Genomic DNA, 101,160 nt, shown 5'->3' on the forward strand with positions numbered 1-101,160 from the left:
GAGCTGCGGCAACAGCACTAGGGAGACCAGTCCTCCCTCGGAGAGCAGCTCTTTCTGCAGACAGGGATTTATTTATTTTCTACACATCCATATATATATATATATATGTATTTATTTACTGACTTGCATTTGTTTTTCCTTTTTTTAACCCTTTCAGAAAAGCCCCAAACCTTCCAAGTGACGAGCCTGCGATTTTCCTAAAATAAAATAACATCACAGTGGGGTTGGGTTGCCTCCCTTTCCCCCTCAGAAGATAAGAAGGGAGGGGGGAGTAAGTAGGTAAAATCCAGAATAAAATCATATTGCTAGATAACTCACACCTCCCCCCTCACGCACACACACACACACACACACACACACTTTCTCCTCCTCCTCTTCTGTGAAGGTGGGTAGCAGGAGCCATGCAACATCTGCAGAACTGGATGGCAAAAGAGCAGGAGGAAAAATAATCCAAGTGGAGTGCTCAGGGGACGCTGAGTTCTTTCTTTTTCTTTCCTTTTTTTTTTTTTCCCTTTTTTTTTCTTTTTTTTTTTTTTTTCCCCCTTTTCTTTCTTCTTCTCCATCTTCTGCGTTACCTGTGAGATTCGATTTCACATTTTGCTGAGCCCATTTTGGGGCATTTTATTTTTCTTTCTCTTGGGATTTTCTCCATTGCCAGAGGATGTCTCTTGTTGAGAGGATGCTGAAAGGAAGAAGAAACGACTTCTTTGACTGGCACTGAAGGAGGGGGGGGGGGGATATTTTTCCCCCACATTTTTTAGGGTTTTTTTCATTATTCTATTTCTCTAGGAAATCATTCACTGGGGGGGGTTGTTTTCGTTTTTCCCTCCCCCCCCCCCCCCTTTTTTTTGGAGGGGGATTTCGGAAGACCCATCCTTCTTTCCCCTCCCCTCCAAAGATTTTTTTTTCATCTTTCGTCTTTGTGGAAATGTGGACATTTCAGGCAGACAGATTGAGTGGAATTGTCTCTGCTTTAGCAGCTCTTTGTCTCGCCTGCTGTGCGCAAAGGTAAGGATTGCAATCCCAGGCTGCAGGGATAGGGGGGCTGATACAGGATTTGTTTGTTTTGTTTGGGGTTTTCTCCATTGATCTGTATGTGGGAAAGGGGAGGGGGTTCTTCCCCCAAAATGCTTCCCTGCTGCACGCTGTTGTTATTTCCCGGTCCGTGTCATTCCAGGGGGAGGAGAGGGATGCTCAGACATGAGATGTGGAGCAGGCTCTCTGCAGACGCAGCCCACCTCGCAGCCCACTTGCAGCGCTTCCCCCTCCATCCCCCCCTTCCCCTCCACCCCCGTATGCGACCTGAGAGAAAATGGCAAAATGAAGCATTTTTCTGGGGAACATGGTGTCCGTAGGAGCCGAGGGAGTGCGTGGCACCGGGCTGTGTGCAGACGCACCCCGGCTCGGGGCTGCCTTGGCCGTGCCTGTGTCTGCACACACACACAGCGCACGCACAGCCACACTCACATCCAAGTGTGCCTGTACCACAGCCCTGGCTCTGCGGTGTGCGGGAGGCAATGCCCATGTCTGTGCTTCCATGGAGATTTATGGCATGCAACATGATCATCCGTGGGTGCCAGCCGTGCAGACCCATCCCCGCGTGTGCGCGTTCAGCCGTACCCTTCGGGGTGCACACACGTGTACACAGCACACCTACGGAGCACAACATGCTTCACCTGCTCTGCGTGTAGCCGTGTCACTGCTGGCACTAAACTGCCGCATGCTCAAGCTGCAGCTGTTCCCGGTACGTGCCTCGAGCACTCTGAGTGATCCAAGCAACCAGAGGTGCAGGCACCCATCCAGCCTGGACAAGGTGCACAGAGCACACCTGTTTGCTCCGACACAGGTGCTTGCCCACTGCCTTCACACACAGGAGTGGCGCTGCCTACTCCTCCTCCCCTTCCCCTCTCACACAGGCGGGCAGGTGGGTTTGCACCTCTGTGCTGATGGTGTGCATGAAGTCTGCTGGGGAGGGAGCTGTGGCATTTCCTTGCTCACCCATGCATGCCGAGCAGTGGGTTCCTGACGCACACATGCAGGTCTGTGCACAGGCTTGCAGATCTGTGTGTGCCAAGATTTATGTTCCCATAGTTATAAACACGCACATGCGCAGATTCGTGCCCACCTTACCCACACCGCTCACGCATGGCTCCGGTGGCTGTGGACATACACACAAACTGGCTTAGAGACAGTACCCAGGCAAATGTGTAAAGAGCGCTATCCATATCAAAAGCCTCTGCTCAGATGTGTCCTTGCATGTGTGTTTATATCTGCTTATGTGTAGGACTGATATTTGCCTGTAGTCTGCATGTATATCTGTGCACACCTTGGAGACACAACGCTCTCCCATGTGCACATGCCTTCAACTACTCCCACACCCCCCAGCCAGCAGCAGGGTGTGCATGTATGTAGATGTTTGGCTGCAAATGTAGGCAAAGCACATGCACACCCACCCAGCGTCAGGGACACAGAATTCAAAAATTCAGTTCACAGGCTGGATGTACGTGCTCCCTAAGCGGATACAGACCCACATTTGCCAGGAATAGCACTTACACGCAGCTGCTCACCCACAGCTGGGCAAATGCACAACTTGCCTGTTCAGCAGAAGGGATGTGGCTTTTTGGATCAAAAGGAGCTTCAAGAGGCAAGAGGCTTTGGCCTCAATCTTGATGCCAGTTTATGCTCTCCCTAGGATGACTTGTAGCTGATTAGGAGGAAAGAGTCCCTGTATCCCACTTCCCACTCTGCCCCTTTCTGCAGTGCCCTTGGCACATTGGTTACTGTCTCTGCCTCGATTTCCTTGCCTATATTGAGGAGATAACACTGCTTCCTGAGTTTATGTCCTGTGTGAAGCTAAACAGAAGTGTCTAAATCCCTTGAGAAATACAGTGTCTATATCATGAATATGGAAAGCTATCAATATGGAAAACTATGTACCTGGGAATGACTGCCTAGAGATGAATAAATGCTGGTGCAGACTATCAATCTACAGTGAGCATACATACATGTGCATGTTGCAATACCTCAGATACCTGCATAGAAATCCACAGGTGCAAGTGGACCTTCCAAGCCTAGACACAGTGTTAGGAAATTATCCGCCTGTGTGCACCTCTCTGGCCTTTTTACAGTGATTAAAGCAACCCAATGAAGACCTGTACTCCCCTGAGGTGCATGCTGAGGAACACAGCTCAGATACTTCTCCTCTCAGTGCAAGTGTTGAATGATTTGTCCATGCACCAAAGCCAGGCCTGGGAAGTGTGCTGTCTCACATTTGCACATCCTTCTTTGGTTGAGAAATCCCTGCACATACTCAGCCCGTGCATCCAGAGTCTTAACACATGCCCAGACTCCCTAGTGGTCCCACATGCCCCCACCCACACCTGTACAGTGAGTTTGGGCATCTGGGAACTCAGTCTCAGGCACCCACAAATGCCTGTTTTTGTGCTCCTGCATAAATTGTGTCCATAGCCCAGTATCTCTCATAACCCAATGGAGCAAGATCTGCACCCACAGCCATCTCCACAGAGATTTGGATGTGGTCACACCCATGCACACACATGTTTGTGCATGTTTCAATGCTGTACCCTAGAGCTCCAGTGCTTTCATGTTGTCTCCATGTCTGTGTGCTCAGGCAGGGAGTCTGTACATCCTCTGTACAGTCAGGGGAGCATGCAAGTCTGTCTGTCTGTGCAGGCACTTGGACATGTCAGTGCAAACCCCAGTATCCAGTAAGACCTGGGGCTGGCAGATGTAGTGCTGTGGTGCAGCTTTCCAGCTTCACTTGGGTGGATGTGGGAGGCGGTGTTGACAGGACGAGGTGCTGTTGTGGTGGGTGACTGCAAAGAGCAGCAGTTGTCACAGGCAGAGTCCCTATTCTCATGCAAAGTAGGGGATGAGGGTGGCACAGAGGCTGGGTTTTCAGGCAGAAAACCTATATACCCTGCAACACTGAATAGGTTCAATATTTTTACCATCTTCTGCTTTCTGGTTTCCCACATTCAGTTTTGCTGTGGCTCTTGAGCTGTTATTAGAGGGAGCTCCCTTCTTGCTGAAATGTTTGGAGGAGCTGGGTCAGTGTTTGGGAGGTTGCCCTCCCTGTGTGCAATTCAGAGGGCTGGGAGGGAAAGGGTCACTGCCCTGGTATGGAGAGCAAAAGATGGACTCTTCTTCCCTGTCTCTGTCTCTTGATTTGTGTTGCTAAGAAGTCATGGTGATGCTGAGTGACAGAAAATGATTTTTTACATGCAAAAGATCAGCTGAACGTTGAGGCCATAAGACAAAAGGAGTGCTGCTTTTTGCCTTTACTTCAATAATATGAAGGAATACCTGGGCGCACTGAGAAGCAGAGGTTGCCCTGGGGTGTGTGGTAGTGCAGGGTGCCTGCTGGGGAGGACCCTGTGTAATGGGGACCTCAGTGCGTGCCAGGTCCATGCTGTGCAGTGTGAGATTGAGAGCACGTGCTCAGCATGACAGGGGAAGGGGAGTGAGCCCTGCAAGAGAGGCCACAGCCACCCCAGGTACACCTTGGTGGAACAGAAAGTATAATTTCTGCCTCTCTCTGTGTGTGCACCCACCTATGGGCAGGGTGCAGTGAAGCGCCCTGAGTGTGCGGGGCAGTGGCTGGGGTGGTGAGTGGTGCTTGAATTGAGGGGTTACCAGCCCAGCGGAACAGCTGGGATGCAGGCACACACCAGGAGGGAGCTTGGGAGGGGGGAGTTTGGAATACCCAGGAGTCAGGGTGAGCTGCGCAACAGGAGCCAAAATACCTGCTGACACTTCTGTGCCACCCCCAAGGACAGCTTAGGATCCCTGGATCCCATGGGGCTCGTGTGCAGGCTGGGGGCCAAGAGCTGTGCCAGGGACAGAAAATACATGGCAGGAAGGAAATGGGGCAGCTCTGCCTGCGACTGGAGTGTCTGCAGCACACGCAGGCACTGTGGTGCCATGGGGCTCCAGCAGAGCTGCCCAGCTGGGACCCGCTTCTGCGGGGCCAGAGGCACATGGGATGACGAAGACTCTCTTCTTTTGTCTTTCAGCCCATCCACTGGGAATATTTCTGTGGTGAAAGAGATTGTGGACAAACTACTGAAGGGCTATGACGTCCGCCTCAGGCCTGACTTTGGAGGTATGGTGATGGCAGCTCGTGGGGAGCAGGGCTGTGCTGTCCCTGTGCTCCTGGCTCGGCTGCTCGCGACACACACTGGCCTTGCAAGACCTTCCCATCTGCACGGTCTGCTAGCCCTCATCTCCTCATGGCCTTCTCCCTCATGTTTCTTTCTTGCCTGCTAGTTTCCTTCCTCCTCTCACCAGCTTCTCTCCTCCTGCCGTAACCAATTTCTGCAGACAGCTGGGGGGTTATCCATGGTCCGATGTTTCTGGGGACTTTTTGCTGGGACAGAGACACTCTGCTTTTCCTCTACTCCAAATTTTCCTCTGCTGCAGACAACAGGTTACCCTGCTCCATTTCTGTTTCTAATGCCAGACTTTTTTAGCCCTTTTCCCTGCAGAGGGCTGGGATGTCCATTGGCAGGGTTGTCAGTCAGTCTGCCAGGCTGCTCCCTCAGCAACAATATGGGATAAAACATTCCCTGGGGAGCTGGTGGCCTTGCTGCTTATTCAGTAGGAGAGAAGAGATGAGGATCTGCAATTCCTCTGTTGTGTCCTGTGAGCAAAAAGAATAACGGAAAGAGCCTTATCTTTGTCAACCTGGTGAAGATGAAACATGCAATAATCTTTGGGTATTACATATGCCAGGGTACTGTTGAGGTTCATTTATTGGAGAGAAGCAGGCAGTGGAGAACCACAGCTGACCACATAGGGAAGAGGATTTGGAGGACTTCTGGCTTCAGCTTGCCAAGCTTGGCTGTTTTCAGTCTTTTACGGGCAATGATATTTCCTCCTCATGAGGAGATGTGTGGGTTTGGGGGATCTTCAGCCTGCAGGAGGACTGGAATCACATTAAGATGTCCTTCTGCAGATGATTGATGGGGAGCAGATGAATGCTTGCTCTCCCAGGGGAGAGATGTCAGGGCTAAGTCCATGGTGGTACAGGAGAGGAGTTTTCTCCCAAAGGGCCTGCTCCAGAGCTCCTTGAAGCTGCTGGTGGGTGAATATCCCCACTGATTTAATCAGCTTTTGAAGTCCCCTCAGTTTATTACAGTTTCCCATGACCCCTTGAATGAACCAGTCTCTCCCTGAAACCTCTGGTTTCCCTGCACCTCACCCAAACCTACCCCCATCCACTCACCAGCCCTTTCCCCTGTGGCAGAGCCTGCCTTCCCTCCCCACACTCACTGTCCCCACTGCCCTCCCCACTGTGCTCTGCCAAGGGCTGGAGCAAGGGCTTTCAGGCACCACTACCAAGTGCTGCTGGGCCTTCACCTCATTGAGGACTGTGGGGTGGGGAAGATGCTCATCCCTCCATAGTGCACCGGGGACATCTGGGAGGTTGCTTCAGTGCTGTGGGGAACACTTCTGGGAGGCTTGCAGTGATCTGCAGGGAAGCAGAGGTTTCCCCTCTCCCTTCTCTCCTTTGAATACAGGATTTGAACTAAAGGCTCTGTCTGGGAAACATGAAATGTCCCTATTAGCTGACTGGCCCCCATCACAGAAATTGGTGCAGTCACATTTTATGAGGGAGAGAACTGCAGATATGACATAAAAACTGCAAGAAAACCATATTGTGAGCCATTGAGGTGATTAGGATACAGTAAAACAGTAGGTGATCTGGCTCCATGGCACAGAGCAGTGGGGTGCAGTGGAGAGCCGTGGAGCTGGAGGTCCAGAGTCTGTGTGCTCTGATGCCAGGTCCCCAGAGCATCCAGCCACCTCTCCAGGACACAGACCACCCCTTCCTTCATCCTGGGCAAGGTGGCACGGGGCTCAGTAAAGGCCTTGCTGCTGACCCTGCCAGGTCTGTGCAGTGCATGAGCTGGGCTTGGCAGGCACTGCATCCTTCCTGGCTGCAAAATGGATGTTTTCAGGCAATCACTGCATTTCGTTTGATTTTACTCTGAATTCCCAAGTTACAAACTGCATTTTCCCTCACTCAAGCAGAGAAATAGAAAGATGATGGTAACCCCCTTTCCTGCACTCATTTCACTGTTGTCTTTCACCCTTTCTTGCCCTTCCCTCTGCTTGTGAGTGTGAAGTCCCAGCTGGCAGCACCAGTGATGATGCCTTTGGTGTCTTTGGTGCTCGGTGTGCAGGGACGCCCTAACTCTCAGCATGTCTGGCCTCCTCACCCCGAGGATAAGCTTATCTGGAAAAAAAAATTCCTCTGCAGCATTTACAGATTAGGGAAGGGTGAGCTGCAAGGTGGGTCTGAAAGCTGGAGATCATTAGCTTGTAATAACCCAGAGGCAAGGGGTGGAAGTTTCTTTGCACCATTGCTGATGCCAGATTTAACCAGTTCTCTGACATTTTGGGCCGAATCTATCCCTAGGAGAAATTAAGTGGGATCATGCCAGGATGCATCTAACCCTTTGTGGCTTCTAGTTCTTCCACAGCCCTGCTGTGGAGACGACCAAGTTTACTCCAATAAATTTTGTGCAGCTAGGAAAGGTATGCTTAGGGCAAAACCCTGGAAGCTGTATGTGCAGACCTGGAATCTCTCAGGGACTGAATCCCAGTCCCAGCACCCTGAGGACTGGACTGCTTTTCAGGATACTGACATGCAGCTCTACTCATACTCCACTTGGACTGTCCTGCCACCCCTGGGCTACCTTCCAGCTGATGGGCAAGATGGGTGTAAGGCATCTCTGCTGGGTGAGGTGGTCACTCTTCACCCACTTGTGCTTTTGCTACAGGAAGACCAATTACAGTGAGATGTGAATGGCCAAAACAGCATCTTTGAGGGGTGGCAGGTCCTGCCTAGAGCCAGTTGTTCCAGAGAAGCAGCATGGGGCTGTCTCAGGGCTGGCCCAGCAGTGACCAAGGAGTCTGTCTGGACAGGCAGCTGCCTGTAGGAGGAGTGGACAGGCCTGGAGGAAAGGAGCTACTGCTCAGTTCCCCATGAGCCAGGCTGAGCTGCTCCAGAGAGCACCTCTATAACCAGAGTCCTCAGCCCTCTGCAGATCAAGAATGAGGGCACTGGGGACAGGAAGATCAGAGCAGCTGGTGCTGGGCACGCTGGAGGTGCAGGCAGAGAAAGGTCCTTCTCAGACAGATTCCCATGTGAGAAGCGCAACCTGCAAAAGCGATAAACCAGGCTGCCCTCCCTCCCTTCTCTGCTCTTTCCCTGCTCGCTTTCCCCATCTCTTCTACAGAAGTGTTATTTCTTTCTTGCCAGCCTTCCCTCACTTTGCCTGGTAGCAATCACCCCTGTGCTGTCCCCCACCCACTCAGCCCTGTGGGCAAGACACCACCTCTGCATCCTGGGGACCTTTGGGTGTAGAGGCACTGGGAGAGCCTGTTCCCGTGTACCATTTCTACTTCTTGCTGTGGTGAGACAGATCTTGTACTTCTCAGCCTTTCTAAGACAGACAGTGTTTTTGTGGTGCAGCAGCCCTAGGCTGCCCTTCCTCATCCCAGCACCCCCACCATCCCCAGGATGTGGTGCTTCAATGGCTACAAATGCAACTCACGGCTCCCCAGTCCTCTTTTTTTAAGAAAGAGAACTCCAACTAATGCCAAAAGGAGGACAAGCCTGCTGGGGATTGCAGTTCACTTTTTAATTTTGAGATGCCTCGTTAGCTCTGGGTCGAGCTGAGTGGCTGAGAAGCATCAGCCAGTCACTCTCCTCCACCCTCCCCAACCCCCTTGGAAACCCATTAGGCCGAGGAGCATGTCGGCTCTCAGGGGTGGTGCCGTGGCACCAAGTGTGATGTGCTCATCTGGGGAGCTGGGCTGAATAGGTGGCCATGTGGGGGAAAGAGGGGAAGTTGGAGCCGTGTGGGGTGGGTGGAAAAATCTGGGAGCATCTCCTCCAGAAATCTGTCCCAGCTCAGAGGGGGCAGCCCAAGGGGGTCAGGCACCAGCTGAGGTGGATTGGAGGGAGTGGTGTTGGAGGGGATGCTGTGGAGCCAGCACGTACATCAGTCCTTGCAGTGCAGATGATAAACTTTTCCAGCCTGGGGAACCTTGGACAGTCCTGTCTTACTTCTCAGCCACTGACCCCAAGTCCTAGAGTAGCACACCATGTTAGGGAAATGTGAGACAGTGGCAGCATGGGACATGTAGGGGCACAAAGCCCAATTGTCATAGGCTGAGCAAAGAGAGAACCTGAGGCTGGAAGGACAGAGGGTCGTTGCAAAGCAGGTCTAAGGGGTTTGGACAGGATTGTGGTGGGGATCTGGAATAGCCTTGGAGGATTGATTTTCATGGTAGGGGGAAGATCCAGTCAGGGCACTTGGTCTTCTGAAAATGGAGATCTCTGTTCCGGTACTGCAAGATCAGCAATGAAGCAGAGTGAAGTCTCTTGGCAGGGGGGGTGTGTGGGGTGCCCTCAGCTCTGGGGGAGCACGGCAGTGTATCTCACAGGGAGATCAAATGGCAGGTGGGTGACATCCAGCTGGCCCTGGTCTGAGGGATGGACAGTATGGAGGGCAATGCTGGGCAGGTATGTTGCAAGCCAGAAGACAGTGAGGCAGTCAGGATGCTCCTGATTTAGGACTGCATGAGTAGGGGATGCTGCAGATCAGGTCTGGGAAGCATTGCAAAGCCACGGGTGGGGGAGAGAAGAAGCTTTCAGAGCAGCACCCTGGTTCTTGTAAGTGCTCTTAGGCACTCACTTTCAGAAGCATTAGTTTCATAGAAGAAAAAAAAAAAAAAAAAAAAAAAAAAAAAAAAAAAAAAAGAAGAAGAAGAAAGAAAAAGAAAGCAAATGAAGACTGTGTTGCCCCAGGGCAGAGAAGGCAAGGAAGGAATGGTAGGAGGATTCCACTTGAGCTCAGTGACTCAGCTGCTCTCTGTTGGTGCAACATTTCCAGCCCGGAACTTTGCAAGAGTTTCAAGCTGATGTCTCTGCTTCCTGGGAATGGCTGGAAAGGGGACCCTCTATGGTTTCCCAGCATCATTTACAGACTGTATTAGCCCAAAGAAAGGTGAAGGCATTTTCTGCTCCTTGCCCCAAATCCACCTAGAGTGCCGTGTTCCTAGTGTTACTCCTGGATGCTGCGCACAATGTCTGAAAAAGCCTGGTGAAAATGGAATGACTGGGAAGCCTTTGGGATTACACAGTAAATCCTGTGCTACCACTCCTGTGGGCCCAGCAGCCTCCCCTGCCTCATTTTCAATTCAAACTTCCCTTAGGAGAAGGGAACTGAACTGAAAAGAGCCTGCTCCTCATCTGCTTCATGGCATGGACCTGGCTTCCCAGCTCTTGTCAGCCTCTCTCAGTCTCACCTCTTTCTTTTGACAACTAAACCACTCCTTACCTGCAATATCTTGGCCTTCCTCCTTTCTCTCCCCTGCCCCTCAGGCCCTCACTCCATCTCTGCTCCATTATACCTGCACTTTCTTGGGGACCCAGCCTGCCCCCATGACCTACTTGTTCCTCAGCATTTCTTCTTCAAAGGCCACTTCAGTGGACATGGGGATGAAACCCTTCAGCCCTTCTCTGCATAACGGCATCACTTGAAACCCAGAGTTGTAAAAAAAAAATGATTGCTGATGCATAAAGAGTTGCAGTGAAGAACTGTCAGTAGTTCAGGGCTCTGAAGCTCATGGGGCTGGCAGGATGAGTGGCTGCCTTGGCTGGTATCAATGCAGCAGGAGACAGAGGGAGGCTGGAGCCCTGGCTCGCTAGCCCTGTTTGGCTGGGAAACAGCTGGTCTTAGTGGCCCTGTAGTGGAAGGAATGGGAATTTGGTTTCCTAGGTAGTCAAAGCTGGTGGCATTGCACAATGTCAAGGCTTCCTGAAAATGTCCCTGTTGAGTCACAGTGGTTGTTTTTTCCATTATTCTGGCTTGCTTTGACTTTTTGAAAGGGAAAATGTTCTTCTAAAATGTTGGGGGGTGAAACTGGCAGCACGTCTAGCAGGGCCAGGGTGGGGGGCCAGGATGGGGGCAGCCTGGCAGCAGGCAGGGGCTGGTTCTAGGCTGTCTGTCCTCAGGTCGTAGAAGCTGTAAACCTGCCTTTCTAGGGCTTAGTCCTCACTTCTCCAGCTCTCTTCCCTTCCACTTCCATAGCAAAAATGTTTAAATCTCAGAGCAGCCAGACTGAATTTGCCCTATGCTTCTGAGATGTCCTGAGCCAACTCTTTGGCACACTTCGGGGCAGTGAATTGAGACTTGGCAGCAAGGCACTCCTCCCACCAAGGCCATGTCCTTCCTGTCTGCAGGAAAGATCGCCAAAGCTGGACACAGGGTTAACCTGAAATGCTGCACTTCACAGATGGAAGTATCATTCTTCTTTCCCTGTACATCAGCAGGCCAGAGGAGCAGCTCTGGATTTGAAAGCAGAGGAGTGAATATGGATTAGATTAGGAAAGGAGTAAATGGAAAGAAGAGGGGAAGGAGCTGCACAGAGAGGTCTGCAAACCCTGGTGGAACCCCCGGCCAAAGAAAAGGTGGATATGCCACCAGGGCTGCCAGTAGTTCCAATTTCACTCCTGAGGAAAAGCTTCTGAAAAAAGGGTATTCTTGGTCAGTAAAACAGGCTGCAGCTGTGCAGCCCTCACTTCCTCCACTTTTATGTGACTTCTGGCTCCAGACCATGGGTCACATCCTCTTTAGGGCTAATCCAGAAGGAAAGTGACAACCTCCTGCTGTTATGTCTTACTTTGTTAACTGAAGTGGCAGGATATGAAAGGATCCAGTCCTTCCTGGGACACATGTGGATGTTAACACATTGCCACACGATGGAATTTTTATTTCTTTCACTTTACTCTTTTTATAGGAAATTTATGTTGTGAAAAGGGCTTTTGAGGCCATAAAGTCAAACACTCAGGACTTCAGAAAAGCCAGAAATGGAGTTTCTCCCTGGATCTATTTTTGGTTCCCTCTGAGGGTGCATCAGGAAGCAAGGTTCAACAGTGCCTCCTGAACACCTCTACAGGGAACACAAGAGATGCTATTTACACGTGCAGCTGATCTTTCATTCAGGAGGGGGACAGGCTGGGAGCATGACAGTGGGGACTAGCTGAGGTGGTCATGGCAGGTGCTTAGACCAGGTTGAGCCCCACTGGAGTGAGACTCATGCCTGATGCAAAGTCTTGGAGTGAGCAGGCAAAGACCATCTTGGACACACACTTTTTTGACTCCTCTGTATTCAGACCTGCTCACAACACAGAAGTAGTTTTTTTTTATAACTGTTGTCAAGCACACCAGTACAGCATGAACGTGTTCACACCTCCCCTCCAAGGAGTCAAAGGTGTTCCCTGCTGTGAGGTGCCCAAAATGCCTGATTTTCCAGAGTACTTAGCAGCAGTGTAGCCTGCATGCTGCATGCTCGGAGCACAGCTCCTATTGATTTCAACCACAGCAGCGAGTGCTCAGCCCTGGTGTCTCAAGAGAGAGGCACACAGAGTTCACAAAAACCTGTGAGATTTAGATGACTTGCATAGTAAGGAGGGTGTAGGAACCCCTGTGGTGCATCCAGTTCTGGAGAACAAGACCCAGCTACACAAACACCTTCTTTCCTTTCCTGGAGGCCTTCCCCTCACTATCTGCATGGCTAACAGCTTTTACAGCAAATCAGGCAGGGCCCCCAGTGTCAGCACTGCCTTCCAATATATAACCCTGCAGCATCCTCAGATCAAATTCATCCTCTACCAACCAAGGAAAAGGAATGAACCAGGATCCTGTGGATTGTTTAATTAAGAACTGGTTCAGTAACATCCATTCAGCAGTGGGCATCCTTCCATGTAACTTTCATCCATTTTGTTTTCTCATATTTTGGTTTGGGTTTTTTTGAGTACAATAATGTTTCAGAATATTAGACCAGTCCCTTCCTCCACTGTCACAGAGCTTGCAGACTTCTTGCTGCATGTTGAACATATTTTTGCATTCATCTGTGGCCCCACAAGTTCCTTATTATCCTCCTTCAGGTGTAGTAAGTTCTGACACAGGGTGGTGGAGGGAGTTTTGGGTGGCTTTATGCAAACAGCAATGAAGATGAGTTCCCTCGAGTCTCAGCCCAGAATCCAACTGGACTCAGGTGCCTGAGCAATGTGTGCCTGCCCCAGAGCTGTTGCTTGGTAGTACCCAGCATTGCTTGTGGGATTTGGTATCAGGGGGGAACATGAAGTCCTGGTGTCAGCCGTTAAGCCAGCATACTTCCACAGGAATGGAAGGAAATGTTTGTGCCAAAGGCCATGTTGGATAATGGCACCTGGTTGCCTGCCTCCTTCCTTTTCCCCCTTGGCTGGTGCAGCCTTTCCCTGCAGCTCCTCCACTCAGCCCCTGACACGATCTGTCTCAGCATGACTGGAGCTAGTCCCCAACACTGCATGGTGGCTACTGAGGGCTCTGAGATATCTCTCTAAAGAAAAGATATTATCATTTTAACAAAGCATTTATTCAATAATTTTTGCCTTTTTTCTTAGTAATAGATTTTTTTTAATGACAAAATACAATGCATTCAAGCTACTGATTAGTAGAATAATCCCAATGCTTCTTAATTAATTAACTGCTTAAAAGCAGATTGTCGTTTATAGCCATTTTGGAGGCTGTTTGCCACCTCACCTGGACCCATCTTCCTCCTTCTGTAGTATGTACCGAACACTCACCATTTCCAAGATTATTCCTGCTGGTAAACCTGCCTTCGAGGCAGTGCCACTGAAAGCAAAATGTTAAAAGAGTGTAAAACCCATTAGTACAAGTCCTTTTGATTACTCCAACCGTATTCCCACAGCCCTAGAGCTGTTCATCAGAGCAGCTTTACATATCTGCATTGTTCATTTCCTAAGACTCCCAATATTCCAGGAAGGCAGAAAAAAGTTTTAACCCACATAGCACAAAATATAAAAGCCAAGGAATATGCTCTACCTTTACTGCTACATGAAAGACAGACTGTGTGTGTATGTCACTTTTCTCACCAGTGTCTGGTTCAAAGGAATAAAAAGTTGAAGGCTACTAAAATGTCAGGCTGAACGGATGTAAGATGGTTCTTCAGTGATAGTGACAGCATTTGGTGCAGAAGTCTGTAAGATCCATTCTTGCTGATAGCCCTTGGTGGGGTTTGTTGTCTATTTATATCTTGCTATTTCATGTGAAATACCATGCAGTTGTTAAAACATGACCAGAAACTTGAACAAGACAAATGATGTGCTTAATGATGGCACAAAGCCCATTAAAGGAATTTACATCACATATGTGAGAAAGAGAAATGTTGGACAGTGGAGCCCTGTAGCATGGACAGATTGGTCAAACAAACAGGTAGTATAGACATCCAGTGATTGATCCTGTTCTCATTAAATGCAAAGAAACAGAGCTCTTCTCAGTCAGCCCTTCCTCCCAGGCTGTAGGAGTGCTGCTGTTTGCTTTGAGCAGGGTATGAATATCAGGCTGGTTTGTGGAACACTGATCATGCAGTTCCTATCGGCTATTCTTCTGGTTCTGGCATTTATCCTTGGTTCTGTGTCAAAGCTAAAAGCTCATTTTCTTCTCTGATCTTTCCCCTCTCCCCTTCCTGTTTCTCCTGCTCTTTGCAGCCCTGCAGGAATGGTACTATTAAGTAATTGTGCACTTAGAGATGTCTGTGCTTGTGACAGGGGTGATCTTCAGCCAAACCTACCATGGCTTGAGTTTCCTTCCCCAGACCTCAGGACTTCTTAGTTCTGAGTACAGTTATAGTTGGAAAAGAGCCTCTGTAAAAATTACATCTTGTTGTTCCATATTTATTCTCCCTCAGTGGATTCCATGTCAAATTTGCTCGGTTTACCAGTCAAAACAAGATATTTCTACCTGCCAGCTCTGCCAGCTCAGCCTGGGCTCTGGAAATCAAGCTGTGCTCTCTCTGCTCTGGACATCATCACCAGCCAAAAAGGAGTCTCAAATCAAGGCTGAGCTGAATGTGATTTTGATTATGCATGAATATAATTTGTTCTCAGGTAGTATCTCAGGCTGTGTGTGACAGGCAACAGCAAGGCTCCTGTGCTGTACAAACATTGACAAACGAACCTTCCCCACTATCTGTGGGACAATGAGCCATCACTAGGTCCATTTTACATCTAGGGGACACCAAGCTGGGGCAGCTTGTTGGGAATGACACAGAAACCCCTTGGCAGCACAAGGAATAGCTCCAGGAAGTTCAGCTTCCGGCTATTGCTATTCATGAGAAAAGACCTAAACACCTTCAGTGCTCTGGTCCACCCTACCAAGATCAATGCCTCAGCAGTGGTTACCCTTGCTTGGTTCCTATGACAGTTATCATCCCGTGCTTGCATTTGGGACCAAGGCTCATCAGTCAGCTGCAAAGTGACAACTCCAAACTGCCCCTTCCTCTCCCATGGGTCACAAGGGCAGCTGCACTGCAGAGCCAGATGGGTTTTCTGATCAGGGGATCTTTCCAAACACATTTCTCAACTACTAGGCTGTTTCCTGGTGTATTTCTTGTCCTTCTCTTACACATTGGCCACAGTGAGACAATCCACCTGAAAGCTTCTTTATTTAAGGAGCTTTGTGAGACCTTTAGCAGTCTTTGGAAGACTTAAGCATTTAGTGAGACCACAGCAGATGATTCCTCCAGGTTGGGGGAAACTTGTGCCATGGGAAAGACCAGGTTCAGGGGCTGCTACAGGCAATTCCACAGAGAATGCATAAAGAAGGGGGCTCACCACTGCAGTTGGCAAAGCTCTGTGTGTAATATCAGAGGCTGTCACATAAAGAGAGGAGACCACATAGGTTACCAGTGAGATGTTACTGGTGGGACAGTGTTACCTGAAGAAGAAAACCTCCTCCAGTGGGGAGGTCTGCAGGAAAGCCCAGTCTGCTGGCCTCCAGGGAAGGGTCTCAGCTCGGTAGGAAATTATTGAAAGTGAGGGAGAGGGTAGATTATGAGCTGAATTTTTCTTCTTATCTTCTTTTCATAGCAAAAATAGAACATTAATCACAAGTTCCTCTACATGTTTTTCTTCCCTGTTGCACACTAGCTCCTTGCTAGTATTTGAAGCTTGAGAAAAAAAAGTTTGATGTGTACTCAAGTTAATAATGTGTGATTATTATGTTGATGAATTGCTGGAGATGACTATATATGTAAAAGCTCTGCAAGACTCACTCATCCATGCATCCTGAGTGAGAGCAATTATTTTGGTGAACAAATGGCAGTTAGTTCTATCTCTGAATAAGAACTGCTGGGATAAAAGGTAACCTGGTAACTTTTGTCCTGCTGAATTTCCAGGACACTTTTTCAAATCGATCATTACCATCATTACCCAAATGATGGAAACCCAAGTGCAGGAGCCAATCTTGCAAAAAGTGACCAACTTACAAACTTGGATTCTTCTTCCTCCAAAAGTCTTGTAATTCTTAGTCATCACTGAATTTTGTAAGATTTTTTTCTGTCTTGAGACTGTGGAGAAAAAGCAGAACAACAAGAACAAGGCACATCCAAGAGACTCAGAAACTGGGAGGTGAAAACATAGGATACCATGTATAATATCTGGAAATAGGGAGGCTTGCTTGTGTGTGTGTTTTGCTTCTCATGATTTCTAACTCAGACACATGATTTTAATATGAATGTCATGATATTTTCAGGCCTGACTCACTCTTTTTTTTTTCAATACTTGCACTGTAAATTGTCCTGGCTGTCACTGAGCATAAGCCTTGGGCATGGTGTGACCCCAAAGCTCTGCCTCCCAGCTAAGCCAAAGGGCCACGTGGCCTTTCTAGGGTAAGGAAAGGACCAGGCATGTAGTATGGGGAGGTGGTGGTGGGGAGGCATCTGAAGTGAGTATTGACTAAAGCCCTAGGGACAGGCTCTGTTGGGGAGGGTAAGGTAGGCACCAGAAATGGGCTATATCTCCACAAAGGACATAACAGAGGTAAAAAGACAGGAGTGACCTCCTCTCCCTTGGAGACTCCGGTCACTAACTTTGTGCTGTGTTGGAGGATGAAGTACCATGGCCAGCACCTTCAAACAATCGTCTCGTGGAGGCGTGGCAAGGGGGACACAGAAAGCTGTCTGCTGCTGCTCCTGAGTGTCCCAGCCCTGTTTTCTCTCTTTGTACATGTTTGACATCTCCTGGTCTTGCCATCTTGTTTTTTCTCTTTTTTTCCTGACTGGATTCAATCCAGGGGTTAGATCCTGTGGTATCCCTTAAAGCCAGGAGTCCATGAACAGTGATAAGGAGGTGTGACTAACTCCTTAAAAATTGAAAACACAGGGAAAAAAGGGAAACACCTTCTTGCCGTCACTTTGATAAAAATTTCAAGTTCAGATATTTTATTGTTACAAATACTTCCAAGACAGAGTAATGGAGTTGATATGAACAGAGAAGCTTTGTTGACCCATTTAATTTAATTTGGTTTGGCTCATTTTCAGCTAAAGGAATTAGATGGCTCGGGATTTGGTAATGAGTGAGGGTGTCTTCCCAGACAGGTCATTTACTCAAGTGTTGGCCAGGTGTGCAGTTGTTTGGGAATAATATTTCCTGTCCACGTGAGAGAGAGGCTCCTCCATGCAGCAGTTATCTACCAGTAACGTGCCAGGAAATCCCAGCACTGAAAAGGTGAGTCAGGACCTTTGTGCCCTGAGTGGGCAGATGAGAAGTGAGATAGACTGATGGATAACATGGGAGAAATTTCCACAGCTGCCATGCAGGAATAATTGCTAAATGGCCTCACCAGCCACCTTGGTAGCCCCACCTGGGGTGGGTGGAGGGTCTTGTGGAAGGAGGGAGCTGGGTGGTTAGATCCTGTGTCAGTCCACAGCAAGCTCTGGGATAGGATGAGATGGGATGGAAGGTCCCACTTATAACACCACCCCTGGCATTAGGAGTTGTTTGACTGGAGGTAGGAGGATAGTGCTGTGGCTTCTCCATGTAGTTTGCTCGACTCCCACTTCCTGGGTGGTTGTAAGGAGTCTTGTGGTCCTGTGGGGGTCCTGCTACTAGGGGTTCAGCCCTCATCCTGCTTAAAAATCTGTGTGTGTGGACTTTGTAGCACAGGAGTTTGTGCAAGAGTCCAGCATTCTGTGTTGTAAAGGGTGTTTTCTAGGCTGTGCTGGTTTTGGCTGAGGTGGAGTGAATTGTCTTCATGGTGGCTGCTATGGGGCTATATTTTGGGTTTGTGCTGAAAACAGTGCTGGTAATGCTGAGATGTTTTAGCTGTTGTTGAGCAGGGCTAAGGCCTTGTTTGTTTCTCACACCAGCAAGTGGGCTGGGGGTGCACAAGAAGTTGGGAGGGGACACAGCTAGGACAGATGGCCCCAGCTGGTTGTTACTTTGGGAAGATAAACACTGCTCTGAATGTCCCATCTTCCTTGTGTGTGTATACAGGTACTTTGTTCGACTGAGTCCATCAGTAATACAGGTGCTGTAAGGGTTGGTGTCTACTCTCTTGTTCCATTGTAAAGCCTTTACATATTAGGCCTTGTTTTTATTCAGCCTGGGTAGCTGTCTACCAATATCTCTTAAAATCAACCTTGATTTAGCTTCCTCTATAATCCTTCAATACCTCTGGGACAACCTTTACACTGTTTTTGCAGACAGTTGATTGTTCTCTCCCTCTTCCAAGTTTCCATGGGATATTTGCAATATGCCACTCTAATACCTACTAATCCATTAAAAAACCCCATGAGGTAGATTAGGTAATCCACTGTGCCTCACAGATTGTGCTCCTTAGCTCACTGCTTTCCCTAGAACAGTCACAGAACGAGTGATACATCTGCACTGGGAAAGCATTTTTCCCATAAAAGGATCCCTTAGCACTGGCTCACAGGCAGGCACAGCTTGCTTGAGAAAATCCTCTTTCTTCAGATCTACAGGGATAGCATAATTTGACAACATGCTGGAAGTGTAGCTGTCATTATCAAGGTGAACCTGTGTGCTTGCAAAGAGCATGACAGAATAGCAGCACCTGAGTGGTCAGTTCTGCCTGCTCTGCAAGTGCTGTGTCTCTTGGCTCTTTGCTGATGAATTGGCCTCACTGCTTGCTTGGAGAAAAGGCTGTTTCTTCCTGAAGATATTGATTTGTTCAGTGTTTGGATATTCTAAAGGTCTACTCAAGAGCTATGCACTGGTTGTACCCTCCCTTAGATGTGCTGTTCCTCTGGGCTGTGTTTGATATCACCGTCTTGGTGAGAGCTTGATCTAACTTTTCATTTATCTTGGGAAATCTCTAGTATTCCCCTTTCTTAAATGAATAGTGCAAACTCAGTCATCTAACTGGGAGGGGTAAAAAGCCAGGCTGTCTGGAGAGCAGAGTGGTACAGGCAGGAAATCCTCTTTAGGTTCCTTGCATAGGACATTGCTGTGTGTGGTCTGATGTGGATGGATGGGAAGCCTAGCAAGGTTAGGCACAATCTTGTTCTGTGCTTGGGCTCAGTGGCTTAAAAAGTGCCAAGCACTCCCTGAAGAGGTATGGTAAAATGCAGGAAACCTGTCAGGCAGAAGAAACTGTTATCTGCCAGACCTATTTGGAGACTAGCTTCAACCTCCATGAGAATCAGTGGTGGTAGATACTGCTTCTGTCCCTGCAGAACAATGGATCCATGGACAAGTAGCAGGCATTGACAGCACCAGATATCCTGGAGACCAGGGCCTTGTCTTTCAACTCCAAAACACTGTGCTTGCCTCATGTGGAGGAGATTCTTCAGCAGCAGCAAGTCCCTCATACTCCCTGTTCCTCCACAGACAAGAAGGCAATGTTGTATTTGCTGACTTGCCATGAAAACATCTCTCTTTCTGGTAAAGTACAACAGTGACAACAAGCATAATGTCATGGTATGATGTGACCTTTTAAGTCCAACAGATGTCATGGAGTGACCTGCTAAGAGTAAGAGGAAAGCTTTGATATCAGCCTCTGAACCTGTTTGCTCCTGGCTGTTTTGCTGACCCTAAGAAGCTTAGTGCACAGCATTGGCTGCAAGTGGGAGAGGTCACAGAAATAAGACTAAAAAAAACAAGTAGAAAAAGGGTTGGAGATTGTTTAATGGGTATTTAAACCAAGGTGTTGTTGGAAAAGTTTAAATAGGTTCTTAATAGGTTCTACTACTCTACTCCACTCTGGTGAGACCCCATCTGCAGTACTGTGTCCAGCTCTGGAGTCCTGGGCACAAGAGGAGTGTGTCCACAGGAGGCAACGGAAGTAATCAGAGAGCTGGAACACCTCTCCTGTGAAGACAAGCTGAGAGAGTTGGGATTGTTCAGACAAGAGAAGAGAAGGATCTAGGGAGACCCTCTGGTCAGTCACCTTTCAATACTTAAGAGCTGCATATAAGAATGATGGAGACAGACTTTTTAGCAGGGCCTGTAGCAATAGGACAAGGGGTGATGGTTTCAAACTCAAAGACAGGAGATTCAGACTAGATATAAGGAGGAATCTTTTTACAATGAGGGTGGTGAAATGTTGGAACAGGTTTTTTCATGGTAGAAGCCTCATCCCTGGAAACATTCAAGGTCAGGTTGGATGGAGCCCTGAACACCCTGATCTAGTTGAAGGTGTCTCTGCTCACTGCAGGGGGGTTGGAATAGATGGCATTTAGAGGTCCCTTCCAACCCAGACCATTCTATGATTAAGATACTTGCTGAACTTGACACTTCTAGATGTCACTGCAAATCAGAGATGCTATATGAAAGTGGTTTCCAAAGCATTTCTGCTTTCATGATATATGGTCAACTTTTCTTGCTCCTGAAGCAGTTTTAACACTTACTGGGTTTGTGCTCGATGCTGTACCTAAGCTAAAAAAAGGAAAGGAACAGGAAAATTAGTGTTGAGAAGATGGTTTGTCATTTGGTTCATGTAGCCTGCTGGGATGACATCTTTTAGACATTCTCCTGCTAACTGCTGTAGCAGAGCCTCAGTCTTGATCTGTGAGCACAGCTATTATGGGATAGCAATTTGTGAGCTCCTCTTACACTCTTCCTAAATAGTGGAAACCCAGGAGCATGTCTGTTCTCTCTGTGCTGAAGGGTAGGCATAGGCTCCTCCACAGTGAATTTGAGTGTCCTGATAGCAGGCTGGCCTCTGAGTTATCTTTTGGGTGGGTTTAAAAATCTATGGCCTAGGTCTAAGTCCATCAGATGAAAATGATTCAAGCGTATCTGTTTTGTGAGGGACAGAGTGGGCTTTCATAAGAGATTTTATGGTTGCATCCAGGCAGTAGCTCCTCAGCTATTGACAATCCTCGTGCTGCATCTGCTGCCTTCTGCACCTCTGATTACCTGGGAGCCCTTGTCTCCTAACTAACCACGACTGTCAGACCTTGTATAACCAACTCATTGCTGTACATAGTAGTGACGTGGGTTGTGGTTTTAAGTTGTAAACACAAAGCCAGGGTGCCCTGAGGTTCAGTGCTGTGAACAAAGCAGAGGCAGCAGCGTGGGCAAAGCATTTTCTGCAGAGAGAGCAAGTAGATACTGAACAGTTCCCCCTTGTTCAGGAAAGTGGAGATAAAACTGAAAGTCCTGGAAAGGAAAATAATCTGTGTGCTGTTCATGCCTTTGGCAAGCCTGAGAATGTCCTAACTCCTTATCCTGTGTGTGTGTGTGGGGGGGGGGGGGGGTCACTGGAAATGCAAGTAGGGCACTGCTGTTCTGTGGCTACACATCTGCAAGCCTTGCCCTCTTCATGCCTGCCTGTATCACCCTGGATTTGCAGAAAGAGTTCTGCCAGTCAGTGCAGGGCAACCTTGCCTGGGACTTGCCCTTTCTGGCCTCTAGTGCCACTACTGTCCTCCGGCTCCTGGAGAGCTGGGGACAAGGAACAAGTTTTTAAATGGATGGAGTCTTAGGCCTGTGGATATTTACCATGGCAGGGTAAGATGTAGGCCTGTTCTAAATGTAGGTTTAGTGGCTGAAACCTCTAATTTTCTCTGGTTAGCCTTGTTTACTCAGCAGAAGACCTTAAAACAGCTTTCAGGCTGCAGGGATCTCAGAGACTGGTGATGCCACAGACAGGGTGCAAGCAGGGAACACTGGGCTTGTGCACAAAGCTGTCTTGAACAATTTTCCCTCTTGTCCAAAAGAGACAGCTCTGTACGCCTGCTGCCTGCACGCACCCTGATCTGATGGCCAGAGCTAATCTCTAACCTCCTACACGAAGTGAGCAGCTCCCAGGATGGGTGCAGGGGGTTTTGAGAGCCTTCTGTGGTTTTAGGGGAATGCTGTATGTGGAAGGTTGCGAGGAGGTTTGTTTATTTTTTTGTGGGCTTTTTTGTGTGTCTCTGTGCTGGTGACATGTCAATTTTGCTTCAGTGGTTTGGCTTCTGGATACCACGCTTCAAAATAGAGATGTAGGCAAATTGGCAAAATGCCAGAGGAGAGCAGCACTAATTGTCAAAGCTTTAGAAAACATGACCTCTGAGAAGAGGCCGAAGAAATCAGGTGCATTTAAATTAGGCAAGACCGCATTGGTGGGGAGGGAAGGGATGTCATGGTTTCTCAGTACATAAAAGCTGTTGCTTAGGAAGGATGATTGATTTATTCTTTCATTATCATTGGAGTAAATGATGAGGCAAACCTACCTTTACACTGCAGAGAAGATTTAGTCTGGATATTTAGGAAAAGCCTCCAATGCAGTGAAATGCGGGAAGTGATTGTCCAAGAGAGCTGTGACTTTAAAGAAACTCTGTGGTTTAAAGAAACTCTGGTCTGGTTCCATGAAAAATATGGGCTGTGCAGCCTCCCAAGGTCCTTGTTAGTTCCTTTGTTTCTGTAGCTTAGGCTAAAGGGGAGGTTTGGGGCTGATGCTTGTCCCTTAGGAACAGCAAGCCTTGGCTTTTCCATCATGGCCAAGCTTGTGATCAGAAGAAATGCATGAACATCCTTTAAATGTTGGCTATAGATCATAAAAATGGTGTCTTCAGTGGATGATAATATAAAGTAAGGTCCGTTTATATGCCCTGCTTTTGAGTCTTTTTTGCTGTATCTGTATTGCAGTTGAAGATCTGATGGCAGAGAAACTCAGGCTTGCTGTAGTCTTAACTTTCTTCACAAGGAGTGAAGAGAGCCAGTACAGTGAAGACCTTGGTACAGGGCAGTTGCCCAAGTAAGCATCCACTGCCTGGGGAGACCTTTTACACTGAGTTTTGTGCTATTATCTTCACTGCTCTCTGCAGTGGAATAGCTGGAAGAGATGTCCTGATCCAGGCTGCTATCACCTCTGGCTGTAGTGCAGGTGGACACAGGCTTGGAAACATGACTTTTCCTTTGCAGTTGTGCCCTAGGAATTACTTCTGTAGCAACACGACTCTAGGTTCTGGGGCTTTTAAGCATTATAAAATAAAATGTGAAAGTAATTGGTTGCTGAAAAAAATATCACAGATTAGCACAACTTGTTCTCTACCTTGACTGTTTTTATATTTGACAAGTATCACTTGCAGAAAAAAAAGGACAGGTTTTATTATAACTCCTTTGTCTCCTTCCCTTCCAACTTTCTGAACACATTTTTCACAGGCATCAAACTACTTTGAGGACAAAATGTGAGTGATTTCTCCAGTGGTGGTGAAAAACCAGGACATATGAGGGTGCAGTTCACTGGTGAAAGTGGCAGAATTTCTCACACTCCCCTCACTCACGATCTTGCCTACAAATCTTTTTGAGGCATAAGGTTTTTCTTTAATGGGAAAAGGTCTAGATTTTTTGCACCCATTGGCAAGGCACAGATAAAAACATGGACCTGTAATATCACGTTTGCTTCTTTTGTCTCAGATCCACAAATGCAGAGTTCTGGTTTTTGGACAAATTTACAGGTGATGTTATCCATAATCTAAATACCCTACTTTTGTTTCCCTCTTGCCTGAAGCTATTAACGTTGTCAGAATTGATGTTCTTTGTTTTGTGTACTACTTACAGCCTGAATGTTGGACATCAGCAGGTTTAGTTTTTCCTTGGGCTGCAGTAAGAGGTAGGGCATGCTTTTCCTGTTGGCTGTGTTCATGTTCTTGCATCCCTTTCCTGAGGAAGCTGTGAGCCAGTCTTCACAACAGGGATGGAGAAGGTGAAATGGCTTCTCTGTGATCAAGCTAAGAGCAGGTCCAGTAAAGGCAGGACTTTGCACACCTTCATCTTTGGTGTTTCGTATGGCAATCACATGCTGCCTGTGGGTTGATGGGCACACGCCCCAGGGTTTGCAAGCAGGCAGTGAAACCTCCCACTTGCCATGATAGATGGAGTGTGAGGTCTTGGCAGTGCCCAGAGTGGCCAAGAGGAACATTGCTGACTGTGCACGGGAGCTGGGTGCAGCTGAGCCCAGCCTGCTGGGGAGCAGCCTGGCTGATCTCCACTCCAGTGTCCGTTCCTCTTGGAACTGGGAGTCAGGAGGTCTGGATCTTATCCACAGCTCTGACACTGAGTCACTGCATGACCTCAGGCACTCGGATACCATGGTGATGAACACAGCACAAATGTCTAGACAGATAGATTAGATTGGATAGACTTTGGATTTGGCAAATATTTGTATATCACCACTGTCAGCTCTCCCCTGCTATAACCACCCAGCTCAGTGGTTTCAGGGGGTCTCCTACACAACAGAGTGGGGAAGAACAACTTTTTGCACTGAGGGAGGAGGGGACACATAACCACAGTGACACAAGTACCAGTGGTGACAGACTGGCAGCAGAGCAGGCAGTTGGGCAGCTCTTGGAGGAAACAGCACTGCATGGCAGAAAGGCTGAGGAGTCAGGAGCTGGCTTCTCCCCAGCACTGCTGCAGCCCTGTGCAGGGTTCCCAGCTTTCCTCCTCTAACCAATTAGTCTCTAAGTGCCTCAGGGCAATGGTGACTTCCTCATACTATGGCTTCTATCACAAGACCCTGATTTCAGAGAAAAAGACAAACTGCCAAAGTAAGACTTCCTTAAAAGCTTTCCTGTGCCACTTTCAGCCTCTGGCGCAAGGGAGGATGCAGGAGAATCAGCTCCCCTCAAAGTGACTCTGGGTTATTTTCCCACCTGGTTCCCGTGTGAAAGATAAATGCAGCAGTCAAGCAAAGATGTTCCTAGGAGTGTACCCCATGTAGGAATTTCCAGAGGTCTGCAAGGTCTCCTGGGCACCCCTGGGAGTGAGCCAGAAGTGCTGGGGAGGAGCGCTGCCACTTTAAAGAGATCTGCATAACAGGGCCTAATTACAGTTGTTGATTCTGGTGTTTTCAGTCTTGTTCATATTCCATTAAAGAATAATGCTGCTTAATTTGCAGCAGAGGGTCTTGGTTAACAGTGCACCCAATCACCAGGCAGCCCTAATGACACTATTTCCCTATTTCTGGTGACACACAATTAAAAAATCACTTTGTTTCTAGTTGTGTGGTTCTCCCCTCTCCCCCGATCTCCTAATTACTAAGTAATTTAATGATTAACTGTAAATATTTCAGCACTTAGATCTACTAATGAGTCCATGGAAGAGTTAATACCTTGAGTGGCACAACTGGTTGCCATTCTATTTCCAGTACTGCATTGCAAGGAATCATTTTTCACCTTGTATGTGTGAGAAGAGAGGCTTTACTTGTGGTGAGTTTAGATTTGTCCTCTGGCTTTGGGGCTATGGAGATGACAGGAGAAGGGCAGCAATCAGAAACTCCATCTCAAGCTACACGAGTTTTTTTACTGGTTTTGGTAGTGGATGTGTATTTCTCTGCAAATGGTTTTATGTGGCTTAAACTTCACTGAAAGGGCTGTGCTGTTGCCTGGCTGTGGGAGCTGCTAGTCAGAGGGGTTTAGGTGGAACCAGGTATGAGTCTGGGTCTAGTTGGGATGCCCACACACCTGGAAGAAGGGACTGAAATGGCTGGTTTCTGCCCTGACTCTAGAGGTTTGTGGGAAATGGTAATACAGCTCTTGCCACACTTGGACAAGAGAGAGGAATGGGTCTGGCTGTGACTGCCCATGTGTGGTGTCCCTTCACAAGCTCATCTTGCATGTTGCAGCCACTGGCACTTATTTTGGCCTGAGGGTAGCCTGGTTACTGGGTAAGACAGTATCTGAATTTCCCAGCAAACCTGGTTGCAGGTGTCTGCCCCAGCTCTGTGGCTGCAGGCAAGAGAGTGTGAGGTGACATGGGCCCTAATACCCATGGCAAAATGGGGAATCTCTTCTCTAACCCAAATGCTGCTCTGCTCTGAAAAACCACTATATGAGTGCTGCTTTGTCACTTCATAGATCTGATCCCTGAACCTGTCTGGTATCTTGGGCATTAAAATTCACGTGGGGTTTTCAGACTGAGCACTCTGAGCTGACAGAGTGATGGAGGAGTGAGCTGGAGTGTCTTTCCTGCCCCTGTGTTGCATGGGCTTGATTGCTATGTTCTTTGAATGGTCAATCAGTAACACCTTATGCAAGCCCACTGGGAGCACACTGATGGTCTCTGAAGGCATTATTTGGAATAACCAGAGATAATTGTATAACTAGGGGGTAATTAACTTCCAGGAATTAAAGAATCAAGCTTAGGCTGCACTACTTCTAGGGGTGAGTCTGTAAGGCTGGGAGTTAGAGTAGTCTTCTTTAATCATTTGAGCATGTGACTTGGAAAACCTTGATGCTTGGGGTATGTGAGGCTGCTTCAAATAATATTCATGCATTTCTAGGCAATTCCTTAATAACAGGTAAGGGACAAGTGCATGAATATAGTTCTAACACAATCCATTTGTGTTTCAGGTAACCCTGTCACAGTGGGAATGAGCATCCATATCTCCAGCATTGACCAGATCTCTGAAGTCAACATGGTAAGCTTGGAAAGAGAGGGGGGGAAAAAAAAAACAAACCCTTGATAAAAGGTTCTTCCATTCCCTGATGGAGGTGTGCTTCCAAGATAGTGGCTTCTTGGAGCCACTTGAGATCTCAGGTGCACTTCTTAAAAGCAGGGAATGTTACACCCCTACTTCCTTCACTGAAGTACTACAGATCTTCCTTGCAGCTGGGAAGTTGTAGGAGAAAGAATGACATCTTTCTGGTGCTGCAAAAGTACTTTTTCCTTCTGCTTTGGGCACAGAATTTTGAGGGGTGATGGGAACTCCGTTGTAAGATGGAATTCTTCCTCACTAAAGAGTAAGGAATTCAAGGATGATTTCTCCATGAGTATTTTGATGAAAAAAAATCAAACACTTACCTGGGCTGTAGGAAAGGAGGTGTTTTGGGGTTTTTTTTCAATTTATTTGTTTTCTCAGCATACTGATTTCACTTTGAGCCTGGCTCCTTTCACCCACTGAATGGCCTGTGTTACTGGGACTGCCTGTCACTTGTCCCCACAGCCTCAGGCCCAGGCTGAAACAACCTGAATGCACTGAAACAATATTTCTAAAACAGGACTGGCATGTGGGACCTCTATGGTACACACACCTACTGCAGCTGGTGGACAGGCTGAAAGCCTGCAGTTCACTTCCTAATGTGGGGTAAATTCTATTAGGCTTAGTGAATGTGTATGCCCTGAAGTATCCCTGGTGTTACTTGGGAACATGTGGATGGAGGAACTCTGACATCTCTGGAGCTAGTGGCATCTTATCCAGGGCAGACTCTCACTCCTTATCCTTCTGTACTGGTTGCAAACACACCTTTAAGCCATTAAAGCTGATGCCTTAAAAGAGTAAATGTGAGTTGTGGTTTTTGGTTGACACAAGGGCAGTGGTGGCTTTACAATCAGCCTGGGCTTGCCAAGTTGAAAATCAGACGGTGTTTGTTTGTGCTTGCTGGTGCTAACTGACATTTCTTTGGAGATCTGTACTGGAAATAGAGGCATCTAATGAAGATCTTGTTTTGGGTGGCATTGCTAGGCTTGGCTTTCATAGCACTGAGAAGAAAAAAATACCTGCTTAGATAGCAATGGTTTGGGGTGGAATTTAAGTTACTTTGATCATGATTTGGGTGCACATCCAGGCCTGTGTTATCTGTCTCTCAGAAGCCCTTAGCACCCAGCATAGGACACGGATTGCATTGATCATTGACTAACCTTGCCTTGCCTCCTTCTGTCCAGAGGCTTTTCCTCCAAACTGCTTTCCAAGAGTGTGAGTGGAGTGGAAGGCTGGTAGAGACCTCCTGGCAGCAGCTGTCCTGTTCCCTGGTTTCTGACACATGCAAGAGAATCCTAGGCCAGTTTAGAGCTCTTGCTGCTCAAGTCAATTAAAACTTTGGTCTCCCAATGCTCCTGTCCTATTTATCTGTTTCTGGACTCTCCTGCCCTGTTTCTCTGGCCCAACAAATATTCTGCTGTTGCATGGGGCAGGGAGTGGTGAGGGAGGAGGGGAAGCAAGACAATCTTGTCTTTTTTGGTTTTCAAACTGCTTGAAAATCATGCATATGTTGGTATGACCCAGGGTGAATTGCTAACAGTGAACCTTCAGGTTCTCATATGGAACAGTTTCTTTTGCAGACTCTCTGCTATTATCCTACCAGTGCTGTAATTATCAGCATGACATGTTACACCTTAGTCTAGTCACAGTGACCCTGGGCAGTGTGTACAACCAGAATTTCAGGTACGGATTGCTGTCCCCATTGCATTGGGTAGCTGTGCTTGAGGTTAGTCTCAACATAGAAGAGCCAGATGGCTTAACCTAGTTCCATCTATCTTGCCTGTCAGGGCAAAGCATAACTTTGAGTCATCTCCTTCCCCCGTCTCAACTTGAACCTGAGTTTTCCTATGTGGAGAACCAGCTGTCACCCTCTGCTGGAGCCAGCTTCAATGGTGTGGGGTCTGGGCCTGTAGCTGAAGATCCCAGCTTACACAAACATAACTAGGAGGGAGTGAGGGTTTGGTTCTCTGCTTATCTGTAGCAACTGCCCTGGTCTTCCTCTGTAGAGCTGAGAAGATGGCTGAGCACTGCAGAGGCTGTTTCAGGATGAACCTCTTGCTGGAGGTGTGTCCATGAAATATAAAGGCTGAACAAGTGCTTTGTCATACACCTGTTGGAGCATGTGGGCAGGCCTGCTGTGCCCTAGGCTAGTAGCCATTTTCTTAGCAACACTTTTCAACCCTTGTCATGTGAATACAATGGTCTCCCCTCTCCAGTGAAAACCTGCATCACTCTGCCCCAAGATGGCTGGAGCAAATGCTGGGGAGAAATATCCATCTCTGTGAGGTGCATGGGAGAGCAGGTTGCCTGGCTTGGACCTTCATCCACATGCTGCTCTGTATTTTCCAGAATTATTGATGGACATTGAGTGTTTTGGTGGTTATCATATGGCTGTAATATGGTTGGGCACCAGGCACTGTCCATGCCACACTCCTGTTGATAGTGCAAAGACATCTCATTTCTGGAATCTTGATTATCCCTCCTAGCCCTCTGTCTGACTTGATATCCTGCCCATCCTTCCTACATATGTTAGGAGGGAGCTGGAGAGGACATGACAAAGTATGTGAGAGCCTACCCAAGATTAAGATCTAGGAGCACCATGGTGAGGCAGCTTCAAAGAAGGGGTTAAAAAATGAGAATCATCTTAAATAAAAAACATTTAGGGAGCAGAAGAGTTCTTAGGTGATGCAAGTTTCCAGGCTGAAGGGATTTTATGTGCATCTTCCTTCTGTGTGACAGATGCCCCAGGGAAAGGGCTGTGTCTTACCCCTGCTTCTGGACATGGATACTGGCAAGAAAAACAAGACATTTTTTGGCATCATGTGTGATTGGGAAAGGAACTGTGCTGCGAATACATTAAAGGCACACAAGTGAAGCTGGGTTGTTATGGCAACCAAATAGCTTCTATTGTTCCACAAGGAGTGTTATTACTTACTGCCCCTTGTAGGATAATTAATTAATCCTCAGACATCCTTTTGGGAACAATGGCCCTGGTGCTGGGCAGGCTGAAGAGAGCCCCCAGTTCTCCCAGACATTTCCCTGGGATTCTTGGCATCTGCTGACTGTGTGATGGTGAGGAAGAAGTGCTGTTGGTTACTAGCCCTTGCATGATTCAGAAAGTTGTTTTCCACAGGAGTCCAGCTGGATATGGTGCTGTGGAGGAATACAGCTCCACCCATGATCTAAGAAGCACTCCTTGCCTTCACTCCCATGGGAGCTGTATTCTCAAAATGATGTGGTGACATTTCAATTCTGGAGGATACTCTTGTCTCTGCAAAGACAAGAGTTATGTCTTTAGGCTGGAAGTTCCCAGGCACTCTGATAAACAGGGTAGTTTGCAGGTGCCTGTATTTGTTTCCTGGTGCCTTGCTATACAAAGGTGATGCATCTCCAGCTCCTTGGGGGCTGTGTCCAGATACTGTGCCATGGTACAGCTCAGAAGATGGAGTCATGCCAGGGAGCAGGATGTTCATAGGTACAGTGTTGGCTTTGTAATGATCTCCCAATTATAAGGGATAAAAACCACTGTCCTTAGTTTAAAAAATGGCACCTTCTTGTTCATCACAATTGCTGCCTGTGTGTGTGGTCAGCTGTATTTTCAAGCTCACTTGCTAGAGTAATGCTTTATTACTGTGTACTCCTCTTAGCCTTGCTAAGCAACGCTGAGCTGCAGCCTCTGTTCTTGTCAGTGATTAGAAGGATTATTTTCTGAGCCAAGATCAGTGACATCAATTGAAATGCCTGGGAAAGGATGCCAGGGGCCAGGCCAAATAGGTATTGGGGAGGGCACATTAGACTGACAGACCCTCTGGGAAGTGCTGATCCATGAAGATGAAAGGCCTAGCTGGAGTCTTTTCACATCCTCTACAAATCTGCAAGTTGGGGATTTAAAGGCAGGCTGAAAGGAGAAATGTCTTCATCATGATGTTCAGCAACTAAGATGATCTGCAAAGAGTGGAAGGATGGTATCTCCTAATTCTCCTTAGAGGAGAAACAGGCTGGATAAGTTACCTGGTAAATGCTGTTTTGCTACAACTGGTTGAATTGCAGAAAGTATGGAACATCATGCATGTGTTCACAGCTGCTTGTTGGTGTATGGTGGTACCCGGACAATGCTATGTTCAGACCTCTTAGTCTGATACCCAAGTTATTGAGGAGTCTAGCAGTTCTTCTGACCCAGGAAAAGAGAAGAGCACTGACAAGTGTGGAGCTATGTGTCCTGAATACTGCCAAGAGTCACCATCAGCTTAGTGGTCTGGTTCAGCCAACCTACTTTGGTGGATCCAATTTTGATGCTATCTAGAATCAATGGCTGCAGGAGGACTGGAATTCTTCCTTGAGTCTTGCATGTCCTTACAACAGACAGCTGAGGACTAGACTTCCCGGGATATATTGTACTTGCTGCATGGTGGGACTAAAAGCTAATATTTCCAACTGTAGCCTCTCTTTCTCTAGGTTACCTCTGGAGACATATTTTTCTAGTACCAGGCAGTTCAGACTCTCTTCAAGCATTAATGAGCTGCTTCAATAAGGAAAAATAACCAGAAGTTTGGTCTGCATTTGAAATAAGAGTTGGTTACACTTTGTAATGCTTCAACTTCCCTGCCCTATGATCTGTGCAGTCCTAAACCTGCTCCTTCCCGTGTACCTGCACACCTCAGGCAGCTGGGAGCATCCAGCCGTTGCAGTTGTGATGTCTTTGTGGCTCCTATAATTTATTCATCCCAAGATGCTCTCCTACATCTGCAATAACATTGTTTCAGTTTGTTATAGCACTCGCTTTAAAGTTTTATAAACCTGGTGACAAGTTGAAAAGTTACAAGAAGATTGTAGAGGGCTAGTGTAAGAAAAAACATCTTCCAAATACAGATGTTTGGGAGAATGTGTTAAAGGAATGATGCCTGTGGGACTGGCAATACCTTCTGCTGGGGGTCAGTCTGCAGTGCAGATAGTTTAGAGATTTGTGCAGGATGCTTGGCAAAGCTGACCTTGATGCTTTGCTTCATTGCCCCCTGCTCTCTACTTCTATCACACCTGTTGCCCCACTGCTTCTTGTTGGAGTGGCTGCACTGACACTGGCATCCTGCACTGGGTCTCATTGGGATTGTGGAAAGAAGCATCATGTCCCAACTTCCTGAGGCTTACTTGAAAAACAAGCTATCATGTTTGATAAAGAAGTTTTCCCTGTTCAGGAGAGATGTAAAGCATGTTCCAAGGCAGTAATGTGCTGTGAGGTTTTTTTAATTGGCTTTTAACCCAAAAGAAAGTGGATCAGGTTGTATGTAAGGATGTTCTTCACTAGCTCAGTTCATCCTACAACCTGTCATGCCATCATCAGTGAGGCATCACTCTTCTCGCTGTGTCAAATTTTCCATCTACTAGGCAAGCTTGAAATAGTCTTTGTAGTGGAATCTGTCCTGATCAGGCTTTGCACTTCTGTTTTCCATGGAATATGAAAATGCAGTCACTGGTTGAATCTCAGTTTCAGTGTAACCCATGCACAGTAGTATTATGTGCTTGTCTCTGCTGTATGCTGGGCATAGCTGACAAAAGAAGAGAGGGTGGATGGCTGGGCTGCCAACAAGAGGCTTTCTTTGGTACACAACACAGCAGCCTCTTCACCTGTACATCCCCCTGGTCAGAGCTCTTGACTTTTGGCCTGTTTCAGGGAAGAGGCAAGAAAATGTATTTTCATGCAGAATTGCTGATCTGGATGCATGATGTCCAACTTGTAGTCAAATTATGCCTGCAAAAACCTGTTTTCCTTGGACCTGGTGCAGCTTTGGCAATAGCCTTTAAGGACCCTCTAGCAGACCCTCTGCATGTCTGCAGTGATGTTCAGAAACAGCTTTGCTGCAATATGCCCCTGCAAAGGATCTTCCATTGGTACAGACATCTTGAGCTTTAAAACCCAGGATTTTTAAGAAGTTTCTGCTACTGTGTTGTACCTTATGCTACCACACATTCTCTTCAAATGCATCAGCATTTTTCTTACTCTTCTTTGAAAGTGTTCTGCTTTGTTGCCATCTATTTTCAATGGAAAAAATTACATACAGGTGTTTTCCAGTCAGTCTATTCTATGTCCCTGAGTATCCAAAGGCTTTTAAAAATCAAAGGTTAAAGCATTTAAATCCTACAGTCAGAGGTTTCTGGAGCTATATGCTATGAGATGCAAGTATGACATGACACTCCAGTGCTGTGAAAGTTTCCCTGTAGCCTAAGGTATCTCCAGGCCTGTGACACTGTAGTGTGAGCGTGTGTGTACATTGTATCTTGGTATTTAAGGCTGCTGAATACTGAAGATTGCCAAAATACAATAAAACTAAGAGACAGCTTTGGTTCTGAGCTAATGACGTTGTGCTGTTACAGGGGCTGTAGTCCTGTTGGGTTGCTGTAAGCTGCTGAGGATGCAGGTAGCAGATGATGCTGTGGGGCCTTGGTGCTGGAGAAGGGCCAGATCACACCAATGGGGCAGGGTAAGAGGGTACATCTCTGACTGAGGGTGAGATGTCCCCAGGCAGGCAGAGGTTATGTGCTTTTCCCACATGCTAGGGGCTTCTGGGATTTAAACTAAGGTGTTGCAAACATGCAGCTGAGATGGAAGGTTTCTTCAGAGCTGACAAATATCTGCATCTTCCTCTGCTGATGATTGTATCACTACAGCTTTGGTCATGCAGCTAATGTCACTTCAAGTCCTGGTGAGCAGGGATGTGATGCATTTGATGGCTGTTTGCTTGGGACATCATCAGTGGCAGTTCTGTATGTGTGAAACAGCTTTTTCCTGAAGGGAAGAGTTAGCAGGGGATGCAAAGGGCAGTCCTGCACGAGGGGTGTGTGCAGGTTCCTGTGCACACTGCCATCAGATACACGCTCACCTTGGTGGCCTCCTCGTGTCTCTGCTTCTCCAGCAGCAGGAAGTAGCTTCTGCATAAACACAACCACTTGGTTAGCTGAAGGAAAGCATCTTGATGCTTTTTTCTTTTGCCACAGGGATGTATGGAGAAATAAAAGATGGTTGTAGCAGGGTGGAAAGTAACCTCCAAACCACTCTAGACATAGCACCTTTGAGCTGATCTGTTTCACAGGCAGGAGGTAAAACTGCTTTCTCTGTGGCTCATCTAGATAAATGGTGAGAGCAGAAAACTATTGATCTCCTAGAACCATCTTAGCAACAAAAGGTATGTCAAGGACCCACCTTATCTGTCATTGCTAGGATTGAGGTTACTTTGTCTGTCCTTGCAGTGATGACATTCTGTGACTGCTGAGGCTCAGGGTGACTTTCACCAGCACTGATGCAGTCTAAACAGTCAAGAATCAGATGTGGCTAGCTGCTCTCATCGCATCATGCTTCTCTTTAACAAAAATCCCACTGATGGTGCTGAGAGAACCCTTGGATGAAGGTAGTACACGAGGACAAGTAAAGCATCTGGCCTCAGGGGTGCTCAGCAGTGTGATGGTATGGGGGAGCAATGGTCCCCTTTCTGCCCTAAAGACAGGGATGCTCCCTCCACAGGGGGACAGGGTTCTTGCACAAAGTAGTTAAGAATAAAGCAAACTTGTGAAGTGGCCTGAAGGACTCCGATTTCATTGGTTTTGAAATTGATTGCAAAGAGATTGTCTCAGCTGAAAAATCAGAAAATAGGTCAGTGTGACTCATATGTCAATATTTACAGCATTTATGGCAGCTTGTAGAAGGGAAAAAAAATCTTATCTGTCTTCCATAATGTTTCACAGATTATCCCATTCCTATCACAAAGTTCTCCTTATGCCCTTGGTCCTGGTGTTGCTTGACTGCAGACAGCCCAGTGCATTCACTACATCTTAGAGTCAAGTTGCTAAGTAACAACTCAAAGATCACCAGACAGCCTCTTCAAATGCTGTGGCCAGCTGAAAGTTGGGATCTGCACAAAGCACCAGCAATTCCTTCTGAGATAGAGCTCTCAGGACTCAGTGCATGTGCAGAGAGAGCAGTCTAGTAAAGCAGCAGTCCTGCTGGGTTCTTGTCCCTGCACTGCCTGCAGGTGTCCTTATGTGAGAGGGGGTGTCTTTATTGCTTCCCCTATAAAGAGGTCTCCTATGGTTCTGCTGAAGGGCTCTGATGTTTTGAACATTAATGATGTCCTTGAATGAAATACTTTTGTTGGCCTAATTGCACTACATGATTTTGCCATCTACATAGATCAGTAAATGGTGAACTGTGGAAACCTTGGTGAAACAAACTTGGTAGAAGAAAGACCATGAACTGCTGGACTAGAGAATTATTCTGTTCCTCTGAGGCTTTCTATTCTACTATGCTGGTTTCTTCCTAGGGATCTTGTAGCATTCATCTGACACCTTAATGAGAGAGTCTGCAGAAAGATCTTTGCATAACTGGAAATTCTTGGTTATGAGAAAGCTCTTGGGCAGACTGGCCGGTTCCTAGCTTGACCTCGAGTTTTGCAGCACAAATAACATATGGTGGCAATGCATGTTGCAAATTATTCCCTCCTGTCCATTTCCATGATGCTGTTATCCCTAAGAAGCAGCTCTGCAAGTCCTCCGGTATCACAAGCTCAAGCCTCAGCAAGGTTGAGTCAACCTTGCCCAAGTACTAAGAAAAAGAGTTGACCTGTTTTGCTCACTAGTTGATATCCCAAATGAGCACATTTCTGTACTCTGACTGAAGAGGTGAAGTTCACTGCATTTCACAGGTGACTCCACCCCATGGCAGGAGAGGATGACAGTCTGTGGCTGTATAGATTCCAGTGTGCTTTCAGCTGAACAGCACTATGCATTGCAGGGCTCCATCTGTTCCTGTATCAGCCAAGTTATCTTTAGATCTGAACATGTCAGTGTTGTATGGTGGTGATATGAACCACTTCAGCTTGGACCCCAGCATTCCTGTAGTAGTTAGAATTGCTACTGCAGGAAACTTTGGCCAGGATAAAAATGTCTCTCTTTTTTTTTTCTCTTCTGCTTAAGCTTTTATTGAGGTATTTACACAGGTATCACTCCTACAGCCTTTATATATAAACACACACACACATATATACATATATATATATTTATAAAGCTGTCTGTATTTGAGAGCAGTGTTTGAAACTGCCACCTGTTTCAACAGCAATGCTGCAGCATTGGAGAGGATTACTGCAGAATGCTAAAGTATCTTCCCACAAGTGAAAACTTCATCTGGTTTGATTGAAAACCAAATTAGATCTTGAGAATCTGACCTTCTGACATCCTGTCATATATACATTTAAAGCATCTAGCAATAGAGAGGGTACATGTTCAAGAGCGCCAGCACCTTAATATAGAGCCTAGATCCAAATACAAGTACTTCTGTGTCATGTTGCTATTTGAATATGTAAATAAATGGGGCTATATATAGCTCTATATGTTGTGTACACGTTAAGTGAAGGTGACAGATAAGGCAGCTGAATAGCTTTGCTGTTTCTGAATGCTGGTAGAGCTCCTTGCTTGCTGCCTACATCTCTCGTGCTTGCTCTTGCCCCTCTTAGCCTTCCTGCTATTGCATTTTTCAGGCCTCTGGAGAAGATCGTGTGTGGGGACAGGAGCTGTTAATATTCTGAGTCTGTGCTGAGTTGCTAGGCTACAGAGAAAAATGAACATTCAAGGAAAAGGAATGGTAAAAGGAAGAGGATCTGCTGAGCTGTTTGGAGATCCAGGAAGGTCCTCTAGTCAGATGGAGGAGACGGTTTTGGAGAAGAAGGGTGTGCATGAATGTGGGATGAAATGTGGACAGTCCCTGCTGCCCTGTTACAAGAGGTGTTTCAGTCTGGCTCCAGCCAGGAAAAGTAGCAGAGACAGGAGTAAAAGGCAAGATCCATTGGTCCTCTCCACATCACTGCTTGCAGGACGTGCACAACTATGCCAGGGTGCAGAGGGTCATCAGGCTGGAGTATGTCCTCTTATACATGCTTTGCCCCTCTGCAGGGTGCGCTGAGCTCCCATCTGAGGCTCTAGTGAAGAGGGAAGCAAACCCAAAATGTACTTGCTGCTTTCAGTTTGGAGCTCATCTCCCTTTTCCACTGCAGCAACCTGCCACCACAGTATCTCCTTTAACTTCAGTGTGACTGCAGAGGAAGGCCCTTCTGGTCAGATGGTACCCCCACAAATGAGGGTCAGGTATTTAGCTTTACAGGCTGTGAGCCATCAGACCTGCCAGGTGGCTTGTGTTCCACTCTTCTGGGAGAATGGCTTTGCCCTGTGCTCCTGTTCCTGTCTGCAAGATTTCTATTCCTTCTCCATATTCGTGGCTGTATCAGAACCCTCAGAAAAATTAAACAGTGCCTTTGGGTATTTTTATTATCTGGATACTTTATTTACCGAGCTCACATGGGCTCCCTGCCAATAACTTTCAGCCAGCTCTGCAAATAGAGCTCCTTGGCTCCAGGACTGTTGGTCCTGGTACTGCAGAGAGCACTCACTCAGCATGGACAGAGACTGCAGCTAGCTCTCTGCCATCCAGTTGGCCACGAAGTCAAAGTTTGTTTCTGGACCTCTCCAGCCTGCTGAATTCTCCCTTTTCTTCATACATCCTGTAATAAGCTTGACTTGTTCAGCAGAATCAAGAGTGTTTCATGCAGCTGCATTTTGAATGCTATTGTCAGGTAAGAACACTGCACTCGTCCATCATCAGGTTTCTGATCCCACTGCCAAGACCTGGATTGCTCAAGTGGAAGAACAATGGCATGAGCCACGTGGTGGTGTCAGCCTGGACTGCCTCCCTTGGCTTTACTCTGGCAAAGACAAGGGCAGACTAACCCATGGATGGAGGCAGCTGGAGACTAAATCCATGATACACTGTCTGGTCAGTACTCTTGACAGTAGAAATTGTTTCCCAGAACAGGTTAGTTGACACTCCTGTGCTTTTTGCTTGCCCCAGCAAGGCTCTACAGTGCTCTGCTCACACCGCAGCTGAGAGAGCTCATTGCCAGCCCTCTTCTCGGATAGGGGCCACATATGTGGCTGTGCAGAGTATTCCTCTCTAGAAGCAGTCACCTCAGATCTAGAACTGTCTCTCTGTGTGCAGAAGTCTTAGGGTTTTCAAGTGCAATAGCTTGCATCCAGTTTGCTTGGACCTGTTGAAAAGTAGGCCTTGTTTTTCAAACCACAGGGCTGCCATAGTCTACCTTTAGGACACCTAAATGAGCCCTATTGCCAGAAGTATGTTCTGCTTTTCTGCATTTCATCATCATATCTGCTTTCTCCCAGTTGTCCTTCCTACATAGTCAAAATTTTATTTCTACAAGAAATAACCATTCTAACCTTTTGGTCAAACCAATCTTTGCTAGCCTACTTGAGGTGATTTTTTTCACCTGGGACTTTTTAGGCATCTTATATAATTTAAAAAATTTCCTTGCCTCTGGCTACCTCCTGGGAAATGACATCTTTGTGGCAGTTTTTAGAACCTGGAATATCAAACCTTCCTTCTCCAAGTTAAAAACAATGTCTTTAAAGCACTGTGTGCCTTGATACTGTTACAGAGAGTCTCATGATTTCAGCTTTCAGAGCCATATATACAGCATTTTATTCTGTCATGCAAAGCAGTAATATTGTTTCATTCATCGCACAATTCCCTGCCTATGCAGCCCCAAACTGCATTGGTGGTCTTGACTGCCACAAGCTGTATTTAACTTTTTTTCCTCAGGGAGAAAAGTTCATTTCTGTTCATTACACACTCAGCACTTGCCTAGAGATGTGGGGATTCCAAAGTGCAGCACAGAGGCAGGTTAGCATCAGTGTCTTACTTTTATGGATAAGAGAAAACGAGGCACAGGTGAAAATGCACAAAGTCTCCTACAGAATTAAAACTGAGTGACTTAAAATTGATACCCAGAGGTGTTTTCTAGAGTATCTAATTCCAATGGGCTACTAAGCCCCTAAACTGTTTTAATTCCACATTCCTCCAGCCTTGTGATCTCTACTAGTCAGTATCTATGTGGAGGGCTGCAGAACCTTTCCTGCTTGTGGTACAGTCTGACTGGACTGGCGTCCAATAAAACTCTTGGCAAGGTGAAGTGGATGTTTCATTTAGATTTTAAAAAGAGGAGTGAAGAGTTCTGGGAATGTTTTGGAGAATTAAATTTTTCTGTTACCAGGTTGCTCCTGCTAGAAAGCCTATTGAGTTTTAACCACTTGAAATTAAAATCTCTCAGCAAACAAGAGGTAAGAAAGCCTCTACCAAGTGAAAATTCACTGATACACACAGAGGCTGTGAAGACCCTTTAAAAATGTTTAGGAAGCATAACCAGTCTTCCAGCATCTCCTTTCCCTTGGCATGTTCCCTTTCCCTGCCCCCTTCCTTCTGAGGGCTTTAGAAACTGATATCTTCACTAGTCACTGTTTAAACATCTCACTCAAATTTAATTTACTCTAATAGGCTAGTTGTTGCATGTTTAATTAAATACAAAGTGATTATTAAGAACATTTTTGAGCTTTAATGGGTGTGTATTAGATACGCCCATATGTGTATGCAGGAGGGCACTGGAAACACATGCTGGAAGGCAGTGAGGACAGTGCTGGGAAAGTACAAAAAGATGAGTTGGGAGAAGCTAGGTGGGACAGGAAGAGAAGAGGTGGGATAAAGGCACCAGCACTGTCTTATACCTTGTAGGTGTGCAGAAGGCAGTTGTGTAGCACACTGCATTAGTGCAGGCAAACAGCAGAAGGTAAAGTTGACCTTTCTGAAAGCAACATATTTTTCCTGTCATGGGTCAACAGAAGCCTATGGCAGTGTCATTTGTCTTAAATTACCAAGTATTTCAAACCAGAGAGCTTGTTGTTACATAAGCATGCCCTCAGCTTCCTTTTCACTGCTGTGCAATGCGTGATCATAACTCTTCTCTAAGAGTCCCAAGAGACAGTGCATTAATGTTTGTGTGTCTCATACTGGTAACGGGTGACCTTGTACATGTCTAGAGAGAGGTTAAGAAAATCAACTAAATGGTTATGATTTTGCCTTAAGTAAATATGGGAAAAGAGAGAAGAAGTTTGGGGAGACTTGATGAAGCCACTTGGAGATATTTGATGTACTAACAGAACATAGATGTAAGCAATAAACCTTTAAGGATCTCCACAAGGCAAAAAAACGAGTTACCTGTACTGTCTGGGATCCATGTAATTCCTGCAACAGACTTCACTTGAGAAATCTTACATCATACTTCTCATGGAGGAGAGGGCAGCAGGCTGCCCTCTCTGCACTATCTCAAGCCAGTCATTCCTCTAACTCATCATTTTCCTGGAAGAAATTACTCAGCCTGAGCTTCCTCCTTGTTTAGGTGTGCATCTTACCGGTTTTTAGGTCCTCTGGTAGGACAATGAATCCCTAACGTTTCCCAGCCCATCTATTAGTGAGAGGGTAGTGTAAGCACCATCCCTTTGACTTTCTGCCTGAAAACTGTTCAAATTCATGCATGATGTTTTTCTGAAATTAATGTATGGCCTTGCTTCTCTGGCCTTTAGTTGACTGTCTGGACAAGGCATGCCCCGCTGTGGTACTTTGGTATGAGAAAGTGCAGGAACCAAAAATGAGTTTGACCACTTCTCATTTAAGTTGTTCCTCTCTGGGAGAGACAATTTCTCAGGTTATGGTGAGGTTTGGAGTGAAAGCTAGCTGGTGATGCAGAAATGGGAAGGTCAAACAACCTTGCTTTGGGGGTACCATGGGCTCTGGGTTTTGCCCAGCTACTAGTTCATAGGGAAACAAGTGAAATCAGACCTGAAATGGTATGTGGTAGTTCACAGATTTTATGGTTTAAGAATAGAAACTGCCTGGCATTGTTTTTTAAGAGCTTGCCTGAGGAAGATGTCAGGCTGCAGGTGGTGATTTCAGGGTTGCTGCCTATAGCCCTGAACAAGGTTGCTGTTTTGCATGTGCTCAGTGCAGGCGGTATTTGTCCCTGTGCCCAGCAGTTCTGGCTTTCTCCTCTTGACCTCTGCTTCCAGCAGGACTGGGGCTGTTAAGCAGATAACATGGTGTTGCCTGCTACTCAGAGCATCGATGCACAGGCTCTGAAGTCTGGAAGACTTGTCATGGGCATATGAGTGCTCATGTCATATGTCCTCTATCTTACACCTGCAGGCCCAGCACCATTCCAGGTGCTGCAGGGATAGGGCATGGCAGAAGAGAAATAGGGCAATAAAGTGACACTTTGCTTGCACACCTCTCATTGTTGAGGATATAGCTGATATCTGTCCCAGTTTCTGGACATCCATTCAGGAATTAAACACATGCAAATTACTGCAAAAGTAGATCAGATTAGTGAGGGGAACATCTCCATACAAAGTGCTTCTCGGGTCCTGAAGAAAATGAGTTCAAGAGCACAAAGACCTGCAGCACAGAAGAGCGTAGGGCATATCCTAGAAACCAACATTGCATTGCAACTTGCATTACTGGCAGAGAGATTGCAGGTGGGAGGTGCTCTTCCTGATCCCCAAGTCAGTGCTGACACCTGGTTATTAAAAAATAGTGGAGTTGGAAAGAGACTGTGGCTTTCTCACCTGCTACACTGAAACACAGGGAGAAGGGTAGTATCTAGAACAGTAGTCACTTTATGTATAAAGGTTGTCATGCAGAACTTTAAGCTTTAAACTGGGCACTGGCACCAAAGGAGAAATTAAAAGCAGCATTTTGGCAGAATAGTCTCCCCATGAATAGTACACTAAGTACAAGAGCCTGCTACCTCCTGCCTCAAGCAAAGGTGAGAGTCTGGACAGACTTTGTGCTGTCTTAGAGCTAGAAGGACTGCTGTCAGCTGTTTGCATATGCCAGGTTAACTGATGCTCATCAAGGCCTAGGACCCCTTGTTTTATCTGCGTGGAAATGGATAACCCCTTCCCAGGGTAATTTTCTCAAGATCACTAAGAAAAACCTGTGGCAGTCTTGCTCTGTCCTTCATGTGTTCTGTGCATTTTACACTGTTAAAATAGTTTGCAGTTGACTGCAGAGGCATCCTGTCTCCTCCCCTTAAAAAGAATTCCTCTTATTTCCCCTATCCCCTCCTTAAAAGGAAACATGCTTGAGGACTGCTTTGTCCTTTAATTTCTCTCCCAAGAATGACGGGAACAGGAGCTGCTGGTGTTTAATCATCAAAGAAGTTGAAGCCAACAAACTGTTCATTAGTCTCTGGCAATGGCAGCTTGGTTTTTACTAAGTCAGGTGTTCCATTTTTCTCCCTCTTTCTGGAGCATCTTGGCTTTCCTAATGTTCTTTTGTGATCTTGGACAAGGAGGCCATATGTCATTTGCTTATATGGGGGAGGACTTTTATTTGGTCATTTTTTTCCAAAAGGAGGTGCTTTGTCACAGTTGGGGTGGAGGGGATATGGAGGAAAAAGTGGCACAGCTAATGCTGGAGGCAAGTTGTAAAACTTTTTGTCCCCTATGCCCAAAGTCATGCAGTAGTGGAAGAGCAGTGTGCACTCTCCCCTGCAGAAAAGTTGTTGCTCCCCGTACAAGAGTTTCGTGAAATGCAGCCTTCACTAGTAGCTTCAACAGTCACCTTCAATTTCAAAGCCCTTCCAAAAGGTATCTGAGTAATTTGTGATCCACAAAAATGGACCAGACACAGGCGATATCCTTGTTGGCAGAAATACTGTGTTCTGAGCAAAGATTTGATCCTTACATACATTATTCCTTCCGTTTCTAATCCTGGCTTCTAAGTCTAGTGTAGCTCCCAATGAGCATGCACACTTCTGCCTCTGGACAAATTTAGTATGGGGACTCTATAGGTCACAGCACAAAAGAAAATGGTCTGACCCAACCTGCCAATGATCCATGATGTGCTGAGGGTTTACAAAGCAGCCTGCCCAGGAGGGATGCTTCTGGTGACTTTCTGTTGGAAGATGGGGCTTCTGCCTTGCAGCAGGATGCTCTGAATCCTTGGGCTATTCTCTCTTGCTAGTCTCTTCCTTTTATGACTTGGACTGTATTTTCCACGATAGTGCCTAGACCTTCCAAAATACTGTGAAGCTCCTGACTTCATGCTTTTGTAACACCTAATTCCACAGGCACAGTGGAAAGCTGTTTTCATTATCTTGCCTTCAGTCTGTGCTTGTCCAACAACCAATAGCAGAATGTAAGACACTGCCATCATGCAGCTCTGTTCTGTGTTTAACCACACAACAGTTCTTGCTCCCCACCTTTGGTGCTTCCTGCCTCTGTTGGAGCCTTTCTACTACTTTTGAGAGTGCAGGTAGTTATTTGTGTTCAGCTCAGTAACCCTTAAGTATCTAAAAAGGTGTGGGACCCTGTAAGCTTGAGTACTGTAGGGTTATGATTATTTTCTGACCTAATACAAGCACTACAGGGAATCAGAAAAGAGTATCACTGATACTTACTTGTTTTGAACTGATGTAAATACAGCAGAGAGCTGAACTGTGGAACTCACTGCCACATGATTGTAGATGCCAAGACACTGAATATTCTGAGATAAGACAAACTCTCAGAAGAGAAACTGAGTATTTTCAGGGAAGAAGGTACCAGCTCTGGCTCAGGAGATCCTTAAGCCTCAAATAGTTGAAGAATTAAGTATCGCAACAGAGACCCTAATTTGCTTATATTCCTCCCTGCTATTCTGTTTATTGTTAGTGAAGACAGGATACTAATGTAGAAAGACTTTTAGTCTGACACAGTATAACTGTGTCTCCAGAACTGGCACAAGCAGATTTGTAAAAATGCCACCTGGGACATATACCATGCTTGTGTTCAGCGTGCTGGCATGAGACTGTGCAGGAGAGGGGGCAGCTCTGTCTGGAGAAGAGGGAGGGTTTCTTAATTTTAGACCCTTTCTCTCACTGCTGTGAGCAGAAAGGGAAACAAGATGCTGTCCTCCAAAGGGGCATCCTTGAGCCTAGGGACTCTAACAATGTGTCACTGTGTACAAAGGAGTGCCTTAGGTGGCTTTTCCACTTAAAGACTGAAGCTGCACTCTCTGCAGAGTGCTGCCCTTGTTACTTACTGTGCCTTAACTGATGCCCAAGCTCTCCAGCCTCCTCCTGCCCTCTAGTTTGTCAGTGCTTCAGCAGGAGCAAACCTGTAATGTGAGGAGTGACCCACTCTTCTGTATTAGTCCCCCTTTCCTGGACCCTCATGTCCTCACATTGACTTGGCCTCCTCAAACTTTGCTTTCCTCTGTGCAAGTGAATTTGTTCCTATTAGGCCCAGATCTGGGATCCTTCTCCTGGGACATTCCTCCATGAGGTAGCTGTGGTCTCCTGTGACAGTGGGATCATTTCTGCTCACAGGCTGCACAAAAAGTCCCTGTGCATGCTTGACTGAATTTTTTGCCGCTGGATTTCCACAGGAAATACCTTCCTCTATCCATGCCCTTCTTGTGTTAACATTTCAGCCTTTTGCTGTTCAGTCCTTTTATGTCATCTTCAGTTTGGGTCTCTGCTGGGTTTCAGGAAAGGCTGTAATTATCAGTCTCCTCTTTTCTGGAGATGGGTGCTAGCAGCCTCAGTAGCTGGCAGGATTCACTTATATTTCAGCATGTGAGACTCCAAGTAATTTCCTCTTCCTTCTCTGGGGTTTTTGTGGTCCTCTAGGTGAGCTGCCTTTCAGCAATGTCAGCAGGGTGGCCTGGTTAGAGGTGAGGTTGGACTAGATCATCTTTTGACGTCCATTCCAACCCTTAAGATTCTGTGTTTCTGTGAAGACTCTGTGAGGTGTTGCAGGGCCCTGTCAAGGATTAGGAAATCGCAGGTCAGTGAAGCAGCAGGCCAAGATGTGCAGGTGGAGATCTCAAAGGTGGAGAATGGAAATGATGCCTCAGTAACAGAGTTTTCTACAGGGAGGTGAAGAGTCAGTTACCAAGGAGGGTAAAGGGGCTCCAGATCTCAGGCACTTTGTTCCTCTGTGTTCTCACTGCAGTGCAGATCCAAACACTCTGGGAGGGATACCCAGGGGAACGTTTTCCTTTGCAAGATCTTGACCGAAAATAAAAATGTTTGTGCCCCTGAGAGATGGACTGTGAGGTTTCTGAGACAGGAGTTTAGCAGCCCTTTAAAAAGGAAAGCAAAACATTTTCTTGGCCAGAAAGCTGTCACTGTGTTTTTGTTCTATTCAGTATAACACAGAAAGTGACAGAGATAGCTTTTGTATCCTGTCTGCACCAGAGATTTCCTCTGTGATCTTTCAGATAGGCATGTGGGTCTAGATTTCTGAATCATAGTTAGATACCTGAAAGCTGGTGTGCTCATAGTGTGGCATTACTTGAGCTTATTTCCAGAGGTCCTAATCAAACCTAGCTTCAAGTGAAGTCAGTGGGAAAAGGCAGGCAGGCAGGATGCCTCTGTGCTCAGCCCAGATGTTGGTGCATGAGCAAGGTCCTCACCAGCCCCTTGCACAGAGCTGGAATTTGCAGAGCAGAAATGCCAGTAGTACAAATCTGTGTGGTCAAGAGGATTTCTGAGGCACTCTAGGTATCTGCTTGGGAAGGGACAATGCGACTTGGGTCCCATCTGCTCTACATCATTCGCAAAAATGCTTTTTATTTAAGGACTTGTGAAAAATCACTGATTTCTGTAAGGCTGCTGTCAACAAGACTTGTGCCCACTTCCTAATCAGCATCTAGTTATTTTAATGCTTGCTGATTTACCCCCCAAAATCTTGGCTCCTGGCTTGTTTAACACCTGTTGTGAGAATGTTTTCTATCATCAACGCATACAAGACACCTTCCAGTACTACTCATTTGCCTGATAAGAAATAGTTGTTTTTCTGGTATGGTGCCACAATACTGTGTCTCTAAACCACCTGATCTGGGGCCTCTGGATCTCCCCTGGATGTGCTGTTACTGCTCAGCAGCTAGGATGGTTTCTGCAGAGCTACAGCTGTGAACCACCAAACAGCTCTTCTGCCTTCTGTAAAATTCTTTTCTTAGCAGCAGTTCTAAGCATCAGCTTTTTACTGTTGCACAGGAGAGGAGCAGGAGATCTGTATGGCATTGTACTAGCTGGGGATGGTTAAGGAACTGTCCCTTTACCAGTTGATCATGCTCCAGTGGTTGCAGACTTCCTCCACATATGTGTCTTCCTGAGAATCACAATGAAGTGCTAATAGCTTGTCACGGCTGGCCTGGGCTGACTTCGATGCCTTGGCCTAGAGGTGAGATTCTCCATGAGCCCTTGGAATCTCCTGGGTTTCTGCTCAAAATAAAACTGGCTTTTACCACATGTGGTAACAAGCAGTGGCTGAGTGTGGCTGCGTTGTGTCCAAATAGTTTTCATGACTTAACTGGGTAATCAATCCTTGGAATCTCTGGCATGGTGTAGCCCACTGTTGGTTGACAGCCTTTAGTGCTATTATAGTTCTAACTACTATTAGTTTTGCAGCCAAACTCTAATCAGACTGGGGCAACGTGAGTGGAGTACAGTTGTGTTTGACTGGAGTCATGTAATGTGATATTGTCTCCTACAAAGCTCAGACTTGTCTCATTACCCAGAACAGAGCACAGTCCTCCATAGCTGGTGGAGGGGTAGATGCAGACATTTCGCTGCCAAGGAATTTGGAGACCCACCAAAGGTCTCAGCAGTGGCAATAGTGAATGGATTGTGTTATTCCCCTACCCTGGAGCCAGGTTGACGTTTGCACGTTTCTCTCCCAGGACTACACCATCACCATGTACTTCCAGCAGAGCTGGCGGGACAAACGCTTGGCATATAATGACCTTCCTCTCAACCTGACCCTGGACAACCGAGTGGCTGATCAGCTGTGGCTGCCTGACACCTATTTCCTGAATGACAAGAAGTCCTTCCTGCATGGGGTGACAGTGAAGAATCGCATGATTCGGCTCCATCCAGATGGGACTGTCCTGTACGGCCTGAGGTAAGTCTAAGGTTTGGTCTAATCTCTGTCAGTTGCAGTTGAGAATGACATGTCATCTAAACTTCCCCCTTTTCAAATATATTATTATAAGGCAAGGACCTAAAAGATGCTTTCATGTTGCACAGTTTTAAGTATCTGCTCTTCCTCCAAGCTGGAAATGGTTGTTTCCTTCAGGCCTCCAAATTTTCCTGTGCTGCTATAGACAAACGTTGGAGATGGGAATAGTCTGCTCTGAGCATTTCAGGTCACTGTCATTCACGTTGCATAACACTTCCATTTGAAACACTCATTTCCAGTTGCTTCTAATTTTCTGCTACTTTGGCCTATGGTGATGAGACTTCGTTACTCGTGTATCTAAGGCTGAATTTCTGTAGTATTTGAGTCAAATTGCCTTAGTCATTTTTGAGTTTGAGATTGGTGACATGTTTTTGTACTGTTAAAAATGTCTCTTTACCAGTGCAATTCAGAAGACTGAGGCTTAAAAGTTGATATCTAGTAGACGAAGCCTCAGTGAGGAGGCTTTTTGTGTGGTGTCTGAAATCAATTGACATAGGCAAGTCCACAGCCTTCAAAAGTGCTGTGCTTGTGTGTGGTGGAGTTGGCAAGGATTGGCCCTACTGTGTTATCTGGAGATGTGCAGATGCCAGAGTAGGTTAAAAAGTTAAACAGAGGGGACAGAGGGCTAAACGGGGAATTTGCAGCTATAGGTATGAGTGCGGGTTTTGGATGCTGCAGGTGAAATCTAGGCAGTGACTTTCAGACCCCTGTATTTGTCTGCTTTGAGCTTTTCTTTTTCCTTTTCAACTACCGAAATTCACAGCTGGCTTTTTAGACCTGCCTCCATATTCACAAATTGTTGCAATGGCAGCTCTGGGCTTATGTCCTAATGCAGCAACGGGGGAGGAAAGACCTTTGTCCTTCAAAGAGGGAACACCCACCCTTCCCTTTTGCAGTATCAGCTCCTCTGCTGCTTTGTGTTTTATGGAAAAGTCTGACTTTTAATAATTTTTTTAACAGTATTATTTCCTCCTCCTTAAATAGTTAGGTTATTTTCTTGGGGTAGGGCTGGGTGTAGGCATAGCAAAGTAGAGGGATGTCCAGGGCATTATCCTGCCAGGGCAGCAAGGTGGCAGTGCCCTGTGCTTTCCCAATGGCAGAGCCCTGGAAAGCCAGAAGAGCAGCAGTCAGAAGCCAGGCTGTGGTACGAGGGGTGATGTCTGTGCTGCTTTTCCCTTCCAATTAGTGGATGCCTCTTGCTCAAGGCCCAGACACAGCAAAAGGTGCCACAAGTGCCTGGCTATGTGACTCTGCCTCTCCCTTCCCAGGACATGTACATTCATCTCTCTGTCTTGGGCCAGTGATGTTATTTGGCTGATGCTGCCAGGGAGCCCAGAGCCAGCTTTACTGACCCACCAGAAGGATGGCAGCCTTCCCACAGCTCACTGCCCCAGATCTCCTCATTGTGTTAAAACAAGAGTGAAGGCAAGAAGATGCTTGGGGTAGGTAGGAGCATAAATTCAGCCTGTTGGGGAGGAGGGGGAAAAGAGGCTTGTTAAGGTGAGCTCCATGCTGCTGAGCCAGCCCAGCTGCGTGTAGAGCTGCCTCCCCCAGGCTGTTGGGAAATCTTTGCACACACCTGCACTGCAAAAGAAGCAGAAATGCTAGTGTATTTTTATCAGCTGCCATTTAGCTCAAATAAGGAGCAGTGTGAACCCTACAGCACAGGTGACAGGCAGGTTTGCACTCGAGCTGGCTGGGGCTGGGACACTGCACAAGCACCTCCTGAGCTGCCCCTTCCCTTCCCCTCCCACCAGGCAGCATCATGGAGAAGGGTCCTCGGCTCCCTCGCATGACCTGTGTAAATGGGTGAGATGAGGAAAATTCCATCCAGGAAAAAAAAAGAAAAAATGACAGGTGCTTGCTTCTGTTATTTCCAGGGCCATAGTAAGAGCAGCCTGCATTGTTTTAACTTTTGGCTGGTTTTCCTGGAAGCTGCTCTCTTGCCCCTGGAGAAGATGGCAATTTCAAAAATGAAGCACTGAGTAACTGCAGCTCCCGTTCCCAAATTGTGTCAGGATGGCTGGCTTTTACTACCCTGAAAGCACTGGGGTTTTGGGGGGCAAGCCAGGTGCTCTAGATGTTTGGGGCCCCTCTAGTTTTATTGGTAGGGGTATGGGCAATGTTCTCTTTAGGGCTGCTTTCTGTGCTGCCTACTGCACCTGCAATCTTGCTGACAACAGAAGTGCTAGGTGCAGTTTTGCAGGTGCAAATAACTGTGATGCTATTAAAAATATATATAAAGCCAGGTGCACAGCAGGTGTAAGCAAGTAAATAAATAGTTATTGAATATTCACCTGTGTTCCCTTTATCTTTGTAAAAGTGCACCCGTGGTTGTCCTGCAACAGGAGGAAAAATGCAGGTCCTTCCTGTATTCTGAAATCTGCTTTTGTTTCATCCTGCGTTTTTCAGAAGGACTCATAAAATGGAGTTCTTCCCATGGAAGAAGGCCAATGGAGGCAACTTCTGTTTCTTTCCTTTGTTCGCCTGTTGTTTTTTTACCCTGAGCAAGGTGCCACAGCTCTGCTTCTTTCCCCGCTACCTTCTCACCAGTCACTTCACCCTCCTTTGAGCTGATCCTGTAGCAAAGTGACTCAATCATTCTATTTGTGGCACAACAGTCATTTTTCATTTCAGCAGCCTCTGTCAGAGGCTGGCGAGGATGACACCCTGGCAGGCCCCTATCTTCAGCAAGTGTTCAAGTAACCAGCAGGATCAGGCTCAAGCACTGGGTCAGACCTTCAGGTCCAAGTTAGCTCACATGGAAGACAATGAGTATTTTATTTCTGACTTCAGTGAGAACAAGGTCAGGCTTCAGATAACTTGTTTGCAGGAGTAAATGAAGCCTTTTATTCCTCCACTTCATTCCTCTGTGAAAGCTGTGTGTCAGAAAAGCATATGCTTGTTTTTGGTAGAATTAGCAAATTAGTGGATGGAGGGAGGGCACCAGATACAACACAGCGACATCTTAGGAAAGCGCTCGATACAAAAGCTTGCTGCAAAATTAATTCACACAGGGCTCAGATTAAAAGCTGGTTGCCAGGTCTCCAACAAAAGGAACGCATAAACAGCAGTGGGCTGCAAGGGGAGGGGATGCTGGGCTGCTGAGGGGCTGGAGTTGGGACTGGTGCTCCCTAACCCCTTCCACAACCAGTCAGCAGATGGCATAAATCCCAAATGGGGACCTGGAGCCCTGCTCCAGCCCAGAGGGCACTCTGGTCTCTGAAAAGACTCTGGTAGGAGGATGCAAACTGGCAGTGTTTTTAAGAGGTGTAACCTGGCATGATGGTGCCTGAACTCGCCTGGCTCCCCAACACCTTGCAGGCACTGGAAGTGCCTGTGAAGCACAGGAGAGCTGGGCACCTGTGGCAGCCAGCGGGCAAGTGACAAAACGATGTGGAGATTCTGCAATGTGAAGGGAGGCTTAAACCACCCACCCACAAAGACAAAACAATCAGTTCCCGGGTAGTGGAGGGGATGGATAAAATAGTGAGGAAGAGCTGGATAGCACTGGCTGACTTCAATATATTTTTCCTCTTCATGGCTTTTTTTTTTTTTTCAGAAATTGCATTCAGTTCATCAAATTTTAAACAAATAATTGGAGAGAAATTTTTCATTTATGAAAAAGCATTTCAGAGAACGATGTTTCACTCTTAATTTTCTGTAGAGAATTTTTCACTTGTGTCAATATTCCCCTCACTATTTCAGGCCACTTTACTACCACTACTGATGTTTGAAGGTAGCACAGAGAACAACCAAAGGCTGCCTCACAACCTCCAGAGACTCTCTGGACCATCCCTGACACAATATTCAATGAGTTTTACATTATCACACATACAAGCTACACATTATGGTCTGAGATTTTTATTTCCTTCTCTAGAGCATGTAACATTCATTTGGTAATGAAAGAAGTTGACACTTGTCAAATGCTGATGTCACCAGTATTTTGCTATCTCCTTTCAGAGATCTAAAAATAGAAACGACTCTCACAATGCTGGAATTGTCATATGCTAATTTGAAATCCTTTTGAAACCAGCTTTAAAACCTCCTTTGGGGAAATCTTGGAGCTGTTTGATTTCATTCTAGTTAGGGACAAAAGTGGATTCCAAGGAGACAGGTGCTTTGAGGAGCCCAGACTGCATCCCTGAGCTCACAGGGGGAGTGGGTGGGCTGGGATGCTGGGAAGCAGGCGTGGAGCCGGGTGGACAGCAAGTGAGAGGCACTGCCTGGCTGGCAAGGAGCCCAGGCAATGTAAACTGAGCAACTGAAAAGCTGCAGAGGAATTTGATGACGGAGACTAAATCCTGTGCAGAGAGAATGAGGGATCTCCTCCTGCGAAGGTGGTAGTGTTGGTGAGCGTGTGCATGTGTTTTGTGGGGTTTTTTTTATTCCTGTCCATGCTAGTCACTGCAATGAGGTGTGTTTTGGAGATGAGGCAGTTTGGATGCATGCAAAGGTGGAATAGCAGGGCTCTGAGCCCAGTGCGCTCCTGAGGAAGCAGGTCCCTGCTGTCCTCATCAGTGTAAATACCTGTTCAGTGCTTAAAGCAAGGGGGAAAGAACTGTCATAGTTCAAACAACTGAAAATCTGCAGTTTTAAACTGAGAGAAGCTGGATGTATCTGCATTAGCAGCACTTAATTTCTGCTTTTCATAGGGGTAAGTTCCCATCCGTCAGCTGCTCCCTGCAAAGTAGCAGCTCCTGGAGGACATCAGCCCTGGCATTGCAGCAAGCTACTGCTGAAATGCTCAGAGACCAGACCTTGTTCATGGGCGAGGCAGCAGCTAGAGGGCCACTTCTAGCTCACCTTGTGTAGGGAAGCAAAGCAGGTTAGCAGTTTTATATCAAGCATCCCACCTGCTCACTCATCCAACACCAGGTACACTGTCAGAGCCCCCCATGCCACCCTGCTCTGTGGTGCCACCAGGGCAGCCCTGCCTGCGTCTCACAGCTGGGGCTCTGCTGGAGCTCATCTTGGGGACTTCTTCATATCTCCAACCTGTGTCTTGATCATGACCCAGTGTTGTGTGTATTACATTCCCCAGATCCTAGGCTGGGGTTATTGGATTCTTTAGCTTGTAGAAAGGTTTCTCCTACTCCTGTCTCGCATGAAGCCTGCTGTTGGCAGCCATGTTCTTGTTCATTCCATAGGTGTTCTTAGATTCTCTGCAGAGATGATGGCCTGATGAGTTAAGTCGGAGGAGTTTTTTCTGTATTGAGACCACTGAGCAATTTTTTTCTCCCATCACACAGGCCAGAAGGAAAAAAGAAAGAAAAAAAAAACCACGACAATTTTTGCTTCCTCTTCCCTCCCTGAGAGAGGTTTCTCTGGACATATAAAAGATGATTCAGTTTCTACCCCGATTCTAGAAGCTCTGCCTGCAGACTGGGCAAAGGCAACAGAAATCTTTCCTTGGCAACTTGGGTGCAAAGAGTTGGGCTTTTGTCCATCCTTCCAGCCCCTTGGAGCTAGTCCTGCAGCCTTGTACTGCTCCCACCAAGGAGCTCTGAGCCAGCTCCTTAGCACAAAGATGTGGGCGTGGGAGAAGAACTCGTTAGGTGGGCGTGAGGAAATGAGAATTTAATTAGGATCTCAGCTCCCCAGCTGAGGTTAAGGACAGAACCCCTTCTGCATTCTTGCCTTCTAGGTTTAGGATGAGAGACTTAGTTGGAAGCTCTGGAAGGCAGTTTAGTAGTATGGAATTTCATAATAATCTTAGAATTTGTGGAAGAAATTTGAGCTCAATTAAACAAGATAAAGCAGCAAGCCAGAGCTGCTGCTCCATCCTTTATTTTGCAAGAACAGAGGCAAGTATCATCAGAGTCTGGCTGGAATTGTTGCCTGTGCTACATCTCCTATAAGTGATTTGTTAATTAGCAAAAATAGAAGTCAAGGAGTATCCATAAACAGCTGATTCCCACTGTCTCTTCACACATCACTGAAACATCTTGCATGCCCTGAATCCCTGTCTCACCCTGGTAGCACCTCTTGGTCTTCCAGCTTACCCCAGCCTTCAGTCTGAGTCCATCCCTGGACCCTATTTGCCAAATCTCACAGGTTTAAGTCATGAGTTACTGGCTTATTAATTCAGCTTCATCCCAGCCCGATGCTGTTGAAGGAAGGGACCTCCTGATCCATTAAGTGCAGGTCACTGTTGTCTGAAAGAGCCATAACAAAAGATTCTCTGTTAAACATGTTCCACTTGGGTCTCTCGTGTCCCCCAAGCCAGCTGACAACTTGCCAGATGCACAGCACATTTGGAATAGAATAAAGAGGTAGAAAAGCAAAACCTTGCAGCCAAGCCAATTCTGCTTTGTAGTCTTCCAGGGTGGAAAAATGGTTGATTTAGATGACTGGTACCTTGAGTACTAGTGTAGAAGAGTCTGGCTTTTTTCTTCTCCACCTGAGTGCATTGCACACTTATTTGTCAAAGGATGCCAATGCAAGCACAGATGCTTTTGGAAGCAGAGTGACCTTAGCAGGATTGTGCCAAAGCTTATGGAGTCAGTTTTGGGCAAACAAATGCGAGGGGAAAATATTCCATATCCTTGCCGTGCTCTTGGCTTGAACATGACCTCCAGGAGTTTGCAAAGATCAGGCTGTGTTAAAAGAATAGCAAAATTCACCACGGGTTTATAAATCCCTGCAGGCCCTTCAAAGTTTGTGCTTAGTGCCAGGCAGAAGGTGACATTTGCCAGCATGTTTTTATGACTGACTTTGAGAATGCACAGAGTAAAATTCAATTTTGTTTTTTTTCCCATGTTCAGCAAAACAATATTTTTGCCTCTCTCTCCTCTTAGTCACCAGAATTCCCTTACAAGTCTAACTTGCCCCATGGGGTAAGCTTGCACAAATCCTATAACACCCAAGCTGCTTCCATCCCTTCTCTTGCAAACTGTTTTGAGCTTTGGGAGCCAGGACTATCTTCACTTTCTTGGGAGCAATGAAATAGAAAAAGTTGCATGTGCAACTTAAAAAAAATATTTGGTTTACTGTGTGTTAGTCCCTGCATAATGACAGTTAATCCATAACTGAAAAAACAAGGTAAATGCCTGAACTGCTGGTTCTATCTCCTCTTCTATTAGGAAGGCAATGATGAGGGTATTTGTGCTATTTTCTTGCGTAGTCAATTTTAGGCAGCATCCTTTTGAAGCTAAAGGTATTGGGGAACATTCTGAGAAACTGGACATAAGGGGCCTGCATAATCAGTTTGTCTCTTGGTTTTGGTTTGTGTTCATGAACAGTCTCTTCGGCATTTCCCAGCTAGAGCACAGCAGAGGCTGGTGACCATTCTCACTAGGCATTTGCATGCAGGCAGACCCTTTTCTGGAGGGTAGGAATTTCAATGTAGACAAAGGCTGTTCTGTACCAATTAACATCAGCCCCAGAAACCAGTGCCAGGCATGTTTAGCTTTCTGGTATAGACACAGCTATGATGCAAACAGTGCAGTAATTTTATTTTGTAAGGGTGAGCTTGAGGAGAAAGGGACCTCACTTGCTTTAGAAACTCCTTAAAGGTAATAATAGTCTTCTCTCTCCCACCCAGTCTTTATTAGAGAGTCTGGATCTGCTCCTTTTGAATTCAGATGATATTTGGGGGAAATAATTTTTTGCCCCTTATACTTGTAGCTGGTGCATTTGTTTCTTCCAACACTATGGAGATGGTCTAGAGGATGAATGGGAAGCTGCAGACTTTCAGAGCTGAAGTTTGACAGAGTGAAATCTGCCTGGAGCAGGAGCTGAAAGGGCCTCTACCTTGGAGGCAGCCAGCAACAGGACCAGAAGGAGATGAAGACATTCAACCATGGCAGGTTTTAATAGCAGGTTGGGGCTCTGTGCTGCTCTGTGTCTGTGAACTTATATAATCATTCTAAATAAGACAGAGGAAGCCATTAATAAGTAAACAGTGATGAGGAGGATCAGAAGGGGAATGAAATGGGTGGTGGTGTTTATGTCAGAGAACTGAAATATTTGTGGAGGACTGACAGTTTGCAGAAACTTGAGCATTCACTTTTGAGCTGCAGCTGTGGTGGGACAGTTGTTTGCTGCTGCTCAGTTCAGTGTGCAGAGCAGGCAGCTGCAGAGGGACAGCAGGGTAAGGTTGCATTACCCTTTCTGTGCCAGCACCTGCTATGTCAATACAAGCTTCAGGTGGGCAGAGCTATCCTCATTGTCACAGAGACCTAGCACTCACCCTGTGTCACTTAGGTTTTCATGTCTGCTTTTCTAGAGATGCTCTCTACCTCTCCTGGGATACCACCAGAGCGAGGTATCCACGCTACTTTGGCTTCTGTGTGGATCCACTGTGTGCTGGCAGAGAAGGGGGATCTCCATCAGCCAACAGTCTGCCAGAGCTGCTCAACATCTCATGAATGCTTTTCCCTTTTTTCCTTTTTTGTGTTTTTTGGGGTTTTTTTTGTGATGTACGGTGGTTTCTCCACAGCCTTGTCTCCCCCCAGATGAACTGTGTCCATCTGTCAGCTGTGCAGCAGAGTTGCAGGGCAGTGAGGACTTGGCTGCTTGATAGCACAACTGCCTACAGACCTCAGGAGAAATTATTAGGGCAAGGGCATGAATGTCATCTTTGTGGGAAAGGAAGTATAAAGGTTGTGACATGTGAGGGGACTGACCCAGAGGCCTGTGGGTTGGGCAGAGATTGAAGGAGAAAAGGGAAGCTGGAAACAGAGGGTGGTGATGGTGGCCAGGCTCGTCAGCTGGAGGCAGCAGGTGTAGTTCACTGAGCTCCTTGTGCAGAGCACAGGCAAGCCTGTCCCCTCAGACAGCCAGTGGCTCTGGGTGTTGCTGTCAAAGCAGATGAAACTTCACACCACACACATTTTAGAATTTAAAAGGGGAGGGAAGTGGGGAGAGGAGGAGCGGGAAGGAGAAGACGCAGCCTGGCTGGGAGCCAGCACCTCTTGCTGAGGCCCCGGGGAAGGTGGCATCCATCCTTCCCCAGCGGCCCCTCCGGCCCCACACTCCCTGCCTCCTTTCACTTTGCTTGTGTCTCCTGGAGGCAGAGCTCTGTCTGGAGCTGTTTACAGGCAGTGGTTTGTTCTCTGTCTCCTCATCTGTGTTTTCACAGAGTGAGAATCCACTCCTCCTCTGCTTTCTATCTTTTAACCTCTTGTTCTTCAGCTCTTCTTCCCTAGGCTGCTTTACCTTTTGCTTCCCCTGATCCGTCTCCTCTGTTCCATTACCCCAGTGGCCTCTTGTCCTGCACTATCTCCTCTCCTGTCTCTCATCTCCACTCCTGACTCCCCCATCAGTGCTCATGCTGTCATCATTTTTTCATCATCTCCTCATTTTTCCACCTCTTACTTTCCTACCACCTTTATTGCCTGTTTGAGACACCCAAGAGTTCCTTAGTGTCAGTCCCCACCGCATATATCTCCATCCACTCCTCCCTATGCTGTCTTCTATGTGCCAAGCAAACACATCTCTTCACACAACAGCCCAGAGCATATCAAGGTAGTACTTTTATTCTCATTAAAGCATGAGGCAGAGGTTGGTCCTGTGGCCTCAGACCAGCCACCCTTCACATCTCTCCTGTTCTGCAGGAGCCCTCCATCCAGGTTGTCCTATAGTGCTGGTGTCCCTGGGCTTGCTGGGTGCACGTCACTGTGGGTACAGCACCACAGCTGAAATGCTCCAGACAAGCAGGTGGCCACAGCCCAGGACAGCCCTGTGCAGTTGTGCTACCTCTGCTCTGAAGACAGAACAAATCCTTCATCCTACGTGGTCCAAATTCTCACTTGCCCAAGCAGCATTACATGGGTACCAGGAGCTTGGGACCTGCAACCATTTGGGGTAGCTCTGAACTCTAGGTGTAGATACACCTGCCCTTTAATTGGAAGGAAAGAGAAATGATCTGACTTTTGAGGAAAGAGACCCTCTTAATCTCATTTTCCTCCTTTCTGTCCTAGCTGTCCTGAGGTGCTCTTCTTTTTGAATCATGAAGGCTGAATTCTGCCCTGATGTAAATCTCTGCTGATATAAATTGGTGTGATCTTGCAAAAATTATTGGAGTGGCTCTGGATTTATGCTGGCTATTAGTCTGAGCAGGATTTGGCGCATGGAGTGTGGAGCCATAGCTCACTGTGTCGTGCTCTGCATTTCCAGCCAGCACTGCAGGTGACAAGCAAGTTCTGCTGAGAGGCAAGAGGGTCCCTCTCTAACCAGAAAAAGCTTCCCCTGGTTGTCCTTTATGTGGCCAAGTTGGCCAGCCAGGCTGCAATTATGGGATGGATGCTGTGGAAAGGTTTTAGCCCTCAGGGTCCCACAAATGAGGTGGAAAATTTTCATTTAATACATTTTTGCATCTCACACTTCAGAAAAAGCTGCTGTTTCCCATGGATGAGGTGTAATATATACAGTATCTTCCGTGTGTGGCGCAGGGAGATGAGTCATAGTCCTTTGTGACTCTTTGGTCTCAGTGTCTGGCCAGGATGGACTCTGCACCTGCCACTTGGGGCTTTCCTGGCAAGGTGCAGCTCCTCCCAGGTATGCTTCGAATCTGCTCTTTCACCTTAGTCTCCCTGTGCCCAGCTTCCCTGATCCAGGTGGATTAGGGTGGGAGAGGCGTTGCATTTCCAGCCGCCCCCCTAGAGATATTGAACTGGGAGACTGTAAAACAATACATGCAATCCCAAAGCCACGGTGATAATTTTTGAGTGACTCCTGTCCTGTTATCCTTCTCACCAGCTGAGCTTTCTCCTCCACCCCAACAGCATTGCAGATAAAAGGGTTAAGAGCTCACTTGGCCCCCTTGCTCAGAGAGAGGGCAGTAGCAATGTTGTATCTAGACCCAGTGAGGATATATATAAATTCCCTCCGTCTCTTCAGATCTATTTATAGCACAGCAGGCAGTGGCAAAGGCTCTCCTCAAGGCTTCATCTCCTACAAACAGTCTTCACAGACAGCAGAGAGATAAATTTAGCACACGAGATTTCTTAAAGAGCCAGCAGCTCTGCAGGGCTGCTTGCCTGCCAAGCCACAGCCCCCGCCCCGACACCCCCACTGGGGCACCCTCTCCTGCAGGTGCTTAACTCCCTCCTTCTCCCCCCCCTCTCCAATTTTCTGTCCAGCTTCACCCATCCTCTCCCCCTTTCTCATGTCTTTTTCTTTCATTGATGTTTTTCCTTTTTTTGCTGGTTAGCCTTCTCATCCTCTCTGCTTTCTTGTTTTTCTTTTTTTTTTTTTTTCTTCTCTTTTCTCTCTCCCCAGCCACAGGGCTCAGAAGATAAAGCTTTCTCGTTAACAGTTCACTGGTTATGCCTACATAGTAAAAAATGTGTAGCTTGATTAATGCCTTCCAGATGGTTAATTGAAAAAAAGAGGGGGGGAATGCACCAATCTCTCCCCCCTCTTCAGCACTCTGCACAAATACATTGCACAGGAAGAAAACTGCATTGAAGGTTGAGGGGAGCAATATATTTGAGAAACAGGGGCGGGCAGCCTGATGACTCCAGGGCAGCGCTGCCAGGCTGTTGATTTGCTCTGTCCCTGCTTCGTGCCCTCTTCCTTCATCTCTCACACCCCAAAATTCCCCATCCCAGAATGTAATGCTTCCTCATATACATGTATCATACACTGTGGGCACCATGCTGCTCTGCCCCCACTCTGTGCTCTGACACCCCCAAAGCAACACTGACACTCATTCTCTCCCTGTATTTATTTTTCAGAGGGTGCACACAGTTCCCCATGTGTCTTTCATGAATCTTGATCATTCAGTTGGTTGCACAAGAGTGAGTCTGTTACCAGAGCTATGAACCCATAGGAGCAGAAGGGCCCCATTGGTGGGGTCTGGACTTTTGGATTTGGCAATTCCAAAGTGGGTATGATGGAGGGGGCATGGGTGTGGGGCTGCAAGAAGAATGATTGGGGTAACTCAGGAGGAATGGGGGGTGATAATGTGATCAGATATTCTCCATAGGTCATTGCTGGTTGATTTAATCAATGCATCTTCTATTTTATGGACACATGTTGGCTGTCTCCCTCTTACAGACTGACTTGCCTCTCCCCTTCCCGGCTGGCTGTAGCTCTGCCCACTCCTCCTTTCTTTGTCTCTCTCAAGGGAGAGACAGAGGAGGAATACAAATCCCTCCCCACCCCACTAATAGAGATACTGTCTTGCTGATGTGAGTCACGAAGGTTTAAGCCATGCAGCGGAGGGTGAGCTGCATCCAGCCCTCCACCCTGCACACCTCTCACCATGGATCTCCCTGGTTTCCAGGGAAACAGCGGCCCCAAATGCTGCTGCTTGACTTTCACGTCTCCCTTCCATTTCTCCTTTTTTTTTTTTGTCTTTTTTTTTTTTTTTCTTTTTTTAAGAAAAAGCACACAAGTGATTTATTTATTTTTTCCCCTCCCTTCTCTTTTCAGGATCACCACCACAGCTGCTTGCATGATGGACCTGAGGAGGTACCCCCTGGACCAACAGAACTGCACGCTGGAGATCGAGAGCTGTGCGTATCCCTCGCGCCCCGCGCTCTGCCACACGGTGTCACCCGGTGTCACCTGCCCCAGCCACAGCTTCCTGCTCATGGGATGCCTCCCAGGGGTGTTATGGGCCACCTCTCCTGGAGGATGTCCCCTGGGGCAGGACCGGGCTCCCTCATCCAGACTCCATCCTGAGGGGACCTCGTGGGTGAAATGCCCAGGAAAATGGAGCTCTAGCAACAGGCTAGGTATTAAATTCACTCTCACCCTCAGGAGGACAATGGAAGCCTCCCTTAGTCCCAAGAAAGCCCTGGCAACCTGCCCTCGGTCATGGCTGGCCCTGCTCTATGTGGGAGGTAGGACCCAAGTCCTCGCACAGTCCTTCTCCAGCTGGATCTTCCCTTGACTCCTATGGAAACCCCTCCTGATTGTGCTGGCAGAGGAGGTCCAGCTCCCCCTCATAAAAATGCACCGCAGCATCCCCACAGGAGCGGTCCAGAGCAGCAGATCTCAGGGTAGTGATGATGCAGCTTCAGTGGTGATTATCAGAGAGTTGCTTTTTTCATAAAGAGGTCCCACAGCATCCATGGTTGGAAGGCACCGAGCCCTGTCTGCACCTGGGAGCCCCCTTCCCACTGGCTGCTCAGGTTGCTCGGGATGCGCGGCCATCGCGGTGCTTGGCGTGGCAGGTAATGGGATGTAAATGAGGTCCTGCTGGAGGCACTAATGACATGTCATTTCTGGCACTCCTTAGCATTTTGAGAATAGTTTACGGTACAACCAAGAAAACAGAAGGCAGAGAATTACCCACAGTTCCCCATGTTGCAATTTTGTTCTTAATGGGACATGTCAAGCCAATTTGTTAGTTGAAGCTGCGTTTCCTTACAATATTTCTAAGATCCACGCAGAGATGAAAAGATTCAATTGTTCCCCTTCCTCAGAGCTTTTGTCTTTCAAACACTTGCACATTTGAAATCCCCAGGGCTCCATTTTGTTTGCTTCCAAGTCCATACAACTCTGGAATAACAGTCCTTTCATGGTTGACTTAAAAAACAAAGTCTATTTTAAAAACTCTAAAACAAACCACCCAAATAGCCCTTTTGTGGCGGAGAGGTGCTGGGTTTGTAGCAGTGGGCAGCTGGGTTTTCCTTCTCCACAGCAGCTGGATGCATGTACCTGCAGGAGCTAAGCCAGTGGCTGGCACTGCCTGTTGATCCCATCCCTCCAACACAAAAATAGTCCTCATTGCACATACCCCTGCTTAGTTGTGTGCCAGGATTCAGCAAAAACCTGATGAGGCAGGCAGCAAACAGGTTGTTAATCTGACGTTTTAAGATGTCTTATCAATAGTTTATGATATTTCAGTTTGAAATGACTTGTCTTTGTGAAAGTTCTTTTACTTTTTAAAGGTAAAATGGAAATTTGGTTTTCTTTTTAAAGCTGGAAATCAAAGTGAAACATTTATTTTTAGACCGAACAACCTTTCCCTGTAGAATCACTTTAGAAAATGGCTTCCCAAAAATAATGTTTGATTTCATCTTGCATAATGTCATAGTTTAAAAAAAAAAAAAAATATTGGTGCCCAATACCAGCAAGTCATTGAATAAGGGAGTAGAGTTAGTTAACTGCGAGGTCTCCTAAAATTAGTTGCTGTGACATCTTCATTGCCAATCAGGAAGTAAATGTGAAGTCACTGTTGTTAAATTTGTGGATGATGAAGATAGCAGTCTGCGTGGCTTGCTGGCTGCACATTTGAATACTTCCCAATTTGAATCCATCCAGAATGCATTTGAACACAGCTAAATGTGGAGGTTTGTGCCTGGGTGCGGGAGCCCAGGCAGGGCTGCCAGGCTGAGGAGCTTGGACCTGTGGGTATCAGCTGGGGCATACGATGGGCAGCACCCCTGAGCACTGCTGCTGGAGGCTTCATAGTAGAGCTCTGGCAGAGAGCTGGATCAAACCTTGGTTATATAAACCAGGGGAGCTGTGAGTCAGAGCAGGGAATGCTGGTGAGACAGGGAAAGGGGCTGCTCTGCCTCTATTTGGGTTCCAAAATTGAAAAAGAAAGTTGAGAAATCAGAGGAGGTTGGGAAAAGATGCTGAAAAGTGGTTCAATTGCTAAAGCAGATGTTTTGCAGTGAGAAACCTAGATAGCTCAGTCTGGTTTGTTTACTGCAAAGGAGGTGGAGAGGTGACTTGTTTACAGGCTAGGTGCTCCTCTGCAGAGGGGGAGTGCTGGGTGGAAAGGGCTTGGTAGCCTCCTCAAAAAATTCAGAACAACCACCAGAGAGTCTAAGAGTCTGAGCCAGATGAATTAAAATGTAAAATTGCACATGATGTTTTTAGCTGTGAGAGCGTTTGAGCTGCTGAAATCAATGACTGGGAGGAGTGGGGGACTTGGCTGTTTCTTGCTGCTTTTCACACTTGGTGCTCCAGGAGAGATGCTGCAGCCAGATGCAAATACCGGTTCCTGTGCTCGCAGCCAGGGTACTCAAGTCAGTGCAACAGCCTGTGATACCACAATGTCTGCAGCAGATGAGATGATAACCTAAAGATCCTGAATCTCTGTGGGCTCGTGGGTGTGAGCACTGTATCACTTACTGCCATGAGAGCAGGAGCATGCAATAGGGAAGGAGGTGGAGCCCTGGCTTAGGTGATTTACACCAGAAGCAGATCTGGCATGACATTTGGAAGATTGTTATTAGTTTTTAGCACCCGTGAATAAGCACAGGAATGACTGAGAGCGCATGAAGTGGGCTCGAAGACTACACAGTCATCAAATAATTCAGTTTGGGAAGAGACCCCAGGGTGCCTTTAAGTTTAGCCCCAGTTCAAAGCAGGGTCAGTTATGAGATAGGTTGCTTAGCCCTTTGTCCTCTCAGGAGCTGCAGGATGACAACTATTCTCAAGGGTTCAGCTCTGATCTGGGGTAACCCTTGGACCCTAAGGCTAGAAAGAAGCATTTTTCCCTCTATGGTATAATGAACAGCTCTTCATTCTCCTGATCCCACTAATACACTGGTGCTAGATTTGGTGGCAGCTCTCCCTAGTGGATGTTAGCCTTGCTGGGTATTGCTGGCCAACTGTCTGCTTGTGGACAGGGCAGGCTGTCATGCTGCAGTGCAGGTCATGAATAAAAGCTTTCTGTAGTTGAAGTACAGGCTCTAAAGAAGCCTTGCACCGTGCCATACCAAAGCCTGGGCATATCTTGCTGTTTCTTTGCACACAGGTACTCCCATGTGGCTCTGCACTTAGAATAAGAGACCACCCCTTGTGCAGCAACAGCCACAGAGCTTCAAAACCCAGCTTGCCACAAAGATTTTGAATTTTCAAGTCAAGAGATGAGTCCTGGCCCACAAGGGCAATGGGCAGGGTTGTGAACATCACACTACTAGGAGAAGAGCTGCATGATTTCGTTCCCCTCATTCCCCATGAGTCCAGAGCATCTGGAGAGTCTTTCTCCTGGTACTGTGGCTTTGAGCTGCTCACCACTTCCAGTTTGTACAACCCTGACTGGCTTGTATACTTCGGGGTTAAAGTAAGAGCCTGTACCCTTGGCTGAGTTAAAAAATCCATTACCCTGAAGCATAAGGATCTTTTCTCCCACTACTGCTCCTTTCAGCCAGCACTTGGTAAAAGCAGACCCCAGTCTCAGAGAAGCTGTCCACTTCCCGACTCCAAATTTTGCCTGAAAGTGCTTAGAAGCAGGAGATGCTCTGATGCTTAAATTTATTTTCAACCACCGATGTAAATCTTTTTCTCTCTGGGAATTTTTAATACTGAGATGCTCTGTTTACCTTGTCCCCAGCAGAATGCATTGTGTGGTCTCCCCCTTCTGGTAAAAGGAGGCAGTTTTTGAAATGCAAAATGCTGTGTTTGATGTGGTTGGCAGAGGCTTCTGATGCAAAAGCCCCTGTCCTGTCAGTCATGGAGATTATGTAGTGCAAGTCGAGGCTTGATAGGCCACTTCTCACCTTGTTCCTCTGAATTCTAGCCAGAAGTGGGAGTTCTGACTAATTTTTTTTCCTCTTTTCCTGGGTACTGTACTGCGAAGCTCAGCTGAAGAAGAAAAGTCAGCAGAGAGGGGCTAAGCTTGCTGTCTGATGCTGTGGGCTTTCCTTTGGATCCTCTTCCAGACCACCTTAGTGATCACGTTGTCAGCTTAATTCTCTCTCTGTGCTTCTTCATCTCTGCAGATGGTTACACTGTTGATGACATTGTCTTCTTCTGGCAAGGAAATGATTCTGCTGTCACGGGGATGGAGGTGCTAGAACTGCCTCAGTTCACTATTATTGAGCAGAGACTCGTCAGCAGGGAAGTGGTCTTCACCACCGGTGAGTCTCGGCTGAAGGGATGTGATGGAACTTGCAAACCTTCTGCTGATCAACATCAATGCAGTTGTTCCTCTGATTCAGATGCTGAGGCACTAACTTAGGATCTAGGCTTCAACTTAAGATTCTGTTCCTTTGGAAAAGAGGCTTCTTCTGTGCCCACCACACTTTTGGCTGCTTCTCCTGAGAGACTTATAAGATCAGGGTGTTGTTTTTTTTCTGCAGTTGTTTTCATTTCTTAGTCAAAACACCAACTGAGCTCAAAACAGAACCTCTTTAGAACGTTCTCAGCTTTTACCTTATTTTTGTATGCTTTGCAACTGGCTCTCAAAGCTAATGCAGGTGCAATAATAAGCAGAAGAATATATCCATTGAAAAGCAGGGGGCCTATGAATTGATGCAAACCCATCTGCACACAGCAATAAAAAGATTGGAGAGAATACCCTGGATGATTCAGATACTGCCAGTTGGAAAGTTGGAGAGGCTTGGATTTTGGTTGCTGTCTTCATTTTGATCTGGCATGGAGTTCACTGCCAGAACAGTGTGCCACACACCTGTTAAATAGGACAATTTTTGAAATGCTATGAAATCACATCCTGAGTCTGTATCAGCAGTGGTGGCAGAGGGTGATGTTGTTACAACAGTGCTTTGGGGGCATGCTGGGAGAAGGGTACCATTGCAGTGGTAATCTAGAGACCACAACAGGATGCAGTATTCCTCCAAAAGAAGTTTGAAGTCTAAATAGGTAAGACCTTCAAAAAAAGGCTGGTGAAGTATTGTGTTCAAGCTACACAAATGGCACATAATGGTGAGAGAATGTAACCTCCTTTTTCCCAGTCTACCCCCTTGATCATTAAAGACTGTTGTTCTCTTGTTGCTTTAGCTGCCAAACCATGATTACACCCATTTTTCAGGCTGCTGCATTGCCTAAGGGATGGAGGTAGGAAGGAGGAATGACTTTTTGGACTTTATTTCACAGCAATGGGAGAGGTCATGCTTTGTCCTCCTCCAGTGAATGTACTTTAAAAGTACTTATTGTCCTCTCTATCCTCATTAGGTTTTCTAGAAGATGAGGAGGAATTTACAACTTGGAAAAAAACAAAAGGCCTACAGATTAACTCACAGTATTCTATTTGCATATGAATTTGCCCAGGCTGACCATAACCCATTTTTAGAACAGCAGGGGGAAAATATGATTCAAATCTTCATTGCTGTTTGGAGGAAAAGTTACCACTTGAAACACTGGAAAACCATCTCACTGCATCCAGATATAGGGTTGAAATCTCCTGTGTAAACCTGGATCAAATTGGCACATACCATAATAGCAATTTCAGCACTGAACAGACATTATCCCATGATGTCTGATACAGTAACATAACTTATGTAGAGTTTCCTTGCTAGTTCTGAGCCAACTGGGCAGACTCTGAAGAGCCCCCTTCCAAAAAACGATGAGTCTGCAAAATGAAATGAAGAACAAAAGACAAATTTCCCATTATCCCTGCCTCTTGAGAACATTTTCCAAATAAAATTTCAATTCCTAACCTAAGCTCTTGCCATAAATACAGCCTTACCCTCATCTCCAACATCACCTCCCTTGAATTTCTTATTGACAGGGTCATATCTGCGCTTATCCTTGAGTTTCCGGATTAAGAGGAACATTGGTTACTTCATCCTGCAGACTTACATGCCATCTATTCTCATCACCATCCTGTCCTGGGTCTCCTTCTGGATCAATTATGATGCTTCTGCTGCACGGGTGGCACTGGGTAAGTGCTTTGTCATTTTATGTTGGAGAAGGTGAGTTTTTGAGGGACATCAGCTAGGACAGCTCTTAGAAAGAAAACACCTGTTTTAATAAGGTAGTAGCTAAGCAAGACACGTGGGCCCATCAAACCTGTTGTCACAAATGAAGAAAATGTTTTCTGAGAACAGACTTTAAATTTTCAGCCCAAAGAGTTAGGTTGTGGGTTTGTTTTTTTCATTCAGAACTATCAGTACTCCCCAACCTTGAGTCTGTATTATGTGAATCAGTAGAAGTCTTGTCATAAATTTCTGTGGGTGCAAAGTTATAACAAAAGCATGAATGGTCACAGCTTCTCGGATATGTGAAACTCTGACACACTGTGAGCCCTCCAGTTCCTTCAATCTGATTTGGACTTGTTTTCTTGAAGAGAATTCTGGTCACCTCTTGGTCAACAGGTGTTCCAGGACCAGTTAGTTGGATGATAAATGCTGAAGGTGGGTGGTCAAAGAGTAGTAAGAATGGTGTGTGAATGGCTGAAAGATGAAAAAATAAGTTATATGATACATTTTCATGACAACTTAGGCCAAATACAGGCATTTTTGTAGCTGAAGACCTTCATAACCGAGGTAAATATGGTACAGTAGTTAAAGTCTAAGTTCTTTTTAAGCACATGCTCACCTGAATACAAACATTTTCCTATAAGAGGAAAACAGAATGTGGTCTTTTGGGCAATAGAAGGGAAGTGGGGGTGGATTGCAGATGAAGATTTTGAAGAAAGAACAGGAGAAAGGGGAGATGGCTGGTGTTTGAGAACAGGGCTGTGTGATGTGATAGAAAGTTCAGAGGCAATGGAGCACAGGTAGAGGCTGGGTCTTGCAGAAAAGTTTGGGGGCTTAAATTACTTCTAGGAGAAGACAGAGTTTGAGAAGATTCAGAGGAGGAATGGTTTGTCAAAAGATGTAAAATACATTATTTGTGCTTGGAGAGGCTGGAGGTGGGAGACAGGGAGGGGACAAAAAGAACATGGTCAATTAAAAGAGTGGCATTGACAAGAGTAGTTGAGAGAAGAAAAAGAGACTATGGCAGACATTGTTGGCACAGTGAAAGTACAAGCAGAAAGGTGGACATAAGATGCACAGCTGTTGAATTTCTGCTGACATCTGGATTCAAAGCAGAAGGCAGAAGAAAAACATTGTAGATCAAATCTGGAGCAGCTCCCCCTAAACTGTTCCTGACAACTCTCTATCTGACCCTTGCAATTTGTCCAGTTCTTATGGAGAAGTGGAGAATATTCTAGTCCCTCTTTCTTTGCCCCAGATTTCTGTGTATTTAGACTAAACACATTGTCTAAATATAGACAATGTAATATATTGTGTGTATATAAATACATACAATTCTGTTTATTGAAGACTATTAGATTTTTAAAACTTGTATGAGGAATAACACTGAAGACATGATAAGAATGAAGGGGAAACAGGACAATCAGATGTCCAGGATGTGCAGACATGTTTGTGAACCATCACTGTAGAGGAAGAGCTGAAACCAGACGAGCAAATTAGGGTCATGGATATTAAAACAGCTGCCACCACGGAGAGGAGGGGAAGGAGGAGGGATGCTAGAAGAAAAGGAAATCAGCAAAGTAGTAAGAAAAGCAAGACAGCTGAGCTAGAGAAGCAGAAAAAGAAGACTAGGTTGAAGAGGAAAAGTTACTGCCCCCAAAAGAAGCATGAAGGCTCATTGCTCTCTTTTTGAAGCTGGCAGAAGACTGTCAAAGAGACAGATCTGAGGCCACCTGGCAGTCCAGAGAGGGGAAGAGGCTGAGAAGAAATGAACTAAGAGGACTGAAAGTAAGATTTATCATGGTGCACTAGGTTTTTGGAGACTGAGTAGATGAGGAAAAAAGGTGTTCGGTGAGACCAAAAGATGTTTGTTTAAGATGCAGAAAATACCAGTAAGGCTAAAAAGCGGGGGTGTGAGAACCATGGAAGGAGTGTGTATGATGGTAATTTAAGTAGTGAGTGGTAAAGCTGGTGAGAGGAAGGTGGGAATTGATGGGGTCGAGGATGTAGATGGTCTATAAAGCGGACAAAAAAATAGAGCCCCATGAAGAGGGAGCCTCTTCACTCCTGCTCCTATTCATGGCACTGGAAAGAGACAGCAGATTATAAATTAAAGGAAAATATACTGAGGCATTCAGTAGCTCCCAGGGAAGCCTGATGAGTTCATGCAGTAAAGAAAAAGGGAGAAGATGATGTTGAGAGACTGAGAGTAAAACTGAGTATTTCCTACCATCTTGAGAAAAAGAGAGAGGATCAGGGAGGACTTAAAGAACGAAGATCCAGAGGATGTTCATCCCTGTCATCCTGATGATACCCAGCTTTGATGTTTTTTTCCATTGTTGTCACCTGGTTTATTGTCTGCAGTAATTTGTCCTGGGCAGCTGGGCTTAGAATACTGACAATTTTCATTGCAGTTGCACTGCTCCCATCCTTCCTGAGGTTGTCCAGCTGGCAGGAGGGATGGGGAAGCTGAGAATGGCATTTCAGGAAACCATTGCACCTCAGTAACAGAGCACCTACCCTCTCCTTACAGGGGTCACCACGGTACTCACAATGACTACCATCAACACCCACCTGCGGGAGACTCTCCCCAAGATCCCTTATGTCAAGGCTATTGATGTTTATCTCATGGGCTGCTTCGTCTTCGTGTTCCTGGCCCTCCTGGAGTATGCTTTTGTCAACTACATATTCTTTGGGCGAGGCCCCCGGCAGCAAAAGAAACAGAGTGAACGGATCAGCAAGGCCAACAACGAGCGCCACCGTTATGAAGAGAAGAGGGTGAGAGAGCAGGTTTGTCCCCTTCTTTCCTTGTGACAGGAGAATCGCCGTGTGACAGGACTCACCACTCTTCATTCAGTTTTGGGTGAGCTGTGGAGCAGCCTTTCTCCTCATCGTGAGAGATGAGCTCCAGTTCCCCTGTCTGGTGATTACTGGGAATTTTTTCTCCTTGATCATTTTGTCATCATCCTCAAGCCTGTCTCATCAGGACCATCCTCTTGCACAGAGCAGGTGTACCCAAATGTACCCCTGTGGCTTTTGGTCCCATGGTGTTTGCAGAATCACACTACTCTGCTCAAGTGTTTGCTGTGAGCACGTGCGGCTAGTTCTTCTATCCCAGCATCAGTGGACAACATTTTCAAATGCAGAAGTCCAGGTTCAGAGCTAACAAATGACCCAATCAGAAGCATTGTTACACAGGCAACAGTTCAAAATCATCCTTGATGGGGTTGCCCTGTGCGCATTGCCCACAGGACATCCCCAGTACCTTTCTCTCTGTCTTCCCTGTTCTAGGTTGACCCTTACGGTAACATCCTCCTCGGCACTCTGGAGATGAACAACGAGCTGCTGGCCACGGACATGATGAGCAGCGTTGGCGACTCTCGAAACTCTGTCATGTCCTTTGAAGGTTCAGGAATCCAGTTCCGCAAGCAGCTGGCCTCTCGGGATGGGTTTGGTCACCACCCAACCCTGGACCGCCATGTCCCGCTGACCCACCACGCTGCAGCCCGCAACCGTGCCAACTGCCGCCTCCGCCGGCGGTCATCGAAGCTGAAGCTCAAAATCCCAGACCTGGCAGATGTCAGCACCATTGACAAGTGGTCACGAATCATTTTTCCAATCACCTTTGGATTCTTCAACCTTGTTTACTGGTTGTACTATGTAAATTGATGCCTGCAGCCTCCAAGAGAGATAGGGACAGACACTCAGACAATGACAACACAGGAGTGTTGTGGTCTTTTGGGTTTGGGTTTTACTCTTTACTATCATTACCATTTATTCCTTTGAGTCATTAGATTTCTTCTAAGCTTACTTTTCTCTTTTCAGCACATGTAGAACCACGGAGTGTGGGGGGAATAAGGGAGAGAAGGGTGTATGGGAGGGGCTCTGGTTTCAGGGAGGGATGTTTGTCTCAATTTTGGTTTCCTGCTGAAGGACTTAAATCATTGTAAAAAACAAACAAACACATACAAAAAAAAAAAAAGAGGAAAAAAAAAAAGAAAAATACAGAAAAAAAGAAAAAACACCAAAAAAAAACACAGAAAAAAAGAGAATTTTTTTAAAAGGGGGGAGGGATATTTAAAGAAATTGAGTAAAAAACTGATGGGGCGATAGGTTATCTTTGGCTGTGCTCACTAATGCTCTATCTTCACTTCCATTTCGCTACTGAATTTCATCTTTCTCTTCTCAGTCTCAATATATTTTTTGATCTGTCTTCTGTCACTGTTCTTAACCCCTTCATGTTTGTTCTTTCATGGATTCATGAAATGCTGGGGCTCCATTCTCATGCTATGAGATTTCTCTTTCATTTTTCTCTCTCCCTCTCTCTTGCTTACAAGCCTAAAAGAATCTTTTAAACCAACAAATAAAAATATTTATTTTGGAAGAGCTGGGAAAGGGGGAGGACAGGGCAATTATTTGGGAGGGAAGGGGCAATGTGGGGTTATGGGATGGGGGAGGAGGGAGCTCATCAGAAACAAAGGCACATTTGCAAATTGCCTTTTTCCACCTTCAGGAGTTTGCAAGCTGTTTTTCCTGGTATGAATGTGGGGGTGTGTGGGGCACATCTGTGTGTGCCTATGTGAACATGTATGTAGATACATGTGTGTGCGTGTGCAAGCATGTTTTCTGGGGAGGGGTGCTGGGGAGGGGGGTTTTGTAATGTTTTTTGTAGGAAGAGAACACAGATGACATTTAACTGGCAGTGTTCTGGGGGGAATAGCAGGGGTTTGTTTGCTCGTGGCAGCTTTGAATGGTTGGAGATCAGACTCCCATCTTGTGTTCCAGAGGCAGAGCTGGGGAAGCAGATTGTGCAAATATATACTTGCTGAGGAAGGAGAGGACTTTGGGATCAGCAATGAGACAGTGCTGCTCTGCACTGCTGGCTTCTGAGGTTTAGTAGAGTAAGCTGATTCAGTCCTGAAAGGAGGGGTTGTTCTTAATCATTCCCACCCTGCATCTTTCTTACTGAGTTTGGGGAGAAAAGGAGTTGCAGGACTGAAATCTCAACCCTTCTCCCTCTCTGCCTGTTCTTTGTGCTGGACAAGGGACTTCCCACTCCAGCCCACTGAATGACCACAGCCTAAGGCAAGGTGCAAGGAAAGGTGGATGTTGTTTTGTTGTGGTTCAGAATGAAAAAATCTGAAAATGTTAACTGTCACCTTTCCTAAGTAGTTCAGAGAGAAATGGTGGGCTGGCTCCCTCTGATCTGTTCTGCTTCTAGCAGGCCTTGCTTTATGTCTGCTAACACATGTAGAGTATAGAGAAGAGCACCCTGTGTCCCTTCTTGCAGAAGATGTAGGATGCAGTAGAGTTCCATGGAGCCCATCTTGCTGGAAGACAATGGTCTTCAAAGGCTGGGCAGGGTGAAGGTTGCAATGAAAATGCTGAGCTTGTCAGTGCTTGTGGAAGCCCCTAAGTCTTTAGCAGCTTCCACCCACAGGCACTCATTTTAAAGGTTCAGAAGGGTAATGGCCTTGGACAGCAAGGTCAGCTTTTTCCAAAGGAGCCAGTGACTTTCAGGAAGATCACTGAATTATTGGCCACTTTGGCAATCACTGATGATTGAAAATCTCCCTTATAATATTAATAAAAGCCATGAAGATACTAAATTCACAAGTGCAAAACTTTAACCCCAGGGTCATTCTGCCATTCCTGGAGTAAGGACCAGAACCTTGTTCTTACCTGATGGAGGTTTTTACATGTCAGATACAGAAACACACACACTGCCTTGAATCCAGCCATCCCTTTATCTTCCTTTTCTCTCGATTCCCATGGCTTGATGGAGCAGAGTGATCCTCTGAGACCAGAGAAACTCCTGTTTTTCAGGTGACAGAGGCACCTAATGCACATCTTCTCATTCACTAGTTTGTCTGTACAGTGTTAGGAAAATGTGAGTCACTGCAGGCCTGACAAGTCATGAAAAGTTTTGCCTTGACTGCAATGAAGTAGGATCAGGGCTCATCAGAGTAATAAGTATTGTTATTTTTATAACAGGAATGTGTCTTATGCATTTTCCACTAACAGAATCCTCTGCATAAAAGCAGAGCATCCATCCTTTTCAGTCACCCCTAATCTCTGTCTCCCTCTCTCATGTTCATGCATGCACACACTTCGTCCAGGCCTCCCTGCACTCACCAAGGTTTTAGCACAATTGTTAAATCAGGCTTAGATTCCCAGCTGCCCTGCAGAACAGCCTCTTGCTGGTTTCCACATTCAAGAGCAGTGCTGTAGAAAACAAATTTTTCAAATGTTATTGTAGTTTATGGTCTTGATGGGTCTGTATAGGAATAAAAGTCTGAAGACTGAATTGTCCTGGGTGATAGGACTAGGGTTGGATTGGGTGGTTTTGTCTACCTGATAGGCAGGAAATTAAAGCTTGGCCAATGTAGAAAATTACACCTTTTAGTGGGATTCAATTTGGAAATAGCCTTTAAATGTTTTAATAGAAGTCATAAAGTTATGTTTTATGATATCAACAGTATAATGTAGGTGGATATTTGTATGTCAGATGACTGCAGTTCCCAGATGGAGACTGCCTATCAGCAGGTTCAGTTTTAAAGGGAGTCTAACCAGCTGATTGATGAGTAAATAAAATATCTAAACACCTACCCTTTATATATGTGATTGCAATGTAAAGGGTGGTCAGAATGATAAAAGTGAAAAAGAAAGGCTGTTACAAGAAGCCTACTAAGACTGGAGGGAGAACAAATGGCCGTATGATAAGAAACTATGAAGCTGAGGGAGATGACTCAGGAACTCCAGTAATTTGATAGTTGTACTAGAAGCCTGACAAATGTGGGGCAGCAGTTAGGCACCTGATAGCTCTCCCAGCTGGTCCCAAAGACTGGCAAGGGCAGAAGCACACAGATGATGCAAACCCCCCCTATGCTCTTTGCTGCTCAGGTGCTGAGCCCCACATGAAGCAGGGTCCTGAATGACTGCGTCCAGTACCCTGCAGGTACAGCCCAGGTCCTCCAGCACCTGAAGATCAGGCACAGAGAGGACTGAGTTTAGTATTTGAGTCTTCAATCAGAGATTGAGCCCAAAAGTTCATCATGACAATCCAAAAGCTTTCCAGGGATTAAGCACTGCTCAGCTGATTTCTTCACTTGCTGGGACTGGGAGCCAGACTCCTTTGCTGCTGCCTTGGTTCTCTGTTGGCTGGGTTCTCTTTCTTATCAGGAACCATCCTTGTTTCTCTCTTTGAATGTTTCTGGCTTGGTATTACCAGGTCAGCTTTACTTGATAGAGTCAGTATATTGAGACATCTGGACTATTTGGTCCTACACAATAATCTTTGCCAAAGAGTGTGTGGTCAGGACTTTTCCAAAGCTCAGGAACTGCCTTATAATTACTGGTGATGGGGCAGAATCCTGGAGAACAACTGAGTGTCCTGTGGGTTGGATGAGTAGTAGAAATGTGTTCCCCTACAGGGGTGAAGGAAGAATGCTGAGGGCCTTTGGAAATGCCCTCCTTCAGAACCAAGGTGGCAACTTCATTTTCCCACTCTATAGTCCACTCTTCAGAAAAGGAACAAATCCACCTCTTGTTTTGAGGTCCAGCAATCCAGAAAGGAGGTAGCGGAAGAAGAAAAAAAAAAAGGATTTTAATCATACTCAAGGCTTAGAGGTTTCAAGCCGTGACACACAGGAGGAAAGAAAAGGCATGAACCTCTTGTTCAGTGGGTATTATACCCACTTATATACTTGTTTTGTATACTTGTTTTCTTGCAAAGATGGAGGGGATTTCCATGCTGCAGCTTGTGTGCCAGCTGCTGTCCACCTTTTCTTCATGAAGGGAGAGCAGTGAGGAAAGGGGGGAGGAAAAGTCCAAAGTGGAGCCTCTTCTGACTTTAGCTACGGTGGTGCAGGAGGCAGTTCTGGTTGGAGCTTGGTTGGTTTGCAGGTTGGGGCAGGATTGCTGCTTGCAGGGTCCTGTTCTTTAGCACAGACTGTAACATGAGCATAAAGGATAGTCCAGACTGCCTGAGGGAGCTGAGCTGGGGGCAGAATATTTTGCATCTTTCCCATTCATAACAGCCTAAGCCAGCCATGTGGAGGACGAGAAGAAGGAGGAAATAAAGGAATGAAATCTCTCTCAGGATATACGTGGCCAATGCAACTATTCCTTCATTTTCTGATACTGTACAGAGCTGTCACTCAGGGACCTTTAGGAACTAGGACCTTGGGACTGTAACCCTACCTGTCCTCCTCCTATCCCTTCTTCACCTTGAGTGTTAAGAATGAAGATAGAGAGAATGAGAGGGAGAGCAAAAGAGGAGAATAAGATCCCTGGTAGCAAACCCCTGTTATTCCATGAGTGGAAGTAAAGCTTTGATTACTAAGGTAAGAAGAAAATGTATACCTTTATATTCATGTCTTCAAGCATAAACCAGCCCGTAGTGTATATAGGATAAGTTCACAGTGCATGAAACAAACAGGACTGTAGGTCTTAACTGGCATCCAGCTTTCTTGCATGCACATCTGACACCATGCCAGCAGCTTGTGTCTTGCAAATAAGTAGGGAACCTGCCAAGGCTTGGCACTTTCTCTGTCCAATGGACAGCACATCCACTTCCCAGAAACAGGGCCATGCAGGGAACTGATCTGGCCAGTCTGTTTGACCAGATCTGCCCCAGAGGCTCTGGCAGAAGGAGATAAGAGGTGGGGGAGGGAGTTGGTTTTGTTCTCTTTTTTGTGAGGCGGAGGAGAGGGTTTTCAATCTCTGAGCTGTTATCAGGCAGATGATAAACCCTCTAGAGCCACAGACCAAAGGACTGTGGCTTCAGCGAAGGTGGTTACTGAAATCCTAATGGAGAGGATGGGGTGAGGAAGGGGTTGTTGTTGGGACAGAGCTGTATCTGCAGAAGAACAAGTAGGGGAGAGGTGGAATAAATATATGTGCAATATAATAGATTTGAAGGAACTAGAGCACTGGAAACTGGGGACCTCCACTGTGTCAGCCAGGCTGGGTGCAGCTGCAGGCAGCACTCAAGGAAACCCAGCCATGACAGAAGTCCCTGGTGGGCAGAGACCACAGTCTTTGGGAGATGGTGAGGTCAGGAATGGGGAAAATAGAGGGAGAGTCACAGTGCTCTGCCATCAGTATGAGCTCAGTCCCTTCAGGCACAGACAATCATTTGCATCTGGACAATGTTGCAGGAGCTGGGTTGGGATGTGCAGGGGAGTGATGGCTGTGCCAAGCTGGAGCAGCAGCTGAGCTCTACCCTGGTGTCAGAAAGCAGAGCCAACTGGGCAACAAATGCCACCAAATGCTTTCCTGGAGACAAGTCTGGGCTTACCAAGAAGGGTGGGATGTCTTTACAGTAGACATAGAAACTGAGTAGGGGGTATGGGTCGGGTGACAGATGTGAAACCTGTGTGTTGGAAGCAGGACCTAACACAGATGCTGGGAGAGAAGAAGGGGGGGGGGAGGGGTGCAGAGACTGGGAAGGAGATGTATATAGTGTTGGGGCTTGGGTTTTATTTTTAATTTGATTTTTGTTTTGTTCTTTTTTTTTAACAACAACAACAAAAAGATGTTTGATTTCTAATGTCTTGATGTAAACCAAATAAAAATGGTTCTGTACATTCAGAAGTAAAGAACAGCTGAAAGGTGACAAGTGTAATAAAGAAGCATTGTCCTTCAGGATGATATGATAATGTATTTCCCCAGACTTTTCCCACAGGGGTTGGAGGGCAAACCTGTGCCTGCCAGGACCTTAGGGCTGGCTCCCTGATCCACCTCCAAGTGCAGTGAAGAAGAGGTGGGCAGTAGAGGTGGAAGTGATGGTATGTAAGGAACTTTTCAGTGTTTGACCCCACCATCCCTGAGACCGAGGGAGGAAGCTGTGTACCCTAATCTCATGGGAACATGGTCTCTTCCTGGAGAGCTGACCTGCACTATGCCTTACTGTATCTTGGGATGTAGTGAAGGGGGTGAAGACTGTATCAGGTATCATGTGCATAAATTAAATAATGCAGATGGAGTAAAGGCAGTATGAGAATGGACTCTTGTTTGAGAAGCTGTTGTTGTTGCTGCTTTCCACCCTGTGTCTAGGGTGGCAAGTGTTAGGAAATGTCCAGTTTTAGTGGCTATTTGCATTACAGAGGCAGATTCTTCAGCAGAAATTCAGAAGGTCTGAAGTACAAACGAGTGGGCTCAAGTGTAGGACATTGAATTTGAACCTAGGGACACTTGGTTTCCACGCAGCTTCCTGTCAGCAGAAGTGAGTGATGGAGAAGGTGAAGGATGATGATGGTAGTAGGTCTGAGACATATGGGTAACCCTCTGTGTTCCAATCCATCTTTCTCTGGACTAGGAGGAGTGTCAGGGGTAAAAAGTGGTATGAGAAATTGCCTGTCTGTCTTATGTTTAATGCTTTGGAAAAGAAAAGGACCATCTTGCCTCCATGGAGTAGAACTGTGGCTTCTTTCTGCAGCTGGGCTAAGGAGTGTTGTATTGTTTGTGTTACTGCAGTGAGGCTAAAAATTAAAACCAAAAACTATATGTGGAAGGCAGACCTGGGGAAAGTCTCAATCCTGTTAGGAAGGGCCATTCTTCAGCAATAAGGCTTGTCTCCACTGCAGCTGCCACTGCACCAGAATGGTGCAGCCACACAGCCCTGACTGAGCCACTTCTGCTGATGAGCAGGACAAGCAGGACTGGTGGGTAAGCAAGGACAGGTGGTTGCAGAGACAAAACAAGGAGTTGTGTGAGCGTGAGCTCCTGAACCCTGTTGGGCTCCAGACTAGAAAACCCTGAAACAAAATGTGGTCCCTTGCTTCAAGAAGCTTATGGTGTCACCATCCCACTCTGGAGACATTGGACCCAAATCATCCCAAACCTCCTGTTTTCAGCTCCATGATGTGGGCTGCCTTCTCCTGTCTGAGATAGCCAGAACTTGCCAGTGCCACAGGCAGAAAGCACTTACAGAGGAACGTTGAATAAGTGTATGACAAAGTGGGGAGATAAGAAGTTGTATTTGTGATACAGGGATGCGCATTTGATTGTTTGCACAGGCTGAGTTGGCATTTATACCAATGGAGTTTTCCCCTAGAAAGGATGAGGTAGCATAGTGATGAGTAAAGTTATTTTTTTTGAAAAGGGTGACAATTTCTCCTCCAGTATGTCTCTTAAACAGTAAATCAGTATTGGCTGGTCGTCTATAAAAGCTAATGCCTCCCAGCTCTCAGTGCTACGCCAGCGTGGGGCAATTCCAGGGTTAATTGCCATATTCAGTTAGATGCTGGGTCCAGGTCTTATCTGGGGACCTTGCAGGGCATTCAGGGGACAGAGTGTCCAGGCAGAAGGGTCAAAGATCTTTTCCTTCATTATCTCACCCCTTTGGACATGTCTTGGACCATAGTGTACTTCACTGGATGTTCCACCACGTGGCTCTCACTGCCCAGCTGCACAGAGAGCCCTGGAGCTGGTGAGCCTGGTGTGGAGGGCTTGGGCACAGGAATATATTGATTGAACAGGAATATATCTTTTTCTAGTGCAGATTTCAGGATGTTAGAGATCTCACCAGCCTCATGACCCACAAATTTGGAGGCAGAGAGAAGGGAGACATGTCCCAGAGACACATAGAGAGAGACTGGGCAGAAATCCATGAGTTTAAGCCCCAGCCAAGGCCAGGTGATGATGAAAGAAGAGGTTAGCAAGGGAGGTGAGGTTGCCCCAACATTCCCTTCTCCCTTGCTTCTCACTGAAGCAAGAAAGGGACAGGCAAAGCAGAGAAACATGGTAGGATTAAACCCACCCAGTGCCCCAGTCCAGCAAAGCCCCATCCCTTGCCCAACTCTGAGCACAGGTGCAGTCCTTATGACTGCACATCTGCTTAAAATCATGTCTGGATCCAACAGCTTCACTGGGTTGGGACCAGTATGCTTGACAGACCAAAAGGGAAGATTCCTAGTGAGAAACCCCCTAGAAAAACTCATCTGTTGTCACAGATAAGAGTTTTTAACATCTGGAAAAATGAGTAGCTAGGTCCTGGATAAGAAAATGGAAGAACTGAGAATAAAGGAGACCCTGAAGAGTTACCCAGAAAAACCCCATCTCTCGGCAGGCACACATGACCCTGGTGGCAGGACCATTGTCTAGTCTGTGGTATTTTTTCTTTCCATTGCCTAGCATGTCATAATACTGTGTCTTTGTGTGAAATCATGTCCCCTTTCTGAAGAGAAATTAGTTTCTGAAGGACAAATGCCCATTCATGAGGTACTCACCACAGGGATGCTATACCAAGAGGTATGAAAGCAAAGATTAGACCTCTCAGGCTGGGGTATCTTTCCTGGGAAAATCTAGACTATTTATACCAATGTATCATCCTCTCAAACTGCACCCATCCATTTTCCCCTCCAAGATGAAAAAGCTGCAATATCTTCTCAAACTGGGGACATTTTATGTGGCCTGAAAGTCAGACAAACAACTAAGTGAAAACAGTGACAGCAGGACAGGGAGATAACTGGCAATGTACACTATCCAAGGGACTGCTGTGAACCATCCTGACATACTCTGAGTGGCTGCATTGCATCCTGTACAGCATCACCAAACAAAACAGAATAACAGCAACACAAAAAAAAAAAGCAAAAAAAAAAAAAGCAGAAAAAGAAACAAAAAACCCAGAACAAAATACCCATTTTTATGATCTTTAATTTGCATTTTCTGCATGAAATAAGACCTTGATCCTTGTCTTTTTTCACAAAAGCAGATTCTGCTTTAACTAATGTAAAAAAAAAAAAAAAAAGAAAAAAAAGATAAATAATGTTTCTAGCAAAGTGATTTAGATGTAGAAATTTTTGTAAAAAAAAAAAAAGGGAGGGGGGGAGAAAAAAAAAAAAGGGAAAAACAACAAAGAAATAAAATAAAATTACTTAAAGAGCCATCTTTGTCTACTCTAGAGGTGGGAAGGTGTGATTGGTGGGTGGCACTTTGTGCTCTCAGAGATGTCCTGTGTCAGTGGGAGAGATGCCAGAGCCCACCCTGAGCCATGGGAGGGCTCCCAGGAAGGGTTTGCTCACCAGTCACTGCCAGGTGCTTTCAAAAACTGTCTCCTTCATCTTTTTCTTTTTTAGCAAAAGTGCAGAGGAGGGGCAGCAGGGAGGGTGGGAAGGGGCAAGGAAAGCTGCCTTGGTTTTATGTTGAGGTTTTGTTTGGGGTGTTTTAGTTCCTGCAGTGACAGTTTTTGAAAGGTGATGATGAACAAAAGTAAAAAAAACGAACTAACTTGAAAACAGTTTACAATTTTGTATAAACCATTATAAATACTAACAACAGATGTTTTTGAAAATGGTCCATGCCAGTGCCAAAACATTGTAATGTGTACATTAATTTTTTTTTATTATTATTATTTTTGAAAAAAAGGTGTTAAAACACAAAAAATATTTCTTTTTTTAACAAATGCTGTATGTGGACATAAATGTACTTGAATGCTGTTAATTATTCATTGGTTAGGAATCTTTCTTGGGCTTTTGGGTTTGCTTCTTTTTTCCTACCCAGAAAAAAAGTGACATAAAATACAGCCTTTAAAAGAGAAGCAGTCAAGTTTTTCTCTGCTGGTACATTCCTATTTTCAAGGCACTGTCTTTAGGCCAAATCTGTTACTACTGGCCTCTGGAAACTAAATCAACCTTACCATCCAGGGGACTCTAATTTGTCCTTAACTTTAAGCATAACTGTAATGATGCCATTCGAAATGTGTGCCCAAAAGATTTGGCTAAGATTTAAGCAAAGCTTTCTCCATGTCCAAGCCCTCTGCTGGGTTGAAGCACGAGCTGGCATACGCACACGTTCTAGGATCCTGCCTAAAGCAGAGGGGGAAATTAGAATAAATCCCCAGTCTTATTTTTCCACCAAAAGGTGAGTAACTTACCCTAACTTTGAGGAGCAAAGACCAGAGATTACATTTTCAACGGTTCTTGAGTCGTATTTCTACAAACAAATGAAGTACACAAGCGCTTCTAGACTTTGCCATGCTAACCACAAGCAGATGTAGACAAGGCCATTTTCAGAGAGGGCTGATGCACTTGAGAGTGAGACATCAAGGTATTTCATGTTATTAGGCTCAGTCTTAAGTTCCCAAATTTCTTTGTTAAAGGTTTAAAAGGCTTGGTCTTTTGAAGTAGTTTAGAAGAGTTTTGGATGTGCAAGTCAGGCTGCCTGGACAGCCATTGCAGAGTGGGCAAGTGTGTTGAGCAGCCAGGGAGCTGCAGGGTGTCAGCATCTCTCAGTGAGGGGCTGTGGGGGCATGGGAGGAGCTATCAGGGAGGTGGGATGCAAGGACAGCTGTGACTGCAGGTGAAAGGAGGGAGCTGGCTTTGAATCCCCACTTCTCTGTGCTGTGAAAAGATGTTACCACACCTAAGTCCCTCACTGTAGCTTCACTGGGTGTCCATGCTCCACTCAGGATGTGTTCTTCACAGCTTGGTCTGCTCTACACCTCTGTGGCTTTAAGCTGAAAACATACATGTAAGTGTTAAAAATACAGGGAAAGTGAGTAGTGCAGGGATACTGGTGGAATGCTGCAAGTCTGCTTGCCACTGATGGGACCATCCTTGCATCCCTGAAGCAGAGAGGTGCTACCTCCCCCACACTCAGGCAGGAAAATAGGAAAATTTACACTGCCTGATACTTGGGTATCTGTATCTCTTCTCAGCTGCCACCAGTGTAGGTGCTAGGATAAAAAGTCAGGAATAAACTTGTGCTAAGAACTGCATTCTGCATTCAGCACTCAACCTGTGAAATTCAGTTCTTGTTTCCCTCTCCAACACTGACTAAAACCACTGCCATTTCAGCAGACCAACTGCATGACATTTGGCAGGTGATGAGGAGGAGGGTTTCTTTTTTGTCTTTGGATTTTTTTTGCACTGAGGTCCATGTGTAATATGAAACCAATACTTTGCTTTCTGCAAGTATTACATTTCATCTAATCTAACAGCTCCTCAGCCATTAGGACAAATATGGCCTGTAAAAACCCAGGAGCCTTGCTGAGTGGAGAGGCTGCCCTTTCCTCACACAGCCAGAGTGGTGGAGAAGCCCTGGGAGCACTGCTGACCTCTCCTCTTGGACTTCCTTCCCACTCACCCCATATTTGTTTAAAGCTGAAGCTTTTCAGGACCTAACACGTGAGCTAGACAGTTGTTCCTCAGCCTTGGACGTCCAGACTCTTGAGGGTCTCAGCCTTACCAAAACCACAGATGAAAGCTGAAGAGACTTTGGTCCCCAAAAGAAACAGTGAAACCTAATTAGTTTCTAGCTTTAACAGATAAATAGCAAGTGGAAAATGTCTGCTGTGTTTATGTTTAAATAATAGCAGACTAGGGCAGAGGAGAGCAGCAAGACAGAAAACTTTTCAAGCTATGATGGAGAGTTACAGTTCCTGCTAACCTGCCACTCCAGAGAGCTTCTGTGATGCTCTTTTTCCTCCTGCCTTCATTTTATTAAGGAGATAAATGTGTGTGTGTTTAGCTGGAAGAAAAAACTCCTCATCTTGTCATTTCATTTATTTTAAAGTGAGATTTAAGCCCTGTTACCTTCCTGTTCTCTTCTGTTTACTGTCCCCTCAGTTTCCATGGCAAGATCTCATACTGCAACAGGAAAAAGCTTTAATGATTTCTTCTAGTTGTAGGTCGGGACAAGGTGCTAATAATTGCTTCACACCCATAGACAATCTTCAGAGTTCACATCTGCCTGACATTTCATGAGGGATATTTTGTCCAGATTGGAATTTGAGCAATTTTGCTATATTAATCCACATCCTTAGAAAGCAACACCAATATCTACCCAAACATCCTGGAAGCCCAGATAGGGTTGGTCTGCGCCATTTGCAGCAACAAACAGCCTGTTAAATTCAACATCTGCCCAACTCCATAAAGGATTTTTTGTTGGTAACAGCAGGGATATTGTTACCATTAATGGTGCTGGTAAACTTATTGAATATTCCAATAATTCTAGAGTTCCACATTTTCAAAAGCCCTGAAGCGATTAAAGCATCCAAGTTCCTCTGGCTTTTCAATGGTTTGGGCATTTAAGTTGCATAATAGTAATATCCAAAGTGATATGCAAAGTTAGTGAAAACATTAATAGCATGTTCAGATTGGTTTATTCTGGAAATTCTCTTGCTATTGGAAAGAAGAAATCCTCCAGATCAGTTTGAATAACAGCATGCAAGAATATCAATACACACCCTCCTAACTCTATTTGCAGGAAACACCACTGCAGGTCAACCTCCAAAAGTCTGGAAGGTAGTAACAAGGCAGAGTTTAGTGTATTGTTCTGCCAACTATCATGCATTAAAGTGAACATATAGCCTCTTAAATTGGAGAAAAAGCAGAGATTCTAGAAAAAGAGTTGTTTTGGAAATTTCAAACTAATATATTTAATGCATGTGAAATCTTCAGTGTCAAAAAGGTTTCATTTTTTGTTGATATATCTTCAGAGCATTTTGTGTCCAAGAATAAATTATGTTTTTACCTGTATCAACACAATTTTCATTGACTACTTTCAGGCAGACAGAGGCAGAAGGAGGGAAATTCAGAAGAGGAAAACTTGACATCAAAATGGATACTAAAATTTAAATGAAATAAAATACTTGATTTCAAGGCAGCTGAAAAACACTTCATTCGAATCACCATGATTTCACTTTTTTTTTTTACAGTGTTGGAAAAAATGCAGAGTTTTTGAAGGAAAAAAAATAAGAACAACAAACATTTTCCAGCTGGTTGTCTTGGGAAGTGTCACCTACCAGGCCTTGTGCTGGAAAGCCCTTGTAAGTCACTCCCTGCCTGGAGCAGAAGGAGCTGAGCAGACTCAGCTGCAGCCCCAACACATGGTTGGAGGGAGCCTAAACATTTTGTGCTTGCTCTTTAGATCATGCAGCTTTCCCCCAGACAATACACTTCTCCAAACGAGGGTGATGCTGAAGCAGCTGTCTAAATCGGGCACTGTGTCAACAGTTTAATTATTAACTGTTCCATGTGTTCTCACCAGCCCGTGGGAAATGCAGTATCAGCCAGAGGATTCAACCTTGAATCCCGCTCATGGACTTTTTCCCCCAAACAGAGCTGTTCAGTCACGAACAGCCTGGAGACAGCCCACCTTCCCTTCCAACAGCCAGCTCAGTCACTCTGGTTCTTATGCCAAAAGGGCTACGTAGGAAGACAGGGCTTTTCCATGCCTGCAGGGTCCATTTGGGCAGGCTGCTGCAGACATAAGGCAAAAGTAACTCTGCATCCCAGGATACATCTGCCAAAGGGATGAAGGCTCCTTTTCCATGGAACTGAGGACCTACTACCTCCAAAACAGTTGGTTTAAGTCTTTTGGCTAAAAATAATCAAACAGTAAAACCTGCTTCCTAGAAGCCACCAGGAAGCTAGTGTGCTTGGGGTCAAATAACCCAGAACAGATATTGCTGGGTCTGCATGTCAGGCCATGCACCAGCTTCGGTTAAGGGCTTAGATTATGTTCTGGTGTCATCCTAAGCACAGTGCAGGAGGCTGGCCTTGCAAGAACCAAGGCACAAATTCGAAAAAATAGTCTTGAGGGGAGTTCCTGGTTAAAAGTGTGATTTTTATAAGCTGTTCTGGACAGTGGTTTCGTATGGTCATCTCAGTTTTAGGACTGAAAATTCACCTCTGCTAGGCTGCCTTTAACATACCACTCTCATTTGTGTTGTGTATTTACAGGCCAGGTCCTAAATCAGGATTGAGAAGAGCTCCTTAAAGCTCATTATACTGTGCCAAGGAAAGGTTTGACTTCAGCCTCTACCCACTGTATGGAAAAAAGATCTAATTATCCCTTTCCCCTGTGCTTGCACCCGTGTGACAACAGAACAGTTCAGCTTTAGCACTCACAGCACCCTCTCAGGACATGCTGTCAGGTAAAAGTGCAAGACCAATTAGAAAGTATAAGTAATTGAAATAAGTAGTATCAGCCAATACGGCAGATATGAGGCTGTGTTCTTCATGCTCCATGTCTAAAATCACTTCTGTACAAGCCCTCAGGAAAGAACTCTCCCCATGCAGAAAAAGTCAGCCCTTTGGTGGCGTGACAAAGAGTTCCCAACGGTCCTGTTTGATGTGGTACATCTACCATGTATCTGATCCCACATGGTAGATCCATCCTCACCCACCCACAACCTCACACTGTATATTCTTTCACTCTGTGGGTTTATTGGTGAATGATAAATACATTTGCAACCGGATTCATGTTTCAGTTGCTATGCAGAGATGCATCCTCCTCAGGGAGCTGTGGAGATGACTGCTGCCCAGTTTGTTAAAATACTGAGATTAAAGGCAGGTGCTGCAGGTATGAATGGAACATCTTTTTAGGAGAGGGGCAGGAAGACAGCACTTGGCTGAGCCCTGTGGGTTGCACTCCTGGAGCAGGAGCTGCTAAGGTGTCTGGGTTCTGCACCTGGACATTGTCCTCTAACCGACATCCCTGCCCTGCTGTGCTGGCAAACTGGTTGCTCTGCTTAGCACTGAACGCCCAAGAGGGATATACAAATATTATTACTATTTAATATTTCTATTTCTAGTCCCTGTTCCTTTTTCCCAAAGACAAGCTCTATTTATTTTTTTTTCCTGTCCCTTAAGCTTGAGCAAAATCCATTCTGCCATTTTGAAGTTAGATGGGTGAAAACGAGCCAACTTTAAATCAAAGTTGTCAACTGGTTTAATTTAATTTGGTGAATTAATCATGAGCCTAGTTCTAAGTCCTTCATCAAAAAAACCACAACAACAACATGTTCTTGGATTTGTGGGAATTCATCCAGGGCTGTGTTTGCATTTAAAAACAAAAAAGTAAGTTTCTGTCATGGAGATAAGTTCTCATAAATGTGACTGCTGGGGCCTGGTATCAGAACATAAATTAAAGAAATCTGCCCCATAATGTTTATTTTTTCAGGTAATGGGTTTCAAGATAAAATCAAGATTTTTGAGAAGTGAAAAGGCAAATAACTAAGGATTATTGAATGGTTATATCTAACAGTATTTCTGTACCCTGTCCAAAATCTCCTGACCTCTGTCTGCTGCAACATAAATCTATGTGTTCACCCATCATGCCTCCATTGAAGAATTTAACTGTCTTGTCTGGGACTCTTGCAATAGTGCTTCTGATCAGCTTTGCTAGACAAAGAAATAACTTTAATTTATGCAGTGGAAGCAAGGGTGGCATAGAAATACATGACTGCTCATTTTTACATTTTTGTTGGATAAAGTTTCCACCTGGCTTCACGTTATGAAACAGTGATGATGATTCACATTACAGGAGCATGTGAATGCCCCAAGAGGTTTGTAAGCAGAAAACCCAAGAATGCTATAAACAAGAAAATCAGAAACTTAGAAATCAGGTTTCCAGATCCCCTAGTGCAGTTCCCTACCCACTGGAGCATGGCAGGATTATAGAGCATTTATGGTCTTGATGGGGAATTTATAAGAATTCCTGCTGCAGAGAACTTGCTCCACCTCCAGTGCTGGATCAGAGAGAGGAGAGTGTTTTCCCAACCAGTCAATGTTATTTATTGGTGGAGCTGATGAGCTGGAGTGGGGGAACATTGCACTGTTCTTGGAGGCAAGGTAAGGTACCTGCTGTGCAACTTAGGGAGAAACTCCTACAGCCTGTTATGACTGTGTGAATGCTGTATTAGCAGAAGCTGTTGTGCATCCTGTGTCATTCTAATTGTATGAAAAGGCTGTCCACAGAAGGGTGTCAAGGAAGTTAAAACAGAAGGGGCTGTTTCACCCATCTGCTCCCCACCCTACATATTTGCATACATAGTGACCTACCTGCCACTACGTAAAGTTCCTAGACAAAGTTAGGTTGAGGCTTCGGGGTGGTGAAAAACAGACCTTAGAGGTGAGTGGACAATGTCTTACAGAAGAGGATGCCCTCCCTGAAAGTGTCTTCAGATCACCTCTTTGTCATCCTTCCTTACACAGAGAGGGGTTGATGTGTAGACAGGCAAGAGGAAGTGAAACTCCTCACCACTGAAGGGAGACTTTTGCAACATCCCCTTAAACATATGCCTAATATCTTGTCTTATAGGTCATTCAGAGGAAAATCCCCTTCCACATGCAGCTCTCTGGACCTTACTTGGTGTTCCTGTATGGCTCATAAATCATAGAGGCAGCTGTTACCATCAGCATTTTCCTTCTCCCTTGAAGTAGTAGCAGCTGTAGCAGCTGCTGAGTCTGAAATTAATTTCACAAATTGACCTAAGAGTACTCCACAGTCCCAGGACAGCAACTCTGCTCCATGCATCTCCCTGCGAGGGGCACAGTTTGCAGCCTCAGCATTTCCATAAGCTTTCCTGGAGGAGGGGAAAATCTAAGCAGGGGGAAATCTCAGCTGGTTGAGTGTTTCAGCCAGAAGGCAAATGGAGAAGACAGGATGCTTTAGCAGAAATAAAAGTGAGAGCAGAGAGAGCCTACTAAGAGTATGAATGAAGCAAAGGAGTTGCACAGTTATCAGTTCTACTTAGAAAAGAGAGAAATAATGGATAAGATTGAGGCTGGAAGAACTTGGGACCACTGCCAGCTAACCAGGTCACAAGGGTCAGAGTCCCTTGGCAGGCTGAATACCCTTTTTTTTTTGTTTGTTTAATATACTGTGAATTTTTCAATGCCATGGTGGACTGACACACACACCAAGTTTGCCCATGGAGATCTGTCTTTGCTCTCTTTTGTGTCTCTGGAGTGTGGAAGTTTCTTGTGATCTCCATCCTCCACCCCCTCTATTTCAGCTGCAGGGACTGAACCATGCAGCTCATTACTGTGCTCTGCCTTTTCTCCACTCCTTTTACCAACACATCTTCATTAGAGCCAAAGGAAGAAAGGAAGAAGTTTAATTAGCCTGAACAGCCTCACCTGGGACCTACTCCTGGTATAAGCTGTGCTGTTGGGGGAATGTGCTTAGCTCTCTCCTGGCTGGAATTGGCATTGGATTTGTCTCTTCACCCCACATCCAACAGTATTTGATAGCAGGACTGCTGGGACAACGCCTCACTCTAAAAAGGTAAATTCTGAGACAGTCAAAACACATCTGATGAAAACCTTGCCCTTCAAGAGGTCTGCAGGTCTAGGCAAAGGAATGTTGTGGCAGAAGTTCTCCAAGAAGTCTTAAAATATGCTAGGGACTTCCTGAGGTGTGTTAAATGTCCTCCATGGTGTCTGGTGTTTCAGAGCTCAGGTTTGCATGGGGTGTTTCTTGATATTGAAACTGCTGAAATCTGTTGTCATCTTGCTCATGACGTGGTGGAAAATGTGATAGCAGTGGACATTGTTAAATGCCATGTGTAACTCCTTCAGGCTCTGCACCTGGCAGCTCAGGGCCTGGAATGGCAGGCACAGGCACTTGCTGATGTAGATGAATGAATGGTGGCATTTTCCCACAGTTTTGATATTCGATGTTCCTGAACCCAACATACTAAACGGAACGATTCCAAGCCAGCCCTACTGAAAGGAGATGTTTGAATTGCATGTTTGACTGTGCAAGACCTAATCCTAGTGCACCTGAGCACCTGAAGAATTAGAAGTGGCAGAGTCAAGGTGATACTGCCTCCCTTGTCTGCTTGGTGGATGACATGTGAGGTGCTATATTGTTCTTTCAACAAATGTCTGGGTAGTTGAAGTCACCCATAAGAGCCAGGTTCTGTTGACCACAAGCTTGCTTAAGTGTTGGCCTTATCTTCTTAGTTGGGAGGTCTGCAGCAGATGCCTAGTGAACTTGTGGCTTGGTTTCAGTCAGCTGTGCTCGAAGCTGTGCACCCTGCTCTACACAGGGGATCATGAGCTTTTCTTGGATCTCTGTACTCCCTTCATGATCTAATTTGGTCCTAATTAATTTGCACAGTGATAGGATGAGGTGTAGAATTGCGACAGAGGAAATTCTATTAGATAAAAGGAATGCATTTCCTAAGGGCAGGCAGTTAGTCATGAAAACACAGGCCCAGACAGGCTGTGGGATCTCTGTGCTTTGAGACACTGACTGGACAGACCTGAAGACTGAAGTTAACTTCCAAGGTGGTTCCGCTTAGGTCCAAGGTAGAGCAGAAGACTGCGGAGCTCCCTTCCCACAGGAGTCATGCTGGGATGTAGGGAACTCTGTGCTGGCTCTTGCCTTGCTTTCACATGTTCCTCACCCTGCACCACCAGCCTTCAGTGCTGGGGATCTCCCTGGTACCACAAGAATCAAAGACATGATCCAGACCAGGGAGGGAAGATCTCAGGTGTGCAGACATGGCTGGAATGGGATTCAGTGAAGCAAACTGATTTGAGTGGAGGAGAGAAAAAATAAAGCACTGTCTCTATCAGTGAGCTGTGTCCAGAGGCCAAGGAATTAAACCAGAAAAGCACACAGCTCTGGGATGGGGGCTGACTTAATCAGCTGGAATTAGCTGCGGGGTTTGTCACTTCAGCTTTTTGTGTTTGGAGTGATTACCATTAAAATGCAAAAATAAGACTGCTTAAGTGCTCTATGCTAATTGGAGGATCAGTGGGCTTTCTTTTCCCTTTCTTCTCTCATTTATTTTAAGACTTTGTTTCCAGTGCAGAAGGTGTGGCAGGCCCAAGAATTTACAATGAGGGAGAGAGGTAGGAAGTACCAAATCAGAACTCTGTGGGCAGTTCTTCCAAAGCTGAGGAGAGAGGGAAGCATGGGGCTTTCCCTGCACAGGGACCAAGTTTTCCAAAGGGATGTAATAATCCTGCTTACTTTTTAAGCTGTTGTCCAACAGCTCTGGGATTTAATTGAATGAGATGACTTGGTCAAGAGTTTGCATGGTTTTGCAGCTAGTGCATTGGCTGGGACAAGCATTTGTTCTTCAGAGCAGCCAGTGGCCTTTTCTTCGCCTTCTTCTGCTTCTTGAGTCTGGGAGGGGAAAATTCTGCTTGGGTTACCTGAGTGACCCAGGGCAGGGAACAGTCTAAGGTCTCTGACATGCAAGAGAGTGCAGAGTGGAAACTTCTTCATGCACAGCTTATGTCTGGAGAAGAATCTTGAATGCAGTGTCATTGGAGTGTCTGGATTCTGGTGGGTGTTTCACATGCTCAGTATCTCCTTACTGGGAAGTAGCTGTAGCGCTTAACAAATTAAATAAAACCAAAGCTCCCCATCTTAAATTCCCCTTCCCTCGACAGGCTGGGGTGGATGACTAGCTGGGGTGGAAGACTGTCTCCAGCTGGAGAACAGTGATGGCTCTGAAAGGGTTGAGAGGAGGTGGATCCTTCTCAAAGACATGCAGAAGAGAGCAAGCAAGGGGTCCTGCACTGCCTGCACCACGCCAGGGCCTTCAGGAGTCCTCCTTCCATCCCTACTCCTCCTCCCATCCCTAAAGAGCCCTTCTCACACCCAGCTGGGCACATCAGCAGAGCAGCCATGTCTCTGGGGAAGGGGAGGGTGGGTCCTGGGGGCTCTGCCGCAGAGAAGTCAGCGCTGCAGCTCCTGCTCTCGCTTCAGTGGTCTCTGGAGATGGGCAGCTGTGTGTGAAACATGTTCATCTTTTTTTCATGAATTCAGCAAGAATTACCTCTGGGAAGGGAGAAAGGAAAATATCTTCTGATCTGGAGTTTGGGAGGGAAGGGAGTGGGGGAAGCAGAGTTATGGAGTGAGGGGCAGTGCGGGGTGGGGAGTGGGGAGCAATTGAAGAAGCCTGTAGCATTAGAGCTAGTACTGTGAATCCACTGGCTGTTGTCTAGGATGGTTTCCCCCCTGCTCCGTTCCCCGTGCTTCTCCCTGTTTCCCCACAGGCAGATCTTGTCTCACACATGGGATATAGGAACTCAGCACCCTGAATCCTGAGCTGAGCCTCAGCTGTGGTGCGGGATGGCTGAGTGCACAAGACTCCCCTGGGTGGGCTGTGGTGCATGTGCATGGCCTGGCCAAGCCCCAAACATGCACCCCATTCAGAACCAAGCCCCGTGTGTCTCTATCCATTACTCCCCCTTGGCTGGGTTCTGCCTGTCAGCACCTCTGCCATGCTGAGACCTGGGGGCAGCCACTGCTGAGCAGCACGAGGCATTAAGGTACCTCCTGCCAAATAGAAGCAGTTGCCTCTCAGTCACTTCATCAGATTCCTGTTATTGTCCTTGCTTGAGAATGGTGGGAAGCAAGGACTTTCCTGGCCAGGAAGAAAGATGGTGGGCACTGGTTTCAGCCTTGCTGTGTTTTGTTGTTGTTTAGCAGCTGGTACCCTGGGGGCTGAGGTACTCAAGGAAGGGGCCATGCCACTCCAGCAGGGAGGGCAGGAGCAGCATTGAGCTTCTTCTCATTAATGCAGAGGCTGACCAAAACCCAGATGCAGAAACTGGCTCTGGCACTTACAAACTTAGGACTGCTAGTTGGTTTCAGACCTGGAAGTGTTCTCCATCCCTTGTGGTACCTGAGCACTCGGGGAGCAGTGCAGCAATGGGTCCTAGCTTCTTCTGTGCTGCTGCTAGTCATTAGATCCTGTGCTACTTCAGACTTGAAGGCAGGCTGGGTGAAGCCAGGAGAGTTTTTTTCTTCTGTTCCTATGTAAGCTTTCCAAAGAGCTGGGTATTTGACTTGAAACAAGAAGCAAAGCTTGAGATCCAAGTCCTGGGTGCAAGCTGTCTTCACTGACAAATCTGGAAGCTACCTCCTGTACTTCATTCCACACTGCAGGCATGACCCCTGCTGCAGGTTGACTGGTGGACCCCAGATCCTTCTGGGAACAGCTGCCCTGTAATTCTCTTATTGCTTTCCTGCCAGGTCCCTGCTGGCAGCCTCACAGTCAAACAGGCACACAGCAACTGCAAACAGCATCCACGTTCTCACTTGGGTGGAGGTCTCACTTGACCCAGAACTGGCTTCCTTTGGGGGGTGCAGGTGTGTTTGGAGTCAAACAGCCAGGCAGAGCCAGTGGGGAGGACTGGAGCAAGAACAAGGTGTGAGGAAGAGATGCTTTGACATACAGCTGTCACTCTGCTATGGCATCCAAAGCAGGAGGGAGGTATTGAATGGAAATATGTTGGACTAGCAGGGAAGGATTTTTTAATAATGTTTTAAGTCAAAACACTCCAAAACCAGGTGGTGTTGAAGCAAGCTCTAAACTAAAGGGCATGAGGGCTTTCAACCTCTCCTCCTGAAAGGAAACTTGGAGAGAAAGAAAACCTTCTTGCCTAGAGGCTCCAGATTTTTCTTTTTCCCTCTTAAACACCTAAATGGAAGCACAGAAAGACACGTCAGCAGCATTGCCAAGTCACTTTCTTGACAGTAGTCTTGGATGGCAAAGGAACTTTCTAGAAACCACAGAGAGAACAGGCAACCAACCCAGTGCTAGGATCACACTGTGCTCTCTAGAGTTGTATTCCCTTCAGACGGAGAAACAAAAATTAAGCCACATTCTCAAGGGCTTGTTTATATTGAGACTTTCTGTACTGACGCTAGTTCTGTTTTTTTGAGTGGCAAGGGAGGAAAATAGCCTCCTTGAAGCAGCATAATGTGGGAATGCAAGAGGGCAGAGCTGGGATAAAGAGGAAACACTGGGGTTATTCTTATAGGCTAGACCAATGGGCTAGACTAATCCCAGACAACTGAGATCTTCTACTGGATGTTCCCAGGCTCTGGTGCACCAAGTACTTAAACGTTGTTGTTAGGGAAACCTACTGTGCCAGCTCCTAAAGATCAATCTGAGACCATTCCAGCCTGCACAAACACAGAATTGCATTGAGGGATGACACTTTTTGTTCAGTGGAAAGTGCCATTAATATCTCTTTTACTAATTGCAACAGAGTGGAAAAGAGAGAGAGCCACTTGCCCCAAAATGAAGGGGAAACTGGAACTCCAGTTCCTGGATCAAAGAATATCTTCTGACCACAGCAGGCCTATGGGACTCCTTGTGTCAGCTGGTTCCTTACCTCAAAGCAACTGAGGCAGTAGGCTGAGACTTGCCTCCTATATCCCACTGCTGCCCAGTGGGACATGCAATTTGAGCCACCAGCACTTGGTTGTGCTTGGAAAGAATTTGAGAGCAACCCTGGGAGCCAAATGGTGCCTCTGTCACGAGGCCTTGGACTCTGCTGTTTCAGGCACTGAGATGCTGCTGGAGCCAGAAGGGAGAACAGCCGCTCAAAGAAAAAGTCAGTTTTCTTGTTCTCCTGACAAATGAATTTAAATTGAACCAGAATGTTGAGTGAAGCTGGTAATAGCTGTGCTATTTTTATCTCCCTGTGTCTCCCTTGCCTCAGCAGCAGTGCTGACGTCAAAGGCTCCTCAGCCAGGAAAGACCCTGGTCGGATCTCCTGGAAGCTGGAGCTGCTGGCAGGGGAGGATTGCCATGTGCTGCAGCCCTGTCTCTGCTAATTGGCTCCGTTCCCCTGGGTGTAGCACTGAATCCTCTGCAACCAAGCATAAAAAATGTGAGGAAGTTTCCTCCTGCAACAACAAATCTCAGACCTATATAGCCTTAATAAATAAATAAGGTTCCATGTGCTGCTCCCAGATGCCACTGTGGAAATCCGAATAAATTCAGTGGATGTATTCCAAAGACACTGGTGTCAGGGAGAGCTGAATTTAGTCTAAATGGCAGAGGAGGGAAATGGAATGCTTTTTGCTCACTGCATTGAAGCATAAACATAATTTCCCTTGTGAAATTTTAATAGTGATTTTCTGCAACATAACTCAAGGAAGCTGTGGCTCCTCAACACTGTTTCCTTCTTTAGCTGCCCTTTGCTGACTGTACCAGGAGCAATATGTCACCTGCATTTCTGAGGTTCATCACCACAGAGGAGCATGTCTTTGGGATTGTTAAGACCAAGTGTGTCCCACATGGGATCCCTGACATCTGTGGTGGCTGTCACAACACAGGGAACACAAGCTGGAAGTCCTACCATGACCCTGGTTGTAGTCCTTTCTGCCTTTGAGCCCCATCTCTAGTGATATTCAAGAAAAATCTCTTCTTTGCCATGAATTAGGGCAAAACCCTCCTTGATGTTTGCATGGGGCAGGTCAGCTGAGTACATGAAAGCTGTAAGCAAGGCAGAGGTAATGTGTTTTTACTTCTTCAGCCTCTTTTCTTTAGGCTTGGTACTTGCTTTTTTTTTTAGTTCCGAGTCAATTTTTTTGAGCTCAATTATCTTCACCCTTGTTCCAGTCCAAAATTTAGCAGGTTTGAAATAAATAAATAAATAAAATTAAGTTAAAACCTGCAAACACTACAAAACTAAAAATAAATCAATGTAAAAATTTCTTTGTAACCAACTTGATGTCAGCATCTGTGGAAATGAGATATTTAGTCCAAGATTCAGTGTTTATTCTTCTGGTGTAAGCTCTGCTCTGAGCTACCACTTAAGAAAATGAACAAACAAAAACCAGTCTAACCATTTTCCTTAGGATGATTGTTTCAAAGATGTAAATTCAGGGGGACCTGGGCTCTCCAGACCCATGCCAAGCTCCATGCCAGGTTGCCCAGAACCAAACTTAATAATCCATCTTGTACAGAATCTTTAAATTGACCTTTGAGCAACCCCCTCATGAGATTCTATTTGTTTGGAGATTTGGTTTTGATTTATTTTTGGCAGCAGTAACCATCAAAACTCAAACAATATTTTTAGCTTTGCACACCCCAGGAGCCTTAACAAATCCAAAAATATTCCTGAAAAGCAAGACAGCAGAGGTCTGCTTTTCCCATAAATGCCACAAAAATACTAACCCCAGGAGAAACCTTTTCTTAATGCTACAAGTGAACGTTTTGTCAGCCAAAATAGAAGTTGATGTAATAGATTTGACCTTTCTTGCTGGATCTTGTCCAGTGCTAGTGCTTTTTTCCTAACACACTGCTAAACTGGGTCCTTGCCACACCACAAGTCAACCTTGCTGCATCTCAGACATAGCCTCTACCACGAGGCTGCTAGCCAAGCTCAGAGTGCAGAAGAGCTGACCACCTAAAGGCTTTGCTCAACTTGGGGGTACCCTTTATGTCTCTGCTGCTTGTAATGCTGAGGACAACTGGTCAGGCTTGCTGGGGTCTGGTGAGGACTCCCATTCATGTGGCCTCCATGTTTCCATGCCTTAGGCACTGGTGGTGGGGGCCAGCCAGGCCAACCTCAACATAGGTCTGCTATCCTTGCTAGGCCAGATCAGTGTGGCTTTGTCTTGATGGAACAGCAGTGGTGATGGGAAAACAAGGGAATCATGTGCTTTTATTCCAGTTGAGGAGTTTGCAATGATTATTTATGTCCTGGGGATAGATGGTTTGGTCTTTCCTGTGTTTTCTGGGGGATGGCTGGGCTCCTTACCTGGAGGCTGGTCTGGAGTGTTTTCACCTCAGTGAAATAGGACAGTTGTCCCCACCTCAGAAAAGTCATGGACTCCCTGGAGGGCTGCCTGCTCTCACCTTGTCCCTCTAGGGCAGTGTGGATGCTGGGAGTCAGCATGCTCTGGTTGCTTTTAATGAACACAGCAATGTTCTCCTTGCTAATGAACCTGCATGTGTTTAAAGCAGCAAAATGAAACTCCTCCTGAGCCTCCTCCCCGGTCAAAAATGCAAAGCACAGCAAGGCTGGACAGGAAACATCACAGCTGGATGTCCAGTGTGCTCACCATCAGTGCAGGTGTGAGCTGTTCCCCCATGGAGTTTCTCTGCAAGGAGTTCCTCCCTAACATGCTGAACCTCACTCCCCAGGGTTGGGGAGGGAAGGGGAGCTGGGGGAGAGGGGAAACTGGCAGCAGATGGTGGCAAGGATGCAGAGGAGGGAGTCTAAAAGAGGGCTAAGAGGCTGTGTGAGGGTGATAGCGAGGAAAGGCATCAGAACAACGGCCACACAGCAGCTCCATAAATACACAGCAAAAAGCTCTCAGACCCCTGCTTTGCCAGAGGCAACTGAACCTAAGGCTGGGCACTGCTCTGCAAAGCAGAAGAGGCCTTTTCTTCCCAAGCACTGGTGTGCCTGCCCTGCTCATGCTGTCCCCACCAGAAGTGAGAGATGACTGTCACTGTGTTGGGGTAGGACCAAGGGATGCAGTCTATCCAAGAGGGCAGCCCAGCACAGCAGTGGCTGCTGCAGAGTGGGTGATGGGCAGCTGCAAGCCTTGTGGAACAAGGTAGTCCCTGTCCTTCACATTTGTGCAACACTGAGCATGTTTTGGACTTGTCTCATGGCTTTTTGATGCTGTCCTAATGCTTCTCACGGAGTTTCAGGCAGGCAGTGAGACAAAAGTAGACAGGTTTCCTGTAGCAAATGGGCTGTATGGTCTTGCACCAGTTTCCCCCCTGATATTAAATGCCAAATCCAGGCTTTCCTGGATTTGGAAACTTTGCTTTAAACCCATTCATGGCTTTCTTTTCACCTCTGATCTCTGCCACTGGGCACAACCCACAGAGCAAACATCTGCCCTGCTTCACTTTTAGTTGTGAAGCTGAAATGTAGCCTTTGTTCATCAAGTGCTTCTGGACTAATCAAGGATGAGCTGGTCACAGGGCTCCATCTTTTTCAGTCCCTCTGGGAACCTAGGTACAGGGTCCCTTGGGTATATGAATGTAGTCATGGTTTTACCTTGCATAATCCTTTCAGGTAGCCAGAGAAGGGCTGTGATTGTCCTGGTGAAATCTTTCCTTTTTTAGTCATCAAAGAACAATTCTGTAAATCCAAAAGGAGATGTGAGAAAGGAAAGGTCTCAATCAATTATACGTTTTCCAAAAAATTCCAAAAACCCCTATATAAACATGGTATAAACAAAAAGATCTGGGTTTTTTTTGTTGTTATTGTTTGTTTTCCATAAACTTATAGCCACTCACAGCTCAAAATAAATGGCATTTTAAAGATCAACAGGAAAATGAAGTGCAAGAAATACCAGGACAGTATTTTAGCAGCTCAAATGTGCTTACTTGAATCATTTTAGAGCTTATTTTTCCATCTGAAATTTTTCATCCTCATTTGAGCTGGAAAAATGCATAGGAAACATCAAAATCACACCTGAACTGGAAAAATTCTTTCCCTCTGCTTTTGAATGGCTCCTTTCCCAGGCTGTCAGCCACCCACCCAGCTCTTTGCAAAGTCCCTTTGGGCAGGAACGGTCTGCCAGCAGCTTATTTCTGCAGTTCCATGCCTGGAAAGTGCTGTTGCTGTTCCCCAGAAAGGTCTGATCTCTCAGCAGGATGCCCCAAGAAGTATCTTGCTGATAAGCCACCGCTGGCTGCTCCATGTAGGCCCCTGTGCCCCTGCTCTGCCCACACCTGCCCATGGCGTGGAGCTCCTGCCAGCCAAAGGCATGTGGTGCCCTCTCATTGGCTTTGTGCCTTGCTCTCTGCATCCCTCTCTAGCTCTTGATGCAGTGTCACAGTTGTGGGAGCTTGCACAGCCCCTTGCAAGGTCAACAGCACTTCTTAAACCACTCAGCTGAGGACACTGGGGGATGCTCTGGCACCCTTCTCCTGAGTCTGAAAGGAAATGGGGTCAATTAGCACCTGAGTCTTGCTGGCCAAGGGAGCTAGGAGTGCAAAGGAGAGGTATGAAGTGGCTGTTCCCTTTCTTGGGGCTGGCTCTGAAGCCCTGACACTAGCAATGCTGTGGCTGAGGAGCAGAAGGAGATGCTTCTGGCACTGAAATCTTGCACAAGGGGTGCCAAGAAGAGGTTTGTGCAGGTGTCTGTCTTGGCTCCAACTCCACGTTATATAAAACTGATGCAACTTTTTCTGTGCAGACGAAGCCTCTCCGGGGTAGAAAAGGTATATGAGAGATGCAAGTTTGGGAGAGCATGAGGAGCAGAAAGGGGAGGGTGTGGAGCTCTAACTCAGCCCTCATCACTGCAGGAATTTCAGCAGCTGTAAAACTCCTACATCCTGGGGGAAAGTGACTCGTAACTTCCCACAGGACCTGACTATGACAAAATGCAGCTGTCGTTGCAGCAGAAAAATGTGCAGTTCTGAGCCTCACACCTCTCTTTCCCTTGAGACGTGTTGCTCTTAATGCAAATGTCAGCTGCTCCTTCCCAGCCTGCTTGAGGGAAACAAACTGTTTTCTCATTCCCAGCTTTACTTACAGAACCGAAGGGGAAGCCCGCATTAGACTGAGTGCTATTTAAACTGGACACTGGGAAAACAGTCCAGAATAAGCCCTGTCCCTATATTTCTGTCTCCTGTAAACTGCTGACAACCTGGACTGTTGCAAGATCATGGGCCAGATGAAATAGCTGAGTGGGTCATTGCTCTCTGAGTGGAGACAAAACCATCTCCACATAGCTCAGGTTCTGCCTCTACCTGTTGTTGGAACTGTTAGCTGGTTCAAGTGGATAATGTCAGTCTGGGTGCTCTCAGTGTGGTTTAAGAACTATTTATTTTGGTGGCAGGGGAGTTAATAGTAATATTTTCCTTATAGGCTCAGACTAAATTGCATAGGAAACAAGGTAGGTGACAGCAGGGTGTTACTCATCTGAGCTTGCAGGGGACTCCCCATCTCAGGAACAATTCCCATGGTTCCTTTTCTCTCCTGAGGTTTTTGGACTTTGGCTTCATCACTGACCAAAGCTCAGAAGCAGACATCCATGAACATATTAAGTAGTGGGCTTGTGAAGAGAGCAAGTTAATTCAATTGTATTACAGCTGAGGTAGATTTAGATCTCTACAAAGTCTGGCACTGCTTCCTATTTTTCACCCAAAGTGTTCTCTTCAATCTTAAAAATGGCTTTGATGTGTGCTGAGTACCGGAGAGGCTGTGATCAATTTGTTAGAATGAGTTTATTACAGAAGAGAATTCCCGGAAGAAGAAATTGAGAATGTGGCACTTGTAATTATCTCCATCAGTTGAGATGGATTCTCCAAACCTGAGCTTACCCTCTCTGGCTTTGCTGCAGCTCTGGTCTTTTGCAGACAAACTGTATCTCTGAGCCATGCTGGCTGATCTGCTTTTCTCTTTTGAGGACTGAGTGATTCCTTCCTCTCCCCTCCTTACCATGCCATGGATAATCAAAACAAATATGCCAAATAGCTGAAAAATTCCCTTTTGGAGGTAGACCCAACCTGTGGGCAAATTTGGGTCAAATTCCACCAACAGTTTCAGCCCAGAGCATTCAGGACATGTTGAAACAGTTTTGTTTTGATATCAAACTGAAATGTTTTGAAGTGGCCTTTTTAAAAAATCCCCAGACTGATGGACGTTAAAAACCAGACTGGACAAAAAAGGAATGGTTTTTTTATTTCTTCTTGTTGAAGGAACCACTCAGCCTTGACTTTCATGATCTTTAGGAACTTATTTTGTTTTGCTGAAATGGTTGACCCAAATTTCCTCTCATTGATTGAGTTTCAGCCACTCGCATGAAAAAATAGTCTGTTCAACTTGCTGTATTTCTTAAGTCTCTTCCAGTTTCTTGCCTTCTGCCATGGCTTTCCTCCTGTATGGTCTGTTTGCCTCCTTCCCCCATCCAGTCTGATGCCAGTCCTCACTAAATCCCCTTTCTTTGTGATACACTCCCCCCTCTCAAGGCTTTTTCTATGTGGAGGGCCATTTAACTCTTTGGCATCATTCCCTTTTTATTCAGTGCCACGCATGTATGTATACATAATAGGAATGAATAATGGTGCTAATAATGCATAATTAATTCATGATAAGTGTCTGTTACAAAGTCAGCCTCAGAAGTGAGATCCCTGTGGGGAAATCCCTCATCCCCCTCTTGGGCTCCCAAGGAGGGCTTTAAAAAGACTCAGGCTCAGTGTGCACCATGGTTCTTCTCCAAATTACAGAGCCGGGGGTGAGGAGGAGGAGAGACCATTCCCATGTGCTCAGAGCAGAGGAAAGGGCTGAAAACTGCAGTGCCAGGAACTGAGTTACTCCCACATAGCGCTGTGTGAAACTGGGCTGGGGACCAGTTCCTCCCCTACCTGCTCCTCATCCTTCCTGTTTCAGGACAGGACATCATATCAACACCAGCTGCTCTCAACTCCCACCGCTGTCAGGGAAGACCTGGGCAGAGCCTTATCCCTCATGCTTAATCATATTTGTTCCCCTGGGTCACCATCACTCAGACTGGCACTCAAGCATGACAGTTTTGATCTTCCCAACTGTGCTGCAGGAAGCCTGGCAGGGCCAGGGTTGCCTGCTGAGGACCATTAAAGCCTACTTGTTAATGTACCTGATGGCTGAGGCTCTTTGCACTGAGTCCAAGAGCCAGGGTTGGGCTTGGAAACAAGCACGAGTTCCTACCACTGCCAATGCCTGCCTTGCTGTCCAGGGAGAACCCACTCCTCCTCCACCTCTTCTTTCCACTGAACATTAGCAAGGCCACAGATGGTCTCTGGCTGGTACCAGCCATGAGGGTGTGTATTTGATGGGGAAAGAATGTCCAGCACAAAGTTATTCCCTCTTCCTGCGTGGCACTGCCTGTCCCCAGCTAGCAGTCCCTGTCCGTGTGAACTCAGGCAATCTCTCTCTGTAGCTCACAGGGTCTGCTTAAGTGGTAAGCATGGACCCACGTGTTCAGAAGAGTCCTTCTTTGTTCTCTGGCAGGAAGGCAGAGCACTGCTTTTTCCAAGTGGACTGTAGGCATAGCTGAGACCATAAGTTCATGCCCCATCAGCCTGTACTTCCTTGTCACATCTGTGAGGAGAAGGGATGCAATGCAGGATGGATGGTCTTAATTATGGCCCATTAAGGAGCTTGGTCAGGCTCTGACCTCAGTCACAAGCATGGGGGACCCCAGCACCACCCATCAGCAATTTCCAAAAGCAGCAGTCAGAGGGTCTGACTGATGTCTTGGAGAAACTCTGCTCCCATCTCATTTCCACTGCTGCAGTCAGATTTGTGAGGATCAGAGACTAAAAACAGCTTGAAATATCCTCACATCAGCACTAGTGGTCCATACAAAGTCTTGGCTGAGATGTTCAGCAGCTTCTTTGCTTCTTCACTTTCCCCTGACCCTGCTTCCCACATGTCCCTGTTTACAGTTTGGTTGATGCCAAAACTAACAAGCCCCTGTAATGCTGCTGCTCTCCATTACTGTTCCTTCTGCTCCTCCTTCATGCTTAGCTCCGTGCTCCTCTCCACTTGTCATCACTGACAATGGAACAGCTGCTGTCAGCCAAAACCTCACTTAAGGGAAAAAAGTTTCAATTGCTCCAAGAGAGCCAAGATGGCAATGCCAGCACTCCAGCTCACCTCCCACTTTCCCAAGTCAAGGCTGTAAAACAGCCCCACCATGGCAAACCGCTCTTTTCCTAATCTTGGCACATGCTGCCTCCAAACTCCCTACCTCAAGGTGCTGTGGAATGGCTTCAGCACCCAAAAGGCCATTTTTCCATTTTAAGCAATTCAAGGCACTTAAGCTGTATCAAATACAGAAAAAGCTTGTGATTCTGCACCACATCAAAACGTGGTAAAATTGCAAAAATGCGTTTGACAAATCCATCAAGTTACATCAACAGCGTGCCTGGTGTTTCTGGATTTCTTCATGAGTGCTATTGAAAGCAGCAGGAGTTTGCCAGAGGCTTTCACCAGAGCTGAGCTGCACCCTGCAGCTTTCCACACGCTCACAGTCAAGCACATGAGCTGTGTGGTTTTATCCTCACCATCTTTTTGAGGTCAGTAAAAGGGCTGTACACGAGACTGTAGAAAGTGCGGTTTGTTGTATTCCCCATCCACCAGGTCACTTCTTTCTCTAATTTCTGGATTTGCCTGCTCAAACAACCAGCACAACCTGGCTCAGCCTTTGCTGTTTATCCAGTCACAATCTGAGCACAGGCACAGGATTTTCTCCTTCCATCCTCCCTTTCCCATCTTGTCTACCCATGAAATCTAGCAGGAGAGGAAAGCCAAGGAAAGGAAAAAGACGCTGGGGGCAGGGAGTGACCAGGGTGCCAGCAGTACCCTCACCAGCCAGGGTGCAACTTCACCACATTGAACCAGGTAGCCTGGTGACAGTAAGAAGCTCTGGTGAGCCTGTGGTCACCATCAGGCAAGGGAAGACATTGCCTGTGCAGCAGTTCAGTTAGGAGTAGTTAAAGACCAAGGTAGAAACTGTGCCAGAGCTTCAGAATAGCTCTTAGACCCATGGGTGATGGGTGGGTGTCCCAGATGAGACTCATTCAGGCAACTAATGCCTGTTAGTGCATGAAGAGGCCCAAAAATAAAATAAAAAAAAAATCTCATTTCCCCTCCTGGTGTAATATGTGTGTTTTTTCACTTATCAAACTGCCTGATCATCATGTACGCTGATCTTTTTCCCAAGAGAGGTTAAGTGCTACAAAAAAGATGCAGTATTAAGGGAAGAGCAAGGATGCTGACAGTGCCCCAGGTGGGGAAAGCCACGCAGACATGTGGGTGAAGCATGTCCTCCCCCTTCCCATAAAACACTCCAGGAACAACTCAGTAAGGGGAAGGCTTGGTGAAATGGCTGTGTGTGCTGTTCTGAGCCATGGAATGGCCAGATTGGCTGGACTGAAATGGAGGGGGGATTGCTTCTTACTGACAGGAGATGGCAGACAGATAGCTGTGACATCTCATGAATTAGGAACTGTAAGAAGAAGGATCTTTGTTGCTAGGAGAACTATATCCCTGTGCCCAAAAGATTTTAATCCTGGGAGCAAGCAGCAGTAGGAGCTTTGTTTTGTGATACTTGCAGGTACTTTGTAGGGAAGCACCAAGCCTTGTCGTGCTGCTACATGAACAAGGCTTTCTAAACAGGGGTTGTACTTCTCTCTGACTTCCTGAAATCTTAAATTTGGAGAGGAAAAAGAGGTGCTATTTGATTGTGCACCCCCTGTGCTTCTGGAGTGCCTCATCTCAGAACTGGTGTTCATATCCAGCAGGGCTGCTTATCACCCTGTTACCTCAGCCTTGCCTGACAGAGGATTACAGGGTTAGAGCTAAAAGAAGCAAAGCCCAGCAGGTGAGGGCTGCTTTAGGAGGAGGGTTGGGCTGGTGGGGGAGTTT

The 101,160-nt window shown here is 46.3% G+C and overlaps 1 protein-coding gene across 2 annotated transcripts; it reads left to right on the forward strand.

Moving 5' to 3' along the window:
- The first annotated feature begins 549 nt into the window (after window positions 1–549).
- On the forward strand, window positions 550–69,659 carry LOC127389688 (gamma-aminobutyric acid receptor subunit beta-4). 2 transcript variants are annotated; one of them, XM_051630423.1, is made up of 9 exons: window positions 550–1,008; window positions 5,037–5,125; window positions 26,689–26,756; window positions 46,423–46,643; window positions 59,085–59,167; window positions 63,338–63,475; window positions 65,086–65,238; window positions 67,809–68,065; window positions 68,567–69,659. In XM_051630423.1, exons 1-9 carry the CDS (start codon window positions 929–931, stop codon window positions 68,942–68,944), a joined length of 1,467 nt encoding a protein of 488 aa, XP_051486383.1. In that variant the 5' UTR covers window positions 550–928; the 3' UTR covers window positions 68,945–69,659. The 2 variants fall into 2 exon arrangements, with proteins under 2 accessions (XP_051486383.1, XP_051486384.1); XM_051630424.1 differs by having other exon boundaries at window positions 67,809–68,053.
- The last annotated feature ends 31,501 nt before the right edge of the window (window positions 69,660–101,160 follow it).

Source organism: Apus apus, chromosome 12 (genome assembly GCF_020740795.1).
Source record: "Apus apus isolate bApuApu2 chromosome 12, bApuApu2.pri.cur, whole genome shotgun sequence".
NCBI lineage: Eukaryota > Metazoa > Chordata > Aves > Apodiformes > Apodidae > Apus > Apus apus.

Bases quoted from the DNA above. Each gene is read 5' to 3' on its own strand.
- LOC127389688 (XM_051630423.1), top strand. From the start codon at position 929: ATGTGGACATTTCAGGCAGACAGATTGAGTGGAATTGTCTCTGCTTTA. The intron at 46,644-59,084 runs GTAAGTCTAAGG...TTCTCTTTTCAG, and splicing joins ACTGTCCTGTACGGCCTGAG to GATCACCACCACAGCTGCTT. The intron at 59,168-63,337 runs GTGCGTATCCCT...TCATCTCTGCAG, and splicing joins CACGCTGGAGATCGAGAGCT to ATGGTTACACTGTTGATGAC.